Source organism: Acomys russatus, chromosome X, assembly GCF_903995435.1.
Source record: "Acomys russatus chromosome X, mAcoRus1.1, whole genome shotgun sequence".
NCBI classification, from domain to species: Eukaryota; Metazoa; Chordata; class Mammalia; order Rodentia; family Muridae; genus Acomys; species Acomys russatus.
Genome location: NC_067169.1, coordinates 78128743 through 78243134, shown reverse-complemented (window position 1 = coordinate 78243134; position 114392 = coordinate 78128743). Strand labels below are relative to the sequence as shown.

The 114392-nt window shown below is 41.5% G+C and overlaps 2 protein-coding genes and 2 pseudogenes across 8 annotated transcripts; 1 reads left to right on the top strand and 3 right to left on the bottom strand.

Moving 5' to 3' along the window:
• Positions 1 to 28876: 28876 nt before the first annotated feature.
• Gprasp1 (G protein-coupled receptor associated sorting protein 1) lies at positions 28877 to 84213 on the bottom strand. 6 transcript variants are annotated; one of them, XM_051141352.1, is made up of 8 exons: positions 84127 to 84213; positions 81887 to 81943; positions 80180 to 80343; positions 35442 to 35506; positions 35206 to 35281; positions 34498 to 34573; positions 33858 to 33934; positions 28877 to 33593 (listed from the first exon to the last, which is right to left on the bottom strand). In XM_051141352.1, the coding sequence occupies exon 8, from the start codon at positions 33281 to 33283 to the stop codon at positions 29234 to 29236; it is 4050 nt and encodes a 1349-aa protein (XP_050997309.1). In that variant the 5' UTR covers positions 33284 to 33593; positions 33858 to 33934; positions 34498 to 34573; positions 35206 to 35281; positions 35442 to 35506; positions 80180 to 80343; positions 81887 to 81943; positions 84127 to 84213; the 3' UTR covers positions 28877 to 29233. The 6 variants fall into 6 exon arrangements, with proteins under 6 accessions (XP_050997309.1, XP_050997313.1, XP_050997312.1 ...); XM_051141356.1 differs by lacking the exons at positions 80180 to 80343; positions 81887 to 81943; positions 84127 to 84213 and adding an exon at positions 68729 to 68766; XM_051141355.1 differs by lacking the exons at positions 80180 to 80343; positions 81887 to 81943; positions 84127 to 84213 and adding an exon at positions 67978 to 68058.
• On the bottom strand, positions 44346 to 46782 carry LOC127185365 (ras-related protein Rab-18-like; annotated as a pseudogene).
• Positions 69689 to 69973, top strand: LOC127185364 (mitochondrial pyruvate carrier 1-like; annotated as a pseudogene).
• Positions 81140 to 84259, bottom strand: Armcx5 (armadillo repeat containing X-linked 5). Of its 2 annotated transcripts, none has more exons than XM_051141360.1 (2): positions 84127 to 84259; positions 81140 to 83751 (listed from the first exon to the last, which is right to left on the bottom strand). In XM_051141360.1, the coding sequence occupies exon 2, from the start codon at positions 83498 to 83500 to the stop codon at positions 81848 to 81850; it is 1653 nt and encodes a 550-aa protein (XP_050997317.1). In that variant the 5' UTR covers positions 83501 to 83751; positions 84127 to 84259; the 3' UTR covers positions 81140 to 81847. The 2 variants fall into 2 exon arrangements, with proteins under 2 accessions (XP_050997317.1, XP_050997318.1); XM_051141361.1 differs by having other exon boundaries at positions 81140 to 83810; positions 84127 to 84202.
• Positions 84260 to 114392: the final 30133 nt, after the last annotated feature.

Here is a 114392-nt window from a genome sequence, read left to right as displayed (position 1 = left end):
GGGTTCTTGGGGTAACACCCCCTCTTGATGTCATACTCATTAGTCCCTTCTGCAATTCTCAGGATTCACCACTAGGTGGCGACATTTCCTTGCCTTGCGCAGCAAAAAATGGGGGAAGGGCGCAGTACATTCTAGAAGCAGGCTCTGAAGTGGTCCTTGGATTTATGGCTCCGTCATCATCCCCAACCCATCTTTTCAGACCCCAGGATCGGGACGGAGGGGAAGGGAAGTGGGAAAAGGACCTGCAAGGCTGTGAGAAATGAGATTAGGAGACACCAATAGATACCCCACCTGTTCTGGTCTGTCACCCCACCCCTTTGGCGTCTCCACTCACTGTCAGGTGCCCACTCCCATTGCCACACACCTCCAGAAATCCACGCCATTTTCCCGTTCCTCTTTTCTCAAGCCTCTGGTCTACAGATGCTCACTGTGGCCTGTCAGAATACGCCAGACCTACCGCGCAGACAGGAGACTTTGCCATCAAGCAGGAGCCTGTGAGGAGTGACAGCACCCAGGGCGCAGGGTACCAGGCCCACCGGCCAAACCAGATCATAGCTCTAAAAGCTGAGGCGACTCACCACCCATCAGTATCGTTCTGAAGTGCAAATGAACCTACAGCCCCCAGAACTGGACACCCGCCCTATACAGGAACCAGTGGGCTCCAGGCTCGCTGCCCCCTCCCCCACCCCCACTCCCCTACAGTCATTTCTCCCACAGGCGCCTATCCATAATCTTTGCAAGTCCCAGACCAACACCTGACAGGAGATTGCCAAGACATCTGCTCTGCCAGCATCCAGACCATCACACCCCTCCACTGTAGCCAGCCCCTGCGCCCGCCACGCGACCTGGGTTCCAGCCTCCTCCTCCTCCTCCTCCTCCTCCTCCTCCTCCTCCTCCTCCTCCTCCTCCTCCTCCTCCTCCTCCTCCCTGCCTGAGGTCTCTGGGCACCGCTCCAGGAAGCAGCCACGAACCCGCTGGCCTGCACTGGACTGTCAGGGCCAGGCAGTGGTCCGCAGCGAGCGACCGCCCAGAGCCCTCGACACACCCCCACTTGCCTGGCCAGGCGCGCGGCCCAGGTCTCCGGGCTCCGGGTTGTCCCCGAGTCCTTCGTCCTGTGTCTTTTCCTGGCTGTGCTCTGTCCTCCTCTGCTGCTCCTCTCACTGGGCTCTCGCTGCTTTGCGCGCGAGCAGAAGGTTCGAGATGCGTCCCGCCCCCACGCCTCTGCACCAAACGGGCAGGGGCTGCGCAGGATGCAGCAGGCAGAGCTAGCCTCGAGGGTGTCGGGAAGGGGGCGGAGGGATATGGCGCTAGGCTCTACGCCCCCTCCAGGGCCCACCGTAGTTCCGACTCGGAGTGGGCGGGGCCAGAGACAACCCCACTCCACTTGGAGGGAGGGGTGGGTTGCGCCACTGGGCTTCTGCAGACCCCTGTTTATCCTAACCAGAGACCACCACCACGTTTTTGGCGCCACTACAGTGTGTGGAATGAGTTAGGGTCTGTGAGGGCTCTTGGGCGGGGTCTACAGGGAGAAGGAGGTCTGGAGTTAGGCAGCAGGAGGGAGCAGCGGAGGGATACTGTGTGGTCAGTAGGTTCATTTGCACTCGAGATCGAGGCTGGACAGAGCCACCCTCTCTACTGCCCCCCAACACATACACCTCCCCCACTTGCCAGTTGAAAAGGAGGGGGGCTGCCAGTACTGCAGCCTGAGAGGGGACAGGTGACCTAGCAACAGACAGCCAATAGGTTCCTGTTGTTTCCTCCATGTTTTTTCTTTCACTGTTTCATGCAACCATGAAGAGGATCCAAAGTGGAGGCCTCCATTACATCTCCCACCACTATCCCTCTTCCTACTGCTCCTCTTCTAAAGGGAAGACAGGCAGCGAGGGAAAGAGGGAGGGAGGGAGAGAGAGAGACAGCGACAGAGAGACAGAGAGATTCTTATTAGAAGTAGCAATACCCTTTGGCTTATTTATTACCTCTTCCCACAATTGCCCTTTCCCTGGCTGTTTTTGCGGGGGGTCTTGGAGAGTCCTGTCTCTCTGCTCTCCCACAGCCAAGTGTTAGGGCCCATTCGAGGCCTGTTCAGTTTCCTTGCCCATGGTTCTCTGAAATCTTCTCTTGCCAGTCAGGGCCAAGCTCTAAATTTGACAGTGTGCGAATGCAGAGGGGATCGGCTAGCTTGGATCTCAGCCACGCCTAGGTTCACCTTATCTTCTGGGAAAGGAACCTCCACGCATGCGTCTTTTCCCTCAAGACCCAAACCTGGTTAATTTTGAGTCTTTTCTTTTACCCCACTCACAAAATTCCCTTTGCTCTTCCTCCTCTCTTTTCTGCTCTTGGTTTGTGGGAAAAATAGCAGTGACCACTAAAGCTGTTGAGCTTGCCCATTTAGAAATTAATTTACACAACTGCAGTGTTTAGCAAAATAACAACCCTAAGTCCATACCCATGATATGTAAACATGTTATTTGCTCAGGGAGAATTAAAGTTTCAGGTGGAACTAAGGTTTTTTTTTGGTTGTTTTTTGTTGTTGTTGTTGTTTTTCTTAGCCCAGAGGAAACTAAGGCTGTTAACAGTGGAACTTAACACACAATTATGCTGGATAATTGTACCTGATATAACTGCAAGGTGTGGAATAAGATTCTGTGTTTGAAGGAAGCAATCATGGGGGCGGGGTGCAGAGCTAGAAAATCCATTGTTCGCTTTGAAGATGGAAAAACTACAGTAACCATTGGATATAATTTGTCTCTAAAAGATGGGACAAAAACCAAATAAGAGTCTCCCACAGTAATATTAGAAGGAGCTTTCATAACACCTTTTAAAAGTGTCACTTTTAAAAATAATTTCTACCATTCCTAATTGCAAAACAATTTATATATGCATTATCTTAACCAACTACTTTTGTAATCCATTGCCTCTGTCTAGTCTCTGTATGTTCAAAGAACCCTGGATGGGGAAAACTTTCCTAAAATATGTCCCTGTACAAACTTTTTCCTACCAACATTCCCCAAGCTTAATGGGCTTCATAGTTTGTATGCCATGGTTAGTATTTTAAGCCTTTTTGAAAAACAACTTATTACTTTATGTGCATGGATGTTTTGCTTGGCACCTGCAGAGGTCATAAAGTCATCGCACTCCTGGTAACTGGAAGCACAAATTGCTGTGAGCCAATATCTTGGTGCTGGGGTCAAACATATGTCCTTTTTCAAGTGTAGTAAGTGCTCTCAGCAGTTCAGCCATCTCTCTATCCTCTTGTATCCAGCATTTTAAGCAATCTAAAGTAGGTAAAGTTATACTGGAGAAAGTACATGCCGTATACGACAGGCAATTCTTTGGTGTTTTAGGCAAGTTCCTTGAGTTCCCACAGGCTTTGGTCTCTGGAGATTCCCGAACCACTCTGTTGTGGATACTGAGGGATACTGTGGTTAGTTAACACAAGTATTAACAAAGTCCTTTCCCATCCTGGGAAGTCCTAGACTCACTCTCACTGCATTTCAGTCTCTAGGAAGATCGGCTTTGCAATCATTTCTCAGCACTGCTAGCCACAATTGCCTCTTTTCTCCCTTTGTGTTAAAGGAGAAATACTTTTGTGATGGCCCTTGAGGGTCAACTTAGAGACTGTTACTTTTTTTTTTTTTTTTTTTTTTTTTTTTTGCAATCACTGATATGAAGGGGAATCCTATTTTCACTGTAAAATGTTCTGTATTTCCATACCTGTATTTTTTGTGAAGCATACATTGTTTGTATGTTAAGAAAAAGTAACCCCCAAACAACCCAGGCTGTTGCTAAGGCTAGTTGTTGCTCTACCCAAAGTGATGGTGAGGCCCTGTTGCTGAAGACAATGCTTACACATTTCACTGAACATGGAGAAATCTCCTGGTGCCCACATAAATCCTTTATGTATACTGATTAGTAATCATGGTACAGGAAAGTATTCTGCATGCTCCCAAAGAAGAAAGGTACAAAATCTCCAATCTACAATGCTGTCCTGTTTGCAAGATGTGCTAGTGAAATAGTGGCACAAAGCTTGTGGAAATAACCAGTAAGTATCTGATTAGATTTAGGGTCCATTCCATGAGATGGAACCTATCTCTGACACTATTCAGGTGGCCAAGAACCCAAGACTAGAAAGATCGGGGACCGAGTGTAAAACCAATACTATTTACTGCTAAGAAAATGTTGCAATAAAATGACTTCTAATGACATTCTGCTATACTCAAACATCAGTGTCTTGTTCAGCCATTATCAGAGAAGCTTGCTCCTCCAGCAGATGGGAATAAATACAAAGACCCACAGCTGTACAATGTGCAGAGTGGGAGACTTTGGAACACTCATCCAAGTGGGATATCTCCACCAAATCCCTCCCCTCGGGGCTCAGGGAATATTGCAGTAGAGGAGATTGAAAGATGGTAAGAGAAAGCGGGAATGGAGAATACCAAGGAAAAACAGCCCTCTAAACATAGCAGGACCTTGTAAATATAGCAGGACTGATAAGCATACTAAGTCAGAGAGGCTGTGACAGCATGCACAGGGCTGACAAAGGGGTCCCAGTGCTAAGAGAGGAAGTGGAAAAAAGCTAACATCCTAAACACAGACGCTATCTCTAATTGATAAGGTACCTCAGTGGCATTTTTGGAGGTTCCTTGTCTCATAAAACTTTGTCAGGGGTTTTTTGAAGGCCCTTTGCATTTATATTATGGATTCTGGCTTAATTTTTTAATGGTATTTCTGTGTGTATGTATGTGTTTCTGCATCTTTATATGTTTCTTCTGTTTGTTTGTTTTATCTAATTTTTATTATAATGATTTTTAAATGCATATTTGTATCCTAATGAATAAGAGAAAAGGTGTGGAGTTGAGTGAGTGGGGAAGTTGGAGAATCTGGAAGGAGTTGGGGGAGGGAAAACTGTAATCAGAATATATTCTATTTTTGTAATCTTTTTTGGTTTTTCTTTTTGTGTGTGTGTGTTAAAAATGTGTTTTAAAATTTTATTAAAATTTCATATACTGTTTTATATATTTTATAGCAAAAGAAAACAAAAGGCAAAGGAAACATTACACAGTACGTTGTTATTAGCTCCAGAAAGTCTTAAAATGCCACATAGCTCCTTAATTTTGCTTACTAGAAACCAAAACCCTTGAATTGATAGAGAAAACTCATAGCAAATTTGCACAGCTAGAGATTGAGTATGTGAGGGCGATCCCGCATTCCGGGGGTAGGAGACCAGCAAAACACTGGACACTTCCCTCCCCAGCTTCAGAGTGCTTTGGTGTCAGGCAGACACCAACATGCTGGCTTGAGTGTGGAATTTTTTCTTTTCTTGTGTTAATATTTGTGATTATGAATTTTTTCTTTTCTGGTGAGATTGGCTTTATTGAATTCAGCTCAGATCTATCAGTTGAGAGAAAGTTGCTGTTTCTTCTACTCAGGTATGTTTCCAAGATGTCCAACAGCTATAGGCATCAGCTTTCTCAGGACCTCCATTTCTCTCTCGTCATTCTGTCATTCCTTATCACTGAACACCCTATAAAGCCTGAGTTTTCCTGTACTCTGAGGCTTTCGATGATCTTTTTGTTTTTGTTTTTGTTTTTTGAGACAGGGTTTCCCTGTGTAGCCTTGGCTATCCTGGTCTCGCTTTGTAGACCAGGCTGGCCTCAAACTCACAAAAATCCACCTGCCTCTGCCTCCCCGAGTGCTGGGATTACAGGCATGCACCACCATGCCAGGCTTTAAAAAAATCTATTTTCAATTAAAAAGAAATTAAAAAAAAGAAAAGAATACCTGAAGATGATTCTTATAATAGATCTGGAGATGGATGGATGCTGTCTATTAGAGAAAGAACACCTTAAATATGATGTTGAAATGGTCTTATCTGGGGCTGGAGAGATAGCTCAGTGGTTAAAAGCACATTGCTCTTCTAGAGGACCCCTGATCAGTTCCCAGCATCCACCTTTGTGAGCCAGCTGTATCTTTAGCTCCGGGAATCTGATGCCCTCTTCAGGTCTCCATGGACATGTGCACACAGACAAAAACTTGAAATGAGTAAGTAAATTGTCTTCCTTGGTGTACTTTTTTTTCTTTTTCTGCACATCATAATCTCATTAGTGAATAAATAACACTTGAAGATGGGGATCAAATTTCTGATGGAGTGTGTGTGTGTGTGTGTGTGTGTGTGTGTGTGTGTGTCCCTAACTGTTCTCCTTAATGCTACTGTTGATTTAAAGCCACTGGTACCTTTGTTTCAATTCCTAATCCTGCAAGTTCAAAGGCCTTTGAAAATGATGTTATCACCAACCAATTCCTCTTCTATTTCTGGGTTTGGGGGCACTGGAATCTTGTTGTGATATTTACCTACAGAGGAATGCTTCTACCAAAAGCTGACACATTTTACTGCCAGGCTGAAAAATTTGTTGGACAAAGTGTTGTGAATTTATTTAGAGACATAGACACTATGTGTGATGAGCATTTATTGACCCAAGAACAACTTTATTCTATGCTCTTTCTGCGCATACCAGCGCTTTGCCCCACCTTCTCTTCCCTGCTGGTTACCCTACTCCTGCAACTACTTGCCTGAGATAACCCCTTCCTCTCCTTTCAGCCTCTCCGTCCCTCCTTCCCCCCCTCTCTCTAGGGTGTGTGTGTGTGTGTGTGTGTGTGTGTGTGTGTGTGTGTGTGTGTGTGTGTTTTCAAGACAGGGCTTCTTTGTGTATCCCTGGCTATCCTGGAGTCACTTTGTAGACCAGTTTGTCCACAAACTCAGAGACCCACCTGCCTCTGCCTCCCGAGTGCTGGGATTAAGGGTGGATGACACCACACTTGGTTAGCCTGCCTTTCATACTTTGAGCCGCACCTGATCCCAGACTTCAGCTCCCTCTTCAGCAATACAAAAGGAGAGGGAACTAGGGGAGATAGATGACACTATGGATGTTTGAAAACTCCATAGAGAAGCATATTGTTCATGCTAGCCTAAAGTTATATATATAACATAGATAAGTACATATGTATACATAAACACACTCGCATGAGCCATAGTCAATCTAACAAAAAACCCCCAATACTAAGCATGAGAAACTTCCTTTAAGGTTGTTGTTCAGGGGATTCCATGAGATTGCCCTCAAACACTACAGGCTATTAACATTGCATTTGCTTGCCTCTGAGAATTTGAAGACACTACACACTGTGGACACAAGGACTTGGCAGAATCAAGCTGGGAACGACCCGGAGGCCTTCTCCCTGAGGACTAGCTCTCACAGCATGAGGAGATATGCAATCTGCAAAAAGAAGGACAAATTCAATAGTCTTACCCAGCAATGACACCTATAAATACAATGACCAGCATGGGAATAAAAAAAATCTCAACAGTTTATAGTAGCTCAAGTAGTACCTGATCAATGACAATGCCAGATGACATGCCAATGTGGATTGGTGAAATCTAACACATTGCCACCCTAGATGAAGAGCTAAAGACAATTAATGACTGTTGAGGAAAAGAATCATTCTTCCCCAGGGATGAACACCCTAATTATCTAATGCTAAAACATATACACATGAGCAACACAAAATTAACTCAGCAGACTGTATTTATATATGTATATGTAACAACAATAATAAAAGAAAATAGAACAAATAAAGAGAAAAAGAAAAGGACATGGGGCTGGAGATTTGATGGCCCAGCAGTTAAGAGCACTGGCTCTCCTTCCAGAGACCCCAGTACAATTTCTAGCACCCACATGGCAACTCACAACCATCTTTAACTCCTGTTCCAGGGGACAGGATTCTCTTTTCTGCCTTCCACAGGGATCAGGGTTGTATGTGGTACAGAGTTATATACACAAGCAAATCACCCATATATCTACAATAATGGGATAAAATGAAAATAACATGAAGTTGGGAGAAAGCTATGTTGAGAGTCCCTAACGGGGGTTGAAGGGGAAAAAGTGGCAGTAAACATTAGTCATCATACATTATATACACGTTGTAGTAGAAGTTTTGGTTTTTTCGTAAACTCAGTTGTGTTATGTAAATAAACTTTTGTTCTGATCCCAAGTGTGAGATTTTCGAGTTTTAGCTTGTCTACACCTGTTAATTGTCTCGTGAGGGGTGTGGCTTTTGCCAGCTGGTAAGGCCTTCCTCATGCAGCACGAAGAGGGGCGTGGTCTAGAGCACTGAGGATATAAATGAGAGTCCAGAGAGAGCGTGGTGGCCTGTGAGGTATTGGCTACAACATGTATGAAACTTTTAAATAATAAAGATAACAATTTATTTTTTTATTTTTTATTTTTAAGTGTATTTTTATTTATTTATTTATTATTAATTTATTCTTGTTACATCTCAATGTTTATCCCATCCCCTGTATCCTCCCATTCTTCCTTCCCTCCCATTTTCCCATTATTCCCCTCCCCTATGACTTTTCCTGAGGGGGATTACCTCCCCCTGTATATGCTCATAGGGTATCAAGTCTCTTCTTGGCAACTTGCTGTCCTTCCTCTGGTGGCACTCAGAGGAAGATAACAATTTAAATAAAAAAGCTGCAACTTTAAAAAAAAAAGGGAAATTGAAGGAGAGAGAATATGGGATGGATTTTATCAAAATACATTGTATACCTGTATTGAATTCTTAAGCAATAAGTAAAAACATATTTAATTTTGAAATGTTTTTTTAAAAATTTATTGCTTTTATTTTATGTTTATGGAAGTTGTGCCTGTGTGTATGTAGGTTTAGTGGGTATGTTCCTGATCCCAGAGGGCTGAAAAAGAGGGTGTTTGATTCCCTGAAACTATAGTTACGGATGGTTATGACCCATCATACGGTTTCTGGGAACAAAGCCTGAGTCCTCTGCACAAGCAGCAAGTCTCTTAACCTCTGACCCATCTCTCCAGTTCCATATTTCAACATTTTAACTCAAGAAGTTACTTTTATTCCCTTCCATATGTTCATCTAATTTAATTATAGTTCTCTTGATTATTGTATAATTTTTTGTTCCCCATGTTTACCTATTTTCTACTTCTCCACTATAGTATAAGCAGTAATTTTCTTATTTTTTATTTCTCGTAGTATCTCCTTCCAACATATGGATACTGGGAATGGATTTGAACTCAGATCCTCAGACTTGGCAGCAGATGCTTTTACTCATTGAGTCATCTCTTTTCCCTCTTCCTATTTTTATTTAATTTTGTTTTTGGACTTTGTAATTATTGGAAACTTTTGAATTTTTCTTTTCCTTTATCATGTCTAATCTGTTGCCCTTTTCCCTTCTACCGCCTTCTGCATTCCTTTTCATACTTTGTTTTGACTGATTTAAACTTGTATCACTTATATTTTCTCCCTTCCTTGCCTCCTTCCTTTATGTATTTCATTCACTATGCCTGTATTTATTTTATTATATTATTTATATATTATACATATATATTGTAAATTTATATTTTTATATTATTTTCAAAGCACACTCCCATTTGTGGTTTTGTGGTCATTGGTGATATATTAAGGAGTTCTAACCAAATTTAGTGAATTTCTACATCTTGTAAAATTTGCAGTTGTGACTATGATAAAAGTTTGCTTTTGCCTCACTTAGTGGTACTAAGAATTAGTTCTCTAGAGTGTACTGTTTGAGAAAGCTATATCCAAAGACTTTAGGATAAGGAGGCAGATTGGAAGGCACATCTATGTGGCTCCATGAAGGAAAACAGAATGATACACAGTGTTCTCTATTCCTGCAAGAGACAATAGCCATAAATAAATTTACCAAGCCAGGTGAGATCTCCATGAAGAAGCAGCTCCAAACCTGTATCTAGCCATATCAAATGGTTCTGTCAAGGTCAATGGAAAGCCCCCCTCCCACCCCCAGAGATGGGAAAAATTATCTGGATGATCAAGGATTGGATACACAACTCTCAGTGAGACTCAGTAACTGAAGACATTGAAGTCAAGCCTAAGTTCCAGTGCATGGCACTCCAACTGAGACCTGTTGGAACTGCAAGAGCATGGCTCACCACCATCCCACCATCCCACCATCCCACACCCACAACTCACACTCCAACTCCGTGCAGCATCCTGAGGGAAGAACTGCAGCAGTGTGAGGAACTGAGCTGGGCTAAGAGCATCGTGACTCTCACTGTGATCAACCGTGGCTATGAAAGTGGGGCTGAAGTGTGACACTTCAAGGGTGATGCCATATTCTCACTAAAGCTGCAGCAGATCACCAGAAACCTGTAGACGAAGTTTTGGTTTCTTTAAAAACTCAGTTATGTTAGTTGACTCTGTTGGTCTTCTTGAAGCATTTTTGTCCCTTTCGGGTCCTTCTATCCTTCCCTCCCACTCTTACAAAGGACTCCCTGAGCTCTGCCTAACGCTTGGCTGTTGAGTCTCAGCATCTGATTCTATCTGCTGCGGGGTGGGGCCTCTCAGATTATGGTTAAGTTGGGCTCCTGTCTGTAAACATAGCAGGAACCAGCATACAGGAACCCTCCAAAAAGGCTTCTTCCCTTCTCTTCTCAATATGCCAGTGTCATGGATGACCTATAGGAGAAGAAATTGGTGCAGAGCCCAAAGGTAGGTAGCACTGAGGTTTCTAAAAACCTCTGTGGGCATAGAACCCAGCCTCAGTCCTGGCTGTGAAGGCTGGTGTTCACGTGTGATGTTGAGCACATGAAGCCATCTCCTTAGCCGTCATACCCTACACCCTCACACATAGAGCTGCCCAGCTAGAGGGGATCGAGGAAAGAACTGAGACCCATACTTCTCAAATCAGTGCAGCTGTACAAGACACTTAATCCAAAAGAGAATTGCTCTAAATTCCTTTGGAAAATACATACCCCAAATATGATTTTATGAATTTGACCTGGAATGACAAATTGCACATCGTAGATCAGCATTCTTTACTACATGAAGTATCACAGGAGTGAAGAAATTCAAAATCTATTCCACCCAGGAAGAAACACTGAGTGTTGTAGTATTTGTAATCTAGTGCATTCAAGTTACACTTTATCTTTTTGTTATATAAGTTTTTGCTATCTTAATCTTTACACATGCATAAATATAATTTTCTTGCTTTAGTCTGTATATTCCTGAGTTACGTTTTATTATTGTATGTTTCTCCAGGCATTTTTATGGTGTATACACTCAATAATTCTATATACAATTCATAAGCACTCTCCCTTATTCATACCTTTTCTTTTTTCTCTCTTTCAAATATTATCCTTTGTCCTTCTTAACCATAATCTTCCATAGATTAAATCATTGAAAATTTGTGGACACACTCACACACACACACAAAAAAGAAAAAAAGATAATTTGTGGACACTAACAGTATCCCAACTTCATTCTATTTTTCCCACTCAATTTTTCTCAATAGATCTAATCCTACTACTTAACCTTGCCTATACTAACATTTGTAACTAATCGCCTACTATACATCATATGATCCATCTTTGATTATCTTCTAATAGTTGTTGAAGTTAAAATGATGGAAACTTTTAACTGACTAACATGACATTTGCATAGGGGACTCATTTAGTAGCTATGATTGCTTCTGTAGTTTCTTTTCTACACTAGGAATAATATAAGAGTCAGGAACAAGCACATAAACTGAGAGCATCACTTTAAAATTTGGCTCTATCACAATGTAACCCTAATTGAATACTGCTAATCCTTCAACTGAAATAATGCAGTGGGTAAAATTCAAATGAACAAATAAAAATAGATACTCAATTCAGTAATATAAAAAGAGGTGAGAAATCAAGGAAGTACAGCACCCTCCTTGAAAAATACCAAATTTACAGTAATGGCTTCCACTGAGAGTGAATTCAACAAGATTATTATATATGAAACTTTATTATAAAAATTCAAATAAAAAATCAAACACTTAAATTAACCAGGACCAAATATCTCAATATATTATTTGGTAGTTATAGTAGCCATTCAGAATGGAAACTGTGGAGCTCCACAATGGATTTTAAATTTTCATTATTGAATATATTTGAATGTACTTATTCACCAAAACCAAAATAGCATAACAGTTAAAACTAGAAAAAAGTTTTATATCATCTTTCATAATTTGTGTTAATTATCTGCATTTATTCTTTCTTTGTCCCTTAATATTTATCCTTTCTTGTTTTCTTTGTATGTTATACTGTACCCATTTACGTACACTATTAGCCAGAATCCACATATGAGAAAGAACAACTAATTTTTTTTTTCTTTTTGAGACTGTATGGCTCTACTTAATATTACATATTCTAAGCCCATGCCTATTCCTGAAATTTTTGTGATTATGTTTTTTAGAGCTGAGAACTTCGAGGGAGGGTTGAAACACCCATCCAGCCAAGGAAGCAAGTAGGCTAACAGCATCTTTTCCCCACTCCTTCTGCTTCTCCTGTCTCAATCTCCTAGTCTCATCCCAAACTCTATAGCAGAACACCTGCTGCCACTTCCCTTTCCTCTCTGGCCCCATCCTCAAAGGATCACAAGGACTTTCTCCTCCAAGCTTCCTTCTCCCAACTCATGTCAGTATCCCAGCAGACATTCCCTGTGAACACACCAGCTGAACAGGCCAGGGAAATGGGTAAGCTAATTGAAGAGCTTCACCAACCCCTCCTCTCCTCCATACCACCCCAGTCCCATCCCCATCTCTACAACAGAATACCTGCTGCAGCCTTCCTCCCACCTCGACCCACATCTCCTATGGATCCCACAGATCTTCCTCTCCTAACCTCCTTCTCCAGACTTATTGTTTTATCCCAGCCCCCAACTCCAGCAGGCAACCCCTGCTAATCACAGGCCACTCCTGCCCTGCCAGGGAAGCAGATAGGTAGACTATAGATCTTCCTCTCTCCTTCTGATCCTCCAAATGTGATGACTCAGTCTTATCTCCAGCAGCTGTACAGGGATGACTTCTCTTCATCATCTCCCCTGCCCCATTCCAAGGAGATGAATTAAGCAGATCCTGGTAGAACACTCTGCTACAGTCTAAACAGAGAATTCTCAATAAAGGAATCTCAAATGGGCAGTAATCATTTACAGAAATGTTCAATATCCTTAGCTGTCAGGGAAATGCAAATCAAAATGACTCTGAGATTCTACATTACACCTGTCATAATGGCTAAGATCAAATACACATGCTGGTGATGATGTGGAGCAAGAGGAGCAAACCTCCATTGCTGGTGGGAGTGCAAACTTATACAGCTATTTTGGAAATCTATATGGTGGTTTCTCAAAATACTGTGACTCTATATACCACAAGACCTAGCTATATACCCAAAGGATGATCCACCATACCATAAGGACATTTGCTCAACTATATTCATAGCAGCTTTGTTCATAATAGCTAGATGTCCCTCAACCAAAGAATTGATTTTTTTTAATGTGGTACTTTTATACAATGGAGTATTACTAAGCTATTAAAAAAATAACATAACATTTGCTGGCAAATGGATGGAACTAGAAAAATCATCCTGAGTGAGGTAACCCAGACCCAGAAAGGCACATACGTTATGTATTCACTTATAAGTGGGTACTAGCTTTAAATTAAAGAATTTTCATGGTGCAATCCACAGACCCAGAGAGGCTAAGTAATAAGAAGCATTCAAGAGGAGACACATGAGTCTCCCTGAGAAAGTAAAATAGAATAGATATTGCAGGTGGACTGAGGGCAGATGGGGACAGAAACAGAAGGAATCAGGTTAGGGGCGGGGAGGATGGAGGGAATTGGGGACATCTCTGGGTTGAACTAGAAACTTATGCAATGCAAACTACCAGGAATCTATGAGGGTGATCGTAAGACTCCTAGTAATGGGATATGGAGCCTGAACTGTCCATCTCTTGTAACCAGGCAAGACTTCCAGTGGAGGGATTGGGACGTCAATTCAGGCACAAAACCTTAGACCTACATTTGTCCCGCTTGTGAGATGTGCTGGGGTAAACGTAGCACAGAAATTGTAGGAGTGGCCAACCAACAACTGGTCCTTCTTGAGACCCATACCACAAGATGGAGCTCACCCCTGACACTGCTTGGAGGGCCAGGACCCAGAGGCTGGACAGCCCAGAGACCTAGGGTAGAACTAAACATGACAAGAAAGAAAAGTCAATGAAATTATTCCTTTTTTTTTAATGAAATGATTCCTAATGATATTCTGATATATATTTGTGCCCAGCCCAACTGTCATCACCCAACAACTGATGAAAACAGATGCAGAGACCCACAGCCAAACATTAGGCAGAGCTCAGGGCATCCTGCAGAGGACAGGGAGGAAGGAATATAGGAGCCAGAGGAGTCAAGGGCACTACAAGAAAATTAACAGAACCAACTAAGCAGGGCTCACCGAGGCCCACCAAGACTGAAACCACAACCAGTGAGCCTGCATGGATCTGATGTAGGCCCTCTATATATGTGTTGCAGTTGTGTAGCTTGGTCTTCTTATGAAACTCCTAACAGTGTGTGTGTGTGTGTGTGTGTGTGTGTCTGTCTGTCTGTCTGTCTGTCTGTTTGTCTCTATCTATCTATCTGTGTTGGAGATGGATATGTGTATTGGGTGCAGGTGTTTTTAGAAACCAGAGGTTTTGAATCGCCTAAGCTATAAAATTCAGGACATGAATGCTGGGAATGGACTTGGGTCCTCTTGGAAGAGCAGTAGTGGGGATTGAACCAGGGCAACAGGCATGGACTCTGTACAAGAACTCTAGCACTGAGCTGCAGCCAACAGTTGATATTTTTTGTTAACTGCCACTTAAACTTATAATATAAGTGCATGGATCATCTCTTGTGAGCTATTAAGCATTTAAATGATATAAAGTAAATTTTGCACATTTTCTACATACTAACTATACAGCTTGGTGAGCTTTTGCAAATGGTCATAGGCATTTACCCATATTCAGTTGGCATGGTGAGTCCTATTGCTACACTGAACAGTTTCCCTTCTGCCTTTTAATCATGCACATCCCTTCCCCAGACTCAGCCAAGATATTGTGATATATTGCCTTAAAAAAAAAAAAAAAAAAAAAAAAAAAAAAAAAAAAAAAAACAAGGAAAACAGTTGTGCTGGCTCTGTTACTCATGCAAGTGAAATTGTGGGATAATGTTTGTGTCTTGCTTTTTTGGCTCAGCCGAATGAGTCTGAAGCTTTCAAATCTGTTATTTTTATTGGAGAGTATAACTTTGCCTGAGCATGCCACAGATAGCTTATCCAGTTTCCGCCTGTTAGGGTAGATTTGCATTCGTCCTGTGCCCTTTTTGCCCTCCTCCCTTTCTTCTTCTCCCCACTCTCTGCCCCCACCTCTTCTTTTCTGCTTATGAGTAGAGTCGCACTGACCATCCCTGTAGGAAACATTTTCATGAACATAACTTTTATTTTCTTATGAAAATAACTTTGGAATGTGTACTAACTATTGAGTTGAGGTTCTCTCAGTATCATAAATAAGCGTTTTTTTATTTTTTTATTTGAAAAGTATCTATTTAATAATACACAAAGAAATTGGAATCCTACAACTCAAACGTAAAAGTAAATTAATCTGATTTTTACTTTTTATTATAATTTATTTACAGTACATCCCAATTGTAATTCCCTCACTCTTATCTTCCTATTCACACTTTCCCACCCTCTTCTGCCCCATTCCCCTCCCCTAGACCTCTGACAGCTGGGCTCCTCCTCCCCCACCATCTGACCACAGCCTACCAGGTCTCATGTGGGTAGCCTGCATCCCCTTCCTCTGGATTTGAATATACATTCCTACAAAGATGATATGCAACTAGCTAAAACATATTTAAAGTCATTGAATGTCTTTAATTATTAGCAGAATGAAGATAAAAGCAACAGCAGAATATCACCTAATGTTCAAAAAATAAAAAAGAACAAGTTAAAGAAATTGTAACTCTTATTCACCTCTAATGCAGCACTATGGAAAATAGTCTGATTATATATATTAGAATGTTGTCTATCTTTAAAAATAATAGAGGATCATTTAGATTTTCTTTTTTTTATAATTATCTTTAAGAATTTCTCCTTTAAATTTGTTCTTTTTTATTATAGTTTTATTATTTAAATCAATTTTAAGTTTAAATATATTTTAATCATATTCTTCCCCTCCACCATGTCCTTCCAGATCCTCTCCCTTCCCTGCTTACTCAACTTTACCTTCTTTCTCAAAAAACAAAAATCCAGCGACAACCCCCACAAAACCAACAATGAAATAAAACTACCTCTTCTCACAAACCCACTAAACTGTAACCAAATGAAACACATACAAATAAACTGCAAGGCACAGTATATGTTGGTCAACTGCTCCTCAACATGAGGCATGTCCTGATTTTCACTCTCCAAGAAGATATAAGTGCCAGCAAAGACAATACACATCGTAGATCCAAGGTTTTGTGGCTGGCATGGTGTTTTTGTTTCTCTTTCGATAGTGTGCAGAGTATGTTCCTGTAGCAGAGATGCTGGAAGATAGGAGTGAAAGCACCATGGTAGGCACCAGCTAGATATCCCCATGTTCAGTGAGTTGAATAAGTGTTGTGTTCAGCAATGGGGCCTTGCTGTCAGTTTGTGGAGAGCAATCTATTTTCATTACCTGTAAAAGATTATTTCCCTTTGATAAGCAAAGTTGTTTTTGCATCTGGACTCAGTCACTGGTCCCCTTACAGCTACTTTTGGCTTAGTAAGCAGTGGAAATAAAACGGTCAAAAAACATGTATCCGCTTGCCATTTATTATTGTTTATGATGAGTTTGGGATTCATAAATTAGGTTTGTCCTTTTGTATTGTGGAGATAAGTGTTTTGTGTGTATACACTACATGATGCTTATGCATTTCGTTCATAGTCATTTAAACTAGATTCAGTTTTCATTTTCACTGAATAAAACTAATGCACACATCATAAACAACAACAACAATAAGAGAATTCTGGTAAGGAGTGAGACTGAATTGTTGGGGTGATTGAAAAGTTTTTGCCACTAGCTGGGCAGCGCTAACAAATACCTTTAATCCCAGGACTCACTTGGACGACAGAGGCAGGTGGATTTCTGCATTCAAGGCCAACCTGAGAGAGTTCCAGAACATCCAAGGTGACACAGAGAAACCCTGTCTCAAAACAAACAAACAAACAAAAACCAAACCCAACCCAACCCAAACCGAAAAACAGAAAAACAAAAAAGTGCAGACCTACATGGATTTCACGGCTGCATTTTTACCAGATCTTTAAAGAAGAATTAACTACTCACAAGAATTAAGTCACGGGAGCAACCAGGATCTCCATCAACAGAAACTGATAAATGACATCTGTTAAATCTGTGCAATATAATATTTTTAGCTAAGAAGATTGCTAAAATTATGTTATTTCAGGGAAATGGATAAAATTATATAAAGTCATATTTAGTAAATTCTGTCAGTCTCAAAGGGACCCATGATACACACTTTCCCCTATTTGTGGGAACCTAGATTTTTATATAGATACACAAAATCACACACATATGTATATACATATATGAAAGTAGAAGTAAAAATATCTATGGAGCAATGGCACTAGGACTGAAGTAACAGATGCCAATGAGTTACAATGTGGGTTCTAGAGATTGACCCAGGCAAGAGCAGACAGTGTGCTTTGCTGCTAAGCCATCTCTCCAGACTCTCTCTGTCTCTTTGTCTGTGTCTGTCTGACTGCCTGTCTGTCTCTCTCTCTCTAGCTCTTAAAATTTTATTTCAGGAGTGTTTGTAGCTTTTAACATTTAAAGTCTCTTATCTCCTTGATTACACTATTTCTGTATAGTTAGTTATTTTAGGAAGGGCAACTATTAATTTTTATTTCTTCATTGATGGTTTTAAGGAAATACAACTGATTTTTAAGAATTACTGTACCTATCCCATAACTTTTCATAATTCAGTTTTTCTAATAGCATTATAAAATACAGTATATTTCAACAGCTAATAAATATCATTTTACCCTTTCTGAACAATCTGTATGCTTTTATTTTTCTTGTCTAAAAGCCCTGGCTAAAGCTTTCAGTAGAATGCTGCACAACAGTAGTGAAAATGTTTGTCTTTGTATGTTTTGCCATGTGATATTGTTTGAACTTTCATAAATAATAATTATATTGAGGTAGTTCTCCTGAATAGATATTTTATTGAGATTTTTACAATGAAAGAGTGTTCAGGGTTTTTAAAAAATATGTTTTATGGATCAGTTGAGATAAGCAAGTGTACTTTCCCTTTGCTTTTGTTAATGTGGCATATTACATTTGTTACTTTATATTTTGTTGATCTTAAATTTCTGTGATAAATATCACTTTGTCATGCTGAATAATCCTTCAATATGTCATTAGAATAATTTTGCTAAATATTTTATTGAATATATTTACATCAATCTTCAAAAAGTATGTTTGTAGTATTTTTTATTAGTGAAGTCTTACAAAATACATTATCAAAAAGTGAGGAATAATTGTAATAAATTATAGAATATTGTGTATGTTTTATTTATACTGCTATTACATTGGAGCTTAACTCCTCTCCAAGACAGAAGTGTTAATTGTATGTTCCAAAATTTGGCATTGTTGAAGAGAGATGAATGTTTAAGGAGCATGGCTTATGTGGTATTCTTTAGATCATTAGGATTGTGACCTCAAAGGACATACTTGAAACAATTTCATTTTTCTTGACAGTTGAACAATAGTCCATTCTGTACACTGACCACATTTTCATTACCCATTTATCACTTAATGGACATCTAGGCTGGTTTCAATTTCTGGTGGAACTGAGCAGCAATGAATATGGATGAGCAAGTATCCAGTAAAATGTTGAGTCCTTTGGGCATATGCTCAAGAGTAACATAGCTGGATCTCGTGGTAAATCTATTTTCAGCTTTTTGAGGAACCTCCACACTGGTTTCCATAGTGGCTGTACAAGTTTGTACTCCCACCAGCAGTGAATGAGTATTCCCCTGACCCTACATCCTCGACAGCATGAGCTTTCATTTACTTTATTCATCTTTGCTATTCTGATGCCTATAAGAGGAAATCTCAAAATGGTTTTAATTTGCATTTCTCTAATCGCTAAGGATAGTGAACATTTTAAAGAGTGTTTACACATGTCAGATGCCTGAGCTTATATGCAATATTTTAATCCAAACCACCACATTTCTGTCCCTGGTCCCAACAGGCTCATGACCATATTAAAATTCAAAAAAAAAAAAAAAAAGCATTCAGTCAAACTTTTATTAAGGTCCCTATAGTCTCAACACTATTAACTCTCTCTCTCTCTCTCTCTCTCTCTCTCTCTCTCTCTCTCCCTCCCTCCTCCCCTTTCCCTCTCTCCCTCTCCCCCTTCCTCCTCCTCTCTCCCCCGCAACCCCTAAAAGAAATCATTTAAGTCTAAATGCCTCTAAAACCATTAACACATTTCCAACATACATTGATACAGGATGTGCATTTCCATTTCAAAGGGAAGGAATGAGATAGAAAGTGGAAACGCTGGACCGAATTAAGACAGAAAATCAGCAGGGTAAATACCAGATTCCTGTAGTCCCATATCTAGTGTCAAAGGCATATCTGGTGCCTGCAGCATACATTTCTAGGGATGTTTCCATTCCCTGTATGCTGCTCTCTTTGGCAGATGCCTCAGTCATCCCCAATGTCTTGAGGCAGAAACTTCAATTGAGGCTACACGTTTTCAGCTTCATGTAACCACATCTCACTGTCCATTGGCCTCGTAAGGGCTTCTTCCCCTGGTGACTCTAACACTACCACATGTTGCCTGGCATCAGGACAATTCTTGGATCCTGTGCAGGAGTCAGCCAGATTATTTGCCAAAATGTCACACAGATGAGCTCAGTTAAGCCGCTAATAGAGACTGTGGTGTTTCCCTCAGCCTGCAGATCCATGTACAGTATTTGAGGATACTGGTAGCATTATTTGGGCTCCAGTTCCCTTGTGTTGTCCCACCACTGTAGTTGTGGTGCCTGAACTATGCATAGTCTACCTCCACTGCACATGCAGCTTTCATAAGTGGATATCCCACCGTCGTGAGGGCTCCAGCATGCCAAGGTCTCGCTGTGCACATATGGTTTTTCTTTTTCTTTTTGGCTTTAACAGTATGTTTTTATTTAGGGAACATGGTGTTTGCAATAGTTCTGACAGCTGTAAGCCCTCCATTTTACAAGCTATTTGCTTTGCAATAAAATAGTCAGAAATTCTGATATCAACATTAATAGGGTATTTCTTCATGCAGGTTGTAGGAGTATGTGCATTTCTTAACAACCCTTTGAATTATGCTTAAAGTATTCAATTGCTTTTCTAGTCCAAAATTCCAAAGTATCCCCCAAAAATGACACAGTCAATGTATTCACAGCAACACGCTACTCTCTGGTACCAACTTCTGTATTGGTTACTTTTTGTTACTGTTTTAAAATACCATGACCAAAAGCAACTTATGGAAGAAAGAGTTTATTTAAACTTACAATTTCAGAGGGAGAGTCCCTAATGTTTGGGGAGGCATAGCTGGTGGCGAAAGCAGGAAGCTAAGGCATCAAGCCTTCAACTACAAGCACTAAACAGAGAGTGACCCAGAAGTCAGCATGAGGCTATAAACTCTTAAAGGCCACCTCCAGTGATGTACTTCCTCCAGCAAAGCTCCAAGTCCCAAACATTCCAAGACCTCCACAAACAAGGTCACCAACTACATGAGCCTATGGGGGACATTTTTTTACCCAAACCACTACACACTCCATCTCTCCAGCCCTTCTATTTCTTTTTATGTTTTGGCTATGTGTTTCTACCCTTGTATCCATTTCTCAAAGCTCATTTACTCTTTTAGAGCATAACTCTTCATAGTAGTGTTAAAATCCTTTCTCTATGTCATCCATTGTAATGTTGCTTCTTTATTTTTTTTTTCAAGACAGGGTTTCTCTGTGTAGCCTTGGCTATCCTGGACTCACACTGTAGACCAGGCTGGCCTTGAACTCACAGCAATCTGCCTGCCTCTGCCTCCTGAGTGCTGGGATTAAAGGAGTGTGCCACCACCACCCGGCTGCTTCTTTATGTTTTATTTAGTTATTTTAATCTTTGTTCTGTTTCCCAATTTTGTTGATGTTTTCCAAAAGTAACTTTCTTTTGTCCTCTATTAATTTTTTTCTATAATCTAGTTAATCTGTGATGTAATTTTTTCTTTTTTTCCATTGGGGCATTTATTTTTTCTTTTTCTAGTTTCTTTTTTTTTATTAATTTATTCATATTACATCTCGATTGTTAGCCCTTCCCTTGTTTCCTCCCATTCTTCCCTCCCTCCCACTTCCCCCCTTCTCCCCTCCCCTATGTCTGTGACTGAGGGAGACCTCCTCCCCCTATATATGCTCTTAGACTATTGAGTCTCTTCTTGGTAACTTGCTATCCTTCCTCTGAGTGCCGCCAGGCCTCCCCATCCAGGGGACATGGTCAGAAAAGGGGCACCAGAGTTCGTGTGAGAGTCAGATCTCACTCTCCACTCAACGGTGGAGAATATCCTGTTCATCGGCTAGGTCTTGGTAGGGGTTCGAAGTTTACTGCCTATATTCTCCTTGGCTGGTGCCTTAGTTTGAGGAGGCCCCCAGGACCCAGATCTGCCTGTCATAAAGTTCTTCTTGTAGGTTTCCAGGACCCTGTGAATCCTATTATTTCCCCATTCTTCCATGCTACTCTCACCTAAAGTCTCAATAGGATGTCTTCTCCTCTGACCCACTTTCCTGGTAAGCAAGGTTTTTCATGGGACGTACCCCTTGGACTAATGTCTTGATGTAAGTGAGTATATACTGTTTGTCTCTTTTTGCTTCTGGGTGAACTCACTCATTATGATAATTTCTAGATCAATCCATTTGCCACAAATTTCGGGAATTCCTTGTTTTTAATAGCTGAGTAGTATTCCATAGTGTAAATGTTTTCCTAGTTTCTTTAGGTAAAAAGTCAAGTTGTTGATTGGAGATTGCTTTTGGGGGGGGGGCTATGCATCAATGGGTAAAACAAACAAACAAATCACCAGCACCAACAACAAAAATCCTGCTTTTGCTACATCCCATAACTTCTGGTATGCTTTGTTTTCATTCTTGCTACATATTCTTTAATTAACTATGAGATATCCCTTCATTTTTGTTGTTTTAAGAGTGTGTTACTTAATTTCAGTATGTTAGTGAATATTTCAGTTTATAGCTACCATTTTCTAGTTTCATTATAGTGTAATCAGAAAGATACTTTTTACAACTTCAGTCTTCTTGAATTTGCTGACTTTATTCCTAGCATATGCTGAAAATGTATATTGTAATAATGCTGAAGTTGATGTGCCATGTGTCTGTCATATTCAACTATTTTATACTGCTTTCCAATTCTTTTATTTTTCTGAATTTTATTCCTTAATTCACAAATGGAAAGTTTGCAGCTGAAATGTACCATTGTTGTTATGTAACTAGTTCAACTTTGAAAAAAATGCACCACAAAAGAGTCCTTAAAAATAGAACACATTTTTCTATTAATTTATTTTTTATTCACTTTACATCCTGGTCATAGCCCCATCCCTCCTCTCCTCTCAGTGCTACCCTCCTTCCTTATCACCCCTCCTATTCACCCTAACTCATCAAGTCACATCAGGACTGCGTGTCCTTTTCTCCTGTAGCCTGGAAAGGCAGTCCCACCATGGGGGAGTGATCGAAAACCTGGCATCAGAGTTCAAATCAGAGACAGCCCCAGCTCCCCTTACTAGAGCATCCACATGAAGCCTGAGCTGCCCATTAGCTACATCTGTGTAGAGCATAGGCCCAGTCTATGTGTGATACTTGGTTGGTGCTTCAGTCTTCGTAAGCCCCTCTGGGCCCTGGCTAGTTGGTTCTGTTGGTCTTCTTGTGGAGCTTCCGTCATCTCCAGATCCTTTTCTCCTTCCCCCCACTTTTCCATAAGTCTCCTGATGCATCATCCAATGTTTAGATTTGAGTCTCAGAATCTGTTTCAAACCTCTGCTGGATGGAGCCTCTCAGAGGACAACTCTGCTAGGCTCCTCTGCAGGCATAGCAGGGTATCCTTTATAGTATCAGGGATTGGCTCTCTCCAATGAGGTGGGTTTGGGGTTGGACCAGACATTGGTTGGACATTCCCTCAATCTCTGCTCCATATGTCCTATCTTTATTCCTGCACATCATGTAAATGGTAAATTTTTGAAGCTTTTGTGGGTGGCTTTGTGTTCCTTTCCCTATATTAGGAGTCTTGACTAGTCAGAGGGTATCCTCTTCAGACACTATGGCCCCTGCTACTAGGAGTCTTGACCAGGGTCCCCTTCATATTCTTCTATGAGCTTACCCTGACTTAGGTCTCCAGCTTGTCACAGAGATGCCCCAGCCCACTGTTTTTCTTTTCCCTTTAGGCTTTCTCTCCTCCCACCCCTGGTCCATCATATCTCTCCCCCTCATATTTCCATCCTCATATCTCTCTGTGCTCCCTCTCTTACCTTGTTCCCTCTTTTCTACCACTAACTCTGTCTTTTCTTTTTCCATTTCTGAATGATATTTAGCATCCTGTCTTGGCTCCCCCTTGTTACCTATCTTCTTTGGGTCTGTGCATTGTAGTATCATTACCCTGTACTATATGGGTAAAGTCCACTTATAAGTGAATACGCACCATGTGTATCTTTCTGGGTCTGGGTCACCTCATTCAGGATGACCTTTTCTAGCTATCTATTGGCCAGAAATTTTCATGATTTCTTTGTTTTAATAGATGAGTAGTATTCCATTGTGTATGTACCACTCATTTCTACCACAGACAGAATTATGACTAAAAAAGGCAAGCTTCAATGCAAGCAGAGTCGACAGCCAGACTCTGCCAAGACAGGGTAAGCAAGTCCTCAGTAGTTCCTGCCTCACAAATATGTCTGTCAGATCTATTGGGCCAGAAGGCTGAATAAGATCCTCCAACATAATAGTTTTGGGTGACTACTCAGGAAGCAAACTGTTTTTGTCATCTTATTTGGAAAGCTATTAACCTGCACTCCCAGTATACTCAGGTAATCAAGTTTATTCGTTCTCAAGTCTCTGAGGGAGTTGAAGACCAAGTAGCTTAGTTTTACAACGAAACTTAATTGTTTAGGTGTTTAGATGTTTTTAGCTCTAGACAGGCGTTTTAGCCTCATAATGACAAGACGTGATGGAGATTGATTTACATTCAGTATTTTAGATGCACCAATATAGGAAAGATATTTTCTTCAAGGCTGTCAAATACAAATAGCCAAAACACTAAGAATGTAACATTTATATAGTTCCTGATTGTGTCACGGTTCTTCTTGCCATAGGTAATAGAACACATTTAATGTTTATGCTATTGATGAATTTATTCTATTATCTATTATATAATGTCCTTCTATATTTCATTGTTCTTGATGTAATGATTTTCTAATGTTGGTACAGACATCCATGTTCTGTAGTCACCATCTTTTCAGTTTTAGTTTGTGGGTCTTTTTTGATTGAAGAATTTCTCTTATACACACACGCGCGCGCACGCACACACACACACACACACACACACACACCATTAGACTCCATTTTAACCCATCTAGACAATCTATGTGGTTTGGTTACGAGTTCAATCTATTTAATTGATAATAGGAAAGGATATTGATTTCATTTTCCTGTTTCCTTAATGGTCTACAGGTTTTCTTTATTTTACCCTTGTTCTATGTTTTCCTAACAGGCTTTGGCATTCCATTCCTTCTTGCTTCCTTTTGTGTTTAGATGTGCCCTTTCTAGTTAACAGTATAATTATGTAAAACCTGTTAAATTAAAACATAACTTCAGTAGCATATAAAAGCAGCTTTCTTCCCATTGTTTTCTTTCTTTCTTTTCTTTTCTTTTTTTTTTTTTTTTGCATAAGAAGTCAACCCTTTATATGTTGCACTAAACAGATATATTGTTTGATTATTCTTTAAATTCCAGTTCTAAAATCATAAGAATACAGATTCCTATATTTGTGCATGTTCCTAACTGGAGAATATTTTTAAAATTTGTGCTAGAGAACATTTCCTTCTTATGTAGCTTGGTGTTGCTGTATATGATAGTTTTATTTAGTCTTTAAGGATTCTAATTTCTTGTGAGAAGACTCAGTGGAAATAAACTGAATAAACTGATTTACCTAGGAAAATCCCTTTTCTCTTTCATATTTCTAAAGACAGCTCTGATAGGTATATTTCTTGATTGACAATATTTTTCCTTCAGAACTTGGAATAAGTCATCTATTTTCTTATGACCAACATAGTTCTTGCTGAGAAGTCCCCTCATAGGCTTATGGAAGCTCTATAGTATATGTTAAGTCATTTTTCCCCTTTGGCTTTCCAGTTTATGTCTTTATCTTTGAGTTTAGACACAAGTCTCCTGTCTCTTTTGTTTGATTTATGTAGTTGGTATTTTGGCTTATTGAATTTATATGTTGATTTCTTTCCTAGAATTTATCAACCTTTCACTCATTATTTTATCAAAGATGTGATCTGTCCCTCTTTTTCTCCTGTCTCTTTATAAGATACGGACAGTGCATCTATCCATTTCCTTGATAAAGCCCCACTGAGTCCCTCTTCCCTTTCTATACCTTTCTTTTCTTTTTGCCTCTCTCACTTCTTCAAATGAACTGCCTTCAAGTTTGAAGACTATCTCTTCTGCCTGCTTCAGCCTCCTGCTGACTTCCTTTTGAGAACTTTCAGTGCAGGTATAGTATTTATTGGCTCCACAAATTCTGCTTGGTTCTTTTCTATAGTTTTTAAATTTCTTTGCTGATATTCACATTTTTAATTCATTCATCAATTTCCTGATTAAATTTACTTGTGTTCTCTCTTAGCTCTTTGAACATGTTTGTGGCAGTTATTTGAATTAATTTGCCGATAAATCACAGATATTTTATGGTTGCTTTCTGTAGTTTTGTTTTTATTTTATCCTTTTGCTTTGGGCTATATTGCCATTTCGTTGTACACTTTATATCCTCTAACTTGGATTTGGACATTCATTAACAAAACAAAACAAAACAAAACAACGTATCAACTGTCATTATGTTCTGACAATGTACAAATGAAGATCTTTACCCATCAGCCTAGTGAACCTTTCGTGATCTTTTGCTCCCCCTAGTGTCTATCTGCAGTACTGTATCTGTGTAGTGGTAGTTTTCAGCAACTTCCAATTATTGTCTCTGGCCTGTTTAGTCATGAGGTGAGGGAGCATCAAGTCAGATGAGGGAGAAAACAGTCTTCTGGGCAGTTTCCAAACACAACAGAACATTAGGCACACTACCTACTCCTTTGTCCCAACTCCATTCTGAAAGTGGAGCCTTTTATGCTACGCTTCTTTGTGGTATCACGGTATGCTGTGCAGTGGTTTGCACAATATGAAAAACACCAAAATTCTTTGCTAAAACCATTTTGTTGCCTTTAATATGGCTTGGGTGCTCTTTGTTCTCACCTCTTTTCTAGAGTTTGACAGAAATTAGTGCAGTCTTTATGAGGGAGGCTTACTTTTTTCCCCTAACACCATTCCACTGTTGACACCTATTGTCTCTTTAAATTCTGTTAGTTCATTCTCTGTTATTGCCATGGATGGCTTACATATCATGTGCCTCTATGTATAGATTAATGATCCTTTCAATACATGTGCTTTAGAGGATCTAAAAGCAAAACAACAGGACCACAAATGCCAATAATAGGTTTTGCTCATGAAATAGCTGAGAGCTTACATGACAACAAATTACCTCCTAATTGTATTGTAAAAGACAGTCAGACATTGGCATGATACAATACTAAGTAGATACGTGACATGCAAGATCTATGGGTGCTATGTGACAGTATTCCTGGGAACAAGGAGAATGTAAGAGGTGGAAGAAGGGGTGTTGTGAAATGCTGCCTTCTGGGCAGGACAGGACAGGACTACCATACTTTGGAATTCTCAGAAGCCGTGTGCCTCTGAGGGGTGTTTCTGTTAAGGCCTTGTCCTTCCCTGAGGATTTAATTAATTAATGTTCCCTTGGGGGAAGAACTAACAAGATCCCGCCCCACCTCCCTACTCCCCACCTCCCGTCTAAGGTTCTAAAGGCAGTTAATAGTTGCTGGGGCCATAAGAGGCATATTTAGCATGGTGTAAACACCACAAAGTTGCCCATGCTCCTGTAAGTAACTTTAATTAAATTCACCAGATTACCAAAAAGCAAGAACTTGAAAGGTGGGATGGCTATTTGGTTAAAAGAAAGGGATCATTGCAAGTGGGAGTGGAAGAGGTAACGGGGATGAATATGATCAAAATACATTATTTTCATGTATAAAATATCATTAGGAAGCAAATTATCATATATGCTAATAAAATACTTAAGTTGTTATAAACTTCCTCCTATGTTGGACCTTGCTGTATAATACCTGCCTGAATTTATGCTGTAACTTTCGTGAATTAAAGTTACATTGTGTGGGACTGGGAAGGGAAATCGGTACTTGCTTATCATGCATGAAGGAAGTCCTTGGTCAATTCCAGGGCTGCCTGAAACTATATATAGCCATCTATAATCCTAGCCTTAGAAGTTCATGGTGAGTCTTGGTTTCATACTAAGTTTGAGGCCAGCCTAGGATACAATACACATCAAGAAACAACAACAAAAAGTGTGGAATGAATCAATAAGCTTTGGGATTTTAACAATATTTTATTTTTTTGTTTTTCGAGACAGGGTTTCTGTGTAGCCTTGGCCGGCCTGGATTCACTCTGTAGACCAGGCTGGCCTGAAACTCAGAAACCCATCTACCTCTGCCTCCCGAGGGCTGGTATGAAAGGCATGCACCACCACGCCTGGCTCAATAATTTTTGTTTTTAGATAATTTTGTGCTTTTGACAAGCTGGTTCTGAAGATGTACATCACTATTTCTTTGATATTTTTTATGTATAACTGTTGATTTTTCATATACTAGTAATACAATTTGACTAAATTTGTCCCACCTACATTTTAAAAATATAATTATTCTTGTTAACTTTAGACACTTGTTTTTCATACCACAAACTTGATATTTTCTTTGTTCTCCAATTCCTCCCACACCCTCCCCTCGTCCTTTCCATGCACACAATTTACAAATTATGGAAAGGATTCTGGCTTATAGTGTGTTTTAGAAGCAGTAGTTCAACACTTGAGTTTATGTGTTTTACGTATGTGGTGTATGTATACGCACATGTGCTGAGGCCAGAGGACTAATATCAAATTTCTTCTTCTATTGCTGTCCACCTCATTTTTGAGACAGGGTCTCCCACAGAACCTCAACCTCACAGACTGGCTAGCTTAGCTGGGCAGAAAGACCTTAGGAACCTCTAGTCTCTGCCTCCCAGCACCAGGATTAAAGGCATACACGAGTATCTCTCAATCTTTATGTGGGTGATAAGGGTTCTAACTGAGGACATTATGCTTGCAAAGCAAGCACTTTACAAACTGAACCACTCCCCAGCCCCATTGGTGCATCACAGTCTCTTTCCAAGTGATGGCAAAACCATTATGACTTAATCATCTGCTTGATTGAATTAAATTTTTGTGCTTTCTGTTCTTTTACCCTCTGCATTGTACTGATTGTATTCTGAACACAGTATTTTGAACAGCAAAACCCAACTTGCTCTTCAAAATTTACCTCATTCTCAATATAATTTATACTTCTCTCACCTAATACAGGAAGGGATATATATTTTTCCCTGCCCCGTGCTTTTCTTTTTACCGTGTTATAGGCCATACTAGAGCATGACTTAAAGTGAGTCCTCTCTAAAATATGCTCTGAGTTGAAGTCCATTCCAACCTTTGAGATTTAATGCTGAAAAAAAAATCTTGTAACAAGCACATTATCTATGTGTGTTCATGTGTACTCTTTGTGTCTGTATTTTACAGTGAAGGGGAAATTTCTGCCAACTTTAACACAGAACTTTATTGAAGCACAAGACTCAAATATACATGAGAACAACAACAAGAAGGGTATCTTATTTACAACGGCTCAGTTCACTTTAAACTCACATACTCAACATCACAATCAACAAAACAAGTGTCATCAACAAATGTATTTTCATTTGTATATTCATTTGGCATAAGAACAATGATACAGATTACACAGAGTTGGGTAAAATTACCACCAGCATTAAAGGGGGTACACTGAAACACGGCATCCATCAACTGTGAAACCAAAGCATCATTTGAGAGTCATATGACTCAGGAGCACAAGGACAATCAGAGGCAAATGGTTAATCATATTTAGTATTTCTGTTCTGCTTCAGGGCGATTTTGGATTGTCAATTTTGCGCTTCAGCTCCTTAGCAAATTTTTCAGCCTCACGGAATGCAGAAATAAGTGGTTCAAAATTTACCACCACCACATCCTCATCCTCATCCTCAAACAGTGCTTCTTTTTGAATATTGTTACTGATATTGTCAAATATTCCAAAAATAAGTCGAATGTTGTCATTTGACTCCTCCCTATTAAAGAGGGCCATAAATTCTGACACTGAGTCAGAAACAAGCAGGCGCTTTGTCATGACAAGATTTTCAGACAAATTCAGTAGCAGTTTCAGAACATGAAACCTTGTTTTGGTATTGCCTGCATTCAGTAAGTAGAAAAACCCAGCCAAATAGTTGACAACCACTTTGTGATAGTCAGAAGTAGTACTGAGGTGTGTAATCATTGTCAATCCAGACAACTGCTCAGAGGAATCCAAGTTAGAATCAAAGGTATCCTCACAAACCTGACACACATATGTCTCAATCATGTTTAGATCTGGATAGGGTGGAGCCATGCGAACCATATTTTCCAAAAACCGTGTCCTAACTCGGGAGGACGGATAGTTAAGCAAGGCTTCAATAAGTGAGATAACACCCGAGTTTCTAATGAAATCTCGGGTAAACTGAGAAGCACTTCTCATGCCCATTGCAATTTTAGATATTTCATGAATAAAAGGATCACGATTTCTGTCCATTAGTAAAAGCAGTTCCTCAAACTCCTCAGAACCAATTTTAAGCTCACATTGGATGCAGCTGCAAGACCAACTCTCAGGCTGTGCACTTTCCCTGGCCTTAAGATGCGCTCGGATTTCCTGAACTGACCGGTAAGAGGGATCATACTGAAATGGGAACTCGGGTCCAGACTGACATGAAGATTCCTGCTCTCCTTCTGGACCAACTTCCACAAGCTTGGGTTTCCCCCCAAACATTTCAGCAAACAGAGAAGCTGCTTCTTTTGGAAATCTTAAGGGGCTTATGGATGGGAAGCCAGCCTTTCCCCATGGACCAGGCTTAAACTGGACAGTGACCTCATCCCAGCTCTGAGGTCTGCGGGAAGGGTCAGGTTCCTGCTCACTTGAAGAGTTAGGCTCAGAGGTGGCTTTGCACACAGGGACAGGGTTGGATTCAAAACTAGTTTCATCTCCTTCCCAGAACCAGGATCCCACTATGGTTTCAGCTTCTGGACTAGATTTACAATCATCTCCAGTGCCCGTCTTATTAATCACCTCATCTTTTGCTCTTGCTCCAAACTCAACAACTGACCCTTTCTCCTTTCCTGGACTGGCCTCACTAGTAATCACAGTTTCAGATTCTTCAGTGGCCTTGTCACTAGACCAGAACCAGGACTCAACAATCATTTCACCCTCAACCTCTGGCTTGGACACACGCTTTACTCCTGCTTTTATATTGTCCTTTTTTGCAGCCCAGATCAAGGACTCAAAAATTGCCTCCTCTTCAGTTTCCGACCCAGTTTCGATTGTTTGGGATCCAGGCCCTATTTTGGCCTTTTCAGCCCAGAACCATGACCCAGTAACTTTCTTCTCCTTAATTCCGGAAGTGGAGTCAAAAGTGCTCCTTCTCATCGCCTTTAGACTGGCCTCTTCCTTGCCCCAGAACCAGGATCCAACTGTATCGTCCTCTTCAGATGCTACCTTGTTTTTGTCGTTAATCTCAGTGGCTGGCTGAAACCTGTCTTCATTCTCAGCCCAAAACCAAGATCCAATAGCATCTCCCTCATCAGCTTCTGGCTTGGGCTCTGCTCTGTTGGTAGCCTCTACAATGGTTTCTTCATCTTCCTTCCAGAACCAAGAATTGAATACATTGTCCTCCAAAGTTGGTAGTTTGATCTCTTCTCCAGTCTCATCATCTATATTTCCCTCTTCTGGAGCCCATAACCAGGAGGACCCTACCATGGCCGCTGTCCTTGGATAATTACTGGACCAGAGCCATGAATCAACAGTGTCCTCTTTCTCTCCCAGAGTAGATTTCAAGCTTTCTCGATTGGTAGGATACAGACAGGGTTCTTTTCCCCAGAAGTCAGACCTTTTATTAGTACCCTCAGCTTCTGCCATAGGCTTGCATCTCGCACCAGCTGAATACTTCATATTGGGTTGTTCTCTGGCCCCAAACCAAGGCGAGATAATGGGCTCGTCCTCATCCTCCAGGCTAGACTTACTGTTAACTTCAGCCTCCACACTATTATCTACTTTAGCCCAGAACCAGGGCCCAATTATGGGTTCCTCCTCAGCTCCTGCCATGATGTCATAGCAAGGTTCAGTTCCTAAATCCACATGTGCCTGCTTTTCAGACCAAAACCAAGGCACAAAGATTGTCCCTTTTGTAGATGCTGACCTGGCCTGTTCTTCAGCCTCTGCATTGACCTCTCCAGACCAGAACCAGGAATCGGTTACTTCTTTTTCCTCAGGCTTTGGCATCTTCTCACAACCGACTGCAACAGATCTCAAACTCTTCTCACCAGTGCCCCAGAACCAAGATCCAAAAATGGACTCATCATCAGCTTGTAAGCTCACATCTTCATCATCAGGCCAGAACCAGGACCCAACACTGAGCTCATCCTCCTTAGCTACTGGCATAGATTTAGAGGGAGTCTTGGGCCCATTTTCCATACTGGTCTTCTTCCCAGACCCTAAAGAGAAACTAACTTGCTGCTCCTTAGCCCTTGGTCTGGATTTATGACAGGTCTCAGAGTCCACACCAGCTTCTTCTTCACTCCAGAACCAATCTCCAACAATGGGCTCTTCCTCTACATGTAGGCTGGACTTAATGCCTACCCTATCCACCATAGTGGACTCCTGGGTATCCCAGAACCAAGGTCCAATGAGGACTTCCTCTTCTGGCCTGGCTTCTTGTTTGGTACTTGCTCTGGCCTTAGCTTTGACTTCTTCCTTTGGCATTGCTCTGGTTCTGGGCTCTTTCTTTGTCTTAGGCTTTGAAAATGCACTAGCCTTATCTTCAGGCAAGAGCCAGGGCTCTTTCTTATTTGTATCTACAGATCCAGACATGATGTCACTATAAGCTTCTCGCTTGGCCTGGTGCCTGGCCCTCATAGTGACCCCTTTCCTGGCTCTGGGTTTGGGCCTCAATTTGGCCTCTTCTCCAGACCAAAACAAAGTTTTTGCATGATTTTCGCATTCTGACCCAGAGGTGGATTCAACACGGACTTCTTTCTTAGACCTAAACCAGGACCTATTACTGGGCTCTTCTTTGGGCCTAGACCAGACTTTGGTCTTTTCTTTGGCCCAGAACCAGGGAGGCTTAACAGACTCATCCTCAGAATCAGAACTAGAAATATTATAGAACTCTTGTTTGTTTTTGGGCCTGGGCATAGCATTTGCCTCCTGTTTGGCCATGTGCCTAAACCTGGTATTGGCCTTCATGCTTTTCCTAGGACGAAACCTTGTACTGCTTTCATCTCTATTCCAGAAGGAGGAACTTCCTGAGGGCTTATCTGCCCATTTGAAATCAGAATTCTCATATACCTCTCCTTTGGGGATAGGCCTGGGACGGTACCAGGACCCCATATTGGTACCCTCCTCTGAACCAAATGAAGGCTGGAATCTTGCTGGAGAATTTGCCTTTTTGGGGAAACTCTCAGTGTCCATAGTAACAAGTTCTCTATCTACAGACGGGCACTTGGCTTGAGCAATCACCCCAGAATTGGGACTGACCAGTGAAGACTCTGCAGCACTGATCTGACACTGCTTTCCCATCTTTGACATGGATTCTGGCCGAGACTTACTCGGGGCCCAGGCTTGACCATCATTCTTCGATCGTGAAACAGGCATTGGCTTGGGCTTACATTTACCATATGCCCCACCTGCTGAGCTAGTTTCATTTTTAGGTCTTGCTCCAGGTGTAGCCTTAGGCTTCACTTTGGGCCTTGCTCCAGTCATTACTTGTGTCCTAACCTTGGGTCTGACCACCAAAGGGACTTCATTCTCTACTTCTGCAACATTTGCATTCTCATCCCTGGGCTTATTTTCAGCCTTTGCCTTAGCACCAGCCTCAATCTCTGTCCCAGTCATAGTGTAAGTTAGAGAAATCTCCAATGTATACCCCTTAACAACAGTAAGCCTTCTCTAGGCCTGTTACAGGATTGGTCTTCACAACACTCTTTGGTAAATCAGGCTACAAGACTAAGAGGAATGAGACTGGAGTGACAATCCAGCACCAGTGAGACTCCTACCCAAGCAGTCCCAGTCAGTAACACAGATACAGTGCAGAAGAGGTGACACCAAGCTGGAGGAAACTGGAGAGCTCCTAAGTGGCCTCAGACCTGTTGATTGCACAGGTCAGCAGCAAGCCCAGCACCAGCAAGCAGCCACCACAGGTGATCTAGGAGAAGAAAAGAAGGCGGCCATCAGCCTGACACAGTCCTGTTGCCTCCTGTAGAAACTTACACAGAGACACGGATGCATGCTGCTGACTGGCACAGACCAGCCATGAGAAAAATCCCTATGTTCCTTTTGCCTGCTGGAAAACAGGGACAGGCTTGAGTAAGAAGTGCATCCGCTAGGAATGGAGACAGAGGGGAATCCCTGAATCTCACAATAGTCACTCTAGGGTGACCTCAATCTCTACCCTCTTCCCCATACTAACCTTCACCGATGTGCTGCGATTCTCCCTCTTTCCTGTGTTCAAGTGGTGTTAAGAACAACAGCTCACTGCAAGGAAGCCTACAAGCGCATAAAACAAAACAGACACTTGGTATGGGGTAGATAGGCACAGATCCCTGAGCCCAAACAACAACAACAAAACCACGCCTGTTGTCTGTCTAACGTTCTGTCCCCTGGTTCTAGCACCCAAGGCCTGGGGCTCATAGTCCAACTCACACCTATCTCAAACACTGTTAGTACCTCTGAAATGAGGTAAAGGAAGCTATAGCTGTGGGCAAGTTTAGGGGACAGTACAGACACTATGCACCCTCATGGGTTACAGCAATCTGAATCTGCCTCCTCAGTAGCCAGATCTTGCACTGGCCCCTGCACTGGCCCCAAGGCTTACCAACTCCAGAGATCAGAGAAAGTCTCCTCGACGCCTTCTTTCCTTTCTTACAGAAATGACCAGTCTTAAAGCAGGACTGTGGACAAAAAGACATGAAAATGTAAGACATGAGGAAGTGATGGCAGCAGCTGTGGGCAAATTTAGGGGACAGTAAGGCGCCATGCACCCTCTTGGGTTGCAACAGTCTGAATTTGCCTCCTCAATAGCTGGCCCCTGCACTGGCTCCAAGGCTTACCAACTCCAGAGACCAGAGACAGTCTCCTCAGTGCCTTCTTTCCTTTCTTTCAGAAATGACCAGTCTTAAAGCAGGACTGTGGACAAAAAGACATGAAAATGTAAGACATGAGGAAGTGATGGCAGCAGCTGTGGGCAAATTTAGGGGACAGTAAGGCGCCATGCACCCTCTTGGGTTGCAACAATCTGAATTTGCCTCCTCAATAGCTGGCCCCTGCACTGGCTCCAAGGCTTACCAACTCCAGAGACCAGAGACAATCTCCTCGACGCCTTCTTTCCTTTCTTGCAGAAATGACAAGTCCTAGAGCAGGACTGTGGACAAAAAGACATGAAAATTTAAGATATCAGGAACTGATGGCAACAGCTGTGGGCAAATTTAGAGGACAGTACAGACACTATGCACTCTCATGGGTTACAGCAATCTGAATCTGCCTCCTCAATAGCTGGCCCCTGCACTGGCCCCAAGGCTCACCAACTCCAGAGAACAGAGACAGTCTCCTCGACGCCTTCTTTCCTTTCTTGCAGAAATGACAAGTCTTAAAGCAGGACTGTGGACAAAAAGACATGAAAATGTAAGACATCAGGAACTGATGGCAGCAGCTGTGAGCAAATGTAGGGGGGACAGTAAGGCGTCATGCACTCTCTTGGGTTACAGCAATCTGAATTTGCCTCCTCAGTAGATGGCCCCTGCACTGGCCCCAAGGCTCACCAACTCTAGAGACCAGAGACAGTCTCCTCGATGCCTTCTTTCCTTTCCTGCAGAAATGACCAGTCTTAAAGCAGGACTGTGGACAAAATGACACGAAAATGTAAGACATCTGGAATTGATGGCAACAGGTGTGGGCAAATTTAGGGGGGACAGTAAGGCATCATGCACCCTCTTGGTTACAGAAATCCGAATTTGCCTCCTGAGCAGCTGGCTCCTGCACTGCCACCGATGCTCACCAACCTCCAGGGACCAGAGACACCTTCTTTCCTTTCTTGCAGAAGTGACCAGCCTTAAAGCAGGCCTGTGGACAAAGAGGTGAAAACGTAAGACAATCGGGAAAGGATGGCAGCAGCTGATCTTGTTGAGAGGCACACCACCTAGGATCATGCGTCCTTCAGCACTCAGGGTCCTACTGCTGGAACATTCCTGTCTGATTTAGCCTGGCTGCAGGGTTCTTGGGGTAACACCCCCTCTTGATGTCATACTCATTAGTCCCTTCTGCAATTCTCAGGATTCACCACTAGGTGGCGACATTTCCTTGCCTTGCGCAGCAAAAAATGGGGGAAGGGCGCAGTACATTCTAGAAGCAGGCTCTGAAGTGGTCCTTGGATTTATGGCTCCGTCATCATCCCCAACCCATCTTTTCAGACCCCAGGATCGGGACGGAGGGGAAGGGAAGTGGGAAAAGGACCTGCAAGGCTGTGAGAAATGAGATTAGGAGACACCAATAGATACCCCACCTGTTCTGGTCTGTCACCCCACCCCTTTGGCGTCTCCACTCACTGTCAGGTGCCCACTCCCATTGCCACACACCTCCAGAAATCCACGCCATTTTCCCGTTCCTCTTTTCTCAAGCCTCTGGTCTACAGATGCTCACTGTGGCCTGTCAGAATACGCCAGACCTACCGCGCAGACAGGAGACTTTGCCATCAAGCAGGAGCCTGTGAGGAGTGACAGTACCCAGGGCGCAGGGTACCAGTACCCCTCCCTTGAATGTGATCAGAGCCCCAATAGCTGAGGCGACTCACCACCCACCAGCTGAGATGGCCGGAGAGCTGGACAACTACCCCGCCCCCACACACCGGTGAGCCCTAGCCGCCCCCCCCCCCAACTCCTGCACCGCCATTTCTCCAGCAGCCTTCTCTCCCAGACCAGCTGGCTCCCGCGGTGACACCCCCCCCGCCCCCCACCCAGTCTAGCATTGTGATTTCTCCCACAGCTGCCGACCTCATAACCCTCACAGGGCCCAGAAACTGTGCAGAGCGGGACACAGGCACTTGGGAAACCAACTGCCAAGCTGTCTGCTCTGCCAGCATCCAGACCATCACACCCCTCCACTGTAGCTGGCCCGTGCGCCCGCCACACGACCTAGGTTCTAGCCTCCTCCTCCTCACTCACTGCCTGAGGTCTCTGGGCTCCGCTCCCAGGAAGCAGCCACGATCCCGATGGCCTACACTGGACTGTTAGGGCCAGGCAGTGTGACCGCCTAGAGCCCTCGACACACCCCCACTTGCCTGGCCACGCGCGGCCCAGGGCTCTGGGCTGCCCCCGAGTCCGTCCCTTGTCTGCTCCTGGCTGCGTTCTGTCGTTCTGCTGCTCCTCTCACTAGGCTCTCGCTGCTTTGCGCGCGAGCAGAAGGTTCGAGATGCGTCCCGCCCCCACGCCTCTGCACCAAATGGGCAGGGGCTGCGCAGTATGCGGCAGCAGAGCTCGCCTCGAGGGTGTCGGGAAGGGGGCGGAGGGATATGGCGCTAGGCTCTACGCCCCCTCCAGGGCCCACCGTAGTTCCGACTCGGAGTGGGCGGGGCCAGAGACAACCCCACTCCACTTGGAGGGAGGGGCGGGTTGCGCCACTGAGATTTTGCAGACCCCTGTTTATCCTAACCAGAGACCACCACCACGTTTTTGGCGCCACTACAGTGTGTGGAATGAGTTAGGGTCTGTGAGGGCTTTTGGGCGGGGTCTACAGCGAGAAGGAGGTCTGGAGTTAGGCAGCAGGAGGGAGCAGCGGAGGGATACTAAGTGGGCTCCTTGGTACATCTGCACTTCAGAACGAGGCTGGACAGTGTCTGCCCCTCCCTGTACTCCCTCTCTGCTTCCCTCCTTTTCTGACGCCAGTGGAAGGGGAGGGGGGATGTTAGTACTGCAGCCTGAGAGAAGACAGGTGACCTAGCAACAGCCAGCCAGTAGGTTCCTGCTGGTTCTCCCCTGTTTTCTTTCACTGGTTCGAGCAAACATGAAGAGCAAAGCATTTCTAAGGGACCCGAAGTGGGTGCTTCCATTACATCCCCCACCACTGTCCCTCTTCCAAAAGGCAGACCAAGTACCCCTCCTGATATAGTAAATCAACCACAGGTTTGGGCCCACAGTCATTTTTCACTGTGTGTGTGTGTGTGTGTGTGTGTGTGTGTGTGTGTGTGTGTGTGTGTGTGTCTTTTACATGTTCTCTCTCTCTCTCTCTCTCTCTCTCTCTCTCTCTCTCACACACACACACACACACACACAGAGAGAGAGAGAGAGAGAGAGAGAGAGAGAGAGAGAGAGAGAGAGAGAGAGAGAGAGAGAGAGAGAGAAATATTGAGATTTTAAGTAGCAATACCTTTGTGGGAAAAACAGCAGTGGCATTAAGCAAGCAGTAAAGCTATTGAGCTTGCCTATTTAGAAATGTATTGCGCGCCTACCCAGTGTTTCACAGAATAACAACCCTAAGTCTATACTCATATGTAAACATGTTATTTGGCCAAGGAAAATTGACATTTCCAATGGATCCAGGGTTGTTAATAGTGGAATTCTGCACAAAATTATGCTGGCTCATTCTATCCGATGTATCTGCAAAGGAACTTAGGTGTGACAGGCGGAGGCATAAGAGTTTGTATTTCATGAAAGCAGCATTGGGTAAACAAAACCAAACCAGATCAGACATTGTTTGAAGATGGCAAGAAGCCAGCACCCATAGAACGCTGGCTGTCTGCAGAAGCTGTAAAAGATACAGATTCATAGAAATCCCGGAAGGAAAGGAGCTGTTAGATTTAGTGCAGTAAGACCTTTTCTGCATCCAATGCTGTTATATTAAGTCTGTCACATTCTAAGCCACTAAATTCACAGCAATTGTGATAGCAGGAACAAAATATATGCACCATCCTTATTCCAAATGTACATTCCCCTCACCAGTCTTTACTGCACATCAATGCCCAGCAAGATTCACCTTGTGTCTCAGTTTTTACCATCAATAATACTCTTCTGTTTCACAGTACAGCTAAAACAGCACCATAACATTTGCTCACATCTGTAGAGGTTTAATGCCCTCTTTATTGCAGTGGTGCTGCTGAGGCTTGAACTCAGGCCCTTGAGTATACTTGACAAGCAATCACCACAACACTAACGAATGCATTGGGAAATTAGTCTCATCAAGTTTACCAGGCTGACCTTAGGTTTACCATGTAGCCCAAGCTGTCCTCAAACTTCTAAGTCTGTTTCAGACTCCAGAGGGGCTGGCATTATATGTGTAAGCAACCATGCGCTGAACTACCAGCATATTTTTTTTTAACTTAGTGATAGGAGTGGTGCTAGCAATCGTTGAAATATCTGTTGGATCTCTTATCAATTCATTTACAAAGTAAAGGCATTGAGTGGCTAACAATCATTAATCAATGTGTTTTATTACTATGCACTGATCTATTGATTAAATATCATCTTGAAATTAGACCAAATACTATGCAGAAGATGCTGACCTATATTATGACTGCTAGACATGATTTACTTCCTCCAAAAATGCATTCTAGGCCAACACAAACCAACTACTATTGTCATACTATAGAGTATCTCGTCTAGTATCTGTGTAACTTTGAGTTGTCCCTGCAATATAAATTTCAGAAATCACTCACAAACATTAACCTGGGATAAAGCAGCAGGAATGATCACTTACAGTGCCTTAATTTTCTCCTCCTCATCTCACCTCACCTTATGTTTGCTCATGAACTTGCACAGTTGCATGCCTGTTGCCATAATGACTGGCAACATCTTCTCTTGTCCCCCTCATAGATCTGCTTTTGTAGACTTAGGCTAACTTGCTTCTCTACTGACCTCCTTGTTCCCCAAGTAAACTTTCTTTAGCCAACTCTTCTAGATTAGGTTGAGCCAAATTCTGTGTGTTCTTAACAACGTACTGCTTTTTCTTTACCTGGACTTCAGGAACTTCATGCTACAGTTTGAATTAGGGATATCCCCCAAAGGTCTTTGTATCCGTTTTCTTTTTATTTTGATAGGTGGCTACTCAGGCGGGAAGGTTTCTTCTAATATGCTGTCTTGCTACAGTCACTGGATGGTGGGCTAAAACCTCCAAAGCTGTGAGCCAATAGGAAACAGTTCTCTTTATAAATTGATTACCTTCTGTACTTTCTTTTTTTCCTTTTCCTTTCTTTCTTTCTTTTTATTTTATTATTTTATTATTTTTTATTTTTTTGAGACAGGGTTTCTCTGTGTAGCCTGGACTTGTTTTGTAGACTAGGCTGTCCTCGAACTCACAGCAATCTGTCTGTCTCTGCCTCCCAAGTGCTGGAATTAAAGGTGTGCACCACCACCGCCCAGCCTCTTGTAGTTTCTTACAGTACTGAAAAGCTAATATGCTGTACATAGGAAATTGAATCTCCCAAGTCAGGACCAAGTAAATAAAGGTGGGTTTTATGAAGTAACTGGTAAAATAGGCCCAAAGAATATCTACATCTAGTGTAGGAAAAAGATGCTGTGAGAAGTATTTTATTGTTTCTACTACCTGAGTGAAACAGGGTATAGTTACAGAATCTGGAGAGGCCACATCTAAGAATATTTTCAGATTTTTTTCAAGCTATATGCTTCAACAACCGGGTGTGGTGGCACATACCTATAATCCCAGCACTTGAAGCAGTAAGATCAGCACATGTTCAATGTTCAAGGCCAGGCTGACTTACACACTAAATGCTAGACCAGCCAGGGCTACATAGTATGATTCTCTATCTCACAATAACAGAAAGACAGAAGAAGGAGAAAAAGAAGGAAAGTGGTATGAAGAATCACTTCACAAGGGAAAACAGGGCCAGAAACAGTGTCTGTACCCAATGAATAATGCTTTAGCCTTGGGAAATACAGCTGTTTGAATAGCAGCATTGCAGTTAGGAATCTTCTTTGTCCTAGTTCCAACAGAAATCCTCAACTATACATCTGTCACAACCAAGGCATATTTCTAAGTGTTCTCAGAAACAACTACTTCCTAGTAAACTCTAAAGCACTTTACTGTGTTATTGACATAAAGATAAAGTGTGTCCTAAATAAAGGAAAACATCCTCGTCTCCAATGTGGCCTAAAGTTTTGACTACTACTAGTTGTGACATCATTTAGACTGTATAGGGTGTTGTGTGGAATATACAAGGGAACAGATGGAGGCACTTAAGTGCCTGGCAATAAAGTTAAGAATGGCAGTGGCAGCTGCAAGAATCATGGCAAAAATCACAGAGATTCCAAACATGGGAAATACGCCTAGAAAAGTTTATAATATAGGAACTGAGGTGATATAACTAGCTTTGTATGGATAGGAAATTCTAACTGTACACAATTAAAGAAAGTCATAATTACCTCTCAAGGTATAAAGTGTGAGAGGTCTGTATTACTTTCTGGTGTTTCTCATTACCTAACCATGACTTTTTGCTTCTTCATGAGAAGACTTCATAGTGGCCTGTATTCAGCAAGCAAAACGGGCAAAGAACGAAAAACAGAAGTAACTCTCTTAAAATCCTTGGTCAGGACATGCTCGTATCTCCACTCACATTCCACAGAGTGGATCTAGTACTCTCCCTTCCATTTTCATGTCACATATATTATATTACCCTGTTTTTAATTCTCCCTAATCCTTTCATTTTGTCATGCTCCCCTTCTAGTTACTTCTCCTACACTCATATCCTCCCCAAACATAGACACATACAGATGAAGGAATTTAAATCTGGAATCCACACAATTGGGAAAAAAAAAAACCAACCAGTAACTGTCTTGAAATAATCTAATTTCAAAAGACAACACGTAGGCAAGAAAAATATCATCAGGTAAAGACACTGACCTTGGGGTTAAGGACTTAGGTTTCACACTTGAAATCCAACTATACAACTTGTGCTCTAACCTCACTGAGTAAGAATGGCCACCATAGACTCATATCTGAATGCTTAGGCAGGGGCACTGTTTGAAAGGACTAGGAGGTGTGGCCTTGTTGAAATAGGCCCACACCCATTCTTATAACTTTAAGTATACTGTCTCTACTTTACTGCTTCCTAAATTTCTATATCTAGTTCAGACATGTCCAACTGCCTACTTTCAATTTCTATGTAGAGAGCTAAAAGGCATCTCAAACTCAGCATGTTCTGAACTGAGCTCTTGATCTTCTCTCCAATGTCTGTTCCTGCCACTCTTCATCCATCTCACTAAGTGACTCCTTATTGAGAGCCACTCAGCATCTGAATTATTGATTCCACTTTCCTACTTTATATTCAGTCCACTTACAAAAGCCATTTGCTTTACCTCCAAAATGTATTTGAAAGGTGGTTACTACTACCGTTTCATTCAAAACCAAGTCATCAATGTGTGAAGCATTTTTTATTTTTATAATTACTAGTAATTCCCTGAATTTCCATTCATGTTTCCCCAAAGTACATGGTCTTAGTTAGGGGTTCATTGCTGTGAAGAGATACCTTGACTGCAGCAGCCAGTCTTGTAAAGGAAAGCATTTAATTGGGCTAGTATGATGGCATGCAGGCAGGCATGGTGCTGATGAAGGAGTTGAGAGTTCTACAGCTAGATCAGCAGGCAGCAGGAAGTGAATGCCATACTGGTCCTGGCTGGAACATCTGAGACACACCCCCCCCCCATGACCACTTCCCCTTAGCTGCACCCCCAGCTTTCTTCCAAGGCTACATCTACTCCAAGAAGGCCTCATCTCCTAATAGTGCCACTCCCTATGGGCCTATGCGGGACATTTCCTTTCTTTTTAAAAAACTTTTTTATTTTTAATTTATTCACTTTACATCCTGATTGTTGCCCCCTCCCTCATCTCCTCCAGATCCTACATTCACTCCCCCTCCCCCTTCCCTAGTCCTCAAAAAGAGGGAACCTTCTTTCCCCATCATCTGACTCCAGCCTATCAAGTCTCATCAGGACTGCCTATGGCCTGGCATAGTCAAGTCACCACAAATTTTTTTTTTTTTTTAACACAGTGAAAACGATCATCCTTAAAAAACAAAATATTGTAGATTGCCATGATCCATTTGTCAAAACCTTCTAATGGTTTTCAACCCATCTCAGAATGAAATCCAAACTTCTTTTCACAGTGATTTTATATCTTACATGGTTTGGCTCTTGTCTCACACACTAAAATAAACTCTGTTCACTGTTTCTTTGCCTACTTCATTTTTTCCCATAGTGCTGGGGACCAAGTGGACCAAGTCCAGGGATTTATACATGCTAAGCAATCAGTTCTACCACTCATCAGCCACTGATGTCTTTATTTTAGCCATACCAGCAATGTTACTATTTTTAAAACCAACCCACGAAGTTCATTTGTTCTTTCTCAGGCTTAGAATATGTTGCCACATAGCATCATGGCTCACTCCTTCATTTAATTGTTTTTTACTTCCTTAAAGAGACCTTCTCTGACTATCCTATCTAAACTATTATTTCTACATTCTAACACTTGCCATCCTCACACACTATTGTATATTTCTCTATATCAGTTATCACTATTCAACACTACATATTTGTATTTTTTGTTGTTTCCTCCACCCCTAAAATATAACTATGTTCGCTTCTCTCCCTTTTGGGATGGTAATGTATATCCTGTGCCACTGTGTATTGGAAGAGTGTGATCTGCTTTTTGGATTTTGATTTCATAGGGGATTACAGTTAAGAGAGTGTCTTGATTCTCAGAAGAGACTTTGAACAGTGTTGAGACTGTTATAGTGTGGGACCCCAGAGGGACCCCTTATTCAAGACCCTGAGGAACAGTGAGGCCCCAATAGGCTTGATCTAGGGCCACAACAGGCTTCAGTTTCTGTTGGTTCAGAGCAGGCTTGGGCCTCCATTCCTCAGAGGTGGGTTGAGCAGTCACTGGAAATGCTGCAAAAAATTGGACAACCAATCACAGGTGGCCTAACCACCTGGCCGGAGGAAGATGATTTATGGCCTGTCTAGACATTTCCTGCCTTATGATTAACTCATGACCTGGTCAGAGTGGCCTGCATTTACTCAGCTTGCCTGGGGGTTCTAGTTTAAATGATTACTTAAAACCCTTTGGAATTTAAAAGCTTGTAAAAGAGCCTGGGAGCTCACCTGGGGTCACCATTGTGTCTCAGTGGGGATCCCAGCATGCTAATGATTACCTAACTGCCCCCCTCCTTTGGAATGCCCTAAGGTGTCTTTAAAGACAGCCTGGGAGCTCACTTCAGGGTCACCAAGGTGCCTAAGTGGATACTGGATTTCTGCAAAATAAATGCTCTTTGTTGCTTGTATACTATTTGTGTCTGGGGTCTTTTCTACAGCACATTCGGGACCCTAGCAATAGACTATGGGGAATTTTGAAGTTGCACTGAATGCATATTTGCTTTATGATATGGCTACAAGCCTATGGGGGCCAGGGAGTGGAATGTGGTGGTTTAAATTAAAAGGGCCTTCATAGGCTTATATTTGAATGCTTGGTCATTAGGGAGTTGCACTACTTGAGAGGGATTAGGAGGTGTGGCTTTATTGGATCTGGTATGGCCTGGTTGGAGGAAGTATTATCACTGGAGGTAGGCTTTGAGGTTTCAGAAGTCCAAGCCAGGCCTAGTAGCACTCACTCTTCTTGTTGCCAGCAAATCCTCCAGCACATGTGCCTGCATGTTTCCATGTTCCCACCAAGATGAAAATGGACTAAACCTCTGAAACTGTAAGCAAGCACTAATTAAGTACTTTCTTTCATAAGAGTTTCCATGGCCATGCTGTCACTTCACAGCAATCGAACACTAGGACACATTAGGTACATTTTAGAGTAAATTATCATTGGAATAGCATTTTTCTTCATGTCAGAATCTAGAAGCAACTTGCCCTTTCTCAAATTATCATTTAGTGTTTTTCTCCTTCATCTTCCATATACCGATTTTTTTTTATAAACACGTAGCTGTCTACAGAAACCATTCGATATAGATAGTCACAAATATTACAGAAGCTACAGCTGAGGCACCTAGATAAACACTACCAATACTTGTGGGGAAAGATGTTGGTTTTAGAAGTAGAAATATTACAAGAGTTACAATACACCGTTCCTGCTCTTCTGAAACCCAAATGAGGGAAAGCCTTATTGTCATTCTGTTATATGACAAGTAACTAAACCTTCACACCATCATGGATAATGAATCCAGTGTATGTATCACATGATTAAAGCTCTGGTCACTGAGCTAATAACTGGAGTAAAATAAAACACCAAACTGCTTTAGTGTATCAATACTAGTTTGGAAGCATCATCAGAACAGATAGTAAATAGATTATGAATTGGCCTAGGCTGATTCTCACACTACTAAAAATCTCTAGCATCTAAGAAAAGCTGTGAATCGTGCTCCTTGTTGTTCCTTAAAGGGACTGAGACAGGCTTGATGACATGCTTATCTCCCCCTGGTTCTAGCAAGTAATTCAGTAGTTGATCAGGGCATTGAAGTAAAAAGAAGACCAAAACAGACCATTAGTAACATATAAGAGGCAGATGGACATTTTAAAAATGGCATGGTAAGTGTAAATCATAAAGCAAAGGCACTCAGGAAGGTACACCTACTTTATGTTACAAAGAAGAAGAAAAATTACAGATGGCATGCTTACCATAACATTTCATCTGGAAAAGCTATATAGTGGTTTTTCTGGAAAATGTTCATTGACATGATGAAAACAATTATGTGTATCCTGCAAGGGCTCTAAGTAGCAGCTAAGGGTCTATATACAAAGAGATGGCACTACTGACTACATATGCAAGAGATGGGATTCCCAGAGTCATTACCCACAACAGTAATCAGTCCAGGCTCCTTATCCTTGTGTGACAGCTTGTTTTCTTTGTTCCAGTCTTCACTTTTGCACAATCTGGGTGTCTAAAGGATCTTTTCAAAAAGTTCCTCAAAAACACACTGAGTTTTTAGCTTTGCCTCTGAATAACATGGAATGCTTTTGGGCAGAGTTCAGGCCTTCGTTTCTATCAACTTCAAGATTTTCTTTACCAGCTTTATTTCCACCTGTATGTTAACTATATCATTTCTTGTGTGGCTTATTCCCAGTTTAACAAAGGTATCTGTTGTGATGTCGTAAACTAATATGACATCCTGTGTATCACTATAATAGCAGACAGTTAATTCAAAACTTCCCATGGTCAGTAGTTTCCCATATTGTAAGTTTAGATTTATTTCCATCTACTGAAATGGTTTTTCACTTTAACTTCAACACCTATTGTTGCTATACATTCTGAACCAAAAGTATCATCTGTGAACTTCAAGAGCAGCTGGACTTGCCCACCCCTCTTCTGCCAATGATGAGGATCTTTAGAGTAATCAGTGTCTACCCTGACCCTAGCTAGCCTCCCGTGCTCAGCCTTACATTGGGGGGGGGCATGGCCCATGCCTGTGCTAATGCTTTCTTTTTTAAATTTAAATTGGTTTAGAGCAATCTGCCTGCTTTTCTCTATTTTAAAATAACTGAGGGCAGAGGCAGGCGGATTGCTGTGAGTTCAAGGCCAGCCTGGTCTATAAAGCGAGTCCAGGACAGCCAAGGCTACACAGAGAAACCTATCTTGAAAAACCAAAAAAAAAAAAAAAAGAAATGTATTTCAATTAAAATGGAAGGGACAAAAAAGAACAAGATACTTTAATTCACTGAAAGCTCAGTTTATTTTCAATTCTCATGTTTAGGTTTAGTTTGGGGCTTCTTTTTTCTTTTCTTTTTTTCTTTTTGGCAGTGTCTACCTATGTAACTTAGGCTGTCTTCAAACTTATGGTCCTCTTGCCTCAGTCTCATTTTACTTTGAGGTATGTATACATTGTAGAATGGTTAAATCAAGGTAAATTTCAAAATTGTCTCTTTTGCTGTGCAGTGGTGGCACACACCTTTAATCCCAGCCCTCGGGAGGCAGAAGCAGGCAGGTATCTGTGAATTTGAAGCCAGCCTGGTCTGCAAAGTGAGTTCAGGACAGGCAAGACTACACAGAGAAACCCTGTCTCAAAACAAAACAAAACAAAACAAAAAAGACTCAAAGCAAAGCAAAACAAAACACAACAACGAAAAACTCAAAACCTTCTCTTTTTCTGATTAGAACTAGGCTCACAATTTGTTCTTTTAGATTTTTCAAGAATATAGTATATTGTTATTAGATACAGTTACCGTGAAGAGCTGATCCCTTGAACTTATTTCACCTATCTAACCAAATATTTATAACCTCAGCATTGTAGCCAATATTCAACGCCTGCCAGTTCAGCTTTATTACACTCTACATGTAAGTGTGAACATACAGTCTCCATCTTCCTTTGCCTGCTTATTTCCTCCAGCTTCATCCATGTTGTTTCAAATGGAAGAATTCTCACAAAATGGTGAATAGCATACTCTTTGTTCATTCATGAGTTGTCAGACTGTTTGTTTCTACATCCATTGGCCACTGCACACAGTGCCGCAGTAAGTATCAAAGTGCTGATATCGCTTTAGCATACTGATTTCATTTCTTTCGGATATTGTAACAATTCCTCTGAGATTAAACTATCTTGAAGGAAAGCTCCGTAAGACACAGGATGATAAAGAACATTCTACAGTGGGTGCCTGAATGTTCTACCCGGCAAGGAAGCTCTGAGAGCACAGGAAAAAAAAACATTCAAAGGACTTGGGAAGTCCCTGATACTGACCAGATCCACTAGCTCTAGCCCCTATTCGCAAGCATACACAAGTTTTAAGGGCTGCAGAGAGACACTCTCAGATAGACAAGTCACTTAAAAGAGACAGAGAGAAGTCGAGCTGTCTGCAAGAGGCCGGCTCATCAGCCAAGCTGCATAGAAGAATCAAAGAACAGCGAGGATACTTGGAGGAGGCTCAGACTACTTGAGTGGCCTGGAAGGGACACTTTTTAGCCTGTTATTCAGCTGGCAGACTGTGTACTGTGCTCCAGCTTTCCATGTTCTGGGAGCCATTATCTATGTTGGTTGGGCTCTGGTGAATCAGCTTTCAGTCACTTCTGATCCTCTAAGTATCCCTCACCCACAATCCTGAAAATAAGCCCGGTAAAACTAATTGGCTCTGTTTCGTTCCACTGATGGTGTCCTTTGCCTTATGGAAGCTTTTCAGTTTCATCAAGTCCCATTTATTAATTGTTGATCTTAGAGCCTGAGCTGTTGGCATTCTGTTCAGGAAGCTGTCTCCTGTGGCAAAATACAGACTGGGAAAAGATCTTCACAAAACCTACATCAGACAAAGGGCTAATATCCAAAGTATATAAAGAACTCAAGAAATTAAACACTAAAAAAAAAAAAAAAAAAAAAAAAAAAAAAAGAAAGAAAGAAAGAAAAGGAAAAACAAGAAGAAAAAGAAGAAGAAGAAAAATTAAACACTAACAAACAAAATAACCCAATTAAAAATGGGGCACAGACTTAAACAGAATTCTCAACAGAGGATCTGAAATGGCTGAGAAGCACTTAAAGAAATGCTCAACATCCCTAGTCATCATGGAAATGCAAATCAAAATGACACTGAGATCTCATGTTCTACCCATCAGAATGGCTAAGATCAAAAACTCAGGTGACAGCTCATGCTGGCGAGGATGTGGAGAAAAGGGAACACTTCTCCATTGCTGGTGGGAGTGAAAACTTGTACAACCTCTTTGGAAATCAATCTGACACTGTAAAAGGAACTTTAGTTCACCTGTTTAAAATTCTTGTCTCAGAGGTTTAATGCCTCTGTCAGATAACCTTCGCCTAGTTCTGGAAGCCTCCACACAATCTAACTTAGGACTAGAATGCTTTCAGCCTCTGAGAGTTACTGCTTAATAAGCTCACCCTTTCTTGTTCTTTCTGAGCTCTAGGCTGGCTGGTTCAACTCAGCTGTTCTGGCTCAAACTCCTCTCCCAGCTGACTTACTTAATCTGGCTTATCTCTCCATCTAACTTGTTATTTCTCTGCAACCTCTGTCCCAGTAAAACTGCCTTCACCTCTCTTTCTCTCCCTGGTTCGTCACATTTTCTGCCACTCAATTAGACATCTCTGTCTTTGTCTGCCTCTGCCTCCCTCCCTCCCTCCCCCTCTGTCTCTCTGTTTCTGTCTTTGTCTCTTTCTGTCTGTCACTGTCTCTCTGTCTCTCTCTCTCTCTGTCACTGTCTCTCTCTCTCTCTCTCTCTCTCTCTCTCTCTCTCTCTCTCTCTCTCTCTCTCTCTCTGTGTGTGTGTGTGTGTGTGTGTGTGTGTGTATACACAGGCATGGGCATGTATGCGGAGGTCAGAAGACAACCTTCAATGTCAGTGCTTGCCTCCCCTTATTCAGAACAGAAGCTCTTCTTGTTTCCTACTGCATGCAGCAGGCTATGTAGTTTGCAAGCTTTCAGGGATTCTCCTGGCCCTGATTCCCATCTTGCTGTGGGAGTTCTGGGACTACAAACACACACTATCATCTCTAGAATCACAGGGAGTTTGGAGATCTGGACTCAGGCCCTCAGGCTTGCATAGCAAGCAGTTTACCTAATGAGTCATCCAGCCCCTGACAAAGGAGAAAAAGTGAATACATAGTTCAGGGGATTTTATGGTAGTGAGGAAGTTGTAAATGAACAAGTATTTATTGGAACAAAAAATAAGAATTACATGGATTCTGGTTTGGAAACTACAGTTATTAAGCAAGTACAGTACAATATATAAAGTACTAAGGACATGGTCAAATATGTGGCACCAGAGTTCCTGTGAAAGTCAGACCTCACTCTCCACTCAACTGTGGAAAATGTCCTGTCCTTTGGCTAGATCTGGGTAGGAGTTTGAAGTTTACTGCACGTATTGTCCTTGGCTGGTGCCATAGTTTGAGTGGGACCCCTGGGCCCAGATCCGCCTATCATAATGTTCTTCTTGTAGCTTTCTAGGACCCTCTGGATCCTTCTATTTCCCCATTCTCCCATGCTTCTCTCACCTAGAGTCCCAATAGGATGTCCTCCCCTCTGTCCCACTTTCCTGGCAAGTGAAGGCTTTCATGGGACATGCCCATGGCTAGTAACCAGATATAAGTGAGTATATACCATTTGACTCTTTCTGCTTCTGAGTTAACTCATTATGATCATTTCTAGTTCGATCTATTTGTCCACAAATTTCGGGAATTCCTTGTTTTTCATAGCTGAGTAGTATTCCATAGTGTAAATGTACCACAGTTTCTTTATTCATTCTTCTACTGAGGGACACTTAGGCTGTTTCCAGGTTCTGGCTATTATGAATAAGGCTGCTATGAACATGGTTGAGCAAATGTTCTTATTGTGGGCTGGAGCATCTTCTGGGGATATTCCAAGGAGTGGAATAGCTGGGTCTTAAGGAAACCCTATTCCCAGTTTTCTGAGATAGCGCCAGATAGATTTCCAAAGTGGTTGTACTAGTTTGCATTCCCACCAGCATTGAAGGAGTGTTCCTCTCTCTCCAAATCCCTCGCCAGCATGTGGTGTCACTTGAGTTTTTGATCTTAGCCATTCTGATGGGTGTAAGATGGAATCTCAGAGTTGCTTTGATTTGCATTTCCCTGATGACTAAGGAGGTTGTCTCCTGAATGGGGAGACCTGGTGGCACTCAGAGGAAGGACAACAGGCTACCAAGAAGAGACGTGATACCCTATGAGCATATACAGGGGCAGGAGGTCCCCCTCAGGAACAGTCATAGGGGAGGGGAATAAGGGGAAAATGGGAGGGAGGGAAGAATGGGAGGATACAAGGGATGGGATAACAATTGAGATGTAATATGAATTAATAAAATATATTAAAAAATAAAGTACTAAGGAAAAGAACACACCAATTCCAACTTGAAATCTTGTATCCAGAAAAGTAATATTGCATGTGTAGATGTGAAGTATTATTTTCAGAAAAAAATTGAAAGAATTTGATGCAGGTAAGCCTGTCTGGAAAAATGTTAAAACAAGTTCTTCAGAAAAAAAGAAAAATTGCTTAAGTTAGAAATGTGGATCTATATGAGAAAATGAAGATTGTTGAAGGATGGGTAAATTAAATTTTAACATATTTTAATAGCTGATTGATAGATAAGTCTGTTAAATATAACACTAGAAAAGCAATGTATCCCATAGTTACTGTTCATGAGTATTTGATGTGAATGTCAGAAAGCATATAAAGCACTTATGAAGCACTTGAAATGGAATGTGAAATATTTACTAACATGTAATAAAATAAGAAATCAATAAAGCAAATACAGATTTTAAATAAATTAATAAAAAATGAATTAGGAGACTTTTTAAAAGTAGGAATTTTGAAAAGAATGATAATAAAGATAAAGCATCAAAAATACTTGGAAGCCGGGCGTGGTGGCACATGCCTTTAATCCCAGCACTTGGGAGGCAGAGGCAGGTGGATCAATGTGAGTTCAAGGACAGCCTGGTCTAGAAAGTGAGTCCAGGACAGCTAAGACTACACAGAGAATCCCTGTCTCGAAAAACAAAAAACAAAACAAAACAAAAATACTTGGAATATTAAATAAGGCAGTACTTAACAGTCAAATTATAGGTTTGTGTGCATATATTAGAAGAGGAACAATTTATTATCACCTAACATTTCACCTTAGAAAACTAGAAAAAGCATATCAAGAATAAATTTAGCAGAACTAGAAAACTAAAACACGAAGAAAAATAAAACATGAAAACAGGAATGGCATTTGATAGAAAGAAGGAAAATTTCAGCTGAAAAGAGAGGTAAGGAGAGAAGAAAATGGGGTGGTAAAAATAAGCAGAATCCATTATATACAAGTATAAAACTGTGAAGCAATTAAAAATACATAATTCAGTGACAGTGAGGAACATAAATGCATTTATTTTAAAATATTTCAAATCAACAATAAACTATGTATGTTACAGTCTTAGAAAGGGAATAATAATTTAGCCTACAGTTAACAGACATAAAGACAGAGATAAACATCACAGTGGAGATGGGTGGAGTCCAAATAGAAAGCAAACCTATGAAAAACAGTCTTGGGAAAAATGAAAAAATTTAGGTAGATTCACTAAAAACAAGAAAAAAAGACTAAATTTAACAGTCATAAATCAAATTGTTAACACTGATGTATAAAGTGAGGACATGAGTGCTTCAAGGTATAGTTGAGAAAAAGGTTTTTTGTTGTTGATGTTTTTGCTGTTTTAATTGTAGAGAGGAGGCAGGGTAACAGCCAGAAAGGCATCTGGAAGAATCCAAAGCAGAGAGAGAAAATAGTAGACCAAACACGGCTAGCAGATTAGATCAGGCCATGAGAGGAGAGAGAGAGGAGGACCAAGAGAGAAAGACAAAAGAAAGAGAGCCAATAGAACACTTGGCCAAAATGGTAGGGTTATATAGAAATGAGAAGCTGGGGGGAAGGAAAGCCCATGAGACGGAGAAGTTTAGTGTAGGAGGTAGGGTGAGAAGGGCTAAGAAGAGCCACAGGTACTAAGTAGGGCTAGAGGCCAGCATGCACTTTGGTATGCTAGCAGGTACTGCACATAGTCATTTGTCCTGAATTTCTTTTTGACCCAACAATTACCACTTTCACAGAAATAAAAATATTGAGTACTGTGCGCAATTAAATGCAAGCAAATTAGACAACCCAGATGAAATATATGTTTTTAGAAATACAACTTATGAAGACAGAATAATGAATAGGAAATTTACATAGACCTATACATAGCAAGGACATTAAATCAGTAACCACAAACTCAGAAAAGAAAATTAATCAAGACTTTGCATGGTGCTGCACGCCTTTAAATCCCAGCACTTGGCAGAGGTAGGTGGATCTATGAGTTCAAGGCCAGCCTGCTCAACCCAGTGAGGAATTCCAGAACAGCCAGGGACAAGTATAAACTCTGTATCCCTCCCCAGAAGGAAGGAAGGAAGGAAGGAAGGAAGGAAGGAAGGAAGGAAGGAAGGACGGATGGACCAAATTTCCTTATTGGTTAGTTATACTAAATATTTCAATGATAGACTGCTAATATTTATATTAAATATTAACAATATTATTTTTTAAAAAGCAGGCGAAGAATACTGCCTAACACATTTCATAAGGCTACTACTCCTAGCCAGATAAAAAATTCAGACACCCAAGAAAAAAAACTATGTCCTACGAATACTAGTGTAAAATTTGTCAACTGAACACTAACAGATAAAATTCATCAACCTATTTAAAGAATGATACTCCATGGCCAAATAAGTTTTATTCTTCAAGTGCAAAGGTGATTAAAATCACAAAAACCAATGTAATATAACCTATTAGAAATCAAGAAACAAAAATACTTATCAATTTATGTAGAAATAAAAATATACTCTTTATTTTTGAGATTATAATATACTGACAATATTTCTTCTTTCCCTTTCCTTCCTCCAAACCTTCCCACACACCACTCCCTGCTCTCCTTCAAATTCATAGCCTCTTTTTCACTCCTAAATGTAACCTATTGCATCTTTATAATGTGGCTTGGGTATATGTTTTCAGTGCTGATTGTTTGGCACTGGACAGCCAATTTATATGCTCTTCCCTGGAGAAGACCACCTCTCCTGCTTCCGGCTTTCTTTGGTTATCTATAGTTCTTTGTCAACATAATTCCTTAGCTTGTGTAAGTATACTTTATTTACCATATTTTAGTTCTCATGTGTTTGATTGTGTTCAATTCTTTTTTGGCATATGGCTAGGGTTGGAATGTCTTTTGCATGTGGCTATATAGTTTCTCCAGTTCAGTGTGTGTGTGTGTGTGTGTGTGTGTGTGTGTGTGTGTGTGTGTTATGGGAGGAACTTGAGGCAGGGTTTCATCTTGAAGCTGTGGCTGGCTTCAAACATTCAGCCATCTTCCTGCGTGCTTGGATTATAGGCATGCACGTCTATGCTTTATCTAAAGAATTACATTTTGGAAAGAATATTCTGGAGGAATGGCTTAGCCAGCAGACTCAAAGATCTGAGTTTGTGGCAAATGCCAGGCACAGTGGCATTGTAATCCCAGCTCGCGAGAAACAGCTTTGAAGGATCTCTGGGCTTCATGACTGTCCATTCTTGCCTGGTTGCTGAACTCCAGGCCAGTGAGAAACCCTGTCTCAAAGGAGGTAGATGGTCTCCTGAGGATGACACCCAAGGTCAAACTCTGACCTCCATACATGCAAGCACACATGGTGATTGTGCTGGTTAATTATATGACAATTGGACACAAGCTAGAGTCATTTTGGAATGACAACTGAGAAAATGTTCCTACTAGATTGGTCTGTGTTGATGTAGGAGAGCCCAGGTCACTGTGGGTGGTGCCACTCCTGGGTAGGTGGTCTTACTTTCTACAAGAAAGCAGGTTGAGCAAGCCATAAGGAGGGAGGCAGTAAGGAGCACTCTTCCATGGTCTCCGCATCAGTATCCACCTCCTTCCTGGCCTGACTTCCCTCAGTGATGGACTACAAGCTATAAGGTAAAATAAATCCTTCCTTTCACAAGCTGCTTATGGTTAGCAATAGAGACCCCTACTAAGATAGTAAAGGAATCCTTCTTGACCATTTTCATATATGTCATCGGTCTTACAAGGAGACATTGTTATGTGTTTATAACTAGGCTATATGTGGCTTTGTTTTTGGTTTTTGGCTTTTAGAGACAAGGTTTCTCTGTGTAGCCTTGGCTGTCCTGGATTCACTTTGTACACCAGGGTGGCCTCGAACACACAGAGATCTGCCTGCCTCTGCCTCTCCAAGTGCTGGGATTACAGGTGCGGGCCACAGCAGCCTGCTTATAAGTGGCTTTTACTGTGCACTTTTAGCTCATTTTTTTTTCTGTAAATATAAAAGTGTTCGTTCTCTGATACAGTCATTTTTTTCTTTTTCTTTTTCTTTGTTTTTGTTTTTAATCCAGCATTTACAATACCTTTGCTTTGCTATTCATGCTTTCTTTCCCTGGACATTTACGAACTAAATTCATGAATGTATGTTATATACTATATTATAGATTGAACCCCTGACAAGTACAGCATAAACCAGGGGACTACTCTGAAAAGGACAAAGAGTCCTGTAACTACTGAAACTAAGCTCATGTTAATTACAGCTTGGTGTTATATACTTAAAATATTAAAATTATTTTTGTCCCTGCACATCTTGTAGGCAGGGTAAGTTTTGCAGGGACAAAAATAAAGCAGAGATTGAGGAAATGTCCAACTAATGCCTGGCCCAACCTGAGACCTACCCCATGGGACAGAGCCAACCCTTGATACTATTAATGATACTCAGCTATGCTTGCAGACAGGAGCCTAGCATAGCTGTCCTCTGAGAGGCTCCACCAAGCAGCTGATGGAAACAGATGCAGAGATTCACAGCCAAACATTGGGTGGAGCACAGAGAGTCTTGTGGAAGAGTGTGGAGAAGGATAGAAGGGAGGGGACATGAGCTCTGTAAGGACAACAGAGCCAACTAACCAGGGCTCAGGGGCCCATGGAGACTGAAGATCCAACCAAGGACAAAGCACTGGACCTAGGCCCCTTACACAGATAGAGTTGATGGACAGCTCTGTCCTCATATGGCTCCCCCTAGTAAAGGGAATGGGGACTGACACTGACATGGACTCTGTTGTCTGCTTTTTGGAGGGGTTACTTCACCAGGCCACGGGGAAAGAGGATAAACTTAGTACTGATGTGACTTGATATGCTGGGGTGGGTGAGTGGGGCTCCCTTTCTCTGAGGCGTAGGAGAGGGGGGCTAGGGGAAACAAGAAGGGAGGGTGGGACCTGGAGGAGAGGAGGGAGGGGGCTATTATTGGAATGTAAAGTGGACAACTAATAATAAAAACGACAGACATGTGCCACCACGCCGAGCACATAAAAGTCTTAAGAAATAAATTAAAATATTATTTTAAAAGCTTCAGAATGAACTGGGTGTGGTGGCACATACCTTTAATCCCAGAACTCAAAGAGGCAGAAGCAGGTGGATCTCTGTGAGTTTGAGGTTAGCCTGGTCTACAAAGTGAGTCTAGGACAGCCAGCGTGAAGGAAAGAACAGAGAGATGGGGGGGGGGGGAGAGCAGAGAAGAGAAAGAGAAAGAGATTTCAACAATAATCTAAGAAAACTAAAAACCTGGAGGAAAAAATAAAACCCCAAGAATGTAAAGCTGGGTGTGGTGGCATGGGCTTATAATTCCAGCACCAGGGAGGTAAAGGCAGGAAGATCAGGAGTTCAGAGATAATATAACAAGTTCAAAGTCAGACAAGACTGTATGTGCCCTGTCTCAAAGGCCAAAAGAAAATGAGAGAGAGAGAGAGAAAGAGAAGGGGCGGAGAAGGAGAAGGGGAGAGGGAGGGAGAGAGAGAAAGATATGAAAGCAGTATACTAGAGAAATTAACTATTTTGCATATTTGCTGTACCATTTTATATCCTACTAGTAATATGTAACTGTTCTGATTTCTCCACATGCTTGCTAACATTTTTCCCGTTTGTTAAATACTAGAAGTATAACTGGTATGAAGTGGTTTATGAGGTGGCGAGTGGATGACGTCTTGAGTCAGTATGTACTGTTGATAAGTCACAGACCCTGATGCCTCAGACTCATAAGAATGGCAAGGCCTTCCTGTACCAGGTTCAGGGGAGTGAGTGACAAGTACTAACAGGTGCTAATGTTGACAGTGTGTGCAGAAAATATTAACCAAGCTTCCTCTTCCCAGGTGACTGCAACCTGAGACTGCGCTCCTATAGAGACCCCTGTGGAGATTAGCTAACACACTTGCTTGTTCACTGTATATAATAAATGCACCCCTTGTGTTAGCTACCTATGGTAAACATGCTGAGGTTCCATCACTTGAGAGGCCAAGGCAGGAAGATCACTACAAATTTGAGTTGGGCCATGTCTACAAAGCAAGCCCAGGCAGGGCTGCATAGTGAAACCCTATCTCAAAAGAAAAAAAAGTAGGAGCAGCCAGATGGCTCAGTGTGTATAAGGGCACCTGTCAACAGGTCTGATGACCTGAGTCCAAGCTCTGGGACCCATATGATGAAAGGAGAGAATAACTCCCACAAATTATTCTCTAATCTCTAAATATATACGGTCAGGAGCACACCCATAAGCATACAAACATGCACTCAAAATAAATAAGTAAAAATGTAATAAAAAAGTAAAAAAAAAAAATCTGACTACTAACCCATATCTCCTATACGAATATATATCGAAATATATATTAGTATATTTTCTCTTATTTAGTTATCAAGCCACATTAGTTTTGTAATGGAACAAAGACTGCAATTGTTCAGTACTACTGATTTACAGAATCCTTGGAAATCTTGGCTATTCTGCTACATTCAGCTTTGTAGATCAAGATGCTAGAATATAGAGGCAGATGGATCTCTGTGAGTTCAAGGCCAGCCTGGTCTACAGAGCGAGTTCCAGGACAGCTAGAGCAGTTACACAGAGAAACCCTGTCTCGAAAAACCAAAACAAACAAACAAACAAACAAACAAACCAAAAAACAAAAAGATGCTAGAATACAGCAATCCACAGAACCTAGCATGCTGCCTCAATCACAATGAACTGTGGCAAATGGGGCAAATAGTCTGCAATATTATGACTCCATCTTTTGATATTTACCTACTGAGAGACTTTAAGGTTCACTCCCTCTTTTAAAATAATATTTTGTTTTATTTTTTTTTTACTATGTCTTACATGCACACAATGTACTTTGATCTTAATCACTCTCGTGCACTCTGTCTCACACATGGATATAGTCATAGCTGTCCCTTTCACATATGGTCACACTGAGAAGAAAATCAAGGTGCTCTTTCCGTAGGCATCTATAAAAAGTTCAAACCAAATGCAAAATCAAAAACAAAAAACCAACCAACCAACCAAACACTCTTTTTTTTTTTTTTTTTTTTTTTTTGGTTTTTCGAGACAGGGTTTCTCTATGTAGCCTTGGTTGTCCTGGACTCGCTTTGTAGACCAGGCTGGCCTCGAACTCACAGCGATCCGCCTGCCTCTGCCTCCCAAGTGCTGGGATTAAAGGCATGCACCACCACGCCAGCCTCAACAAAAGACTCTTTCAAGCCACTTTTGACTGGTTTGAAAGCTTCCCTGCTTCGTCCAGAAAAATCTTGTTACATTAGAGAAAACTCTCTTGGAATGGGCCTAATAGAATCTGCCTTGACACCTGAAGGAACATTTGGATGAAGGTCTATTGTATCTGATGGGATGACCACAACGATTCCTAGGAGAAAAATAGTTTTTTTACACAATAGAGCTGGTTTGTGTTGAATAAAACTGTGATTCAATTCTAAATCCGTGTCAATGGATATACAGGGAAGAAAGAGAAATAGTTGTAAAGGTGCTTTTGCAAAAGTGAATTATTTATCCTTAACATATATATGTGTAAATGATTTTTTTTCTGATGCAGGGTTTCTCTGTGCAGCCTTGGCTGTCCTGGACTCACTTTGTAGACCAGGCTGGCCTCGAACTCATAGAGATCTACCTGTCTCTGCCTCCCTGGGTGCTGGGATTACAGACATGCATCACCACACGCAGCTAATGATATATATATATATATATATATATATATATATATATATATATATATATATATAGTGAAAATCATCATTTTTGACCTATCAGAGAATTACCATTATTTTTACCAGGAGTCTCAAATGAAAAGGGCACAATCCTAGAGCCTTTCTGTCTTGCTTCTTTATCTCCCTGGGATTCACACACCAATGGATGACATACATACTCATACTGTTTCTTGTGCTAGATTAGTTTTGATTCAGAAGAAATATATGTTTAGAAAAATGAAGAATAAGTTGGGCGTGGTCATGCACGTCTTTAATCCCAGCACTTGGGAGGCAGAGGCAGCTGGATATCTGTACGTTCAAGGCCAACCTGGTCTAGAAAGCAAGTCTAGGATGGCCAAGGCTACACACAGAGAAACCCTGTCTTGAGAAAAAAAACTAAAAAGAAAAATTAAGAATAAAGAGCCTTTATCCAGGAACATGAACTTTCTATTCGGTCACATGCTCGTTAGTCTTTAGGAAGTTCTCATCTAAGATGCTTTGGAGAACATGACGTTTCTTCAACTATGTTATCTCAGTGATATAAAGCCCTGCGCAACAACAAAGGCTGCTGGTACTGAAGTCCTAGTTATCACACTATGAAGATTGCAGAATTTCCTGTGGCATTGAAAAAGTTGTATCATGAATTTCAAGTAGAACAGAAACTAGATTAAAAACAGTGGAAAGACTAAACGATAAGAAATAAATAACAAAGATAACGTTATTGCTGTGAAGTTATAGAGTTATGGAGAAGCTCAAAAAGTGTACCAGGGTGGGAAGACACATTTTGTCCTTCTATTTGAAAAAAAGTATGGCAATTTTCTGAAGAGCAAAGGAAGAAACTACAGACAGAATGGAGTTAAAGTGGAAGAGAAGGAGAGCCAGTGAAATGGCTCAGTAGGTTAGGGTGACAACTAATGAGGACCCCACATGGTTGAAGAAGAGAACCAATTCCAACAGGGTGTTCTCAGCAAATACCACACACAATAGTGAATAAATATCTATAAAGGAGATCAGTAAAGAAACAGAATACTATATACACACACACACAAAATTATCTATACTTGCATATAAATGTATATGTGCCTATTAATAGAAATAGGTTCTAAAAAATCAAACATATATATATATAGCACTATATCAAATAACAGCAAAAAGAGAGAGAAATCGTCAACCCCAAATATTCTTCTAAAATAAGTCTCAATTAACTTAATTTCAGAGACTGAAATCTAAATGTCTACAGTGACAATAGATGAATCTAGGATGATACCTGCACCCATCTTCTGGCTTCCTTGGGAGCTTGAACTCACATGCAACCCCCCACATATACATAATTAAAAATACTTTACATTTAAATGTGTGTGTGGTAGCATACACGATTATAATCTTAGTAGTTAGGAGGCTTGAAGAGGAGTCTGAGGCTAGCCTAGGTTCAGGGCAACTTGTCTGTCCTCTATGTTATTACAAAGCAAGAAAGTCATGGTCAAATCCATTTTTCCTCCATGTGGATTTTCTAACCTTTAGAAGCACGAGGCATATAAATTTCCATTGTTTAAAATATACTTAATCTGTGCCATTCTCTTCTAGCAGCAGGGGATGAACTAGGACAGACTTTGAAGTACAAAAGTAATAAACCTCTGCCAGGCGTGGTGGTGCACACCTTTAATCCCAGCACTCGGGAGGCAGAGGCAGGCGGATTGCTGGGAGTTCGAGGCCAGCCTGGTCTACAAAGCGAGTCCAGGACAACCAAGGCTAACACAAAGAGACCCTGTCTCAAAAAACCAAAAAAAAAAAAAAAAGAAAAAAAAAGTAATAGACCTCCATTCACTGGATCATCTCCATTAATGTTGTTTTAAAAAGGCATTTGATATGAGATACCCTTTTATAATAAAACTTACTTAGACATTTGGGCCTAGAAAGGAACTTCATTAACATGATACATCATTCACGAAAAAACCCACATCTAACACAGTATTAAGTAGTTAAAGAAAAAACATAAAAACCATTCACAGGAAAATCAGAAGCAAGACAGTTATGCTCTTTTCACCATTGTTCTTCAACACTGTACTATAAATTCTAGCCAGGGAAAGCAGATAAGAAAAAGAAACCAAATAAGTGAAGAAGGAAGGACTGGAGAGATAGCTCAGCAGAGTTTGGTTCCCAGAACTCACATCCACCTTGAACTCTAGCTCCAAGGGATCTGATGCCCTTTCTTCTGGCCTCTTAGGACACTCAAGTGCATGATCATGAACATGAATCTATGTGCGCGTGCGTGTGCACGCATGCGCGCGCGCGCACACACACACACACATACACACGAAAAGAAACAGAAGGAAGAAAGATCTGAGATGTAGCTCAGCTGGTGCAGTGCTTGCTTAGCATTCAGGAAGGCCAGGATTCAATCTGTAACACCTTGTAGTGGCACATACCTCTAATTCCAGCCCTTAGAAGGTGAATATAGGAGGATCAAAAGTTCCAAGCCAGTCTAGGCTACATCATGAGACCTTGTTTCTAAAAAAAGGGTGGGGTGTGGGGAAGAAAGGAGAAAAAGTATTTCCATTTATAGATGACATGACACGGTTCTACATAATACAAATTCTTAAAGAATCCACAAGAAAACTACAAAAATTAGTAAACAAATTCTATCATTTGGGGCACTGAGAAAGGAGAACTACAAATTTAGATCAGCCTGGGCTATGGAGAGCTCCAGATCAGGCTATTTAGTGAGACTCTGTCTCATAAAAGTGACTCCATTTATAAAAAAAAACTCAAATGGGGAAATGTTCTGTATTTGTCAACTGGAAACTTAATATTATACAGATAGTAATATCCCCAAAGCAATCTATAGTTTCAATGTAATTTGTGTCAAAATCCTAATGACTCCTTCTTTAAATTTAATTTTATCAACATCATCATCATGCATATATGATATATGTATGTATGATATGTGTATGTGAATGCAGGAATTCATGGCACATGAACGGAGGTCAGAGGACAGCTTTTCAGGAGTTGATGGATTTTCTCCTTCTACGATAGGTTCCAAGGACCAAAGTCGGGTCCTTAGGGTTTTAAGGGAAGGGTTTTTACCTGTTGAACAATGTCACAAGCTCCCAGTGACTTTCTGGTGTAAGCAAAAAGCTGATTATATCCTTCAGTGAACCCTAAATATTACAACACCAATCTATCAGGCAAGCTGTGCCCATAAGGTAAGAATGGCATGAGGGCTATGGGGATAACCAATTGCTTTCTGAGTCAATTGGAAGCCTACTCCACAGGAAGCGATTTTATGCCTGCTTTGACTGTGATCCTGGGTGGAACCTGCAATTATTTTGCTAAATGATAATGTCAAGTTGCCTTCTAAATATTTCAGTTTATAAGCACAGATTAGAGCTGCTCTTAACATTGGCCAAAGAAGCTCCTTTCCGCAGTGGGCAGCAGGACATGCAGGGTCATAACTGATCAAAAAATTGTGACTATTAAGTGTTCAGCTCTAAATGTGACATCTACATCAACTGCCTTCTGAGGCTCAGGGGATATCTCAGAAGCTGGAGCAGAAAGAATTTAAGACTCAGCTGATGGGGGGGGGAAGCACTGTAAGATGCTGTCTTCTGGCTAGAACATGGCTGTTACACTCATGAGGTCATGGTAGCTTTGGTCGCCTGCACAAGATCAAGCCAACAGAACCAGTCAACATTCCAGCAAAGCAGCACTAACTGGACTCAGGAAAATACATTAAAAAGACAAAGGACATGAACATGGGAAAGGAGTGGGTTGAGGAGCTTGTATTCGTTGAAAGGGGAAGCTGCCAGTGGATAATATCAAGACACATTGTATACTCCTATCTCCATCAGGCTCCTGTCCTTGGAGCTCCAGAACCCACAGAAGAGGGGGAGGAAGAACTGTAGGAGCCAGAGGAGTGAAGGACACCAGGAGAACAGAGCCCACAGAATCAACTAAGCAGGGCGCATAGAGACTGAAGCAGCAGTCATGGAGCCTGCATGGGTCTGTGTTAGGTCCTCTGCATATATGTTAAGGTTGTTAACTTGTTGTTTTGTGGGACTCCTAACAGTGGAAGTAGACATATCTCTGACTCTTTTATCTACCCTTGGGACCCTTTTACCCCTACCAGGTTGCCTTGCCCAGCCCTGATATGAAGGTTTGAGCCTAGTTTTACTGTAACTTTTTATGCCATCTTCTCTCTTTTCTGAAGGGAAATGGAGGAAAGTGAATGGGGCATGGAGGGCCGGTAGAGGGGGAACTGGAAGAAGAGGAGGGAAGAGAAATGAGAGAATGATTTAAAATTTTTTATTTTAATTAAAAACAGGGGGTACAGATCTAAACAGACTTCTCAATAGAGGAATCTCAAGCGGGCAAGAAACACTTAAAGAAATGTTCAACATCCTTAGATAACATGGAAATGCAAATCAAAACAACTCTACGATTCCATCTTACACCAGTCAGAATGGCTAAGATCAATCGCACCAGCACGTGGTGGAGAGGATGTGGAGCAAGGGGAACACTCCTCCATTGCTGTGGAAATCAATCTGGATGTTTCTTAGATAACTGAGAACCGATCTACCTAAAGATCCAGTTATACCACTCTTGGGCATAAACCCAAAAGACACTCCATCCTATCACAAGAACACTTCCTCCACTATGTTCATTGTGGCTTCATTCATAATAGCCAGAAACTAGAAATAACTCAGATGCCCCTCAACCGAAGAATGGATAAAGAAAATAAGGTACATTTGCAGAATGGAGTATAACTCAGCTATTAAAAATGACATTGTAAAATATGCAGGTAAATGGATGGAACTAGAAAAGATCCTGACTGAGGTAACCCAGACCCAGAAAGACAAATATGGTATGTATTTACTTATAAGTAGATATTAGCTGTAAAACACATGATGATCGAAATACAATCCATAGAGCCAGAGAGCTTAGGTAAAGAGAAGGGCTAAAGAGGGAATGCATGGATCTCCCTGGGAAAGGGAAAGAGAAGTGATTTTGCAGGTGGACTGTGTGCAGGTGAAGATGGGAGCAGGAGGGAGCAGGATTGGAAGGGAAACAAGGTGGACGGTGAGAATATGAGGAGAGATAGCTGAAACTGGGGGGCATTTGGGAAGCTGTGAAAACCGAGTGTAACAAACGGAAACTTCCTGGAATCTATGATGTTGATCCTAGCAATGGGGAATACGGAGTCTGAACTGGCCATTTCTTATAGTCAGGAAAGGATTCTGGTGGCAGGAGTGGATTGCATTCACTTGAGTTATTGGCGAAGAGGATTGCCTGGAGATTCCCCAACAACTCAGGCTGATGCTAGGGCAGAGGGTCACTCTATAAGAACTGATAGTGGGGCCCCACTGCCAAGAACATCCACACAGTTCATTGAACACAGAGAAGTAGGTGCCTGCATGAAACCTTCACCCCTATGTTCCAGTCTCTTTGGTGCAAAAAGGTATTCTACAGGCTACTGAAAGATAAACATGGACACCAACCCAGCCAGAAAACCCTCTCCTGCAATCTGTCCTGCCTACGAGATGTGCTGGCACAACAGTGGCACAGAACATGTGGGAATGGCCAACCAATGGTAGGTTTAACTTGAGGCCTACTCTACGAGAGGGAGGCCAAGTCCTACAATGGCTGGATGGGCAGGATCAGGAGACTTGATAGGCCAGAGACATAGGGTGGAACCAAATACAACTGGGGAAAAAAAAAGGAGGAGGAGGAGGAGGAGGAGGAGGAGGAGGAGGAGGAGGAATGATTCCTAATGATTTTCTGCTATACTCATATATCAGTGCCTTGTCCCATTGTCATCAAAAAGACTTCCTTCAGCAACAGAAGGAAATGGGTGCAGAAACCCACAGCCAGACATTATGTGGAAAGAGAGTCTAAATTAGAGGTCTCCATCAGGTCCCACTCCTCAGAGCTCAGGGAACACCACAGAAAGGGGGGAGGGCAGAGATTATAAAGTCAGAGAAGATAGAGGACACCAGGAGAACATGCCAAGCCTGTCAATAAGCAGGGCTCATATGGGCTCACAGATTGGCAAGGCAAGCATGGGACCTGCACTGGTATACAACGGTCCTCTGCGTATATATTAGGGCTGTTAGCTTGATGTTTTTGTGAGAATCCTAACTGTGGGAGTGGGTGTGTCTCTGGCTCTTTTTCTTGCTCTTGAGGCCATTTTCCTCCTATTTAGTTGCCTTATGCAGCCCACATATGAGGGCCTTTGCCTTGTCTTACTGTACTTTGTTTTGGTCTCTTTGGCTGCTATCTCTTGGAAGCCTGATTTTTTTCTTAAGGGAAATGGAATGGGAGCAGATCTGGGAGAGAGGAGATGGTGAGTAGCTGGGAGGAGTGGAGGGAGCAGAACCTGTGGTTGGGATGTATTGTATGAGAGAAGAATCTATTTCAATAAAAAAATACATAACCTTAAAAGAAATTGACAAAAATGCCATATTTCCTTAATATTATTTTTTAGAATTTCATACATTACATTTTTTATCATATTCACCACCTCTCTCCTAACTCCTCCCAGATCTACCCCCTCCCAATTCCATACCCACATAATTTCATGTCCTCATTGAGAACAAAAAATACGTCAACTCCCATTTCCACTACCTATGTATTCTTGGGTGTGTGGCCATCCACTAGAAGTTGGTCATGTATCAGGGACCACAACACTAAGAAAGCCCTTCTACCCCAGCAGCTATCAATTCCCAAAACCTCTTCAGCTGGAGATGGGACTTCATGCCCACTTCCCCTTTCCAGCTGGGACATTGGCTTGATCTTGCATATATGGACCCAAAGCAACCAAGCAGCTTGCAAGATAAAAGTTTTTTAAAAACCAGACCATTAAATTTTCACAAAATTGACTCAAAATAATAAAGTTATGCTTGAAGCAACAGAACAAAATTGGAGCATGTTCCTTTACTAATTTCAAAACTTATTATAAAAAGTGCATTATGGTATTTACAGCATTTAGGAAGTCGATGCAAGTGCATTTAGAAGTTCAAAGGGGGCCTCAGCTATATAGCAAGTTTGAGGATCACCTGGGCCACATGAGACTCTGTTTCAAAAAAACAACCAACCAACCATAAAAATTACTATAAAGCTATGGTAACTAAAAACTCAATATTGACAGTAAGGATAGACAGAAACAAATGGGAAAAATTCAGAATCTATAAACAAACATACATGTCCATGGTCAGTTTGTTTGGTCAGGGTCTCAAGTCTATAGGAGGGAGAAAGAATAAACTGTTCAACATGTTGTGACAGAATAAGTAGATTTCCAAATACAAAAGAATGAAGTCATATACCTTTCTACACAGCATATAAAAACTAACTCAATATGGATCAACTGAAATATAAGTTAGCAAACTATGAAACTCTTAAAAGAAAACACAGATTGTAACTCAGATTTGACACTTAATTCTTATATATGATGCCCATCCAGTGACTGATTAAAAAATAGATGAATTTGACTCATTAACACTGAAACATTCATCAACAATTAATAAATGGAACCTCCTGAAACTAAAAAGATTCTATGAGGCAAAGGACACTGTCAATACGACAAAACAACAATCTGTGAAATGGAAAAAGATCTTCACCATCTGGCAGAGGGCTAATATGCAAAATACATAAAGAACGCAAGAAATTAAACACCAAAAAAACCCCCAAATAACTCAAAATGAAGTACAGAAATAAACAGAGAATTCTCATCAGATGAATATTGAATGGCTAAGAAACACTTAAAGAAATGCTGAAGGGGCCGGGCGTGGTGGTGCACACCTTTAATCCCAATACTCAGAAGGCAGAGGCAGGTGGATCTTTGTGAGTTTGAGGCCAGCCTGGGCGACAAAGGGAGTCCAGGACAGCTAAAGCTACACAGAGAAACCCTGTCTCGAAAAATCAGAAAAGAAAGAAATGCTGAAGGTCCTTAGTTATCAGAGCAATACAAATCAAAACGACTCTGAGATTCCATCTTATACCTACCAGAATGGCTAAGATAAAAAACTCACATGCTGGTGAGGATGTGGAGAAAGGAGAACACTCCTTCATTGTTGGTGGGAATGCAAACTTGTACAAACACTTTGAAAATCAATCTGGAGCTTTCTCAGAAAATTGGGAATAGCACTATCTTAAGACCCAGCTATACCACTTCTAGGCATATACCTGAAAGATGCTCCACCATACAAGACATTTGCTCAACTATGTTCACAGCAGCTTTATTCATAATAGACAGAATTTGCAAACAACTAGATGTCCTTCAACCAAAGATTGGATAAAGAAACTATGATACATTTACACAATGTACTATTACTCAGCTATTAGAAACAAGGAAATCCTGAAATTTGCAGGCAAATGGATGGAACTACAATGATCATCCTGACTGAGGTAACCCAGACCCAGAAAGGCACGCATGGTATATACTCACTCATAAGTGGATATTAGCCATATAGTACAGAATAACCATGCAGATATTGGCTGCTTGATAGTTTCTGGCAGCTGCAAAGTCTTAGATGGAGAATTCTAAAGAGCTGTTTTAAGGAAACTCAGTGACAGAAAGAAAGCATACAGAAATATGTCAATACTCCATTGAGAAACGTAAGAGATGGAATCAATTCAGAATGGTGAAGAGAAATTTTTCAGTTCTAAAATACAATTAATGAAATTAAAAATCAGAAAGAAGGTACCAATAGCAGGACAGCTTAAATGGAAGGAAGAATTGGTGAGCTCGAAGACAGGCTATTTGAAAATACACAGCTGGAATGAGAATGTTGAGAAGAAAAACAATAAAGAGAAATGAAAATAACACCGGAACGATGGAACATTAAGAAATTTTAAAAAGCTATTATTTGGAATAATAAGATTCAAGTAGGTCTTGAGGATGATAAATGGGTATAAAACTCATTCAAAGAAGCAGCATCAGAAACTTCTCAAACCTACATCGAAGGAAACAATATCCAAATACAGGATGGTCAAAGGCTACCTTCCAGAGTTAACTCTGTTAATCATCCAATTACATCTTAAAATCAAGCTCCTGCAAGTGAAAAACAAACAAAAGATTCTCAATGCTGCAGATGAAACAAAATAACACAGAGGTGTGCCAATTTGTCTAGCAACACACTTAAGAAGAATCCATACATGTAAGCAGACGGTGAGAACAAATTTTTATAGTATTGAAAAATTGCATATAAAGGGGGAGGAAATCCCCCTCAGTCACAGTCATAGGGGAGGGGAGTAAGGGGAAAATGGGAAGGAGGGAGGAATGGGAGGATATAAGGGATGGGATAACCATTGAGATGTAACAAGAATAAATTTTAAAAAAAGAAAGAAAAATTGTCAACTGTCAACCAGGACTACTCACTGGGCTGAGCTATCCTTTGAAATGAAGGAGAGATTAAAGGTATGTCCAGGCAAACAAAAGTTGAGAAATTATATTTCTATCAGATCTACTATACAAGAAATGCTACAGAAACTTCTCAAACTGGATAGAAAAAAATTTATGAGCAAAAAGAAAACACGAGAAGGTATAAAACACTATGATTACTTAGGTTTGGATCTGAGGCCAACTATATAGGAAGAAACTCATGCCCACTATGCGAAGACTAATAAACAACCCATACCTGAGGAAGTCATATGTGCAAGGTAGGAACTTATCACTGTTATCTAACTAAATTGATATAGACTCGAAATGTATTCAAAATATGATTGTTTATACCTAGAGCCAAAAATACCTACCTCTCAGTCTTAATAACAAAAACTTCTCTTTGCAGAATATGTGACAATTGAGCCCTAAATAAGAAAGACATAAGAAACTGTGGTACATTTACACTATGGAATACTACTCAGCTATTAAAAACAAGGAATTCCCAAAATTTGTGGATAAATGGATTGAGCTAGAAATGATCATAATGAGTGAGTTAACCCAGAAGCAGAAAGACTCAAAGGGTATATACTCACTTATATCTGCATACTAGCCCAAGAGGCGTGTCCCATGAAACTCTTCACTTACCAGGAAAGTGGGACAGAGGGGAGGACATCCTGTTGGGACTCTAGGTGAGAGAAGCATGGGAGAATGGCAAAGTAGAAGGATCCAGAGGGTCCTAGAAACCTACAAGAAGAAAATTATGATAGGCAGATTTGGGCCCAGGGGTCCCGCTCAAACTATGGCACCAGCTGAGGACAATACAGGCCGTAAACTTAACACCCCTACCCAGATCTAGCCAATGGTCAGAACATTCTCCACAGTTGAGTGGAGAGTGGGATATAACTTTCTCACGTACTCTGATGCCTCACATTTGACCATGTCCCCTGGAGGGGGAGACCTGGTGGCACTCAGAGGAAGGACAGCAGGCTACCAAGAAGAGACTCGATATCCTATGAGCATATACAGGGGGAGGTAATCCCCCCTCAGTCACAGTCATAGGGGAGGGGAGTAAGGGGAAAATGAGAGAGAGGGAGGAATGGGAGGATACAAGGGAGGGGATAACCATTGAGATGTAACAAGAATAAATTAATAAAAAAATAAAAATAAATAAATAAAACATGGGAAGGTATAAAACACTATGATTACTTACGATTGGATCTGAGGCCAACTATATAGGAAGAAACTCATGCCCACTATGCGAAGACTAATAAACAACCCATACCTGAGGAAGTCATTGTGCAAGGTAGGAACTTATCACTGTTATCTAACTAAATTGATATAGACTCAAAATGTATTCAAAATATGATTGTTTATACCTAGAGCCAAAAATACCTACCTCTCAGTCTTAATAACAAAAACTTCTCTTTGCAGAATATGTGACAATTGAGCCCTAAATAAGACAGACATTTATACCATACCTTCTACGGCTCAGAGAGCATTTTGGAAGATGTGTCAGGTAGTACTAAGAAATGGAAGATAAGGTAAAGGACTGTGAAATGTCATCCTCTACGCTCAACGCAACCATTGCAGTCACGAATATAAATAACCGTGGTTACCTAAACTGGTCCTACATAAGACTAGGCCTGTGAACCATCAGTCATGGATGAGTGGAGGTTCATTGATAGACTTTGGGAGAAGGAGAGTTACTGTCTTCAGTTGTACGGTGACTGATGAGCTCACTAAGGTCCAGCAGATAGCTCCACACCCATGGTCACACAGATGGTGCTGCTTAAATTTGAGGGTTGCAAAATAATACTAGTAGACGTAAGTGTAAGAAAGAGATTTGTAAGGAAGTAAAGAGGGGTAGACAGGGTTAGTAGACAGACAGAGGAGGGTAGGGGTGTGTGTGATTAGTATACATTAAGCACATATGTGAATTTTTTAAAAAGATTTATTTATTATATATCCGGTGCTCTGCCTGCATGTATACCTGCATGACAGAAGAGGGCATTAGATCACATTATAGATGATTGCAAGACACCATGTGGTTGCTGGGAATTGAACTCAGGACATTTGGAAGAATAGTCAGTGCTCTTAACCTCTGAGCCATCTCTCCAGCCCTGTGAGTTTTTAATTTTAAAAACTGGAAATTTAAAAAACCATTATAAAATTATAAAAATATACTTAAAATGCTCTAATGTGTAACAATGGTAAGTAAACCACTCCTCTTAAAAGGTAACACATACATGGCTAGAGATAGACAAGGTATAAAATGATGTATCAAAAAATTGAGGTCATCTGTCTGAATAGTGGCTTCACTGCCAATGGCATGAAAGTAGCAGATTGTCTCATGAGTATGCACTTCTGGGGCCCAATTGCCAAATGGGGTCTCCCCATTGCCACTATCAATGACATAAAGAACTCTCCAGAGATTATCAGTGGGCAGATGACTTTCACTCTCTGTTGCTATTCTTTGACATTAATGAGATTTGCCTACAAGGTACAGCCTTGAAACTTGCTTCTGTTTGCATGCCATGTAACAAATGAAGTAGCTCAGCCCGTTCAGGGAGGATGGCTTATCAACTATGAGATGAGTAAGCAGGCATTGGCATTGCAGTTCAAGGAACAGCTCTTGAAATAGACAGCACTATTTTCTAAGTCTCAAGCTAACCACAAATCAAAAATCCATACGGAACAAAAATAAACAAGGAATCAAAAATATACCACTAGACTAAATCACAACTACAGAGCAAACCCATGACACAGAATAAAGGAACGACAATAAAAATGGAAAACAAGTCACAAAATGGCTGCACCAAAGACTTACCAGCATTACTTTGAACATAGGAAGATTAAATTATCCATTTAAAAAACAGTTACTATATGGATTTAAAATATCAGACCCAACTAGCTGTTCCTTACCCCAAACCCACTTCACTTCTAAGTATACACATGGGCTGAAAGGAAATGTGTGAAACAGAATATTCTACACAAACGAAATCTGTAAAAAGCAAGACTTTAAATCAAAACATCAAAAGGGACAAGAAAGGTCTTTAAACCATGATAAAAAGGTCAATTCCACAAGAGAAAATAATATTAAGTACACAAATATATAAAGTATATATCTAGGGTCCTAACATGAGAAAAAACAGTACAACAACACGGAACTTTAACTTTTTACTTTAAAAAACAGACAGTCAAACCAAGAAAGAACTATTACTTTCCTCTTACCTCTCTGATCCTTTCCCTAAGCTTCAATGACTCATCCTGTTCACAACGTATCCTCTCTTCAGTTCATAATAATTAAAATGAAGAAAAGTAGTGTGTTCAAAAAGGAGATGTAGGTGCTGACTCCAAGAGGCTAAGCGCTGAGGTTTGGATGCCCTTTATTTTGTTAATTCTATGTGTATGGGTGTTGTGCCTACATGTATGTAAGTGCACCCAATGCCGGCGGAGGCCAGAAGATGGTGACATAGGGCTGTGAGTGGCCATGTGGGTACTGAACCCAGTGGGTTCTGCAGGAGTACCAAGTATTCTTAACCACTTAGCCAACTCTCCAGCCCCAAGATCTACATTCTAAGAAGAAAGCCTGCCTGTGGAGATCTTGCCTAGCTCTGGGCTTTCTGTTGCCCAATACCACATTGTAATTCCTTCTGTGTTTCACAAAAGAAGTTACTATGGTTAAATTCCTGAAGATGGAGATTTGAAACAGAGAATTCTCTTGTATTTTCCACAGGACTGGCCTTCAATAAATCTCCAATCTCTGTCTTATGCAAACTTGGTAGAGCAACAAACAGTACAAACCTTAGGTTCTGGTAAAAGAAAATGAAACAGAGTTAAACTGTACAGCATACCAGATTGGGCTAAGAGGTATTGCTAGAGATCTGCACCTCACAGCTTCTGAATATGTAATTTTTCAACAGCATATAGAATATTATCCAGGATATATTGATAAATAAGACACAATAACAAGCCTCAGGAATGGAAATTCAACTGAGTGGATAGAGTGCATGCCTGTTTGACCCTTGGCACTGCATAAACCAGGCATGGTGCAAGCTGTAATTGAAAGCACTCAGGAAATGAATTGAAGACAAGGGATCAAGAAGTCAAGATCATCTGCAGCTACATAGTAAATTTCAGGCCAGATTAGGCTATATGAAAGCCTGTCCAAAAACAAACAAACAAAACAACAACAACAGCAACACACAACACACACACACACACACAAAATACAAAAAGAAGTCGTGACAAATTTTTAGGAACTAAAAATCATAAGAAATATCTTTTCTTTCTTTTTTTTCTCCCCCGAGACACGGTTTTTCTGTGTAGCCTTGGCTGTAAGAAGTATCTTTTCTAATCATATTTAGTAAAATTAGAAATCAAAGCCAGTCGTGGTGGCACATGCCTTTAATCCCAGTACTCAGGAGGCAGTGGCAGGTGGATTGCTGTCAGTTTGAGACCAGCCTGGTCTACAAATCAAGTCCAAGACAGTCAAGGTGACACAGAGAAACCCTGTCTCGAAAACCAAAAAGAAAGAAAGAAAGAAAGAAAAAAGGAAATCAATGATAAAAATAACTTTAGAAACTATACAAATATACAAGTGATGGGATAACAATTGAGTTGTAATCTGAATAAATTAATAAAATTAAAATTAAAAAAAGAAACTATACAAATATATGGAAATTTCAGAATACAACCTGAACAACCACTAGGTCAAGGAAGATTTCAAGAAGGAAATTCAAATACTTCTTGAAACCATGTCTATGAGATCTGGAAAAAGCAGTATTAAAGAGGGTTGTAGTAACCAAAACCAATTTTTAAATATCAGAAAGAACAGAGTGAGTCTAGGACAGCCAGGGCTGTGACACAGAGAAACTCTGTCTCAAAAATCCAAAAAAAAAAAAAAAAAAAAAAAAAAAAACTAAAAAAAGAAAAAAACCCAGAAAGAACGCAAAAAGGCAGCTAACTACTCACCTTAGCTAGATGACAAATAATAAATCAAAGCTCAAATTAGCACAAGGAAGCAACAATAAGTATTATTAGAGCACAAATAAATATGGATTAAAGTGGAAAATATCAAGGAAGAAGAGTTCTCTAAGAAATAAAATGTATCATTAAAAGTATCAGAAACAAATATATGCCAACAAATTTGATAATCCACAATAAATGGACCAATTTGTAGACATATACGCCTTGCATGAAGGAATCATGGGAAACAGAAAAGAAAAGATTAGTAGAGATTGAATTACTAGCAAACAGCTTCCCATCAAAGCAAAGCCCAGGATCAGATGATTATTACAATCCATGAACTAGTTCAACAACTCATATCAATTCTACTTTTTATTTCAAAAGTATAAGAGGAAGGAATTACTGCAAAGGCATTACTGTAATAGGCCCCCAGACCTTGGCACAACTGGCTCCATGGTGGAAGTGACTCTCAGCAACTAGACAGCATCACCTGCTAAAATGAAAACAAAGGCCCAATCCATCACAGTCCACAGTTAAGTGGAAGTCTCTACATGTACTAACCTTGCCTTTTGGCTTCTGCGGTTCCACTTCTGGCTAACTGTTCTAAACTAAACTATGTCTACCCAGGGCATGGTTTCTGTGTTTAAAAGCTCATCCTGAGAAAGGATAGGGGCTACACTGGGATCCCAAACACCTAGTGTACTTGCCAGCCGGCTAATAAAAACTTTCTACTGGCTTAAACCCAGTCTTCTCTAGTGGATATCCTACAACACTTCTGGGGCTCCACTGAGAACCCCAGAGACCAGACCTCAAGTCTCAGGGATCTTAAAACTCCTCAGAGTGAGGAAGAATATGGTAATCAAGGGGTTCCTAGGATGTTTATAACCTGAGATGCTCCAGGACCTAGGACTCCCTTTGATCAACCACGACCTAACACTACAGAGGAATCTGACACCTCTACCCGCAAAGGAAAGGTGTCTGGCCTGTCACCTCACTTCCAGAGGTAATTCTGGTTGAGGGGACTTCTGTTTGGGCTCATAGGAGAGGTCTGATGTGGCTGTTGATCCAGTATCCAGCATGGGATCCTCCCCTATCTGTTCAGGTGTATGAATGTGTGTGCCAGGGTGTGCCACCCTGGTTGTCTTTACTGTGTGTCTCTAAGGGTGTGTGTGTGTGTGTGTGTGTGTGTGTATGAATGTGGCCACCCTGGTTGTCTTTACTGTGTGTCTCTAAGGGTGTGTGTGTGTGTGTGTGTGTGTGTGTGTGTGTGTGTGTGTGTGTGTGTGTGAATGTGTGTTGGCCACTCTGGTTGTCTTTACTGTGTGTCTCTAAGGGTGTGTGTGTGTATGAATGTGTGTTGGCCACTCTGGTTGTCTTTACTGTGTGTCTCTAAGGGTGTGTGTGTGTGTGTGTGTCCGTCCCCGTGTGTTTTCTCTCAGTTTTGTTTCCCTGTATTGAGCAGGGGCTTTCTCTAGTGTGATAACCTCCACTCTAACCCCTGGCTTAAGGGCTTAAGACTTTTTGGGATCTAAATCCTTTTAGTTCTGCCAGGTCACCCAAGGAACACACCCTCCCCTTCCCCCAAAAAAACATGTGTCCCACTCCTCAAGCACTCACTTGTTTCATTGCATATGGTCCCAGTTCATCCCGGCTGAGTCCCAGTACCTGTGTGGAGTCAGAGAGGGGCTGCACCTTTCATTTAAGTAGAATGCACACAAAGAGGGGGAAGTAGTTCCCTGCACTGTGCAGTCCCTCCACTCCGCTGCCTGCTCTAAGCAGTCCCAGGAAAGGATAAAGAACAAGTTCTATTCCTTCCTCTTTCACAGTTACGTCACCTTTTAAACCAATGATCTGTATAACTGAAAAACTCCAAACGCACCATTCTCTGAAAACTGAGCCAGGTGAGGGGCAATCACTGCTGGGTAATACAGCCAGGAGATTTTCCCTTCTGCCCAATACTGACCAAGGAGACAGTAAATAATTTCGCTAGGTCTTTATTAGAAGGATTAAAGCTGCTAAAAAAAAAAAAAAAAAAAAAAAAAAAAAAGAGTTCCCTTTGTCTGTCACTTAGTTGGCCCCAGGTATCAAGAAAAAGTCAGAAAAGTTAGAAAAATTTAAAGGTATAAGTATGTCCCAGTTGCTGGAGGTAGCTTAAAGGGTAGTTAACAACAGAGAACTGATTGGGACAGACCTTTTGTATAAGCTGAGAAAACCCCTGTCAATTTCTGATGAGGAGACAAAGTTACACTTACAGAAATGTGGAGTCTTTCCCTCTGTGGGAAGAAGATTTCCTAGCTCAAAGTCCTCTCCTCAATCAACAGATACAGTTGGACTATCTCTCAGATTGACAACGATGATTCTCAGGTGTATGAGCAGAAACCAACCCCCCCAAGACTGGCCCAACACCAGGTTCCTACAATTCTTCAACTAACCGGCTCAGCTACCCCTGTGCAGATTAAACAATACCCAAAGGCCCTGGAAATAAAAAGGGAAATTGCAGTCCATATTGCCTGGCTTGGAGAATCAGGGACGCTGCCTCCTTGCCGGTCACCCTGCCTGTGAAGAAACCTGGGACCTCACATTCTCAAGAAGCTGATTCCTCCAGAGAAACAGGTGTCCACTGTCTTGGACCAGAAAGATGCGTTCTTCAGCCTCCCAGTGGCAGAGGTGCCTCAAGGCATCTATGTTTTAAAACGGAGAGACCCACGGGAGATTACAGTGGGCAACTGGACCAGATTACCCTAAGGATTTAAAATCACTACCTGCTGATCCCCTGCCCTTCTGCCAAAGGTTTCCTGGGGCCAGATTTTTCCAACATGTAGATTACCTGCTCCTAGCTTCTACAATTCAATAGATTCTAAAAGGGCCCCTGAGGGACTGCAGGAAGAGTTACAGAGCCAGGACTACAGAAGGCCCACTAAGAAGGCTCAGCTTGGCACATCAGAGGCTACCTATCTTGGCTGCCATCTGAGGGGAGGCAAAGGGAAGCTGCTTCAGAGTAGGGTTGCTGAAATCCTTCAGATCCCAACTCCAAAGGCTAAGAGACAGGTTTGACAGCTCAGAATTGCTGCCTCTGGACAGCAGAGTTTGTGGAAATAGTAAGGCCTCTATACAGGAGCACAACGAGGGAAGGGGTGGGCATAGAACCTCTGATCTGGACTGAGACTAAGCAAAAGACATTTGAGGCTTTGACAACAATTCGGTCTTTGGCTCCAGCCCTAACATGTCAAGATGTCTCAAAGCCCTTTCATCTGTTTATCCCATAAAAGAAAAGACAAAAGACATTTTAACCCAAACTTTGGGGCCAAGAGAATACCCTGTGACACACCTGTCCAAATGATTAAACACTGCAGCCACAGGATGGCGCACCTGTCTAAGAGCTGTGGTGGCTGCTGTTAGTCTAATGGAGAAAAAAAAAAAAAACAACAAAGCAACAAGTTTACTCTGGATTAGCACCCCTAGATGTGGTCGAGGCCCTGTTCTGAGGAACACCTTTGTGACTCACTACCAGTCCCCACTCGTGGACCACCCTTAAGTCTTGCTTGAGAAACCCACCACCTTCATTCCTGCTACCCTCTTGCCTGATGACAACCTAAAGGGGCTCATCCATGACAGTGACAAGATGAAAGATGATGCAACCAGGTACGTGGGAGCTGCAGGAGCTACTTTAACTGAAAAGGTTTGGGCCCAAGTCAGGTAACTCAGCCCAGAGAGCAGAACTCATTGATCTGACCTAGGCCCTCAGCTGGAGAAAAGGAAAGCCCACCACCATATATATGGATCTTGGACACCTCCCCCAAGGCTATTTGGTTTCCCCTATGAATTGTGGTCCTCCGCTACCCAGGTTGACCTAGCTGTCCTACAAACAGCCCTAAGACCAGAGGGGCCTACTGACGTTCTGATGACACACCTCGCTCCAGTACTGCCTGAGGCTCCGTGGTAAAGAAATGGACAGCTCAAATCCATAGGTTGATAGAGGACACCAGAGGGAAAGCTCATTCTCCCAGAGAGAGCTGGCAGGACTCTGGTAACTGACCTTCACCAGGCTACTCCTCTGAGGTCCACAAAACTTTCTGAGTCGCTCAGACCAAGATCTGTTATTCTGAGACTGGGCATACAAAGGAGAATTATGCATGAATTTGGAGGGAAATCTGTTGTTTCTAGGCCTACTGAGCAGGAGTATTTAGAGAAAACCTTCCACAGTTGGGGAAAACTTCAAAAAGAGAAAGAGACAAAGACATAAATCAAGTAATTGGTACCAGCCACTGTTTTCTTGGTCCCCCTGGCTAGCTGCTCTTCTGTCAGCACTGACTGGACCTTGCATTTTCAATCTGAATGGAGAAGTGGCTGGGCCCTGCGTTTTAAACTATGTGGCCAATTATGTGTCAGCTCAGTCAAATTAACTGTCCTGAGGACCAACCACACCTCTTTAGAGCAGGATGAGTCCACGATTTGACTCATTCACTAAGATCTGTGGGAAATGTAACAGGGCCCCAGACCTCAGCAGGCCTCTAGACCTTAGCACAAGTGACTCCATGATGGAAGTGTCACTCAGCCTGTAAAACTCAGCACACAGACAGCACCACCTGCCAAAACTAAAACAAAGGCCCAATCCATCACATTCCACAGTGCTGGGGAAAGTCTCTACAAGTACTAACCTTGCCTTTTGGCTTCTCTGGTTCTACTTCTGGTTAACTAAAGTAGGTTACCCAGGGAGGGCATGGATTTTTGCTTAAAAGCTCACCCTGAAAAGGGCTCAGGGCTATACTGGGATCCCAAGGACCCAATGTAGTTACCAGCTGGCTAATAAAGACTGCATTATCCAAACAATAACATATGGACAAAACTACAGGCCAATATATGCTTGAGCAATACAGATGAAAAATTCCTCATCTAAAGAGCAACAAACTAAATGCTACAGCATATTTTCTAAGACCAAATCAGACTCATTCCACAAATGCAAGATGGTCCAACACATTCAAATTAATAAACTGATACACTACACCAACAAAATGAAGGACTGCAAACCAAATGATCACATCAATGTGGAAAACACATTTGATAAAATTCAACACCCGTTCATAACAGTATGGAACAATTGGTAATATAAAGAAAACACTATGACATAATAAGACCTTTATAATAAGCTGAGAGCTCACATTAAAGTCAAAGGAAACAAGCTGAAAAGACTTCTCTCTAAAACCTAGAACAAGAGAGAGATGATCTCATTGCTGCTAGAAGTCCTAGCAAGAGCAATAAGGAGAAACAAACAAGAACTCATTCTGTTTGAAAAAGAGGTTAAACTGTTATTATTTGGAGATAACATGATATTCTATATGGAATACCCGCCCCAAAAAAACCCACCAAAAACACCTACTAGAATGAGAAAGTACATTCTACGAAGTTGAAAAATGTAAAATTAATGTGCAAAATTTACCTGAAATAAAAAACAAGAAAGCAATTCCATTTGCAACACCTACAAAAGTTAAATATTAAAAATAAATTTAACTAAATATGTGAAAGCTCTCTATAGTGAAATTTATAAAACACTGCTAAAATAAATTGAGAAAGATGTAAAAATATGAGAAGACACCCTGTGTTCATTGATTGGAAGATTCAACAATGTACTAGCAAGAGTAATTTACAAATCTGATTCAATCCCTATAAAAATACTAAAGATGTTTTATATAATGCTAGAAAAATGTAGTAATAAAATCACATGGAACCACAGAAGTCCTGAAGAAACCAACTGCATGCTGAATAAAAGAACAAAATATGGATTACTATATTTCTTGACTTCAAAACTAACTGCAAAGCTAAAGTGATTATTTTTAAATAATATAGTATGACATAAAAAGTATGCATAGTCTAGAAATAGGCCTATGCATTTATAATCAACTGTTTTTCAACAAAGTTGCTAAGAACACATAATGGAGAAATGATAGTCTTTGTAATAAAAAATGCTGGAGGAATTTGATAGCCACAGGCAGAAAAATCTCTTGAAAATTACAAAAATCGACTATTACTTACCAGTTATAAAAAAGCAACTCCAAGTTTTTTAAAGAACTAAATGTAAGACCCAAAACTATGAAACGACTAGAAGAAAACTAAAAAAAAAAATTCTTGAGGACATTGGAACAGATAGGAAATTTTGGACAGGATCATAAAAGCACAAGAAATAAAAGCAAAAAGAAAATGAGGTTATATCAAACTGACATTTCTGCACAGTAAAGGGAACCACAGAGTGCAGAGAAAGTCTACTAAATGGTAGAAATACTTTCTTTTTTTAAAATAATTTTTATTTAATTTTAATTTATGTGCATTGGTTTCAGATCTTGGAGTTACAGACAGTTGTGAGCTGCCATATGGGTGCTGGGAATTGAACCCGGGCCTTTGGAAGAGCAGGCAGTGCTCTTAACCACTGAGCTATCTCTCCAACCCCCTAGAAATACTTTCAATTCATACATCTGGCAAGGGTTCAATATCCAGAGTGTATCAGGAACTGCAAAAAAAAACTCATTAGAAAATTATCCAAATACTATATTTAAAAATTAACAATATACTTGAATAGGCATTTACCAAAAGAAGACAAATGTTCATATGGACAACAGGTACATGAAAAAAATATTCCACCCCATTTACCTTTAGCAATAATTGATTACAAGCACAATGAGATGCCACCTTATACCTATGAGCATAGTTAGTACAAAAAAAAAAAAAGACTAAAAATAAGAGGTGTTGGTAAGAGTGTGGAGAAAAAATATTTTATTTTGTTCATGGGAATCCAAATTAATATACCCATCATGGAAAACAGTAAAGAGGATCCTAAAAATATATAAATAGAACTACCATATGATCTAGGAATTTCACTATTAGGTATACTCCTAAAGGAAATTAAATCAGCATGCTAAGGAGCATGTGTAATCACATACTCAATGCAGTACCATAACTCACAATAGTTAAGATACAGGGAAAAAAAACCAAAAATTGATGGGTGGATAGTTTTAGTTCATATATAGGACAAAATATTATTCAGTCACAAAGCATGCCAGTCTGCCATTCCTAATACAAGGACTGGAACTGGAGATCACTATGTTAAGTGAAATAAACCAGGCACAGAAAGGCAAATGCAGTATCATCTACACATATATGCAGTCTGAAAAGGTTGCTCTCAAAGAAATTGAGAGTAGAATTATTGTTATAAAAGGCTAGGAAGCTTATGGGGGGGAGCTAATAAATGGTCACTAAGTTTCATTAGGAATTAGAAGTTTCGGTATGTTCCTATACAGTAAGGTAACTATACATAACATGAATACACTGTATTTCAAAAACCTAGAAGAAAAGACTGTCAAAGATTTTAGCATCAAGAAGAGGTAAATGTTTGAGGAAATGAATGTGTTTAACCCCATTTGAAAAGTACAAAAACAATACATATACCAAAATAGAGCATGTTAGTCCCTTAAAATATAAATTCATGTTTTTACATATCTCTTTTTAAAAAGAATGCTTAAAAAGTAGAGGAAAATAAGTATTTTAAAGGATGTAGACAAATTCAAGTGATAGGAATGAAAATGGTACATCCAGTGTGAAAATCAGCTTGGCAATTTCTCAAAAGCCAAACAGAATTATCATCACATTGCCAGGCAATTCTACTTCTAAATACATATGCAAAGGAAACTGGGGACCCAAACAGGTGCCTATCCTCCAGTGTTCATTGTCACACTAGTCATAATAGCTCAACTCTGGGAACAACTGAAGTGTACATTAATAGTCGACAGGTCAGAAGCTGTGGGAGATGATTCTGACTCTCAAAATTGCCATGCAGGCAGGAAGACTGATTTCTTGCTTTGATACCAATATATACATATCCCAAACTCACCCTTCTTAGCTGATACTGGAAAATTCCAAGCCATCACCTGATTAAGTGTGTACTCCACAGGGCATTTGAGATATAGAATGTTTCCAAAAGATTTGGTCCGACTGCACTGGGAAGATCTCCACTGAGAGAAGTACCCACAGCTGGTATTATAGGCTAGGGGAGATCTGTGAATTAAAAACAATTATACAGAACTTCAAAAATCTAAAGTTAAGTGGTACATTGCAAGAAAAAAAAAAAAACCAAAACATTACTTCCCCCCAAATTACAAATATGGAAAATTATCCATTTCTATTCCTAGAAATAGGAAAAATAGGTTCACATTTGACTTTCATAGAAACTAAACAAGGATTAGTTGTTAAAACTTGGGATATATTCCAGTGTGCTGATATTTCTTTAGACCTTCCCAGAATACATGGAAAATTTGGAAAAGGTAGTTCGAAAGAAAGATCTCATACACACACACACACACACACACACACACACACACACACACACATTCACACACACACACACACACACACACACACACACACACACACACACACTCACACAAAATTCTTCCACAGGCCATAATCTCTATCAGTCCCAATTCTGGTCAGTAAATTGAGAATAGTAAAGGATTTGGGGAGTAGAGGCAAAAAAAAAAAAAAAAAAAAAAAAAAAAAAAAAAAAAAAAATTAGCAAAAAAACAAAAGCAAAGCACCCGCAAAGTAGACAAGGAGGTGACACTATCAGTTTCTGTAGCTAATCCCAAGCCCTACTCTGAGGCCCAGGGCTGCAGGTATAGAAAGCCTTATTGGAAGTAGTAAATCTGCTAGTCCTGGACAGGGAGGGTGCTAATAAGGATACAGTGTGTTTGTGTCCCTTTAGAAGTGCACTTCCCATTGTCTGTGACTTAAACGAATAGGGTGAAAACAGAAAATCTCCTGGGGATTAAGAATTCTATGGCATCCTCGTGAGCTATCCTAGCCAATGCGAAGGGCTAAAGGGCTAAGTATAAGTTCTTAGAATGACATCAAGGCATCTGTATTCACCTCCTCCGAAGTCTGTTATCACCCACTTCTCCAGAACTGTCTGGATAGAGCACCATTTCTCACTTGAAACCCTGCCATCTACAACCTACATACAGTTAAAAGCACAGCCCTGTCTTCTTGGTTACAGAATGCTTGACTGCATTCCCCGAGCACGCTGAAACTAAAAGCTCTGCCAGTTTATGACCTGTTTGTTTGTACCACCCTCTCCCCACCCTGCGTAAATGGACAGACAGTGATCATGACTGTCTTTACATTGTTCATCTCTGACTATATTTCAACTAAAGAACTGGGACAATGTTTTCATCAGGTTTAGCACACAACTTTATTAAAAACACGTAAACGGAATACGAAAATACACTTATATATCAATATAATGCACAGAAATATATCTTATTTTGGATGAATAGGTTCAGCACTAGGTTACATTACAGAAATACCAAAAATACTTCACTTTATATTGTATATAGCACAATAAAAAACCAGCAAGTGTTCAATCTCTCAAGATGACTTGCATCCATAAAATTGCCTCCCTCAACACAGAGAGCATAAGTATCAAATTTATAACTATAATAAGCAGTAGACTTATATTGGAAAGACAAAAAAGGGTCAAGGCTTTGTGAGAATATACAGCTATTTAGAGTTTGAGTATTAATCGAATAACTTTATCTCTCACATCAGGGTCACTGTGCTCTGCTAGGTCTTGTAGTTTCTGGTCAAACTCTTTTGCCTCCTGGAATATGGAAATAAGTTCCGATTTAGTGAACATTTCCTTGGTAAATAGCTTTGCCCTTTTTTTGAACTGGAAGTTTATATTCTCGAATATCTCAATAATATGAAGAATATTAGCCTTTGATTCATTCTTGTCAAAGTGGGCAATCAGTGACGCCAATACTTCAGCACTGATCAGCTCTCTTGTATTGGCTTGATTTTTTGACAAACACAGAATAACTCTTAAAACCTGAAACTTAATCTTGACACTTCCTTTGTTCAGCAATTTGATGAAATAGCGAACGTAATTGACAATCACGTGGTGATACTCAAACTTCACACTGAGACTCACTAACAATTTCAGCTCTTCTACTTGTACAGAGCAGTTCAAGGGACAACAGAGTATGTCCCTACAGACTTTATTGACATGTGCCTCATTCTCTCTTACTTCTTCAGAGGCGTCAGAGCTGATGGTCACATTTAGATTTTTAGGGTATCTTTTAGCATTTGGATTATTGACAAAATGTTCAATCATAACAGCAATACCAACATCATGAACAATATCTTGAGTAAATGGGTAAGCGGGACTGATGCCCATTATCATCGTAGCTATCTCATGAATAAAAGGATCCCTAGTTAACTTAAGTACGGCAACAAGTTTCTCAAACTCCAAAGGCTCTAAACTAAAGGTGCGGGATTTACAGCGGCAGGTCATTGGATTGGGTCCGTACTTTTCTCTTTCCCGGACTTGGTTTTTTAAATCAGCTAAAGTCTGGATGTAAGGTCCACCATACGGTGGAATCTTGGTCAAAGGTCGAATGCCCAGAGGAGTTTCAATTAAGGTCGCAACCAGAGTCCAGTTCCCTTCAGGAGGTAAAGACTGTTCGGCTTCCTCAACTGGGACTAGGACAATAAACCTGCCCCTTGCCCATGCTGCTGCTTTCTTTTTTAAAGTAAAGTCGAAATTGTCTGTGGGTTCAGGCTCTTCCTCAACCTTAGGTGGGGGCTGATAAACTTGAAGAGGGGTTTCTTCTTTAGGCCAGAACCAGGACCCTACGCTAGGTTCTTCTCCAGTCCAAAACCAAGAACACACATAGTCTTCATCCTCATCAGCGGTGTTGATGACAATACTAGCTTTGTCCCCAGCCATGGATCTGACACAGACCTCTTTCTTTATCTCAGATTTGTGCTGATCATTAGTCTTGGCAGAGCACTTGACAGATGCTCCAATACTAGCATCAACCTTAACTTCAGACTTGGTTACAGTAATGAGCACAGACATAGGCAAAGCACCTGACTTGGTGTGAGGCACGAACCCTGGCTCTGCCAGTTCTGTCATAGCCTGAGCCATGCTTCTCGTATTAGTCTTATCTTTCTTTTTTTTCACTTTCCATGTCACAGTCTCGGGCTCAGTGTAAATCACTGTTTGTGCCCCAGCCTCATTGCCCAATTCTTTTGGTTCTGCCTTAACTGCTTTCTTGGTCTGGCTCTTGGCTTTTCCTTTAGCATTGGCAGGGCTATCGGTTCCAGGTTTCGAGGAGGCCCCGGACTCTTTCCCTTTAGTTGTAGAGCCAATCATGGTTCAAGGTAAAGGCAAAACCAAATCACACGCCTCCTAATCTCCCTCAGCCTTGCCTGAAAGTCAGCCCCAAGTTGGTGTTTTCAGATAAAGTCCAGTGGTCACTCAGCTCCCTTTCCAACTACAGTTTCTGACAATGCTGGGGAAGCACACTCAAGATAAAGAGGGGTAGCTGTGCTTGGGCGCAGGCCTGTGGAGGGTGGTGGTCTTCAGCCACTCCAAGGCCATCAGATCTGTCACTGAAGTTGGACCTACGGGTGGAGGAAGGAAATGGGGCTTTAAGTCTCTTCCAGTTTTCTTTCTCCTCATGCTGATTAGCAGAGAGAGAGAGAGAGAGACAGAGAGACAGAGAGAGAGAGAGAGAGAGAGAGAGATTGATTTAAGTAGGGAACTTCATTGCTCTATGACGAAGAAGGGGTCAGCTAGCAAACTCCTTCCTGCCTCTCACCCACTGTCCAACTCCACACGCTACCAATCATCTTTCCAGTCACTAATAAGGGCAGAGAGAAAAGGACCGCTGGATGGACACGAGAGGGTGCCGCATTTCAAGGCTGCCTCTTGACCTGGGCTAGAGCCAAGCGACTCTTGACTAGTCCATCCTACAGGTCCCCCACATTCATACTAACCTGCACTTAGGTGAAGTAATTCTCTCCTCCTTGCACTGCTTCCATTGGGGGACACCCCGCAGCAGATCTGGCAGACCTGCAGACAGATTGAGAGGACAGAGAAACTAAGCTCTCAGGACTCAGGTCTTGGTCCTTGGCCCTTACTCTTGCCTTTGCAGACAGTCTGTCGAGCTTTTCCCTTCCTGAGTCTCCTCTCCTCCCATTTCCCAGCTTCAAAGCTGTTCCTCCTCCTCCTCCTCCTCCCTTACGGCCCACCATTTTCCTCTTCAGTGACTGTTCTGGTAATTCCCTAGTTGAAAAATAAATAATAACGAAGCATTAGAGCTGGGCAAGGAAGAGGGCATAGAAGGAAGATGTCGGCATCCTGTATCTGTCTCCAAAATACACCAAGACTCCTAAGAGAAGCCATAGGCCAAAGAGGGGTCATTGCTAAACTGATAAAACTGAAGGATATAATTTTCTATTCTCAGCGACCCTTGTCTCTCTATCTTCACACCAACCTGAGAAACGAGACAATTTTCTCTTCATTATTTACTAGTTTCAAGTTGACAACAGTTATACAAACCTAGGAATATGTCCACCAATGGAGGACATCAGTGCTGAGTATTTTAGAAAACAGCACCTAAGGAATAAATGCTTCCTGGACACAGACACTTGTTTGGCAAATAATTCTCTGATTCCCTTTCTTTTGCCACCCTCCCCCCATCTCCATGCTCCTCTGCTATGTTCTTTTTTTTTATGTATGTATTCATTTTTTTCTTTTTTAAAAAATTTTTGTTTTATTAATTTATTCACATTACATCTCAATGTTCTTAAAGCCTGATAATTTCCATGAAGAGACAACTAAATCGTCTCTGCACAGTCAGTCATAGTGGTGTCAATAGGGACGAAATGCCTGACAATAACAGGAAGCTGGGAAAATAATGAAAAGTATCATTTTCTATTTTCTTAGAGGTTCTTATGATTATCCCCCCAACGCGCGCGCGCGCGCGCGCGCGCGCGCGCGCGAACACACACACACACACACACAAACCTATCACAATCTGCAACATAGTTGGGGTAATGGAGGCCATTTCTGGAAGTCTGGCAAAGAGGACATTTAGAAACTGTTCCCGAGCCCTACCTATTACTGGAGTTTTTCTCACTGTAGAGAAATAAGGTCAGTCTTATTTATCTTCTCCCCCTTCCCGTCTGATACCCTGAAACGTGGAGAACTGACACAAGTAACTGTTTGATGGCTCCAAATCAAATGAAAACACAGTAAGATATGGTTAAGTAATGGTCATAGAAGTAACCAGAAAGAACGTTAAACAATCTTCAAATCCAAGACTTAACGTTCCCACATTTACAACCTCTTTGTATGTTCCCTCCCTGATTCTCAAGGCTCCTCAGACAACTGCCTTCACCAGGTGTGGCAGTCTTGCTTCCTCTGACGTACTTACGCCATCTCCCCAGCCATTACATCCATGTCCCTTCCCAAAGACAGTCGGAAGTGAGGCGAGTTTATGGGAACGTAGTTTTAACCCCACCCTACCCGCACCCCTCCCCCGCCCCCCGCGCCGCCAGTCTGTCGTCTCAACACTCCGCCTCCTAAAACCAGGTCACGAATCCCGCACCAATCACGGAGCCTGCATCCACAACCAAAAGCAATGTCGTCCTTTTTCCTAACGTGTTCTGCTTGAGTCCGAGGCTGTTTTCTCATTTGCGTTATCTCCAAAGGTGCCTTGCCATGCAGGAGCCAGGCAAACGCAATGGGCAGGCAGGCACAGGGAGCAGACAATGGCGGCGACTATATTCGGGGGCTTGCCGAGCACTTCGGACTTAGGACATTGCTTTATCAAATGAAGGGTCGTGATTAGCAAATTACTCTCACCTTTTGATATGCTCTCCTCTCTCCAGTTCTTACGGCTTCCCGAGAACCATCACGAAGCGCCTAAACACCCTCGACCTACATCCGCCGGGACGCACTAGGCGTGGCTACGTCATTATGGAAACCCGCAGAGGGAGGAGCTAGAGGTGTTTAAGGAGATCCGGCTTAGGGAAGTGGAGTGATATTACTGCCGCTCTTACAATGCTGCGACGCTACGTTCTGTGGCTGAATTAGGGAAAACAACTCTAAACACCAGGGAGCAGACAGTTACCAAATGTCGATATTAGCTTCCCTCTTAGAAGTGCCTCTCACCAAGCTCACCACGTCTTCCCGTTTCGAAATGCATACATTTTTCACGCTGTGGCGTCAGGAAAAAAAAAAAATGTGGCCTTGCAGGGCGGAAGGATAACAAGGAATTCTAGTGTTTTCCACGTTCGTCACTAAACTCCACAGCCCAAGGAAGTGGGCTGGTTACGTAGGGGAGGAGCCCAAGGAAGTGGGCTGGTTACGTAGGGGAGGAGCCCAAAGTAGAAAAATTGAGGTGGGGGTTCGGGGGAGGGATTCTCAATGCTGAGTTAGGAATAAAAGTTCTAATTTATTCCAAAAAATTCTAAACTGTGCCTTCTACAAGTCGAATCCTCCAGTGATGCACTTGTAAGCGCTTGTTTACATAAAATGTGTGATTTACCGGGCCTAGCCTGTGGGAAACCGCTCTGCTGCCAGATCGTTATCAATCTCTTTCTTTTTCCTGTTGCGATTGCGTGAAATGTTTTGTTCTCATTGCCCGGCATGTTTCTTGTCTTGAAATAGTCTTAGATAACATGAGGTAAGGATATAGGAAAAACTGATGGGAAAAAAGAGGTTAGCTGACTGACTCTGTGCAGATGAGCTGCATCCCCAGGATGAGCTCACCACCTAAAGGTGCAGTGGCCTAGATTTAATCTGGGCGCAGGGAAAACAACTATCTTCTTACTGAAGAGAAGTAATACCACAAATACCTTTGTATCCATGAACTAACACCAGTCCCCGCTCTGTGGATTCCTTCCAGGCTTGTTCCATCATGTTTCTTGCCCCCTCAAATCTGTGATTATATAAACTCTTAGCTTTTGAATTTGGGGCCCCATGTTTGAATTATCTATTTGAAAATAAATGTAATTATAACAAGCCATAGAATGAGAAAGTATTTCTAACGTGTATACCATATTTCCCTAGCAATGTCCCAGCTCAGCAGTCCTATATGCCTCAACTCTAAGCTGAGCTGCCGTATAAGTAGACTATGGTGAAAGGCATTTTTCCTGTTTTAGGGATGCTTATAATTTTGAAATTGCATTCATATATGTAAATGATTTTCCCCTCTGTATTTGAACGATTTCTGAGACTCCCTTAACTCCTCATTCCACAATCTACATTACCAGAAAACCTGATAATAGGCAGTGTGAGGCCCCAGCTGGACCCTTATTCAAGACCCCTGAGGAACACTGAGGGCCCAAAAGCCTTGATCTAGGGGCCAAGCTGACTCCACAAAAGACTTCAGTTACTCTTGGTTCAGAGCAGGCTTGGGCCTCCATTCCTCAGAGGTGGGTTCAGCAGTCACTGGAAATGCTGCAAAAAGTGGACAGCCAATCACAAGTGGCCTAGCCACCTGGCCGGAGTAAGATGACTTATGGCCTGTCTAGAAATTTCCTGCTTTATGATTCACTCATGACCTAGTCAGAGTGGCCTGCTTTTACTCAGCTTGCCTGGGGGTTCTAGTTTAAATGATTACTTAAGGGCTGGAGAGATGGCTCAGAGGTTAAGAGCACTGTCTGCTCTTCCAAAGGTCCTGAGTTCAATTTCCAGCAACCACATGGTGGCTCACAAGCATCTATAATGAGATCTGGTGCCCTCTTCTGGCCTGCAGGGGTATGTGCAAGCAGAACACTGTATAAATAATAAATAAATAAATAAATCTTTTTTAAAATGATTACTTAAAACCCTTTGGATTTTAAAAGCTTGTAAAGAGATCCTGGGAGCTCACCTGGGGTCACCACTGTGTCTAAGTGGTGATCCCAGCATGCTAGATTTCTACAGAATAAATGTTCTTTGTTGCTTGCATACTATTTGAGTCTGGAGTCTTTTCTTCAGTACATCCACGGCCCTAACAGCAGGAGGTTAAATTTTGGAGGGACTGGCCAGCCTATAAGGAACAATAATAGGTGATGATGGTCAGTCCAGACAGATCACCTTCATGACCCAAGAAACAAGATGTAAGATGTAAATATTTTTGGTGGGATGTTCAAAAAAACATAATTGTAAAAATAGGTGGTAATGTTCCTCCAGATGGGCCATATCTGAGGCCTAAAAACAAGAGAGAGAGAGAGAGAGAGAGAGAGAGAGAGAGAGAGAGAGAGAGAGAGAGAGAGAGAATACAAGAATATGAGAATGAGATTCAGAGACTTCTTGGCCAAAGGAGAATATACAGTGTTGCTACCTTTCACCCTAATACATCCTTTAACTTTAAGGTATTCTTAAACTCGTAAACATATACCCACATCTTCAACAGATTTTTTAAAAATTATTTATTTTTATTTTATGTGCATTAGTGTTTTGCCTGCATGTATGTCTGTAAGAGGATGTCAGATCTTGGAGCTACAGACAATTGTGAGCTGCCATGTGGGTGCTGAGAATTGAACCTGGGTCCTTTGGAAGAGCAGTCTTGCTGCTGAGCCATCTCTCTAGCCCTCTAACAGCTTTTGTTCCTAGTCCTTTTCTTGACAAATCCAGGTGAGGATATGGGGGAAAGAATGCTTATCCACTCTTGGTAGACATGTAAATTGGTGAAGCCACTATAGAAATCAGCGTGGAGGTTTCTCAAAAAGCTAAAACCAGAAGTACCATATGACTCACTTATACCAATCCTGGGTACATACCAAAAGAACTCCATATTTCACTACAGAGATATTTGCACAACCATGTTCATTGTGGTTGTACTCACAACAGCTAAGAAATGGAATCAGGCCAGATATGTTCATGGACTATCAATGTTTGTAGAGAGAAATTTTATTCAGCTGTGCAGATAAATTAAAGAACGTAATTTGCAGAACAATGGAAGTAACTAAAAATATACTACATATCCTCTCTCATAGGTGAAACTTAGCTTTGAATGTGTGAATTCGTTTATTTAAATTTGAGGGTCTCCAGAGTCCAGGATGCTAGAGAAAAGCCATTTTAGGGGAAGGGAGAAGACCTTAAGTGAAGTGTGTGTTGGGGGCCATGGAATACTGGGGGTCCAACAATTTAATTGTGGCTTGGAAGGGGGTAGGAGAGAGAAAGAAGCTGTGAGAGAGTGTTAGCCAAAACTATAGTTGCATTTAAAATCCATGTTGAAATCTACTATTTCATAAGCTAATCAAAAATATAACTTTTAAAAGTATTTTAACAAAGATAATCTGTTCAAATGCTTTACAAAGAATACAAACACAAATAATGCTATTAATGGAAGCTATAGATTATTAAGCAAAAAACCCCAGGGACCGGAGAAATGGGCCAATGGTTAAGAGTGGATACTAGTCTTCTGGATGACCTGAGTTCAGTTCCTAGCACCACCTGTCTTGGGAAGCTCACACATGCCAATAACTCCAGCTCCAGAGGAACTGACGCCTCTGGCCTCCACAGGTACCTGCATACACATGCACACATGCATTCATAGACACACACAATTAAAAATATTTTTAAAGTGAAATAAGTAACACCTCCCCCGCCACATATACATCTTCATGCCAGACATTGGATACCTCACTATGAGTTATTGGTCAAAGAAGTCCCAGTGGTTTCCCAAGTAACACAACCATTTTCTATTGCTCTTGGTTATCCACCCGAACAAGAAATTAACCCCCTACTGCTAAAGACATCTGATATTTCGCTATTTTTGTCATATAACCTAAAGGAGTAAGGCTGGCAGTGAACTGATTGCTTCCTACCTGCTGGCTACCTTTCACAGTGCCAGAGGGTGCTTATTCAGGCTACTGGAGAAGAAAAAGTCATCAATGTCAGAAAACATTTACCTGACGTTGCAATAGACAGCTACTTGGGTGATGAATTACTTTGATTGTATTTGAAGCCCATTTCACAGAAGGGAATCCGTGTCTGGCACTATAGCACTGCTCAACACTCCATGGTTAGGAAAGTCACGGGTGCAAGGGAGGAAACTTCTATTGTTGCCTTCCTAAATAAACAGTATTAAGCCGGTTTCTAAATATTTGCAGATTTTATTTTGTTTTTGATTTTGGACAAGAGTCTCGCTGTATAGATCTGTCTGGTTGGCCTGGAACTTGATATGCACACCAGGCTTGGCTGCAAACTCACAGAGCCTTCCTCTCGCTCCAGAGTGCTGGGATTAAAGACATCAACTAACACATCTTCCCTAAATGTTTACATGTACACCCACTGAGTAGTGTTTCTCTCATCCTTTTGTTTAGCTGGGCAGTAGGACTGAACACCTTTAATCCCAGCACCTTGGGAGGCAGAGGCAGGTGGATGTTTGTGAGTTCAAGGCCAGCCTGGTCTACACTGTCTCTAAAAACAAAAAGGAGTAAAAGCAAAGAAGAGACTTCTGTTTGAAGTGAGTGACAATGCAGAGATGTGTAACTGGGTAAAAAGCTGAAAATGACTGACTGTTGACAGCTCATCTCTAAATGTAAAAAGTAAACTATCAGCAGAGTGAGGATACAGCCTTCAGAATTAAAGAAATTATGCTGCCAGCTACATTTTACACAGGGATTAATATTCAGAATACAAAACAAATTTCAAAAATTAAACACACACACACACACACACACACACACACACACACACTTCGTCTTGTAATCACTAGGACTAATACATTGAACAGATAGCCCTCAAAGGATGGAGCACAGACGACCTACAAATATTTGAAAATATGTTCAATATCATTAGCCATCAGAGAAGTGGAAGTTAAAAATTCTTTTGGATTCCTTTTACCCCAGTCAGAATGGTTAACATTAAGAAAATAAATACCGCCCGGCATGGTGACACACGCCTTTAATCCCAGCACTTGGAAGGCAGAGGCCGGCAGATCTCTGAGTTCGAGGCCAGGCAGGTCTACAAAGTACAGGACAGCCAGGGCTAGAAGAGAAACCGTGTCTCAAAAACAACAAGAACAACAACAACAACAACAACAACAACAACAACAAAAACCAAAAAAAGAAAATAAATACCACAAGCGCTGGGAGTAAGGTGGTGGGCGGGGAGTCAGGGGAAGAGCCCTTATACACTGCTGGTGGTAATGTAAAGTACTAAAACCATTTTGGAATGCAGTTGCTCCAAACCCTAAAGGAAGAGCTACTGTATGACCCAGCTATACCACTTCTGGGTCTAGACTGCAAAGGACTCATCAGTACTACCCCTGGAGACGCTTGCACAATGTTTATGGCTGCACTACTCACAATAGCTAGAAAACTGAGCCTGCCTAGATTTTCATTAATAGATTCCTGGGTAAAGAAACTGCAGTACATATACACAGTAGAGTTGTATTCATCTCTAAAGACAAATAAAATCATAATATTTTTGGGAAAATGAGTGGAAGAACAATTTTGGTGATTTTTGTTCTTTGACAGTTTTACACATTTATTTAATAATTAGAGTTATTTCACTCCCCTCCTCATACCCCTCCCTCTCTCACTGAAACCCCTCTTTCCAACAAAAGCATCCTGCTTTCATTTCTTCTTCTTGTGTATGAGCTTTAGTTTTATGTCTTCTTTTCATGGATGACCCACCGAACTTAGTGAATAAAATACCAACCTTTCAACAACCATTAACTGCCAACAGTCTTTCAGGGAGGGGTGGGGCCTCCAGGGCCCCTCCCCCATTTGCGATGATATGTTGGTGGGGGATAACTTTGAATGGGTCTTGGGCCTATAATCACAATTGCAGTCAGTTCATTAATGTAACCACTGTGCCAGGCCAAGAAGATGTCTTTCTGCTGTACATATCCTCATCATCTCACTCTCCTGGTCTTACTTATTCTTAGCCTTTTGGCTAGTTATGGGTTTCTGTGTTAACTTCTGCCATGGCCATAATTAGTTTCTCTAATGAAAGGTGGATGCAGAAGTAAATATGGGTATTTAGAAGGCAGTTTAGTAACATGACCAGTTAGCAAAAATCGTAGCAGTGGAGAATTTAAAATTATTGTTATATTAAGTAAAGTAATTTGTATTCAGAGGGTCAGAATATAGAATTTTCTCTTATAGGTGGGCTCAAGCTTTCAATTTTAATATGTATTTCAATATGCATGCGCAAGTGTCAGCATATGTCTACAAACTAGAAAGGAGACTGAAGGAGGGTAAAAACAGGTCTTAAGGAAGGAGGGAAGCAAACGGTACAGAAGAGGTAATAGGCGACATGGCCATGAAAACAGGAGGAGGCTGCTTTGGAGAAGAGTGGACTAGCACAAGGGGTTCAGGAGCTAAGGAGGAAAAGGACCAACAAGTGTGAGAGTTCCATACTGAAACCCATTTCTTCATTTTAAATAAATCACATATTTTTAAGCTCTTAAAAGTGAAAAAAGAGAAGAAGAAAAAAAAGGAAAAAAAAGTGAAAAAAGAACTATAAATGACAACTAATAGGACACAACTTGTCAACTGATGGTACAACATCTGGGTCATCATTTACATGCTTATAACTGGAAAACTTTGTGACACTATTAGTTAATTTTCTTTAAAAAAAAAAAATGACAGCTACATGCATTACAGAAATAGAGGAAATCCATGTTTTGGGAAAAAAATGTTTGCAGATTTCCATTTAACACCTGCCTCAAATCCAGAACTACTAAGTTCTCTCTTTGTGAAAGGCCACAGAACTGGCCCCAAAGTGAGAGTGTGTGCCTCTGCTGTGAAAATAAGTGTTTCAAGGCCCTCCCTCAAGAACATGGACATAGCCGGGAGGTAGTGACACACACCTGTAATCCCAGCACTTGGGGGAGGCAGAGGCAGGTGAATGTCTGTGAGTTCGAGGCCGGCCTGGTCTACAAAGTGAGTCCAGGACAGCCAAGGCTAACGCAGAGAGACCCTGTCTCAAAAGACAAAACAACAATAAAACAAAGAAAGAAACAGGAGCATGGACTAGCCTATGTATGATCTGGGAGCAATGCTTTCACAGATAGGCTGACTCTCCTGGTCCCCAGCAGGGAGTAATTGTTGTGACAGTCGTTGCACAGCACCTTCCAGAATGGGAGGAGGCAGGAGAGAAGACTGGGGAGCTGTGAAAAGACCCCCTTTGCCATTCACCTACATGCAAGTCTAAAACACATCAAGGCACACATCCCAAGGATCAGAAAGATGTAGAATGTGTGCACGCCTGCCACCTTTCCCGTTGTCACAGACCCATTAACCTGGTGGCAGCCCCATCAAGGCCCTGGTTATACCAGGTCACATGCATGGTTTTTGCAAGCCTCTAGATAGAGCATCTCCACACATTTCCTGATCTCCAAAGGCTGATCACTGGTAAGTACCATGTGTCCTTTGCTGTGAGGATTTAGTCACAAGTTTCTACAGAAGCCAGCCTGGTAGATAAATGTGGTGACAAATGGGAGTACACCGGGCCATTAGGTCCTGGCTCCTCTATAACAGGAAAAGTGCAATTCAGGACACAAGGTGCAACAATGCTTTTTATTATGCAAACAAAACTAGGCCTCTGTGTTAATTTGGCTTCTTCGTCACTAGGCCTCTAGTTTCAGTCTCATGTTTGTTAGAAAGAAACAATAATGTAGAGGAAGATGACCTCCTTTTAGAGCTCCTTTTAGAAGTTTTGTCTGGAGAACTCATCTGAAGCTCCGTCCTTGGTCTGGAAGAAAACAATTGGGGTATTAGAAGAGCCTCACACCCTGAGTTCCATCCCCAGGGACTGGGGCTCTGTTTTGGTGAAGGCCTAGGGCCATTTGTCTTTCACCCGCCTGGTTCCTGGGCCTCACCTCGACTGGATAGTGGGCGTCCTCATTTCCAATGCAGTTCCACTCGTCCTCAAGATATCTGGTGTGGGAGAAGGACAGGTGCTCTCCATTACTACAAGAAAGGTGCACTGACCACGAAGTGCCACCACTTAACCTATACTACTCATTTGCTGGGACAAGTGTGCCAGACTTGTCCCAATTGAAATGGTGAAGAAAGGCCTTGGTTTTTCTTATGTTTGTCACCATGTATGCCAAGAAGAATTCAAAGCAAAATCACAGGGGCATTTCTAAGAATAATGGACCTTAAGTCTTACTCATTAAAAAAGAAGCCCAGGAAAATGACAAGTGGAAAAATTTTAAATCCCATTGTTTTAAAATTAAGATATTAGTCATATCCTAGAACTTACTACTTTAAGGTGTACAATTCAGTGATTTTTCTATATATTAAAAATATTATACAACTATCACAGTTATCCAATTCCAAGACATTTTCCTCATCTTAAATAGAAGATGAAGGAGAAACCTAACTCCTTACCCTTTAGCAGTCACTCCTATATTTCCATTTCTAGATCCTATAGTAACCACTAATCTGCTCTGATAGATCTGCCTTTTTGTTTAACATAGTCTCATGTAGTCCAGGCTCCCATCCCTCCTATCTCTACCTACCAAGTGCTGCAACTATATGCATGTATTGCAAAGCTCAGATTTATCTGACTTATTTATTCATTTTGCTTTGTTTGTTTTGAGACATGGTGTACTCTAGTCCAGGCTGGCCTGGAACTTCCTATGTCAATCAGGCTGTCTTTGAACTCAGATCCACCTGTCTCTGCCTCCCAAGTACTAGGATTAAATGCATGCACCACTACTCCTGGCCTGCATTTTCCTGATTGATAGTTGCTAAGGAGAGACCAGCTCACTGTGGGTGGTGCCACCTCTGAGCTGGTGGTCTTGAGTGTGCTAAGTATGCAATGTGAGGAAGCCATGGGCTGTAAGCCAATTGGCAGCACCCCTCCACGGCCTCTGCTTCAGATCCAGAGTTCCTGTTTTGAGTCACAACCCTGAGTTCCTTTACAGACTTAGTATGTCCAGATAGTTGCAAGCTGAAGTAAACCCATCCCTCCCCCGCAAATTGCTTTTGGTCATGATGTTTTATCAGAGGAATAGAAAATGTAAGAAGGATAGCAGATAAAAGGTGTGGCTACCAAGTGTGACAACCGGAACTCCATTCCCCTGGGCCCTGGTGGAACTAACTTCTGAAAGTTGTCCTTTAAGTCCCATACACTCCTCATAGCATGCATATACAAAATATAAATGAATTTAGTTAATTCCTTAAAAGTAGTGCAGGTCTTGTTGTTATCAACTTCTAAGAACTTGTCATTTTTTTTTTTGATAAAGTCTTCTATCAAATGTTTCTCAGTCACTGGATTTACTTCTCATTTCATTTTTAGAATTTTTATTTTTTGTTATTTTGGCGGTGGTCAAGACAGGGTTTCTCTGTGTAGCCCTGGCCATCCTAAAACTCAATCTGTAGAGTAGGCTGGCCTCGAATCCAAGAGGTCTACCTACCTTAGCCTCCCGAGTGCTGGGATTATAGGTGTGTGTCACCACAGCCCTTCACACAGTAGGCATGATTTCTCTATGTAACAAGAACCCTGGCTGCCCTGGACTCACTCTGTAGACCAGGATGGCCTTCAAATCACAGAGACCCACCTGCCTCTGCCTCCTGAATGCTGGGATAAAAGGCCTACACCAACATGCCAGGCCATAAAGTATGATCATAGGGTTTTCTGACTCCATCTCCTACCATATCTTCCCCACCTATCCCTCTTCATGCCTTCTATCTCTGTATACAGAAAACAAAAAGGTAAATTTTATTTTTTTATTTTTTTTTTTGGTTTTTTGAGACAAGGTTTCTCTGTGTAGCCTTGGCTGTCCTAGACTTGCTTTGTAGACCAGGCTGTCCTCGAACTCACAGTGATTCGCCTACCTCTACCTTCCCAGTGCTGGGATTAAAGGCGTGCGCCACCATGCCCGGCCAAAAAGGTAAATTTTAAAAGAAAACAAACCAGAATTTGAAAAAAACAGTGAAAAAGTACAATAAACACACACACACTCTCTCTCCATAAAGATACAAAATTGGAAAGCATAATATACCAGCAAAAGACTAGTGAGATTTTTAAAAAATGCCCAAACAAAGCAATATGAGACAAAAACAAATCTTCAAAACCATCATTGAATTCATTTCAGATTGATCATGTACTGTTGGGAATGGGGTCTACTCTTAAGTATGGTTTATATAACCAGTGAGACTCGATGCTGATTTTCTTTCCTTTGCAAGAGGCTGTCAATTGGAGATAGCATCTTTATCACTCTTCATTTCATTCATAATGTTTTTGAAGCAAAAAGATTTGCAACTGGATTAAAAAAATCTACTTTATCTGATTTTAACAACTTTTGTATTTTCTTGTAGTTAGGTGTCAGAAACCATTGTATAATTTAATAATGCAGATCCTCTCTTTTCTTATATGACTTTTATAATTTTTATCCTGGCTTTTGAGATATATTTATAAATTTTGTATGCATGTATGTACATATGTATATAAGGACACATGCATGAATTTTTCAGACAGGGTTTCATGTAAGCCAGACAGATCTTGAACTTTTTCTGCAGATATAGTTGAGACTAAAGTTCTATAAACTAGGACTTGAGGTGTGTGCAACTATGCCCAGCTTATGTGCTGCTGCAAATTGATGCCAGGGTTTTGTGCTCATTTTTTCCCTCACTGCAAAAGCCTGGGCTGGTTTTTGTTGTTGCTGTTTGTTTGCTTCGTGTGTGTGTGTGTGTGTGTGTGTGTGTGTGTGTGTGTTTGCTTGTTTCTTTGTTTTTTAAACCAAGTCTCATTATGTGGCTCTGGCTGGCCTGGAACTCATTATGTAGACCATCGTAACTCACGGATCTGCGTGCCTCTGTCTCCTGAGTGCTGTGTTTAAAGGCATGCAGCACCACACTTGGTACCAGCCACATTTTTATTTATTTTTATATGTGATATGTGATAAGGTAAAATTTGATTCTATTGTGAGTGGGATAACCAATTGTTCCTGCACCAGTTGCTGAAAAAAAGATTTTTCCTTCTTGGTATCTTTGGTACTCTGTTTGAAAATCAATTATCTATCAATGTGAAAATATATTTTTTAGTATTTTTTATTCATACTTTGTCTATTACTCTATGTATCTATGTCTATTATTCTATGTATCACACCTAGCGTTACTTTGTTTATCATTTAGTGTACCTTCATAGTGCCTTTGTGGTGAGTTTTCCAACTATCTTCTTCATTTTCAGCATCATTTTTCTATTTTCCTTACTTTCATTTGAATTTTAATATAGATCTATAAATCTCTATGTAGGCAGTGGTGAAGATTTTTATATGGTTTGCATGGGCATATAATAGGAACAATATTAAGTGTTCTGATCCATTTGTTTAAGTTTTACTTTCTTCTGCAAAACTTTTCCACATCCTTGTTAAGTATATCCCTGGATACTTGTTTTTCATGATGTTGAAAATGAAATTTGTTTCTAAACTTATCTTTTAATTGTTCACTGCCAGACTAGAGTAATGCAATTGAATTTTGCATATAGACTTTAAACCCTGAAATAAAACTGACATGTCTTATTATTTATAATACCATCTGTTTTCCTTATGATTTGACATACAAAATATCATGATATCTGATATGAACATTACATTGTTTTAAAACTGTTTATAATGTCATTATAAAATTCATGCATATTTGTAAAAATTTGGTCTATGACTTGGCTTCACAATATCTGAATAGCTGTAAATTTCTATTAAGTCTCTACTTCTTTCAAATCAAGATTATTGCCAAAACTCACTTCAAATCTGTCTGAGTGGAGGCATCCTTCATCTCCTGATTTGTGAAGGAGATTTTGGGTCTGGTGGTAAAGAAGGCGTTCTTGGCCTCTTCGGGGCGGGCAGTCCTCAGAATCATCTTATCGTTCACAATGCACAGCCTGGAAGAAAGGTGGCTTTTCAGAGCTGACCCCTATTTAGTTTTGTGCTTTATTAGCTGATCTTCATTTCCGCTGCTATAGGATTACCTTCTGAGTGATTGCCTACCAGTTTGACTAAATTGTAGATTTCAACTCTAGCTTATTTACCCTTTACAAAAGAAGTGACCACTTGCACATTTCCAGAGAATTCTGAGTCGGGGAGAAGATGGATGACTTAGCCAAGGTCACACAGCTAACTAGTGTCAAGAAATGAAAAAACAGTCCATGCTCATAATCAGTTACCAAGATTATTTCTTAGAGTTTATCAGTTTGTACTCTATAGTATTGAATTGTTCTTGAGAATATTCTAATGCACCACTGGCTCAATCGCTGAATGGCTATCTCTATAGCCAGTCACACCAAAGTATTCACCTGCAATGCTTGCCAGTAGTTAAGATGAATATCCGGGTGAAAGCACGAACACACCCTGCAGACCTCCCTTCCACTTCAATGGCAACAAACAAAAGAAAAGAAAACAAAAATCCATTGGAGTTGCACATGATTTAAAAACTCACATACTACTCGGCAATGAGAGTCTGACCAGATACTGTGTGTCACCCAGAAGGAAGCCAGAGTGGGGCAATTTTTCACCGAGAGGGAAGAGGAAGTTCAGGGACATAGATGGTAACACTAGAAACACTCACTTTTCCATGATAGGGCCTCTCAATATGGACTACTTTCCTTGACACATTAGTCCACCTAGTTCCTAGCTGCTCAAGGGATGGCTATTTATTAATTGCATTTGGAAAATGAGGGAACTAAGGGTTAACAGGTCAGACATAGTTCAGAAAATTAGAACTTGAAATGAGACAAACCAAACTCTATAGCCCTGATGCCTGAACTTTACAGGGCAGACAGGCATGGGTGCAGAAGAACACGTGAGGAACAGTGAATCAGTAGAGAAGAGACGAGAAGGAAAAGGGAACATGGGGAAGAGACAGAGGGAGAAGAAGAAGGAGGGAGAGAGGGCGGGGAGGGAGAGACAGGAGGGAAGGAGGAGAGAGAATGAGAATGAGAATAAATATACAGCTGGGAATGTTCTGGTAAGGGCCTCTGCCACAAGAAAGAAGCCCCAAAAAGGTCTCAGCTACTGAGATTCTACGTTTACCTTCCTTGAATAATCCATTGACAGAAAAGCAAATCATATTTTCCTGAAAAGAAAGAAAAGGGTAAACTAAGGCTTTGACTCCTCTTCTACCATTTCCTACTTAGTCATACCTTTCTGGTCAGGCCTAAAGGGAGAAGCAGGTACTCACTGTCTGGGCAAAAAGGTCTACTACATAGGAATTTAAATCATGCTGCGTTTGGGGCAGTTCATAGAGGCAGGTCACGATGTTGTATTTTTTGTACTTCAGCAGCTCCATCCGCAAAACTGTAGAGAGAAGCAAAGATGGTGGTTATTCTCCCCCAGTGAGCCTTGTCCTATTTTACTGCCTTCTTTACCACTTCATTACATCCTTACAGGAATCCTTGAGCCTCTTGATGTTCCTGCTATCCTTAAAGTATGCTTCCAAGCCGCTCCTAGGAGAAAAAAGAGGGCCAAGAGAGCCTTTCAGTCATTACAGGTGCTTTCGCCCCTGTGCGTGCTAGACGTGGAACCTGTTGCTCCAGCATAAAGCTTCAGCTGTGATACTCACAGGTCTGGCTTCTTAGGGTTGAAAGTAATGGTCAGGGAGAAGCAGGCCTCTGCATGATAAGCAGTGAAGAGATTGTGCCGATCACCATAGTCGTAGATCAAGTAATACCTGTGGGAAGTGCAGCAAAGGGGACAAGTCCTAAATGCCATCCAGAGACTTATATGCAAACTTGTGCTATGATCGCCCAAGCCAGCTTGGCCTTTACTTTCACACACTTCCAAGGCAACTAACTCACTGAAGCATAAATTGCATGACCAAACTCTTCAGATTCTCGAGTCCTTTATAGGTTTCCTGAAATGAAAGACACTTTTTAACTGTGTGGCTGACAAAAACCTCCCTTGTGACTCCTTGAATCTTTATAAGTCACTCCTCACCTTGCGTGGCTTTATTATTTCCAAGTTGTCCGCATCAATTGTTGGGAACAATTTCCAGCCATCCTGCATGAAGGGAGAAGTTAGGGGCCCATGAGGATGTCCAAGAAGCTAAAGAGACTGAAGGCTTTGGAGCCAGCCTTCAGGTATGAGATGGCCTGGGGAATTCCACGCGCTGTGAGAGGACAGTGTTTGAAAGATGTCTCCTCATTCCCCCTCCTTCCTTTGTTCTCTGTTTATGGGATACTTTTCCCCAAGGGAAAATTTTCCATGATTTTTTTTTCTTTCAAGAATCCATAGCATTTTAAATGGATACTGGTCTGAGGCACACGTTACCTACATAGACACAACAGGCTTGGGAGCAGGAATGGGGCTCTTGTGTTTAAAAACGAGGCAAATGACGAAGGCAGGAACTTACCAGATGTGACAACTCGGGAAAATATTTCAGAACCGCACTGTTGAAAAAGTCAAAAGCCAGAAAAAGTGATGGACAGTTCAAGTCTTAGTAGTTTTTCTCCCCTGTTCCTGTATGACCCTGGTTCTCCTTCTTGTATTCCTCCCTCTCCTTACCTTTCTCCCGTGTCTGGGTAGCTCCCACCCACACTGCCCTGGCCCTGCTTCTCCAGGGCCCCAAGAAGCCACATGGGGAGCCCAGGCTCCAGGACCTTCCTTCTGTCCCTGCCTCCCTCGTCTTTCTCAGAGTCTCCAGAGAAGACCTTGTAGAGGAGCAGGGCTTTAAACTGGAACTCAGGGCCCTGTCACCTTTACTAGGTGTCCAGGATTCTGGGGAATGGTGAGAAATGGAAACGTGTTTCCATTTGAGGGAGGCAGGGCTCAGGGAAGCAAGAAGGAGATGGCAGGGGAATGGTAGGTGGCGACAGAAATGGATGGCAAAGGAGAGATGGTGAAGGAAATATGGGGGAGACAGGAGAGCAAGCACAAAAGAGACAGGAGAAGCAATGCAAAGGGAGAGGGGTATGCTCTGCCTAGCCCTCTGCTGCCTTTTCCTTCATTCCTGGCTAGCCCAGATACCTAGCCCAAGGCATGCACCCTACTGAATCTAGCGTGCAGGCCTATCATTTTCCTGAGTGAGCTGGGGATAAAGACGATCCCTGGAGGCAAGAACCATTTTCCAGAAGCTGAAGAAGTGACATGGGTGAGTCACCAGCTCAGCATGGGATGGAGGCCATGTGGCTCCCGTTATGATCACTTTGTTCTCTCCTGAAGACTCCTGGGCTCCTGGGCTTGCCTGAGTGTGGGAATCTTCTCCAAGGACTCAAGTTTCCTGTCCCAGGCTACCCAAGGCTCCTCTTATATGCCAGGGACGATGATGAGCAAGGCAGGGTGGTCCATCCATAGGTAGAGAGGGAAGGGGTGGAGGCCCCGAGGAGACCAGTCTTTCTTTCTCCTCACCCTCTTCTGCCCTCTTCCCTCCCCTCCTGCTCCAGGAAGCCTTCAGCTCGCCAGTCATGGCCCACTCCTGGATCCCTCTGGTCTGGAGAGCCCAGGCTTTGCCTCAAGGAAGACAGAGATCTCAGAAGTAGTCCACAAGAACTGATGTCTGTGTCAGCATCACCCAGGACCCCAGCCCTCAGCATGGGGCAGGGCAACCTCTAGGGGAGCCTGGGACACATGAGGGGGCCATTCTGGAGCAAGATCAGGAGGGAGGCTCCTCTCAGGACTGGGGAAGGGGCCTGGTGCTGTCGAGGTGCACCACCGATCCTGCCGGAGGAGGCTGAAAGCCCACACAAGCGAAACACAGCCCATGTTAGGTGAGGCGGGGCAGGCAGAACAGAAGCCAAGGAGGCCTGTGAGCACAGCCTAGTACAGAGACAGGGGAGAGAGCAGGCCCTGGGGTCCTCCCAGAGGACCAGGGCTGCCTCCTCCCACAGAGAGCAGCTCAGGCCACCAGGGGGCGATGGTATCCAGGAAGGCAAGGAGGTGTTAGCAGGCATGTACCTTACATAGGCAGAGAGGTCAGGGAAGGTGTTGCACAAGGGGTTCCCTTCCAGCCACAGCTCTTCCAGCTTCAGCCCTTTCACCTTCTCTAATTCACACATTGTTCTTATCTGAGAAAACAGGAGAGAAGTGGCAAAGGTGTCCCAGGCTAAGATCTATCTATCTATCTATCTATCTATCTATCTATCTATCTATCTATCTATCTGTATATGTATATGTATATATGTATATCCTAGTACCGATAGCCCTACCCTCATACAGGGCACTTTTCTTGGCTCTTACAGTCACACGTCAGAGCATACACTGCCTTCCATCTGCAACCCGAATCTTATCTTCTTACCAAATTTTTTGAAAGGTTTAGACTCTTGACTCGTGGGGCCTTCTCTATTAATTCAGACAGGCTATCTAGCCAACATATTCTGTTGTTGCTCAAGTTCAAGGACAGCAGCTTTGGGGAGCAAGATTGAGCATGATCGTTACTATGCATGACCTCAGAAACAAATCTCCCTGAAAGCCATCCCTTCAGGACCTCCACCCAAATAATACCATCATTGTATCTATGACCTCACCTCCGAGAAATACTTCTTAATGATCTTAAGGGTGGCATCCATGCAGCTTCTTCTGCTCATAAGCATGTCAATCCCACAAGCCACCAATTCTTCAGGAAATGGAGAGAAAGTAATTACGAGGCCAAGTGAGGTCTCTCTAGACCAGCCACAGTGCAGACCCCTTTACAGCTTACAACTGCCTTCCTCCCAACAGGACTCACCACGTACAAGTCATACCTGGTTCAAAGCGAAACTTTTTGAGGCACAGAGATTTCTTGGACACATTATATCGCCTCTTCATGCTCAGCTGCAGAGACAGATACGAGAGAGTGTCAGGAACTTCACTGAGTATGTGTGTGTGTGGGGCGGGGGGCAAGGGTCATCTGGGGAAGTGGCAATAATGTGTCTTGAATCTGGCCTACCTTTAGTTTAAACATTTGTTCTGGTGTGAGCTTATACTGCACAGATGGAGGCTGAGCAGATGCATTCACATAGACAAAAATCTGTGTGAAAGGAGGGGAGGATTAGAATCAGGATTTCCCGTCACAGGCACAGACTCATCCTTGGCCTGGCTACATCTCTGCAAGAAGTAGTTAAAAGGAATTCCACCAACACTGACCTTTCTGTTCTCCTCATCTCTTATCTGGTAGTTTATATTCCTTAATTCAAAGGCGCTTTGAGGATTTTGGATGAAGAACTGTACCCGGTTTTTGATGTACTTCAACTATAAGGAATGAAAACAATAACAATGATGCTGGAGGCCAGCATCCGGTGGTGACCCTGGACTCTCCCTATCCCCTGTGTGCACACACTGGGATTCAGTGTTATCTCTTACATCAACTGGTGTGAAGGCTACAGTGCAATGGCTTTGGAGTAAATTTATCAACCACATCTTCTTGTAGTCTCTCCCATTTGGAATCTGGGGGCAAAAACAAGGAATAAGAAAGAAACAATACATGACATCAAGACAACAAATCAAATGTAATATTGTACCCTGTTCTAATCATCGTAAAGACTGGCAATGTGGAGACAATTGGCACCATTTTCTTTCCCTCCCTTCCTTCTCTTCTCTCTCTCTTTCCTTCCCAAGTTTCCTTCTCTCTGTGTGTGGCTTTTCCTAATTAAGCTTTCTTTCTCTTTCAATGCTTCTCTTCCAAATAATAAAATCTTCAAGGCTTGCTCACTTTTACAAGCCCTCAGGTGATTATCGACTAATGCTTACCCGGTCTTCCCACAAGGCTTTCAGAGCTGTCCAGTATGAAGCATGCTGAGCTACCTGGGGGGAGCTTCTCCATGCTCTCTCCAGTTACTTACACAGTCATCTTCCTCCTGTGACCTTACCTTCTTGAACCTAATGTGTTGTCTTTTTATTCCTTTTTCTGAATCTATCCTTAAATGAGATCGAAGTTACACCATTGACCTGCCTCCCTTGCACATTAGTCGCCTGTGAGTACACTCACTGTGATCTTGAACCAGGTCCCAAAGGCATCATCGTCTATGGTACTGTTAGTTTCTTCCTCTGAAAGAATTATATCTTGGAATCCTGCACAAAGTGTATCATCCACTTCTTTGACTCTGAAGGCATAAGGGTTGCTGTAGAGAAATTGATAGAAAGAGATTTATAAATATTTAGCATTGTCATAATCTAGTCAAAAGACCAGTGTTAATTCACCAATAATCATCCCTCGAAGCTTTCTAAGGACTTCCATCACTGCTTACTTTTTTCTTGAAATGAGAGAAAAATTACAGAGTGAGAAAGTTGTACAATCCCAAGGGATACTACACGCAAGCCATCTTGCCTCTTACTTACTATAGTAATTGACGGTTCTTACGGGTATCCTCTCTCTGCATGTTTCCATAACTGTCCTGGAGTTGTTGAGGTAGAAGAATACGTTCATAATATGCATCATAAAGGTTCCTCTTTCCAAAACCTACTTGGGAAACACTCTCATCTATCTCCCTTTCTTGGAGAGGATGATTCTTATCATTTTTTGCTGGAATTAAGAAGAAAAATACACGTTTAACCACACATTGATGAGTTACACTCAATAGAGTTTGAAAAAACAATAACTAAAAACAAATCAACAATAAACCAACTCAACGTCATAGAAGGAAATATTAAAGATTAGAGTAGGAATAAAAGTAAAAAAAAAAATTAAAGGTAGAAGATCAATGAAAAAAGAGTTAGGTTTCGGCCGGGCGTGGTGGCACACACCTTTAATCCCAGCACTTGGGAGGCAGAGGCAGGAGGATCACTGTGAGTTAGAAGGCCAGCCTGGTCTACACAGGCTACACAGAGAAACCGTGTCTCAAAAAACAAAAAAAAAAAAAAAAGTTAGGTTAAAAAAATATACATCCAATAAATATTTAGCCAGACTAACAACAACAACAAAAAAAAAGACCTAAGAACTGAAAAATAACTAAACGTAATAAAAACAGAAATGGAAAAGTGAGACATTAGAAACAAAATACAAAAAAAAAAAATCCTTAAGAAAATACTATGTACCCCCCAAACTGGAAAACCTACAACCTATAAAAATTGAATAAAAAATGAAGTATAATTATCAAGATTCAAAAACATTATGTAAAAAAAATGTTCTGAATCTGATAGTTCACAGCCAAATTCTACAAGCCAGTTAAAGAATAAATGTACTCAATTTTTCTGGAACCATTCCAAAAAAATTGTAATGCAAAGACATTTGCCAAACCTTTACAAAGTCAGAATTATCAAAAGTAAAGAATTAAAAATAATTTATTTTATCTTAAAATTGGAGGCTAGCCAACTTACAGAGGAAGGCCAAGGCTAGTTTGAGCTAAAAACTGTAACAGACTAGCTTGATCTACATAGTTCCAGGATGGCCAGCTCTACATAATGAAACCCTGTCTCAAAACAAACAAACAAACAAACTCAAAGTAATCACGAACTGAGGGGCAGGGGGGAGTAAGGAGAAAGAAGAAGGGAAGTAAATGAGGAAGAGGAGGAGGGAGGAAAAGGAGGGGAGAGCATTGGGTGAAAAAAGTGATGGAGGGAAAAGAGTAGGGAGGGGTGGAGGTGAGAAGGGGAGGAGGAAAGGAGAGAAGGGCATGGGGAGAGGGAAAGGGTTAGAGAGGAGAGAAGAGGGAGCAGAGGGAAGGTGGGGGATGGGAGAATGGGGAGATGGGAGGACTGCAAGCTGGCTCTTATGAGTAAAGTGGGAATTTCAACTCTTCAGCCCTAAGAATTTCTAGTTCAGTCTTTTTACATTTCCATACCAGCTCTTCCATACACCCTTATTGATCACATGGGACCATAATAAGTCTCTGGACTTACATAGTGAAACAATCTATACTAGCAGGTCAGAGATTGGGGAAAACATTTCATGGCAATGAGTATATATTTTCCACATACTAGCTACACGTCTTGAAAATGGCACGTGTTAGTTGGGATCACCCTAGCTGTGCTCATTGTCAAGCTTCTCCCATGATGCCACAGCTATTCTTTCATGTTTTCATTTCAGACCCAACAAACCTGTAAATACTAAGAATTTACATCTTCCTTCCCCCCCAAATAGATGTATCTTTAGTCTGATCACACCTCCTCCATTATATCCACCCAGGTTAGACCACCACTTTTAATCTCCTGGATTATAAGGACTCCCACCTGAAACACCTGCTTTTATACTTGTTCCAGCTCTCTCTTCTCCCCAATATAGTACAACAGAGACTTTTTTGTCAAAACTGCAAGTCAAATCTTACTCAGAAGCTTGAAGGCCATTACTATTACTTAAAACCTGTATGACCAAAATCATATTAAAAAGTGACCAAAACAACCTTATTGGCGACATTTGTTTAACACAAGTAACCCATTTTGTTTTTATGAAAAATATAAGAGAAGAATCAAATATTTACTCCCCCTTTCTTGTATAGGCTGTATACAAAAATTGATACACTGTTGGTAAGAGTTTCTTGCTATAAGATTATTTCCTCACTGGGCATGATAGCATATGCCTTTAATCCCAGCACTCGGGAGGCAGAGGCAGGTGGATCAATATGAGTTTGAGGTCAACCTGGCCTACAAAGTGAGTCTAAGATGCCAAGGCTACACAGAGAAATCTTGTCTTGAAAAACCAAAAAAAAAAAAAAAAAAAAAAAAAAGAAGTGGTGGTGCATGCCTTAATTCCAGCACACTCAGAAGGCAGAGGCAAGCAGATCTCTGACTTTGAGGCCAATGTGGTCTACAGAGTAAGTTTTAGGACAGCCAGGGCTACACAGAGACAAAGCAAAACAAAAAAAGAATATTTCCTCTAATACATAAGGAAATTAAAATAGAATATGGTAAGTTATTTAAAATCAATAATTAAAGGATATATAAAAATAAAGGATAGCAATACCTGGGTTTAAAAAATTCATAAGAGACATCCAAGTGCCCACCTTGGAACCCAAGCAAATTTGTGATAGAGAGATAAAAAAAAAAAGAGGGAGTATATGGTGCAGAGAGAGATGGGAAAGGAAGGAAGCCAAGCTGTTTATGCTTCCACCCAGGCCCAGATCCAGGGCTCTGAGTTGTCCCACCCCAACATCTACCCCATCTATGGACTGCTGGAGCACATGAAGGGGCAGGTCTTGCAGATCCAAAACTGCAGGACCTCCATGACACAGGGCAACAACAGGATATGTGAGAGGAGTCCTGGTGAGGATCCAGTGGTGATGGTGTAGCAGAAGCCAGAGGCCTCGAACCAGACCGATGACTCACTGCAATGAACATATGCAAGTAAAGATGTGGGGACAAAAGGGTGTGCTGTGGGACACACTGCATGCAGCTTCCATGGTGAGATTTTGTTGTTGTTTATTTATTGTTTTTAAGATTTATTTATTTATTGCATATACAGTGTTCTGCCTGCATGTACACTTGCACACCAGAAGAGGGCACCAGATCTCATGATAGGTGGTTGTGAGCCATGATGCAGTTGCTGGGAATTGAACTCAGGACCTCTGGAAGAACAGCCTGTGCTCTTAACCTCTGAGCCATCTTTCCAGCCCCAATATCATGACTTTTTTATGGGTAGCATTTATGAAGTGTTTGTACCCCAAACATTAAACCTGAATTAGATTAAGCTTTAGCAGCAATTTGGTATTCATCTCAATCATCAGAGAGACACAGTGAATCAGATGCATGATAAATGATTTAGTCTTTTAAAGAATACTAAATGTTGTATGGTTGCACTGTATTGAATGTATTATGGATATAAACATATATTTTCAAGTTACACTCATAGGAAAAAATATCTGTGGCCTGCCTTTTTATTTAATAATTTTATACCATGGTATGTTCAGAAATAATGTTTAGTTGAATTTTGTTCTTTACTAAATTAATATGCTTTTCCTTTAAAGGCATTGTAAAAATTAAAGCTACCATCATTTGCTTAACATAGCAAGAACTAAGGGTGGAGCTTCACTGGCCCTAAAGGTTAATGAAGAATAAATACTATTAATTAAAAAGTATTTTTCAAATATTCCAAAAGGTCAAAAAACCTCCTATAAACAATGCTACTGAGAACAGGATTATACACAAACTCTACGTACATTTTTATAGTTTATATGATAATGCTGTGAGTGAGTTTAGGTCAAAACGTTAAGTTTTCCACTTTAAGAGGTTTTTAAAAGTGGCATTTAAAAATAAACATTAAGTCTGTTCGCACAGGGAAAGTGAAGAAGCTGTGAAGTTTTCTTCACCAGTTAGTTTACTAACAACACAGTTAAGAGCTGTGGCTACACATCCAGGGGACCCCGGTTCTTACCACATGGCAGTTAACAACTATCTGTAACTCCAATTCCAGAGAATCCAATGCCTTCTTCTGGTCTCCACCAGGCACATCTGTAGTAGGCATACATATGTGCAGGCAAAAGAACTATACACATGAAATAAATTAATTTAAAAAAATTCACATCTTTTGAAACTACAATGTTCATTTTTGAAAATTACCCCGTGTAAAAAGTCAGGAGAGGAGGGCTCAGGAGCTTTTTAGGGGGGGGAACGCAGATGGCTGAAACCACAGAAAGATCGTAGGCTGGAAGAGGCATGAGATTCTCATATGCAAGAAGCAAATAGTGGAGGATGGGCCATAAAATGCAGATGAACACAGCAATACAGTGAAATAAGAGAAACACAAGAGGCACTGAATATATGCTACGAAACAGGTCTGTGGGAGAATCTTGGAAGGCAAATTTCATGTATTTTTTTGTTGTTGTTTGTTTTATAAATATAAGGAGAAAGATAAGAACTGTATATCAGACTAAGGACTTGAAAAATTAAACTAGTTTCTAGAAAATGTGGGAGAATTTTTAAAAAGTAAAGTTATCCCCTTGGGAACGAGCAAAAAAAAATTTTTTTTTTTTTCCGTTCTAAGTATTGTCACGTTGTCTTCAGACTCTCCTCAGCCATAGGGATGAAGGGCCTGGAGCATCTCCACGCAGCTCCAATTCTGCTGGAAGCCCCCTACGCTGCACTCTCCCTACTTACAGGAAAAACCTGCGTTGGCCCGTGAAGTTAAGATAAAAATTGCTACTACGTTGTCAATGCAGCCTTGAGGGGAAGGCTCGCTTCGCTTCCCATGCATTCCCTCCTTACTGTCGCTTCTGCCCACATCCTGAGCAGGCCTGGTACTCAAGGACAACTCCCCCATCTTCCTGGCAGGGTCACCCAAGTTCAGGTTCCCAGGCCCAGGCACCTACTCCTGTCCTGATTGAGGGACACCCCGTTGCCGAACCCCTTGAGTCAAAACATGATTGGACAGTGCTACATAGCTCCCTCGCTTTGCTTTCCCATCCTTAAAAAATATTGTACAATCTCCCTTCGGTGACATGGTTCAGATCCCGAACTGGCCACCTCCCTGCACTCAGAAAATAAAGCTTACCTTTTAAGCTTCTTTGTCTAACGTGAGTTTTCTCAGCTCCCACTCCAAACCCAACAATTCCAAGATATCAAAGAACTCACACTGCCAAAGACTGGGGGAAAACGAACTCTCAAAGTGACCTTAAAATTTTTTTTCAGCAAGGCTGGAGAGATGGCTCAGCAAGTTAAGAGCACTGTCTGTTCTTCCAGGGGTCCTGAGTTCAATTCCCAGCAACCACATGGTGGCTCATGACCATCTGTAACGGGATTTGATGCCTTCTTCTGTCATACAGGCAAATAGAACACTCATAGAAATAAATAATTTTTTTTTTAATTTCAGCAGCTTGGGAGCTATAGGTAAGAGCACTTATTTTTAGAGAGGGCCCAGGTCCAATTCCCAGCACCCACATGCCACTCCTAACTGCACTTCCAGTTCCGGGGTATCTGAGGGTTTCACCAGCCATGCACACTGCTCACAGATTTGCATACAGGCAACACCCACACCCACACATACACACACTCATTATTTTCGAGACAGGGTCTCTCTGTGTAGCCTTGGCTGTCCTGGACTCGTTTTGTAGGACCAGGCTGGCCTCGAATTCACAATGCTGGGATTACAGGTATATACAGGTATATACCACCGCACCTGATTTACACACATTTATTTTTTTAAAGAGCAGTAGTCAATTTCCGGAGGAGACATGGAAGAAACTGAAGTGCTGTGAGTGTATGCTAAATGTCCACAGAGTCATAGTGCTCTGTGTGGATTTAGGCATGCCAAGGAAAGCCAACCGAACAAAATGCACAGATCTATCTCGTAATCTTTGAAGGTCCTGGGAAAACGCTTCCTTAGCATTCTGGAGGCCCTCGTGCTACTACCAAAAACCACAACCAAAAATCAATTAAATCAGGTACGTCCTATCTGGAAATACAACAGTCCTCCAAGGGACAGGAAAAAAAAAAAGCTGGCGCACACCTGTAATTCCAGCACTCGGGAGGCAGAGGCAGGTGGATCTCCGTGAGTGCTAGGCCAGCCTGGTCTACAAAGTGAGTCCAGGACAGCCAGAGCTGTTATACAGAGAAACCCTGTCTCGGAAAAAAAACAAACAAACCAAAAACAAAACAAAATAAAACAAACAAAACAAACAAACAAAAAACCAAACCAAAACAAACCAAAAAGAAAAAAAGGAGGGGAATGGTGTCAAAATAGCATTTCAAGATAAACTGTTAAAAAATTTAAAAAGGAACAAAAGATAACATATCACAGACTTTTTTAAAAAAGTGTATGTTTTACCGCACTGTGGGACAGAAAGCCAAGTATGCTGCAGTAAAGCTTTGAAAATTCAAAAGATCAAAGGTGCCTGAGGTTTCTGTGCGGTACAATGAACTTTAATTTTCAGTTTATCACCCACCAACTACCCCCCAATGCCGCTCTCGCCCTCCCCCCGCCCTCCCGTTTCCGAATCCAGGCCGCGCGGCTAAACATGTTTCGGCTTCCTGGCGGGAAAAATGGCAGACCTGAGAAAACAAAATGTCTGAGGGAATATCTCAGCTCAGGCATAACTCTGGCTATAACCATGATCCTAGATGCAGGAGGGAAGTTTTCCCAGGATAATTCTGTCCAATTCAGTCGCTCCATGTGGGTAGAAAACAACAGGTCTGGGCCCTAATCACATGGGCTCCTTTTTTTTTTTTTTTTTTTTTTTTTTTTTTTCGGTTTTTCAAGATAGGGTTTCTCTGTGTAGCGTAGGCTGTCCTGGACTCTCTTTGTAGACCAGGCTGGCCTCAAACTCACACCAATCCACCTGCCTCTGCCTCCGGAGTGCCGGGATTATGGGCGTGCACCGCTACGCCCGACATTTTTCTAAGGCGTGGTGAAGATGAGAAGGGGGAAACGAAATCCTCACTCCCTCAAGCTTGATCAACTCACCCACGGCTGTCTTCCGACGTCTGCGACTCTTCAGCATTTTTCTCACAGCTTTTTTATGAGGTTAAACTGTGTAGACGGGATCTGGCGCCTTAGAGACTGGCCATGAGTAATGGCGGGCTCCTTGGCGCCTCAGAGACTGGCGGGAGCAATGGCGGCGCCAACCACTTCCTTGGAGCCACAGAAACTACAACCGGTACAGGAAATGCCTTCTCTCCCAGGGGGGAGCGCAAGATGGGGGGAGGGGGCTCTTAGAGACTGTAACTTTCGGTTCTTGTATCTCCTGTGTTTGCTAGCAGTGGAATGTGCTGCTAGCCTTCTGTAACAGCTGTAGCTGTAGTTTGTTACATTCAGGAGGCCAGCAAAGGTAGTTTGCCACATTCAGCGGCCCTGCAAACGTAGTTCTTTACAGTATGGAGGTCTGCAAAGGTCTCTCTTTGCATTCAGGAGGACTACAAAAAGTGGATCATTACATTCAGGAGGCCTGTAAAGGTGATTCTTTACAATCTGTAGGCCCGTGACTTCTGCCTGGCCGTGTGTGTGGCGGGATGGGGTGGGGGTGGGGCGGGAAACCACATACCATTCTTTCGAGGAACTCAAGCCTAACATACAGGATCACTTGCTGCTTTTGCTACAGAAAATTGTGTTGGTTTAGTGAGCTGTGGGAGTTTTTCTGGACCTGATTCAGAAGTGCCTGGTGCCCTCAGAAGTCAGAAGAAGGTGGATCCTATAGAACTGGAGTTACAGATTGTTGTGAGGTACCATGTGGGCAGAGGATTGAATCCAAATTCTCTCTCTCTCTCTTTTTTTTTTTTTTTTTTTTTTTGCTTTTCGAGACAAGGTCTCTTTATGTAGCCTTGGCTGTCCTGCACTCACTTTGTAGACCAGGCTGGCCTCAAACTCACAGCAGTCCCCCTGCCTCTGCTTCCCCAGTGCTGGGATTAAAGGCATGCGCCAACACCCCGGGCTGCAGCAAGTGCTTTTAAACTGAAGAGCCATCTCTCTAGCCCTGATTATCTTTGTTGTTGTTTTTTGTCATCTTGTTTTTCTGAGAGGGTTTCTCTGTGTATCCCTAGCTGCCCTGGAACTCACTCTGCAAACCAGGCTGGCCTAAAACTCAGAGAGTCACCTGCCTCAGCCTCTGAGTGTTGGGATTTAAGGCATGCGACACTGCTGCCGGGCTTGCCCCTACTGTCTTGTTTTGTTTTCTTTTGTTTTGTTTTTCAAGATTAGGGTTTCTCTCTGTGGTCTTGGCTGTCTTGGGCTCACTTTGTAGACCAGGCTGGCCTGGAACTCACAGCGATCCACCTGCCTCTGCCTCCCTGAGTACTGGCATTAAAGGCGTGCGCCACCATGGCCATCTTGCCCCTGCTGTCTTTAACTATCATTCTCTGCCTTGGTTTTTGAGACATAGTCTCTTAGTGAAGCTGAAACTTGCTGCTTTGGCTAGACTGGCTTGTCAGGTAGTTTGTGGGATCTGCCTGGCTTTGTCTCTCTGCCAAGGAGAGAGTTAAGGATGGGGGCTGCTACTCTCAGGTTTCAAACATTTACCCAGGGACCAGTCTTCTTAGCTCCTTATTAACCCCTGTAGGGACATTGTCCATATCAAAGAAAAGAGTGTACTTTTCTATTTTTTCTTTAGAAACTGATTAAATGCTCAGATGAGTAAATGATAAATGTGAATCTGTCACCGTGAGAATGAGAGCCATTTTTATTTAAGCCACTTTTGCTCCCATAGAAGGAGTGATACTAACTTCTAACCTTTCTCTTTCTGAGGGATTCTCTCTCTCTCTCTCTCTCTCTCTCTCTCTCTCTCTCTCTCTCTGTGTGTGTGTGTGTGTGTGTATGTGTGCGCGTGCGTGTGCGTGTGCACAGTAATAAAGATATCAGGGGTGGGGAAAAGAAGCACAAAATTGTTGATATTAATGTTTTTCCTTCATATTTTTATTTGCTTCATAAAATCATACATTTACCTTGTATTAAATTTACAGTATAAATGATATTTGAGAAATATTTCATCATTTCATTTTTGCATGTTTTACAGGCCCCTGGACTTGCAGGAACACTTCTGGGAGTTTATCATAACAGATTTGTTAATTAAGGACTCAAGAGACGACTCTTTGGTCAAGTGTCTTTGCTGTTCAACCATGAAAGTTTGAGTTTGGATCCTAGTATCCATGTACAAAGTAGAGTGTAACTGTGCAGGTTCTTTTAACTTCTGTGCTGTGCAGTTTGAAGAGATTCGAGACCCAAACATCACTGGGGCTTGCAGCTATAGCCAGCATAGTTCCCAGTTCAGTGAGAACTCCTGTCTTAAAGAGTCTGGCGGAGAGTAATAGAGTCAGGCACCTAGCCACCTTTTTTTGACCTATGTGCATGCAAGGTATAACACAGCCACATATATGTGCACATAAAACTAATACATAACTCATGTACACACACACATACATGTAGAGGGAGACAGAGATTTTGGCCTGGATGTTAATATTTTGCTTTGTTTTTCTGCATTTAAACATTTTTTTGAGACAGTATCTCACTATGCAGCCCTGGCTGGCCTGGAACTCACTATGTAAACCAGACTGGCCTTTAATTTTCCCAAATCCATATGTCTATGCTGTAATTAATGTGGGCCACTATGTCTGAGCCCACTATGTCTGACCGAGTTGGTTTTTGTTTGTTTGTTTTGTTTTTTGCTTGTTGCTTATTTGTTTTGTTGTTTTTTAAGGCAGTTTCATGAAATGCAGGTTTGTCTCAAAAGCACCTCCTGCCTCATTCTCCCAACTGCTGGGATTAGAGGCATGTATGCGCCATCATGACAACAACTTGAGAATGTTGTCACAATCTTATGTTATTTTATTTCTGTTGCTATGATAAAATATCCTGACAAAAGGCCACTTGGGAAATAACGGGGCTTGTTTCTACCCCTCTGTTCTATGCTATTCCTTTGGCCTTAGAGAGGGATGGTATAGATGTCCTGTTTAGAGCTGAGATCCAAGAGTCACTTATTCTCAGCACTTTGGTCAATATGGAACTCTGTATTAATCTCAGATCACTATAAAAAGAAGTTT

Bases quoted from the DNA above. Each gene is read 5' to 3' on its own strand.
- Gprasp1 (XM_051141352.1), bottom strand. From the start codon at position 33,283: ATGACTGGGACAGAGATTGAGGCTGGTGCTAAGGCAAAGGCTGAAAAT.
- Armcx5 (XM_051141360.1), bottom strand. From the start codon at position 83,500: ATGATTGGCTCTACAACTAAAGGGAAAGAGTCCGGGGCCTCCTCGAAA.